Source organism: Trachurus trachurus (genome assembly GCF_905171665.1).
Source record: "Trachurus trachurus genome assembly, chromosome: 6".
Taxonomy (NCBI): Eukaryota; Metazoa; Chordata; class Actinopteri; order Carangiformes; family Carangidae; genus Trachurus; species Trachurus trachurus.
This window is the reverse complement of record NC_139897.1, coordinates 23,511,989-23,624,625: the sequence shown is the minus strand read 5'-3', so window position 1 is coordinate 23,624,625 and position 112,637 is coordinate 23,511,989. Positions and strand designations below refer to the sequence as shown.

Below are 112,637 nucleotides of genomic sequence, written 5' to 3'. Positions count from 1 at the left end.
GACATAACTTTATAGAGAGGGACTCACTCTGGCTCTACACATATGGTGTGAAATGTCTGTGCATATTAAGCATTCCTTTGTTTGAACATGTCACGTTATGCTAATGTGGGAGCACGGCTCTGCTGCGTGCTGCTGTGTCTTGCCAGTGGTGTGTTTGCATTTTTCCCTGTTTAATCTGAGCAGCCTGGTGTGTGAGAGTCAGCTGCCCTCATTGTTAATCAGAGCGTCCCCTAAACATGTCAGCATGTTATAATGCGTGTCGAGTGGTCTTTTTTTTTTCACCCAAACTGCCTGTGGCTTTTTTGGAGGGTGAGGGAATGTAGATGTGCTTTCACTGCCAAAGGCATGCAGGCGATCAGTCTTGATGACAGAGAGAGAAACAGAGAAGGGGGAAGCAGTGAAGGAATTGTGCTAACAGGAGGTGAGACGTAGACAGTTTGGACTTATTAAATCCCTCCATCACTGCACAGCGGCCAACAACAGAGCATATGCTCACAGCTGGTTAGAAAGGAACCGATCATACACACCAGGTTGGTTATCACTCATACATGCCAGTCACAACTGAAATGGATTAGCTGGCATACAGTCTGGTTTACTGCGACAGCCACTCCACACAGTGAGCCAGACAACCGTGTCAGTCTGTCCCACGACTGCTGCCCATTTCTTATTCATCTGCTCTGACATCACGCATAAACAATGAAGCCGTGTATTTGTTGTTACAAAACAACACGTCTCTATTAACACTTCTTGCGTATTTTACATCTGACAGTGTTGATTGCCTACATCATCTAAGGACGCAAGGGAAGATAAAATAAGCAAGTGAGTCATCAGAAGTAACATCGGCACCAGCATCACTGTCCCCACCACCACCACCACCATCAGCATCATCATCATCATCATCATGAAGGTGACGATGATACTCAGTTACAGTCACCACTGTCATGTCAAATTCTATACAGTCTGAGTCACAGGTGCCGCAGTGAGAATAGAAACACAAACAAGAATGTATACATGTGGTCGTTTACTTCAGAATGGGGAACAATAATTTTAGCACTTGTCGTAGCCTTGAAACAACATGCTAATTTGACTGATACACATACAGTCACATGGTGCATTGTTAATGTCTGTATGTGTTAAGTCATACTGAGTTTGACAGAACATGCAAGTGCTGCACATGTAATGTTTTAATTATGGTGAAAAACGGGATATTTTAGTTTGAACAGCTTGAAGCTGGGACAAACCAGGACGTATGATGATAACTTCAGGAAAATGTCACAAAACCCACCGGTTCATGTCTGACTGGAGCATCTGCTGCTGTGCTGAATGAATGAATATTAACTGTGTGCAATAATTGCTTTCTTGCTGAGGGGTACATACTGTATGAAGATTGATGTCTGCAGGGTAAATACCAGCAAGATAACAGATCAGCTTTGCATAAAGACTGGTGGACAGGGGATGCAGCTAGCCTTTAGCTTACTAATGAACATGTTATTTGTTTGTTCAAAAGTTTAAAAATGGCTTTCTGAAGATGGTTTATGCAAATGTTGGCTATAACCATCAACCTGCTTCTCACAGATACACAAAGTGATGCCAGAATTTCTTGAAACTTCAGTCAAACCCATGAACTGAGCTTTCATAATGGCATGTTGCATGGTTTGCTTCATGTGTTTGTTTTTCCTCCTAACCCTAACCATAACCCTGTTCATTACTATTTATGTTTTTTAGTGGCTTGGAACAAATATCAGTTCCCATAAGCTCTGGACCTTTGTGGGCTAAATGTCATGGCTTGACACAAGAGGTGCATTAGCTAGCTAAGGGGTAGTGCTTAGGCATTGCTCAAAGAAATGCTTTGAAAAGACATTTGATTCATGAATATGAACAACACTTAGTTATGATATCGGGAGCCTCAACACTGTAGTGTTCTGTGCTCACAACTTGACTTGACTCAACTTTGTTTTGTTTTTTTGTTTTTTACTTCTGTACAAATCAGAACAGTTCAATTTCTACTGATGCTGAGTAAATGTTGGCTCAGAGTGTAGACTTCAGGAACACGCTTCGATTTTCCATAAAGACTAATGAAAGAAAAGCTGAATGTGAGATTGCATTGAGTTACAGAAGATAATTGAACCGAGACTAACATGCCACCAGGTCTCTGGCATCATCCACCTAATCTAACTCATTTCTCAAATTGTTGAACTCTTTCTTTATTAGAGAAGTGAGAGAGGAGAGAAGATTAAGAGTGACTGTTTTTACTTAATTAAAGGTGTATGTGATCATGTTGGTGAGTGTTTGACCCAGAGTAGAGCTCAGATTTTCCGTTGCAAACACACAGACACGGGTCTCCAGGGTCGACTAAGTGGAGGTGTGCGTGTTTTCCAGGAAAAGGACACACACACACATGCACATGCACACACATACACACATCAATCCACATCCATACACACACACACACACACACACACACACACATCAAATCCATCTCTGCATCCCCAGGTCCCTTTCCATCCTTGCTTCCATCCCAAGCTCAAACCACAGCACTAATTAATTCCCACCCTAGAACATGACGTGAGGAGAGGAGTAGAGCGAGCAGGGGGAACCGTGTCAGCCGCAAGCAGAATAATAAGAGAAGCGAGAAGAAAGAGGCAGAAAAGTGGGAAAGAAAGCATGAAGGCTTTTTACTGTATCTTCCACAGCAATGTGGACAACAATTAACCATCACTGCAACCTACAGTATAGGGCACCGTGAGCTCCTCCATGGGTAAAGTGGATATTATGAGGTCCCTCATGAATGAGCTATCAATAATGTATCATACCTTGTATCTGTAGCCCTGTTCTTCAATTGATTCAGATTAATGGAGCAAACAGAAAACCATGAGCGGAAACCGGAGAGCGGAAACATTTGATCCCTGTGTGTCGCCTATACTTTATATAGAATATGCCTGAGCAAGCAGGTTATTTCTCTGATATGTTCCTCAGCCAGTCGACTGTGTAAGTAGTTCACTGCACTGTGCTCTTATATGTTGTCATGTTGTTTGGAATTAAGAAGATTCACAAGTGTGGTTTTGATTTGTGATCAAAAGCCACATATAATCCTGACTTCACCCACATTAGTTTAGTGAACAGAGATGAGAAAAAAAACTTTGCCCTTTGGGGAATTGTGTTTCTTTATCACTTTCTTGCAAAGAGTTGGATTAATATTTGAAGCTACCGCAGTGGCTGATTAGCTTAGTTTAGCACAAAGAACAGAAGCAGCATCTTTAAGTCACAATTATTACCTTCAAACAAATCGCAGGAAGCTGTTTATCCTGTTTACAGTCCTTTTGATCAGCTAAGCTATAAACTGAGCTGAGCTAACTAGGATTTAGTTACATATTTAGACATAAGAGTGACATAGATCATCTCAACTGAGCACAGAAGTCAATATGTGTCAAACTATTTCTGTAAAAACTCTCTGGCGACTTGATGATGTACAGGCTCATATTTTTAACCCCACACAGGCTAAATTGAAATACAACTGGAAATAAATATCACTTGTTTTTTTTGTTTTTTTACATATGTATTTATTATGTGCTTCTGTGTGTTTTTATGCTACACCGTCGCTTGTTGTAGAGAGGCAATGCTAACTCTATCTGTTTGAAGGGTGCCATTTTGACCTCAGGCACTGGGGGCCATAGAGACAACAGTGTTCAAAGAGAGCTGTCTGACAGAAAAAAAGTGTGTTTGTATGTATGTGTGTGTGTGTGTGTGTGTGTGTGCGTGGGAGAGAGAGGGACAGAGTGATGAAACATGACTTGAATTCACTTTAATTCCTGAGGCGCCCGAAGGAAAAACCTAAGGCAAAAATAATACAGTGGTGAGAGAAAACTGGCTTTCTAGGTTTTTCTGTCTTTCTTTCTTTAACCACCTTCACTTCACACTCCATCCCCTCCTCCTCCACTTGTTCCCCATTTTCTCAAATTATAGTGTGCACACAATAATGACGGGACATATTAAATTACAATTAACCTAAAATCATCGTTGACATCGTTTGAATGGTGCAGAGACGTTGCGCATAGTGCATGAGCATATGGATGGGCAGAACGGCTCCGGGAGGCAGGAGGGGGCCAACTGTTCTCTTTAATTGTCACGCATACTGTATGACTCCAAACAAGGGAACGCAGGGCTGCAGGCAAGCTCGCCGGTTCACGAGAGAGAGAGAGAGGGGAGGACGAAGGGAGGATGAGTTTAGAAAGAGAGATGGAAAGAAGTGTTTAATGAGAATATACTGTCACCAGTGTTTCTGCTATTTTTCTTATCTGCTTTCATAAATTCTAATCCCTTCATTCTTATTCACAAAACCTCCTTCAAACACATAAATTAGACAGTGTCTTAGACTAAAACCTGAAGATCACAGTAATTGGCTCGTTTGTAACTTTCTGATTTACATCTATGTCTGTGTGTGTGTTGTGTGTGTGTGTGATTTGCACCACTGAACACACAATTTACCATCACACAACTAATTCAAAGAAACTAAGATGCAAATGAATATGTGGTGTTGCTCTAGTTTAATCTGCAGATATCCTCATTTCGTTTCTTTCTTCTATTTTTTTCCTAGCTGTTATTTTTGAGGATATTATATAAATGATAAATAAGCTGGCCGACGGCCATGTTTATCTGCCAGTGGAGTTCCCTTCAATGTGCGAATCGCAACTTTTCACTTTGATGAAGGAGGTATATTTAGTGCTGCCCTCCTCCCCCTCACATGGTCAAGTCGCTGCCCCAGCGTTTGTCACTCATCATGATGAGCTGTCTACCTTGAGCCTGAGGCAGAAGGAACCGGCGTCCAGCAGGAACAACAGAAGAAATCAACCACAAACACAGGGAATGACTAACTGTATACAAAAAAGGGAGAAGAAAGAAAGTAAAAGGAAGAAGGAGAGGATCTTTTCACCCACCTCTTTAACCACATTTACATTGATGAAGTGATATGGATGTCAGATAGACAAAAGAAAACCTTTAAACAAGGACAATATCAACATCTATGGAAGAAAATACATTTTCAAACTACAAAAACAGTATACAGTAGTTTGCTCCTACTGCAAGAAACCAAGAGCTGTAGCAACAATCTCAAAATAGTTTTTCATATAAAAGATCATTTCAGATAATTTGAGAGAAGGACTTTACAAACAAACAAAAAACATCACAATCAGTACAGTGCTTGGCTTCCTCAGTCTATAAAGAGGATAATTTTTGTTGACTGTGCCCAGGTTTTTTGATTTCAGACTCCATCTCCATACAATGGGGGTGGCTGTATTTTTTAATTTGTGGTGAAACATGAATTGAAAATGAAAAGAACTCATTAGCATGTATTTTCAGAAACAATTCTCTATAATCCAGTTTTCTGTGGGTCTATTTCTTCCTCCAGAAATTAGTTGATTCTCCTCCATTGCATGAATCTCGGAGGCGGATATTTAAACCTCTGTGGATACAATAAAACTGAAGTGACCATTAATAAGCAGAACCAGCCAACTTACCCATTCTTGTCTGTGAGTCGTGTCTATATCTATCCCCTCTCTTTGATTATTCAAGCCTATCAGCGAACAAGCAAAGAGTCACATATCACACGCTTGAAATGATACATTGAAAGGAACTGGGGATCCATAATAATCAGATGATCAAATGATTTCCACTCTCTGAATCACAGGCTCGCTGGCTGCGACATACAGTAAAATGCAACGTTTGCACTTTGTGGCCTTGATGGTGGAGACTGTATGTGCTTGCCTCTTCTCCTCTTACATGTCTTAAAGCTCATCCCTTCACACGCACACACACTCTGTATTTAGCATGATACGATTCAGGAGTTCCCCTGAGAGTCCCGGCAATGTAATTCATTAAATCTACTCTATGTAATATGTATAAAAGTAGAGAATAACCTGTCTGCTGCTTGTCACCCTGTGTGTTCCTGCATAATTCTGACACCGGCTTTACCGTGATGCTACATGCAACACAGTGATTCTGGGGCTCACACCATTTGCTGTGGTCACAGTGAGCACTGAGCTTGGGGTTTTTTTTGCCATCAAGCACTGGGAAGTCTGAGCTAAAACAGCATGACAGAAAGCAGTAAAGAAGATCACAAACCCATTCAACCTATTCCCCAGCATGCTGAGACTCTGAGGCTGTAGAAGCTTAATGAAATCAGAGCTTGGTGCTTTAAAAGCAGCGTGCCAGTAACAGGATTATCCCTTACTACTACACACACACATAAACACACACACACACCTGGCATAATTTCTATTGTTTTAGTGTCTTCTATGACTTGGCATTAGATTTCTTGTTTTACACTTTATTCATTATTTGCTGCAAGTCAGTTCTGCAGACTTTGAGCAGACGGTAATGGGGCACGAAGACTCGCCCCACCTCACCATCACACCCTGAAGAGTGTTTGTACGGCTGACTGGAAAGTGGTGCTGCTAAAAACAAAACTGAAGTTCTTTTCTTTTAAGCTGAGTGTTTGAGAGATGCTCTGCTCTCCACTAGACTGTCTGGACCTGTGTAGCTATAGTTAATAATTCACACAGGGGAAAAATAGGTCCATAATGGCTTGCAATGATATGGCAGAAGAGTGGAGAGGTGCCTGTTTTAAAAGGAAAGGTGTGTGGGAGGAAAAAAGTCTACTCTCCCTCTCTCAGTCACCCTCTCTTTCTTTCTCTGTGCCATGAATCTGAAAGCAACAGAGACGGTGAGTGAGAGAAAAGAAGACAGTATGAGAGAGAGAAAGTGTGTGTGTGTGTGTGTGTGTGTGTGTCTGCAAGCTCTGTGTGTGGGAAGTCACACAGGGGATGTGAGAGTGGAAAAAGGTCAAGGAGTTGTTTACCAGTAGAGAGGAGACACAGTGGGCATCCCCTGTGTGGTGATGTGTGTGTCTCTGTGTGGGTTATATACTTGGTGACCAAGTGTGCTTTTGTGTGTCTGTGTCACGTTGTCCTCCAACACGGTATATGTGAACTGACCAGTGTATGGCCGAGTCCATATTATAAAACAGTTGATGCAACAAAAGATCCACTCTCTGCAACAGAAACACTAGTAATACAAAAAAAAGTTTTTGCAGAGGGAATGTGGTGCGCGACCAGCAGCTCAATTTCATTTTCTCTATTTATCTCTCTTCATTTTTTATTAGATTTTGAGAGTTGTTCACATCAGGAGACAAATATGTTTTCCATCAACTATTGAGCAGATCAGAAATAAAAACAAATTTAACAGCTGGAGACATAAAACACAGGTAAAAATCTGTTCAAAGCATCTTTGTTGCCAGAGGAGATTCTGCAAAACTTTTCTTATGACTTTCTCAACTATGATGTGGTCCGCGCTATGGAAAGATTTGTAGTTTCATAGGTTTCATTCATTTTGGAACATAGTAGCTACACTAGTGCAGTAATATGCTTCACCAGTGGTGAATGAAAATGTATATAAACATTTAGCATTTGAAGTAATACTGAAGTAAAAGTTCACAAGGGTCAAAGTTAAAGTCGACAGATAGGAGACATATTGACGTATAATTAAAGACGTAATTTGATATATCAAATGATTAAAGAGGAAATATGCAAGATTTACACCTACTCTTGGCCGAAAACCAACCTTGCAAGATCAGCGCCTCCGAAACATGGACCACTTTACAGCACTATGACACAAACACGCCCAGTAATCCATAATCTCTTGTTAACGTTACCCTTGGTCTACCCCCTTGGTAGACATCACTCCATGGAGTATTTGCAGTATAACTCAGCATGAATGTGTTACTCATGACTACAGTATATTTCCCTGAAGCCACTGATGATGATGACGATGACATGTTCTACTCTTCTTTGCCTTTTGTTCAAACTCACTGAGAGCACCCCGGTGAAAAACCACTTTGCTGTATCCATCCCGTAAATCAATATAATGGTCCGGTCAATGGAGCACAAGGCCTTGCTATAGCTCCTCATTCAGTCATTTTTGAGGCTTCCTGCTGCAGCTTGCTGCTCGATACAAGACTCTGGATCCTAGTGAGTTAAATTGTCATAAAATGATGGAGTAGAAAATGACTGTGAAGTGTGCGATAGCTGTTCCCCTAGTCTGTAATATACTACTCCCTTCTCTTCCTGTCTGCATGGGATCCCTCATCCCATCTCTTTTTTTTTCTTTTCTTACCCCTTTATTACTCATCTTGCGTGTGCAAAATAATGTGGACATAAATGCATTTGCTATTCTATTACTTTGGTCATTCATCATCACTGCCTCAGCTTTCTGGGGATGTGTTGCACAGTTTCAAACATGTCCAGTGCAGCAGGATGTTTTCAGCCCAAAAGCTACAGAAAACAAACCCCACTTTTGTCCACCAATTTCTTCTGACTGGATGATTATGAAAAACCTGAGTTGCGCTTCAGGAAGGAAACTGTTTTTATTGGCGAAGCTTGACAGAGGAGGGAGAAGATTTTAAGACTGAGCCGTAAAACATCCTGTAATGAAATGAAAAGTAATTTGAGAGGTTGTTTTGGGCATTTTTGTGTACATGACACACAAAAATAGACACATACACACAGATGGACCACTGCTGCTGTGTAGTGCACGAAAAAGTATGACAGGAGTGAAGCTCTGTGAATGTTTATCTGTGTGTTTTTAATGCGTTTCCTCTTTTTCTTAAGGTTTGTTTGATTTCCACCCAAAGCCAATCCGCTCTGCCTTTTACTTCTCTGTCAGCATCTTTATCTCCGTCCTGGTTCTTATTTTACTATTACAAACAGATACATTCTCAGGCTGTGTCCACACTATCTTTTCCTTTTAAAACACAACTTCTTTTGCTATGATTTTGACTCCTGTCCACACTACTAGATAGTAGGGATGTCCCGATCCGATCACGTGATCGGAAATCGGGGTCGATCACGTGGTTTCAGACTCGATCGGAATCGGGCGTTACATCCCGATCAGGAATCGGATATATTACATATCTACATGTCAGGGTTTTCCTATCTGTCTAAAGCGAAGACGGGCCGCAAGGGGGGGCGTATTATTGTGAGATTGTGATATTGTTACATCCCTATAGAGCACAAAGAACAGAAAAATAGTAGGATGATACAGTTGATCTACATTAAAAACTTTACTGCATTGCCAAAGTATCGGATCGGGACTCGGTATCGGCAGATACTCAAAATCAAATGACTCGGACTCGGACTCGGGGGCAAAAAAATGTGATCGGGACATCCCTACTAGATAGTATAACTTGTATCAGTCTCCTTCATGGAGGTTCCTGGGTCTGGGTGACCCATCCAACCATCCCAACCATCTTGACATGGACTTCTGTCACTGCACTCCCTCTGCTCTTACTAGAGGCTCTAAATACTGCCACTGCCTTAAATAAAACACAACTGTCATAATAAGCTGTTGAACAAACGACCTATGGGCTATTTTTTTCTTCTTCTGGGGGACAGTCGCTAACAAAACAGTTTCTAAAACTGAAATTCCTAAAATACTTAATATTACCGACAGTCAGAGTAAAAGCTGATAGAAAGAAGCTGCTTGATAATGACGCCTTTCAGCGCCTTTAAAATCCCTCCTGCTCAGGCTCTCGTCTTCTGTTCCTTCTGACCCAGTCCATTTAACTATCTTGCTCCTCTGCAGCACTCTCAAGGTCAGTCAGCGAGCCTCCGGATTGTCTGTGAATCACACACAAAACACCTTTCAGCAAACCACATCCATTGTGCTCTGTGGGGACAAAGCACTCGTGAACTGCAGCAGTGACCCATAAGTCAGCAGCGCGGATACAGAATCTGACATTTGAGTCGCTCTAGTGAGAAATAATTCTTACATATACATTACAGAAAGATTACTGTAAATCACTATATGATAAAATGATTTCCAGACAGCAGAGGCCATAAGCATGACATGTGCTTTTGATGTTCAGCCCTCATATTATGAACGTTTTGCCCATCATCACCAATAGACTTTCATCATATTTCTTACATCCCTGCTCACTCTGAGGAATAATAAGAGGAACGGCAGAAATGAGGAGCAGACAGCTAAAGCATGCATACTAAATGTCTCTACACTCCTGTTTGTGGCCCTTACACTCCTTTTCTTTTCATCATCTTCTCTGTCTTATGCATCCTCCCTTCCCTGTCATGCAGCATCTCCTTCACAGTCAGATTCACCCTTCCTCTCCTCCTCTCGATTCATCCTCCTCCTCCTCCTCTGTTCTCATCTTTTCCTCTATCCTCTAACCCTCCAGCCATCAGTTATCTCCCTCAGGGTGAGGCTGGGGAGGATGCTGCTGCCCTTGGAGCTCAAGAGCACAGTCAACATCTGTGCCTGGGCTTTTTATTTTATTTTTCATTATTACTGCCCTACAGAGGAATAACACAGCGAACATATTGCACTGTAAAACATTAGCAGCACAGGTAACAACTACAGGTCAGTAATTTTAAAGAAACAGATGGTGTACTTAATGCAGTATAGGTAATGAAAAGCTGGGGTTGAGGCTAAGTTTGGATGAGTTTCACAAACACAGCATTTGATTTAGTCGCTAGGGGATGAAGATAGACTCACACATTTGAAATGAATGATACTCACTGCAGCCATTGAAGTGTCAGTTTGGTAACATATCAGTCACATCAGTGACTAGTGAAACTTAACTTACAAAGGTGTCCCCATTTTCAAAGCAGCTGTTTTTACTTGCCATTCCTAATGATAGCCTACATCCATTTCTGGCACTGGAATGTTAAAATGCAATGTTGAAAATTTCCTCTGCTGGAGCCTCATCTGCTCATTGCCAATTTGTTATTACCAACATTCAAAACATGGAACATGTTGTATTTGAAATAAATTATGTACTAGAGAAAGAAAAAAAAATCAATTTTGTGATAATAATAGGCTGCACATGAAATGTTTTACATGGCTGATGAAGGTTAAGAGAGGTTGCAGCCCTGCTAAAGCTGGATAGCTCGCTAACTCAAAAGAGCAGCGGATAGGAGGTTTTACAACAAATTTAAGTCTATTGCACTCAAACTTTGCAAATTTAAAAAGTCAAAAATACTTATGAACTTGTTTTCTTCTCAGCACCATCTTAGATATGAAAAATAGCACCAAGATATCCACGTACCCCAAACCAGTCATTTGTCCCTAACCTGGGAAATGGCCTATAGCTAAAATGCAAGGAGCAGCTATGTTATCAAACCTTCATTACCATTGTAACAGCAAATAAACACATGGTTAAAATTGTTGAGTGTTAAAAATGTTATTATGGGTCATAATAAGCTGCTTAAGTCGACAACTTATTGGGTTGCTTTTTTCCAAGAGGAGTCTCCCCATAGCCATTAGCATCTAACTAATGGTAGGCTAGAGCTAAACTGGTTAATGTTCCACTTACAGTGAAAAGCAACAGTGAAGGGTTTAAAGTGCATGTGCAGATTACACTAATATAGTTAATTTAGTTACCCCTAAAAGGAGGTCAATGGTTGTCTGCAGCATTAGGCTTTGCTGCTGACAGCCACACTGACCTTAAAGGATTAACCTTTGTCAATGACACTTACATTCAGATTTTTCTCCAGCTGTGTAATAACATATCTAGTTGTTTTGATGTATTTCTCCTCATTATCCAGAGAGAACTTTATAAGATGAGTTTAATGATTCTGCGTGTTGTGAGGCTTTCGTTTCCAGCTTGTAACTAATGATAATCAGAGGTTTAATGACAAGAAGGGCTGTGGAACTTGATGTTATCTTGGCACTCACATCACACAGATGACCTTTGGTTAAATCCCCATCAGCCACCGGCTCTGAGATTTGCTGTAAAGCCTGCGATAATTAAGCTAATGCAGTACCAAAACATGCAAATGAACCTTGATTCAAAACCTGTCAGTGGTAGCCAGTAATGGTGTGTAAAACCTATGGACTGTGAAATACCACAGGTACACGCTCTTGCCTTTTACTCCTCAAGTAATTGTGGGAGGAAATCGGTTTGGTGCTGATGGCAATGAGGGTCATGACCCATATCATTATCATCTTCATCCCGGTCATGTTTTTAATTGTCCTCATCATCATCATCATCATCATTATCAGCCCCTCCTGCTTACATCACCTGTCCTACGTTCTCCGCACCGCAGCCTGGTGATGGTGTTCAGTGGTACGTGCAGTATCATAAACGTCTTTCCACATAAAAAGACATTATAATTACTACACCTGAGAGCAGAAAATAGCTTCCGCCAGAAGATTAATAGCCCGAGAAGCTACAATAGAGTCCCGATGTTCAATTTAACTGCCGGACGAGATAGAGGAAGCTTAATTTGAATCTAAATTCAAGCATAAAAAAACAGAGGGGATGGTAAAAAAGGAAACTTCTCTGAGTTGTTGTTGAGCTATTTTGTGTGTGTGTGTGGCCCAGGTATTACTCATGTTGTTGGGACTTAAATGTATTTAGGGTAATAAGGTAACACAATAGGAACTTGTCTTCTTGAGCAAATTCCGATCATGTCAATCATCAAAGTTTAAGGCACGATTAAGGTTAGGTTTAAGTTTAGTTTATGGTTAGGGAGGGTAATGATATTGGTTAATAGTATGGTTACATTAAGTCTCCATGAAATTAATCTAAGTCTATGTAATGTCCCCTGAAGTCATGGATACACGACTGTGTGTGTAGGGTGAATGGGTGTATGAGCTTATATGCGTGTGCTGTATGCGTGACCTTACATGAAGTAATGAATACAGCGAGGGAAAGGAGCAGTGCCGCAGAGTCAGAAGCAGTCATGAGGTAAAAGGGGCAGTGAGCACACAATCAGAGTCACAAGCACACACATACTCACATACACACACACACACACACCTCTGAGCCAGATAAAAAAAACATACAGTATGGGCAAGAAACACAAAATGCTGGCTATTCCGTTTCAAATTGGGGACCAGCTGTGCACTCCCCTCTATTAAACCGACTTATGGAGTCATTTAATGTAGCTGTGGAGAGGGGATATTGAGAGAGAAAGGGGAGAGGGGATATAATAGAGAGGGAGAAAAGGGTAAAAAGAGGTTGAAACAAGGAGAAGTTGTGAGTGTGCAGTGGAACGAATAACAGATGTGAGGCTGTTTGATAGAGCAGTCTAGTAATTTCTTACTACAGCGACTAAATAATATTAATATGCAGGGTATATTCTGAGTCAGACAGCAAGCAAGCAAATGCTTTTTGGTAAAAAACAAAAGTGACAGACACAAAACCGCAAAGTGCTTCACATCAATAAAAATCAACAAACAATTCAACAGGTCAGTAAAAAGCAATGAAATAAAATTCAGACAGGCTCAAAGTGTTTTCAGCTGCTGTATGGAGATCTTACAAGGGATCACTATGAGAGCATTTCATATATTGGGCCTGAAAATCACAGTCACCTAAGGGTTTTGTTGTGGGTTCAAGGGACAGCCAGTAATTTTTGTTCAGCAGACCTAGGAGCCCAATTCTCTGTTTAAGGGAGGAGGTCAGCAACATACCGGGGTGTTTGACCATGCAGGACTCAAACGGATAGGACCAGTACTTCAAAATGGATTATGAATTTGATTGGTAGCCAGTGCTTCATTCAGCTGCCAGCCATTTAAGTTGATGGTATCTTAAGAGTCATTTAAAATTTGCCAACTGGATACTGTCATCAAGTTTAAGAGAGAGAAACAAATCAATGTCATCAGCGTAGAAATGATAAGAGATGCTTTGCTTGATATATGACTTTCATGATTATCATTATTGTTGACTGTCATTGATTGGTGATAGTTTTGACTAATTATTTCAAAAGAATCTATTAGAAAAAACAAACAAAGGAATCAGTTCAATCCTGTTATAAAACAAGAACATTGATAATGTGTCAGACCTTTGATGGACACTTCTTTCTAACACCACACTGCCAGATTTTTAATTTTCACACTCAGGTTACAACTTTACCTACAACTCTTTTCACATACACAGATGCACCCAACCTCAGTAAGGGTTTAAATGCAAAAGAAAATAAAAAAACACAGAAAATAAATCATTCTAACCCTGAGCCTCCTGCTCCCACTGATTCTGCACCACTCAAACCAGAATGTCTTTATCTATGTTTTATGATAGTTTTTATGTTGTTTTAAGCTGTTCCACTTCTGTTTAATAGCTTGAATCTCTGCTTTAAGGGATGTTTAAAGCTACCTAAACACCCAAATTCAACCCCAGTTGACACTGTACTCTTTTTGAGTGTGAAAGATGACTTTTTTTTTTTTTTTTTACATTATCTGCCTTGTCCCAATCCATAACCAAGCTGATATTTTTGAGCGAGTGAAAGGTACAGTACTGGCTGGTGATGACTTGTTCTGTCATCTCCGTTTTCCTGTAGTTGAGTCTTTGTCGTTGCTTATCTGTTTACTGGCCATCTTGCATGTCGTCTGGCTCCACCGTAACAACAGCAACGTAATGTCCTCGCTCTGCGTAACATGACACTTGCTGTGCGGCGTTCTCCATCATGATAGACAGCATGTACACACCCACACATATAAACACAACCATCAACATGAACGCACACACACGCTACATGTCTTGCAGTCACACAAACTCCATCAACACCATATGAGGCAGAAAAAAGAAAAAAAAACTGGCAAGAGTTTCACCGATAGAAGAACCTGTCCTCCTTCACCAAACTAATGATTCCAAAATAAATCAGAGCAAAAACAAGATGATGTATAAAAGAGCTACGTGGCCATCTGTAGACTTCAGATGGAGAAATGTCAGTGAAAGCGGTGGGATATGTGCACGCCACAGGGGAGCAGTTGGTGAAGTGAGGGCAGCTAAGCTTGTTTATCCTCGAGCAGACTTTTAGAAAATGTTCCTATAACTTCTCAGCTCCAGAGACTAAAGGAGGCTCAAACAAACCATCACCATCACAAAACATACGGCTGCAGCTCCCCATCTGTAGAAGAACTCATGTATGCTAGAGGCCAGTTCATGTACAGTACTGTAACTTCATTTTTAGACACTCTGAACGTCCTTTACTTTGTGTTTGTGATGTAATAAATGACCTGTGATGCTTCACCGTGTTCTGTCTCAGTTGTGGTTTGGACGGCTATAGTCGCAGGCCAGATGAGACCATCCATCACAGTGGTTTGATCCTCGTCCTGCTGGGTCGTTCCCTCCTCTTCACGCTGAGTGATGCTGCACTGGGCCTCTGCACCATCTGCCCGCTTCAGGCCTGCATGGTTTTTATAGTGACTGAGCACTGCTTAAAAAGGGGGAAGAAAAAATATTCAGTTGGATAAATAAGAACAAAACGAGAGGTGTTTTTTTTTGTAATGTGAACTAAAAACATGGAAAAGAGCTTCAAAGCTCAAATGTGTCAAAGTTTTTTGGTTCAACCAACAGAGCAAGCATCAAAGAGATTCTGTTTATAGAAAGAGATGTACAACAAGAGCACAACAGTCATTGAATTCATTATTTTAATACTTATTGAAAGAATAATAGTTGTTTGTGCCCAGTATTGTCCCTTTTGGCTTTGTTTTGGTTTTCACACAGAGAAGCTTCAGGTATATGACACTATAACTTAACATAATGTGATGTAATATGTGTTTTAAAAGCCAAAATGCAGGCTTACAATTTGACATCTACACGATATCACCTCTTATATTGGTTGAGAAAGAAATCCAGTGATCGAAAGAAGATATCTCAAAGTACAAAGTGGTGAAGTTGAAAACAAGGCTTTTTTCTGCCCCCTAAATTCTCAAACACCTGCATTTTTAAAGATACCTGAATCTTCTTTACACTTCACTTACTTTGTTCTCCTCCTCACTGCACCGCTCTTTTCTCTGCAGTTTGTGACACAGGAAAAAAAAAAACTCATCCATCTTGAGAGTTTGATCCTGCCTCGCTGTGCCTGGCCTGTCACCACATGCCTTGGGGGGCCGACTGTCCTGGACCGTGGGACCGGGAGACCGCTCCAAGCCCAGAGCCACATGGCTACGCTACATTTCCCAAAAGCATGCAGTTTGACTTGAACTTTGTCTTTCCCTCCGGTGCTGTAGAGTCTGTACTTTTGTCTCGTGCTTTCATTGTTAACCCTCTCATCCTCTGTAGCTGAGGCATTTTCTGTAATAACACAAAAAGCAAGGTTGTTTATCTTGTTTTCCACTACAGTATATACAATGTCTCCTGTCTCCTTCCTCCATTTACTGATAAAGCTCATGCCTGCACGGTTATGGATCTACAGTGACTTTCAAGACCATCTGGCTGTCCAACTCCCTAAACACCAAGACCGTTTTTCTCATCTGTCAGCAGAGCTTCTCCTCTCTTTTCCCTGTAAAGCAATCTTTGACCAAAGAGCAGGCTAAAGGTTAATTCAGAAGTGGTTCCAACTAAAAATGAGAAAATAACTTTTTTTTTCTTTATTAGACTTATGACCATGATAAGGAACCACTTTTTCTCAGAGAGGCTATGCTGCTTACATAGGACCATCTGCCTGCCTCAGGCCTCGGCTCCCAAAAGTGAAATGAGTTTGATATTTCTTTCCACACCCCCCACACTCACCTTGCCTTTTATTTAACAGGGATTCCAGCTTCATTAAAGGAGGAAAATGGATGGCCATATTTCTACTCTGATAACTGAGGTGCTGGAAAAACAAAAGGGTAAAAGATAGCAGAGATGGATGTTGTCCTTCCTCCAGGTTGACCTTACAGTAAGTCACAGTAAATACACAACATTCACATCTGGCTGCTGTTGTTTATAGTGTACAAGGTTATACAAATGAGGGATGAAGCAAGTTTGGGAAGATGACGACATGATCTACAGATGCCGATTGCAGTTTGGAAGGAAATCATGATTAAAATTGTGGTAATAAAAGAAATGGCGTGCTCGACTCTTGTATAAAAATAAACTGGATGCCGGCTCAAAAATCAAAACAAGAAAAAACAGTGTACGCTGAGGAAAGCCAAGGGCTGAAACGCCTCCATTTGACACTGCTGTGCGTTTAATAAATGTTATAAGTTTCTATCATGAGTGCTGACATTTCAATTTTTTCTTGTTAAAATGGTGGTAATGCCATATTACATCAACTTAAATACTATGATCAACAATTCAATGAGGGAGCTGTGCTTAGCAAAATTTTTCGGCTGCCTTCAAATAAATAGGCTGTTTCATGTACTGCAATGCTTTAGTGGGACCAAATTAGCCGTAAGCAAAGAGTTTATAATCTATGGCAAGAAAAATATGACACTTTTATACTCCTGTAGAGAAGAGAGGGGAGACGGCTGCAGTGTTAGATCTCAGAAGGTGCTCCTTGGATGAGATGGGGTATGGAGACCAACTTGAAAAAACTGAGAAATCCAAGGCAACTCTACTGGATTTAATATTTTAAAAGCCTTTATTAAAAGAATGGCTAACGCCTACATGTTTCGGCCTTCATGGGCCTCAGTTATACTCCTCTTTAAAGTATTTAAAGTTTTGTTTAAAAAAAAAAAAAAAATTCAGATGTGCACAGAATAATCGCGGATGGTCTGGCAACTGGCGACTGGCGTCAACTAAAATTGTCTTGGACATGAGTAAAAGTTTGGGAGAGTTGTTGAGATGTAAAGTGCACATTCCTGTCCTTCACAGTATGACGACACACTATCATTAATACATGGAGCAGGACAGGGTTAGTGCAGCACATCACAGACGTGGAGGCCAGTAGACTATTTTAGCTTACTTCATCTATCATTAAAACAAGCCACCGTATAGACAGATGATTCAATGCAGGTGGATCTGCTGATAAACAGACAATGGTGGGTGGCAAGACGCTCCCGTTATCACCAAGATATACGGTAAACTGTCTTCCATATGTGGTGGGCAGTCACGTGTGGTTACTGGTCGAGCAGAGGAGTGATAATCATCAGGCAGACTGGATGACATATGAGGTACAGGTATGTCAAATTACCATCAGGAACACAGAGAGGCTCCAGCTGGTCTTGTAGGGAGCTTATTATTAATGGATGTACAAGGTAGGTCAGGAGATGAATACAGTAAAGGCACCAACAGGTTGCTGCACAGCCTGTCAACTCATCTATTAACCATAAAGAGCCTCCCATTATCTACTGTATCCAATTTAATATTTTACCATCCATACTGCAGTGCTCCTCTGCACTGCTGACTGTCAGCGGTCTGACCCTGCGATGCCTGTGTGCATCGTTGAGTGTGATGATGCATTAGCTGGGGGGGGATTACAGCCCTGAAGGTATACACGTCTTCATTAACCCCCCGACTCATCACTCGCTCCCCCCTCCTGCGTCCAGCAGCAAGCACAGTCCGAACTCAGGCTCAGTCTTCTTCATGATTTATTTGTTGCCCAGGTATGCTCTCTCAATCCTTTCAAATAGAAGGACCCCGAGGTTTACCCAGGACATCAGCTTTGTTTGATAGCTGCACCGGGAGCTGGTGTGTAGAATGGATTTCTATGCAAGTACCGGTATATTTTTATCCGGATGTGATTTAGGTCTGATATTCCTGGTTGGGCTAGCTCAACTCAGTGAGTTCCCACGAGGGTCCAGGACAGATTTTGTGTAGAAAGCCAGTCTAAATCCAGCTGGAGGTTACCGCCGCAGCCCACTGGGTCAATATCAGATTTCATTTTATGTTTTTCTTCTTTCTTCATGTCAAAGTTCCCTTCCTCCCAACATCCTTCAAAACACTCATTCATTTCAAAACAAGCTGCTACAGTAACAACACAGGACCACATGCTGGAATATAAATAGTTTATATTTGAGAAAATATAACATGATAAATATTTCACATACATAAAGTCTCCATAAGAAAGTAAAAACTATTTTGGACACTGACATTTTTGAGTCTGACTTCTTTTCTTTCTTTTTTTTTTTTAGCATACATGATGTATTTAATAATGTATACTGTCAAAGACCTTTACATCTTTAGATCACCATTATGTAACCATCACATGAAGTTACATACAGAAGGATTTACAAGTTACAAAGTACAAAGTATTTAAAAACACTTTGAAGGCAACAATGACTTTGGTTGTACATCTGGTTTCACAGACGTTGAAATTGCAATACCTGAAAAAACATCAGCAACCATTGAATCAGTAACTAAAATTCACATAAATCCTTTTAAGGCTGTATCTTTTAATTGAAAAATATATTTCAAGATCTACACGAAAGACACAAATATATCTTGGCCTCTGTTAGAAGTAACAGTCCAACCCTCAGAAATGACAAACCGCCGACTTCTTATCATGTTGTAGCAGTGAGGCAATAAGTATGTAATGTTAACTTGGTTGAGGAATTATCACAACCAGGCACTTTGTCTCTCTCTGTGTGTGTGTGTGTGTGTGTGTGTGTGTGTGTGTGTGTGTGTGTGTGTGTGAGTGTGTCCTGCTGCCCTTGAGAAGAACATGGAGCCCAAATGATGAACCAAATCCAGCGAGGACGCTATACTGAGCCTCTGCTGAATAGGAAACCAATATAAAGATAGATATACATCTGGATCTGGTGATAAGAGCATATAGAATACAGAAATAATGCAATTGTGATGCAGCTGTGGTGTATTGTAGTGTGGTGGTGTCCATGCAGGGCAGAGGATGATAAGACCCACACAGCTCACAATATGGCTAACAAATGTAATGTAAGTGGGGCTGAAGAATGCAAGTATGCACAGAGCCTAAGCAAACACACACACATAAACACTTTAAATATCATTTTTGATCAATGGCAATTTGACATGTATCACAGCACCGGCACAGAAGCATTACAAATGCATAGACTCATACATAATGTGGTGAAGTGAAGTCCAATTGCTTCCATCTGACGATACTCTCTAGACACACAACAGTCCTTGTATATGGCTTGTTGTTTTTTGCTATACAGATAACAATAATCAATGCGCATAAATAAAAACAGGGTGGAGTGCCTCTCCTTTCAGAGTGTGTTAGCTTCTTCTTTGGCTCGTGACCTTATAATGCCTCGATAACAAAACCTGAAATGAAGTGATTAACCTTACAGAAAGAGTTTGATGAGGTTGAGGGGATCAATACCACTCGCTTGTCTGTATTTTACACAGAAAGCTACAGCCAGGAAACTATTTCTTTGGCTTCACATAAACCTGGAAATAGTGGAGAATCTGGCTCTGTCTAATGAGCACCTGGAAATTTCACTAATTAACACGCTCTATAACTTTTTTTTTTTTGATGCCAGTGAGTAAAAAATAACACATTAGGATTTTAACTGGTCCAGGCCAAGAAACAGTGCAGCACATAACATCCTGTGAGATATCTTTATACATTTATTAAATTCAAACAAGAAGCTATGTGAGCTAATTTGCTTTTTCCTCAGTCTGTATGATAAACTAGGCTCAGCTCAGCTAAGAGGCTGCTGGGTATAGTTTCATATTGACTGCACAGACATGATAATGGGCTGGCCTCAATTTTCTCCTGAAACTCTTCACAAAAAGCAAGTATTTCCCAAAATTGCTTGAACACATGCAATGTCAATCAAACCCTCAAGAAAAACTGGCTTCATATTAAATCAAAGGCACCACTTGAGGAGTCACTGTCCATTTCCCAGATTATTAAAACTCAGATCAAAAGGTTATGACCCTGAGGAAGTTAAGATTGTTAAGATAGATCTGCAATGCCCCTGCTCTTTATAGATGCAATCTTATGGCTGAGGGAAGAGTTTGTCTGCATGATGCACACCATAAGCAGTGCAGTGTGTAATTTAAACATGATGTTTACTGAGGGGAAACTACACAGACAGGTATAGATGAACCTGGTGTGTTAAAAAGGTGACTGGAAGACTTAATGAGCAAGTTGCTTTATTACTTAATTAAATCACAAAAGGGGGGGGGGGGGGGGGGGGGGGTAAAACGAAACCTGTGCTGCCTACTGATGAGCAGTTGGTACTGAGTTATTTTATCCTGCAGTGCTATTTTAAAAGGAAGCAATTGAGACACAGGCACAAAAGTGCCACAACTCTCCTTGAGGCTACATTGTGAAATGACTGTTCTGATTATAAACGGGGCTTTTTTCCCATTTTGTGTGGTTCGAATGAATGAATCAGGTTTCATTGTTTCTCTTGTGGCTGTAATGCTTCTCCTGAAACTATCAGGGAGAGAAATTCACCATCTGCAACCAGGACGAGTAAAAGCGATCTGCGTGAACACATGGCAGATAACAAAATGAGCCGGGAGGTGGGCCAATAAGATGATCTGTGCAAATGACCTTGCTTGAGTCATCATTACAGTTTATGACCTCGTTCTCTCTCCACAGCTCAACTGGGACCGCTCAACATGACAGCTCACCAGAGCCTTCACACGCAGCAGCATGAGGGGACTGAACAACATAAAACATTAGCACGCAGTCCGCACCTTACACACACAAACTGTCCTTTGTTTACAGGGACGTAACTGGGTGAATACATTTCAGACTTTGATAACTACTTAAGATCGCACCTCTTTGAGATACTTAACACGCTACGAAAGAGATCAATTATATTATTTTCACATGTAAGGTTTCTGAGGCAGTACGTGAATTGTTGTTGCTACTGTAGGTAAATGTGTTATTTATTTTTTAGATCCATAAACTTGTGTTGTACTTTTTTACTTTTACTTTTTTTAGTTATTGTGTAGACCGACTGCTGCTCACTTCCATTGTGACTTCATTTGCATTAGTGTTGTTGTTTTTGATTATGTGTTGTGGCTTCTGCATTGTGTTGACTTGTCCTGGCCACTGTACATTACTCTGTACAAATATACAGTAGTGCACTGCATTGTAGTGTGGGGGAAACACTGAATGGTAATGCTTTATAAAGCAATTAAGATTTAAACTGGGGTACATGATTATGGCACAGTTAGTTGTACCAATTAAATATAGTTCACAATTTTTTTTTTTAAGATATTGGAAAAACAATATCTGTATTTTTTACAAGTTTAAGTGCGAGCAGTGAACAAGATTCACCTTATCAGTAACATAATTTAGTCTAGGCCTGTTTGTTGGTTTGACCTGATGTGTCCTTTGGCTCATACTCAAGGTATTGTGACTCAGGTAAAAGTGCAAAGCGTGACGACGGTGGCACGGAGGCATATTATTCTCACTGTGCGCTGTGAAGTGTGTGTGGGGGAGACCTGCAGTGTTTGTCAGTCAAACCACAAAGCAGAGTCATAACACACAGATCGATGGCCTGTGTAGACACAGCTGCTCACTGTACATTCAGTGGCCTTTGCTTGGCACTGGAAGCCAACAGAAAAGAAAAAAAAAATCAATTTCAGGTACAGATGCACAAGCATATGCATACACACAGACACACACATACACACCTTTTAGCAAGCGAGCCCAGGCTAACACACACTATGTATCATGAGAACAATCCAGTGAGATGTGGAGTGTTAAGTGTGAGACTCATTGGTCAAACAGTAGATGCCAGTGCTTATTGTTGCAGCACAATGCTAAAACAAATTGGCTAAAAATAAAAGGCTAAAACTGGCTTGATTGCACTTGGAGGTAAATCTGTTGATCTGCATGATACGTATATAACATCAAATATTTTGATTCAAAGCTGAGCAGCAGCAGAAAAGAAATCTAAACTGACTTTGGTTTTGTTCTGGCACTTAGTGTCTCCTCCTCTGTCTAATAACTGTGTCGACCTTGCAGTGTGGAGTTTATTGAAAAGCTGACAGAGGCGTGCGGCTTCAGCCCAGCTTGGCTCGTGTGTCTTGGCTGTAGAGCAGCACCTGGAGCAGGATGGCCACGTCGATCAGGATCTGGACCGAGCCGCATACCCAGAACTGAGTCGGACTTTCGTTCATAACAAAGTAGGTGGTCTTGAAGACGTCGCCCGCCGTCCACAGCAGCACCATCTTCACACTAGATAAGAAACACAACGAGTTAGTGTAAAGAGAGAGAGATGAGGCGGTTTGTCCAACAGGAACATTCAACACTCTATACTGTCTTTGTCCTTCATCAGTTTCTTTTTTCATTCTCCACTCCTGTCCCTCTGTTTTCATCTCGATTCATTTACTGCCACGTCTCTTTAACTCTTTCCCTTCACAGTTTCTGCCCTCGCTCCTCCAACCACTCTCAGCTCACTCTCTTTGCTCTCTGGAGAGTGAAGTCCCACGTGTATCAACGCAACACGAGTTTGTTCTTTTTATTAGAGTTGACCGGGTGTGAGGACGGAGCAGGAGGACCATCAGTCATCAGCGGGAACGAACTGCACGGGTCGGACAAGGGTGAGGGAGAAAAGGAAAGGAGAGAGACAGAGACAAAGAGGTAGCAGAGGACAGCATTTATCTAGCATGTGGTGAGAGAGATACTGCAGCGACAACAAAAACCACCAGAGAGAGAGAGAGAGACCCTGGTGAGACAGATGTGGATGATGAGCGCGTACGGGGGTACAGGCAGGCTAATGACTATGGGGACAGGAGCCCTGTACTATCCTTGGGCTCTCCTTGCAGAGTCATGTCAAACTCCCAGCTCTGCTCCGGGTTCCCTTCAGGCCCCGACCCGATGAGGAGCCGGAACATTAGAGGCAAACAATCCTGCCCTGGCATGGAAACAAGACCATTACAGACCAAATCCAGTGGATGGATGCGGCGTGAAGCTGTAATTAACAACCTGGGCTGTTGCGGGCTGTGTGCGGACAGCTACTGCAGAGTGCATTGATTGAAGCTCAACTCACAGCTGTTTAGGATGCATGGGGCCATCAGGCTGCACATCTGCACACTTTCAAGTGCAATCACATCCGCAGGTTCAGTCACTAACTGCCACAGAAAGGCCTGATTTAAAGTCAAACGGAAAATGAAATGTATTTTTGCAAAGACATCTGTACCAATATCCTTGGTGCTTTATTTATTTATTTTTTTAAATTTGCATACTCACTGTTCTACAGAAGCATATTGTATTCACTTGAGTAATTTATTTTTTGGTTTGTTTTTCGTTTATGTTTTTCTGAGTCATTTATTTTTTGGTTTGTTTTTTTGACAATTTTTTTCTGTTTTTCGGACTAATTTTTTTTCTGTTTTTCGTGGTAATTCTTTTCCTCCTGTTTTTCGGGGTATTTTTTTCTGAATTAACGAGATTTCAGAACCTCCCACCTGCAAGTAACGTTTAACCGCTGCAGTCAAGCCTCCACTTCATCACGGATGTATTACATCTTAGATCCATGAGATACATCCATGGACGTGCTCCACAAAAAATACAGTCGAGCTTTTACCGGCATTGTAGATTTTCAAACGAAAACTCCACTCATTTTTCTTATTTTCACTGTGTTCCCAGTAAATTCAGATTCATATTGAAAGGAAACTACCTGTTATTACAGAACGCCACCTCAGAGAGTGTCACTCAGAAAATATCAGAGCAGTCCGATGTAGCACCTTTATTTTCAAATCAGTCCTTACATTACTTGCAGGTGGGAGCTTCTCACAGATTTTAAAATCTCAATAGCTAAGTCAGAAAAAAATTACCACGAAAAACAGAAAATAATTAGTCAGAAAAACTGGGAAAAAATGAGTCAGAAAAACAGAAAAAAATATAAAAAAAACAAACCAAAAAACAAATTACTCAGAAAAACTGAAATAATTCCCCCGAAAAACAAACCAAAAAATAAATTACTCAGAAGAACTGGATTTTTCATTTTATTTTATTCAAGTGAATGCAACGCTTCCATACTGTTCAAAACCAAAATCAGTTCTGATTCATTTTTCATCTGCAGTGGAGCTGCCTTTATCAGTGGATTTTTGATTTTGTATAATATGTATGAGTGTGTTAGTATCAATGGACACACAGCAGTTAACCTGAGGCTGAGAGCTGTGGTTCATCCTGACATCATACTGTGACACAGTGAGTTGAATCGAGGGCTAACTCTTCACAACCGGATCCGTGAAAGACAGACAGCTACTGTAAGGCTTTAAGCGTTTATATGAAACAAACACAACATGGGGTGTGCAATAGGGCAAAAGAGTGCAATAAAAATAAACGAAAAGTCAAACAGTTACAGTGGAGCTTTCTGTGTGTAAGTCTCACATGACTGTTAGCCTGCGGTGGTTTCTTCTGTTAGCCAACCTCAGATAGTTTTCTTGTATAAAACTAAATTTGATCTGATGTAGTATTTCACTGTAAACCTAGAAGAAACCAACAAGATGGAGTCAATCCGCTTCAGTCAACACAAAGCCTCTTGCTTCTTCCCTCTTTGGTCCAACTGACCCTCCCACCTCCAATTTCAGCACCTCAGGCTTTAGGAAGAATCTGGCTTTTTTCCACCCACTCCCAAAGGCTGACCGAGGAGCGCTTGTTTAGAGCGCATCAGAGTCTCACAAAGACGGGGTTCAGCTCCCCTAACAATTTAAACTTCGAGGGTAAACTCTCCAGGGTTTGATTGAACTTCTCCGTAAATAAATGTGAGGAGGAATTTTAAAATCGTCATGCTTTTACTTCTCTGTCTCTCTAAGCTGCCTGTTCTTCTCGGGGGGAAACACTTTTTTTTGTTCCACTGAACTTTTTGTTTTACCGCAGAGAGTACCCTTCACTGAACTTCAGATTTTATGTCCCATCTCGCTCCTCATCTTCTCCTTTCACTGCACCACTTTCTTTTTTTTTCTTCTCCTGCTCAACTGCCATCATTACTTTTATTGCTCCTGTCATTGCCTTTACTCGGCTGCGCTTTTGACAATAAAAGATGGAAAAGCTGAAGTGACTTTTTCCAGCACTTTTTTTGAACCTTGACAAAGTCAAATAATAATAAAGCTGCATTTTACAGCACAGTAAAGCCAACTGGTTGGTTCAAATGCTCCAGAAAACAACTTGTGAAGAAGTCATACAACATTGTGAATGACAGAATAAAAATAATTCAGACACTTCTTAAATTCGAGCTTCCTTGTGAAAAATGGGAATAATTAAATATTTGATCATTAATTTCAAATACAAGATTCAGCGTTCAAGTCCCCCACAACGTGCCTTCAGCTGCAGGGAATGTAGATTCACTGTCTGTCTGACTCACATATGCAAATTATGAATCTCTTTTTCTGCTCACTTACTCAAAATGGAGAAAAGCAGTGAGCTGTGCTGAAGCAATAAACATGACACCAAAACAAGTGAGCAGTAATGTGAAGAGCTATTTTGTATTCCTCACCATAAATGGAAATGTTAAGGCTATCTGATGTTTGCTATTGCTGCACTTTATAAAATGCATCTCCACAGAAATATCAGCTTGCAACTCAAGTGAGGCCAGTGGTGGGTGAAGTACTTAGATCATTTATGTAAACACGAAGTGGCCATCCCACAGTGTAAAAAAAAAAAAAACCCAAGTCCATAAACATAAAACGTACATCATGATGATTTCTGTGGTTTATTTATGAGTAGCTGACCCCCAAGACTCATCCTACACCTTTTAAATTCCCATTTGATTCACCCTCTGCCCCCCTCTGCAGCCCACCAACCTTGAGGATATTTATTCTTCACCCTCCCCTCTGCCTCTGTCGTTATTTTGCTACCCTCCATGCCTATCTTTCTCTCACATCCTCACCCCCCCTCTCCCAAATTCTCCGCCCCTTGCTTTGGCTAATTTCTTTGCTCAAGAGACGGCAAACATCATTAACGAGGATGAGTCATTTTCAATGTAATTAAAGAGGGCGGGTCATCTGCACTAAAGCGGTCTCTCTCTTTCAGCAAGCAAGTGCAGAGGAACGGGCACAAAACTACTAGTTGGAGGTCATTCATTCATGTGACATGCACACGCTCACACACACACATCTCACAGACTGTTTGTCATGCTAGTCTCACAGAGCAGCATCTGACAGTGATGGCATTAATCGTGACTTGTAGCCCCGGTTGACAGGTGATGAAAGACACACAGAACAAACAATTGAACTTGGTCCTGAGTGAGGCTTTGAGTGTCCACAGGGAGAAGGAGTGATTATGGTATTGATTGAGAATACTGACTGACTGACTACTTCTCTCTCTCTCTCCCACACACACACACACACACGTGCACACACACACATCAAAAAGCAGTTAACTTTCATTTGCACTATATATCAAACAGAAATGCAAAGTGAAACAGAAAATGCAAAACATGCAACTGGGCATTTGCTTCAAGTTCCCACCAGAGCACTCACACACACAAACAAGCAAACACAAATCACACAAACGCACACACACATGCACTCACTCTGACTCCGTGCAGTTCACCTCGGACACATCTCTCATTGATTACTACTGACCTGACACCTTCATCTGAACTAAGTGGCAGGAGATGAGAGAGGAAAGGGTGAAATGGTAAAGTGGGTACTTCAGGGACGGAGGGAAGGGGAGACGGCCGGGAGCACGGAGATGAATGAGGGAGGAGCGGAAGTAAAAGGAAAAATGACGAAAGATGGATGACAATGTGGCCGGGGTGGGGGAGAGGAGAGGAGGGGGAGTAAACCTAGAGAGGGGTCAGAAACGAAGCCACCCTGATAGCTGCAGAGTGACAGGACGGCGAAAGAGTGATGGAGAAAGCGAGAGCGCGGTTTGATTGCCTGGTGCGATGGCTGTGCCGTATGTGGGCCAGGCAGTAATTGTGCTGTGTATTGAACGGCCGCTGTCAGGCCGGCTATTAGCTCCTCTAAGCGGCTGGAGTGGACAAGTGGAGCACACAACTGCAGAAAGCAGGGCTGAGTGACATTTAGAAACAGAGAGAAAGAGAGAAAGAGAGAGAGAGAGAGAAAGAGAGAGAGAGAGAGAGAAAGAGAGAGAGAAAGAGAAAGAATTAAAAGGACACAAGCGTGGTGTGTGCAATTTGCTGATTTCACGTCCCATATATTTTTTGCAAAGTTGTCGGAAAAATCTTTAAATGTCACTTCGTTTCGCACCTTTATAGTCACTGGTAAGTTTGACCTCTTAAATCCTGTTATCCCATTAAAAGGAATCAAAAGTTATTCATGTCAGAGCAGGGTAGATTGCAGCACCGGACTTTTAATGTCGAATCTCCAGACACGATCATGTTGCTGTGGCCAGATATAATCTTGTTGCTGGACAATATCAGAAGTTTTATGTGATTGAAGCCTTTTTAAAAAGGAATATGATAGCATATATTTTTGTTCACATAGCACTTAATTGTAATTATTAATACCTTAAAACTATGTTGTCGTTGTTTTACAACTTGTAACAACTACAGCTATTATTCATCACAGTATGATGAGAGATAAATCTAACTGACCACTTGTTTTGTTTACTACCTGACTACCTGACCTCCACAAACTGTTAAATTCATCCATCCAGCCAGTATCTCTACTACTGATCCTCTGAGTGTTGCAGAAGGGCTGGAACCAATTGCGGCTGACATTGGGGTGACCCAATATACCCAGAGGAAGCCCCGAGCTGCCCCGACAGGCTGGTAGGTTCCAACCCAGAAGGATCTGGCTGTAAGACAACACTGCTAACCGCTGAACCAACTGTGCTGCTGAGAACTAAAACCAGTGACTGAACTAATCAAGAGCTACTGTAGCTACATGTGGTGTGATCTGCAGCCAAATTCTGATCACACCTTTATGTTTTACATATACAAAGGTAGAGTCTGTAGGCTTTTCCTATAGAAACAAAATACAGCTGAGCTCGAGAGGTGGGGCCCGAACAAACCTACCTTTAGATTCAAGTCACAATCCAAACTTTTATTAAAGGTCCAGTATGTAAAATGGGGTGAAAACCGTGACATCTGGCGTTCAGATTCTAGATCTTGCGCTCACCCCTCCCGTTTGCAAAGTGACGGTGGCTTCCGAGGACAAACATATACAGTACAGTACACAAACTAACCTTTAACTGATAACAAGAAATTTGACCGATTAATACTATTGGTAATTTTTGTTTATTAGCTCCTTACTATGTTTAAGAAACCAAAATCAAGTTCAATCCTAGTTATAGGGATGTCTGTGTAAAATGGTGCACACAAGACAACTAGCAGTTTCAATTTGATACACCGATGTGGCCATAAAACAAACAAAAGTCTAACAAAAGGGGATCAGAGATTGGCTCAGAGCAGACCAGTTTATTCGGTTTCGTCTGTTTTCACTACACATGTTCTTCACTTCACAGCAAATTGCCAAGTGCCCTCACCTCCTTCACCCTATCCCCCTAGTGGTTTATCTGTACCAATCTGTCTCTCTTTTTGTTCTCATTCCTCACGCCCTCTACTACTCTGTTTCTCTTTCTCCATTACTTCTCTCCCCCCTGGCCCACCTGCTCCTAAATCTTCATACTCAGCCCTCCTCCCTCCTCTGGCTCCCTCCTGTCAAATGCTGTCTCGTTATCTTCTTGTCCCAGGCTGCTGCCTTTCACCTTGTCTACTGCCCAAGGGACCACTGGCTGGATGGACAGATGGATGGATGGATAGATGGATGGATGGATGGATGGATGGACGAGTGGATAGTGGAATGAAAGAATAGCCATCGGAGGCCTGTAAGTTTCTTGCAGGCACAGCACAGACACCATGTTCCTGCTGTATTTTGTATCTGAGTATGTAAATTTTGTGACTGCAGTCCAGAATACAAATGGGAAGGTGATGGTGAAGTCAATGACAAAACTGTCAAAAAACTTTTAAAGGAACATTGTGAACTTTAAAACTCAATCCACTGGAATGAACCACTTCTCAATTTAAACCTGGGATACACTCTGGAAGTACCGGTTTGTTGCCCTGAGACAAACAGGTTGTTCATCTCACCAGACACATTTTCCACTACCGTTGTGGAGCTGATTACAAATTAAAGCCAGTATGGGTTTAAGCTTCAAGTGGGGAGTCACACTTTGTATGTGAGACTTAAAGAGTCTCCAGAGAGAGTTAGTCAGTCCTCGCAATTGCTTGATAATACTAATACAAAGCCCTTTGGAAAGAGATGCACTCGAGCGGCAGAGGATGCTTAAAGCCTCAAATGCTTAAAGCCTCAAAGAGCTTCAATCACCTCTTCCATCTCTTTTTCAGCACAACCATGCGTATATGCATTGGCGTGATGTCTGTTACCACGCATGCTTGTTTGTGTGTGTGTGCGTACATATGTGTGCGCCCACACATGAGGGTGTGTGTGAGGTGATTTAGCAGCAGCAGGGCTGTAGCTCTCCCCCGAGGGGGCCAGATAGAGAGACGAAAATCAAAGGGCCCAGCGAGAGAGAAGCCGAGCTGCTCTTAACCCACTAACTATGAATTATGCATGCTGATCGATCGCACACAGGGCAAACACCGAAAAGTTCCCAACCTGCCAGAAAAAGATGGATTCTGCTTCACAAAATGAAGCGGGGAGGGGAGGTGAGGAGAAGAGGGAGTATCACTCAGAGTTTGCCTAAGGACATTTTAGATATTTTTTTTTAGAGAATGTAAACAAGCCAGAATAGATGAGAAGGTCTGGAAGGTGATGGCTATTTCAGTATATTCATTACATATAGTCTTATGTAATCCAAAACAGTGGGCTATTTGTCATACAGTAGCTGTTTTTCCTTAACTAGCTACAATTACCGCCTCGCAGTTGTACACCTCCACAAGCCAGTGAAACTGTAGGAAACATGGCCACAATCTCCTCTTTGGTTTCTGAGTTACAGCAATAAATAATGGGATGTGTTTTTACAGAGCATTATGATGCCACACTGAAGGTGACCACAGGGTGTCTGAATTTAGAAATGTCATCAGTTTATCTGTTTATTCTTTATTAGACATTTGTCTTAAATTGTGTCATAAATTCTTGAGATATGGCCAAAACATGTTTTGTCAGATCATCTTGACCTTGACCTTCTTCAACCACCAAAATCAGATTAGTTGATCCTTAACTCCAAGTGAACAAATTGACACAGGAGGGGAAAAAAATCACCATGAAATATGCAATTAAGCAAAGAATTCCTACTTTTTCCCCACATAACATAAAAGGACGTAATCCATAAACCTCAATAGGCTCTTGTTATAATTACACCCATTAACCAAAGGAGCAACAAGGGACTAAATCGTGGTGTGAATTAGTCGGTGGTTGGTCCAATTACTTCTGAAATCGCCTTCAAGAACACAAACAATCAAATGATGTTGTCACCATAAATCTATGTACAGACGTATTTACAGACTAGAGAAGCACTTTTCTGAAACTGCTGATCTCCCGGTGTTTTCATGCACAGCCGTCAGAAACATCCAGCGAGCAGCTATTATTCTGTGGGTGGAAACGCAGAGAAAAAAAGGTCAGACTAGTTGGCACTTACAGAACCATCCAACATGTTTGACCTTCAGGTGAGTTCAGGTGAGCTACAGTACAACAGCAGAGGAGGCGTAGACCCCACACTCCTGTCAGCCAAGAACAGAAATCTGAGGCTGCAGTGGACACAGGCTCACCAGCACTGGACAGCCAAAAACATAACCAAGTCAGATGAATATGGATTTCTGCTGAGGCATGCAGATGGTATGGTAAGAAATGAATTTGGCGAAAGGAGCCTGACTACATCGACCAAGTACCAGTCCTTCTTTTAGGGGTTATTCCCAGCATCACAAAGCATTGTGTTACAACGCAAAAGTCATCTCCAAATGGTTTTATGAACTTGACAATGAGTTCAGTGGACCTGAGTGGCCTCTGTCACCAGATCTGGATTAAGAGGAATACTGTTGGGATGTAGTGGAACATTAATGTACAGCTGACAAAATCTGCAGAAATTATGTGATGCACTTACAGTATATCAACATGGAGAAGGATGCCAAAGGAGTGTTTCCAACATCTTGTGGAAGAGCAAAGGAAGCAGCTAAGAAAGCAGAGTTGTAGAAAATGTCCAGTTTTTACATTTCGATCTGGATCTGCATTAAACGATCATAGCTGCATGTGTATTTCATACAACCAAGTTCACATACAACCCTGCTATAGGGATACTGTATATAGTATAAGGTGAATCGGCAGTGCTGCTCTGACTTCAGGAGATTTTCTGCGAAGAGCCAGCTCTACAACCTATTACACATTTTTTCCCCCTCAACTGTCTTTCTCCTCTGCCATTGTGATAGCAACAAGACAGCAGAGGAAAAGGTGCTATTGCCCAACGAGAACAGGTCAAGGCAGAAGAGAGTGGATAAACCTGAGGGAAAAAAATGCTGCTTTTTCACTGTTGCACCAGTGTGTGTGTGTGTGTGTGGGCTTACAAAGAAAATAATAGGGATGGCTATTACCAGCATGTTTTGGGACTTAAGCGGCTTAGTTTTGTCTCAAACTCTACAATGTGGTCTTGACATATGAGCCTACAGCTATTAGCTGTTATGGAAAAGAAAATGTATTGTATAGGAAGAATCCCTTGCACAGACTTATATCCAAGTATGCCAGTACTTTGTATGATCATCTTATTTTCTTTCCTTGTTTATTCCCCAAATAATAATAAATTCTGAAATTAATTCACAGTATAGTCAAGAGGCTATAGGCAGCAGAAACAACCCAATTAACATTTCTCCAAATCCCTACCATGTACTGTAGGAACAGAAATAAATAAAATGTGAGGTCTCAAAACATTGTCTTTCTTGTCTGGTCCCTGGACTCCCAGGACTCAGATCATGTAAACATACCTGAGCAAATAATATGTGGATTGTTTAAGAACACTATACTATGCAAGCATCATATGCACAGTGCACACCCACTCCACTCATGCATGCTGGCATATACACAGGGGACACAAATACAATAGCAGACCTAATTTGTGAATGTAGTGTGGTAACTTGACTGTATCTCCATCACACTTCCTGTTCTCAGCTACAGTAGTGTAAAGGCTTGGATTCATTTATATGCACAGTAACACACAAAATATCCAAGCACTGCATGAAAGAACCATCTTTTACACATTCAAAATATGGCTACAACTAAAATAATTTATATATTAAATTATTATATTTTAAATTAGTTTATAACACTAGGCTAAAATCTGAATATTAAGTCATAAAAGTTAACATACCCTAAAGTATCTGAATAAAGAACTGCTATAATAAAGTTGAAGTACTTTTATAGTTAAGTTAAATAAAGAATTTTCTAATGAAATAATTCAAAGCTGAACCACTGGTGCTTTAATTCTGAAGCAGAAGTTAATGTAGTTTCTGTGAATTTGATGCTTTCAATCCACTGATGGTCAGATAACAACAGTTAATTAAGGGAACAATTAGTAGAAAATTGCCGCACATGAATCACTAGACTCTTGTTCATCACTATACTGTTCCCTTACAAAAATTATAAATGATAATATTTTATTCATTACCTCTGCTGGATAACACAACAGCACAGCCACCACAGATTGAACTCAAAGTATTGAATTACAAAGTGCATTTTTAGTGGGTTTGATCATCATCTGTGATCTGCAAATAACTGATTCTAAATCAGAGCAATAAAACATGTTCATAAATAAAGACCAGTTCTGCATCACTCCTCACATCATTGTTGTGAATTAACAGAAAAATATTCTTCTGCCATATGATGCCATATACAATACAAAACTGCACTTGTACTGGATCAACAAGTGTGGGGCAGAGAAAATGACAAATATGCAAATATATTCAAAAATGTTGACATAACAGTATTCTCTTCGTTTTGCTGGGCTCAATTGCAGTAGGCAACTTGACTACTCTTGTTAGATTCGTGACAATTAACAACTTTAAATATAACTGAGAGGGATAAAGAGACGCAAATGAAATGTCTACAGAAATCAAACTAACAAATACGTATTCTCTGTGGCTGCATTTGTCTGTAAACGTATGTTGGTGTGACAGACGTCCTGCCCCCCGTCAGTGTCCCCTCTCCACCGTCGCTGAGTGACATTGTGACGGTCGACAGCTTTTGTGCAGAGCCGGGAGAGGAGAGGCAAAATAGATAATGTTTAATGAGAGGGAAGAGGAAAAACAGGCGGGCTCCCCGGGCAGCCGAGCCGAGAGCGCCGAGCAATCAGTCACACACGCAAACACCACACATTGCTGTTTATATAAACAACTTGCAACTTTTACCTTTCAATTGTCGCTCGCACTTGAGTAATGAGTACTTTCAAATGTCAAGTGGGTGACAGCATCACTCAGCGACCAAACGTTGCCAGGTGGATTTGGTGTCTCCATAAAGTCGGTGTTTTAATGAGTAGACAATAGACATAGCTTGATGCTCTGACTTTTGCATTGTTTTTGAATTAATACGAGGTTGAATGTAGGTGACTGCCATCCTGCATTATCAGTGCTACAAAGGGTGCTCACAAAAGCATGTTTACCCCATAGAATCATGCAGCAACTCGTACTGCACTTCAATTTGTCGATGCTTTTATCTTTTGGTGGTCACAAAGAGTTCACAAACAAATTATTAATAGTCATTATCATTCACACCTGGAGGTTTTCCCAGGTCAACCTCTTTAATGGCCTGTTGGCTTCTGAGGAGCTCCACTAGACCTTTTAGGGTGTAGTGACCTAAAATTGAGGCCCTGTCCAAATGAAAACTGAGCTTCAACCAAAACAATCCTTTTCTTGCTCTTTTTGAAAAAAATATCCGTAAACACGGCAACGTTTCAAGACATATCTGTGTACACGGATCCACTAAAATCAACTCAAAACGCTGTAGTATAATATAAATAAATAGATATGCAAAATAAATAGAAAGTAAATAAATATGCCAGGCCTGTGTGGAGAATGTGTGGTGCTGTCTTCAGTGGCACCAGGGGGCTGAGGTCTTTCATATAACCCACCCACAGTCCATGCATTGAACTGGCAACCTTGCCCGGATCTCGGACCATATATGCCATGACTAATGACAGAGAGAAGGAAAATGTACTACTATAGAAGGATAGCTGCTACTGTATGTGGTTGCCAGGTTACTGCTTCATTTTAATAGGCCAAAGGACACAAGCTAAACACATCCCTGTTTTAACCACTTTTATTAAAAACCGGAAGCATCAGAGAAAACTCCTCCATGTGCATTACTGACCCACAGCCATGTTACCATGGCTACCAAATGATTTTATTAATTAGCATAATTCTATAGATTTTCCAGTAGTTTCCCATGGACAGGATCTAATGGTAATTAAGTTTCTGAGTTCATGTTAATCAAATCACACAGCGCGTACATTTGGCCCAATTCATCTTCACATGACAAACAAAAGGTTCTGGTTTTCATCTGGGATGGATTGAGAGTCACCTTTTCAAGATGCCTCAGGCTGGTTGTGTGCTCTACTACAGAATCCAAATGACAGAAATCCTCACACCAGCCTAAATGAATTGCACTAAAAGACAAACCAACCAGTAGTTTCCTCCTTCTCTATCAACCAACACAAGGGGTCAGAGTCTTTGTCTCTGTCTCTGTTTTCCTAACCCTAATCCATACTTGTTGTTCCCCCTTGTTTTATTGTATCTTTCCATCACTACCTTGTCCCTTCCCCAATTTCCCTGGAGTTGCAACATGTGTGTGAATCTGTGCAAAGACATGCACACGAGCAAAGTGTCAATAGTGACTGAGCGATCCACAAAATTAAACCTACAGTAGCCTACTGTGTGTTTGTCTATCTCTCTCCAACTCCCTCTGCTTTTCCACAGCATGCCTCCGTCTGAAAGCGATCATTTGCGTGACCTTGAAAAGGTAAACGCTCCTTGATGAAACCGATTCATGCACTCACTTTCGCACCTCGGTAATAGGACTCGGGGGAATCTGACTGTACAACAACAAGTAACTGTTTCACATGGGATATAACATGAGAGGAAGGAAGTTTACTGTGCACTGTCGTCACGTCTGGAAAACAGTTTGTCCCAGCTTAACTGAACAAGTGGGAGAATCATTAAATACATGTGACCAGGGTCAAAAGTTCTGAAACGTGGTGGACATGGCACGGACAGAAGCGCTGAATGTGCTGTTCTCCAGGCAGCAGGGTCATTCAACCAATTAGGCCGCTGGGATCAATAGTGGGGATAGGAAATATTCATGCTGAAATTACAACATTTTCCTGATAGCATTGTGAAGTACTTTTCTAACATCTGTGTTATTTTTGGCAGCTGATTCACAATAATAGTATCACATAACTCATTATTATGCAGGGACTCTGCCTTTGCTATGAGTTTAGCAAACTGATGATCTTCACCAAGTCATCAGTCATCTGAAAGAACCTAATGTAGTGTTATTGCATGTTTAATCTTTGTCATGAGATTCACTGAGCTGCATAGTGCACGCCCAGATGTTGGACTACACCCTGTGGACACTTTATGTGAAATGGGGCATATACTGCTAAAGAACATAAAAAATGTCTTGTCATTCAACACAACAGCCTATACCTACCTACAGTACAGCATCTTTCAGTACACTGCTCCTTTATTTGAACACTAAAACTGGATTAGAGCTCACCCCTTGTGTGGATACATGTGTGAGTATGAGGTAAGATATACATAGGCTTAGATGAATTTTCCTCCTGCACATTTTTCAAGGCAAAGGCTTTGGTGACAGTGACTGAGTGACAGCTAAACCATCTGAAACATGCATGGGGGGACTTGAAGGAGAATGATAGACAGTGGCCTCTGCACGGTGTGGATACAATATAAGGTAGATGACACCTCTGTCACAATGTGAGCACTGAGAAGGATTGTCTCTCAAGGGATACACTGTTTCCCTGGTGTTTCCATGCTTTGGGGGAACAACAAAAAATACAGTAGAGAGAACTAGGACAGACCAGTGTTGCAAAATAAAAATAACAGAGAGGGTTGAGTGGGGGGATTACCGAACTGTGCATGACTGTTTGAAGGAGAGTAAGTCAGCGATGTGTCCCTAATAGTTATGATAAATTCTTGTCTCAACAGGTAACTCTTGTAAGGTGTCAGTCTGCGATATATTGCAGCTGGGGAGAGTATCACAGCAGCAGCAGGCAGCAGCCTGCCTGTGTACAACATGTCATAAAATGACAACAGTTGTATCCTAGAGGGAAAAAAGTGAAATTTGTCGTATCTCTAGTGGCTTTTAGTAACGATGAGTGACAAGCAGAGCATTTAAATATGTAAGTACAAACACACAGACACAGTTAAACACACACACACAGACACTGTTAGCATGGTTTTAGCTCTGATGACAGACAATACACATAATGAGGAAATAATGATCATAATTTGTATGAGGTTCTGTGCCATTAGGGGAGTAATTGATCCTGCAGTCCTCTACCTAAGAGACTAATCAGTGTACACATTGACCTTTGCAGACTGTGCTATAATCTTAATGTGAAAAAAGCTTCATAATGCAAGCTAAGCTTGTTTGCCCCACTCATTTCACCTACTACCTCGTACATTTAAGGTGCCCTTGTAGATAAAATCTAATCTACAGTGACCTTAAACTGTAGCATGAAGTTAAACTATCAAGAAGAGTTCTTGGAAGACATCTATTGATTCTTTTAACAGATTTCAAAAACAAACAAACAAAAAACCTTCATTATCTCTCTTCTAGTTATTTTTCAGTCATTACTTTAAACTTTGGAAGGAAATTCATTTATCCTTAAAGTACAGGTAACTTAGAAAACTGACCCTGCTTCAAGGTTGATCCAATTTTGACTTTTATGTAGCCTCTAATGATTATAAATGACCTTATTAGCATATTTAGTTCTTATGAATTTCAATCACTTGCACAAGCTGGACATTAATGTTAATTAGCGTACGATGCATGTGGTTTGAGAACTGTGGGCTTGAGGAGTCCTGTGAACTTTCATGCCGTCGTGTGTGAGTACAGTGAGTTATGAGCTCAAAGCTCTGTTTGACCTCAGAGTGTGTTGTACCTCATGCCTTTGGTGGAGCGATTGTGGAAGTTTTGCAGCAGCTGTGGGAGGCCCAGCATAGCCTCAAACATCACGGCCAGGGAGCCCAGCGTCTCCACAAACACTGCAGAGTCCAGCAGCAGCAGGGTGACCACTGCACTCAGCACGGTGAAGCCAAAACAGAAGAGCAAGTAGTCCTCAAATGCACTCCACATCCAGAAGTAGCGGACGTCCAGGTCTGGAAAGAGAAGATAAAGGAAATGCAGAATTTAATGCAAAAATGAATTAATAATGAATATACACAGCACTTGTATTGTTAACATTCTGGAAAATATAAACTGAATGGAAAAAGTATGCCAGGAAAGTGAGAGCGAGGAACTTCATTAGTGGTGCTCAAGCACGAGGAGGTTTTTACAGTACAGTATGTGCAGATGGACACAGAAGGGCAATAATGACAGACAGATTGAAAATGTTGAAGGCATTACAGCGAGAATAGAAGTAAAGAGGAGGAAAGAGCAGGATTCATTAAAGGATGCATAGAAATTCTGCACAGACAGCACCCCTTAATCAATACTCTGCAAATGCATAGGTGAATGGAACAAAGATAAATGAGATACTCCAAGGCTTTTACATTTCTATTACTTTGGAATAACCTGGCCTTTGGTGAGGCCAGGTTATTCGTTTAGCAAGTTTATTGCCTTTGGTTTAGAGCTCTCTTTTCACTCACACAATCCTATTTGTCATGTGTGGCTTCTACAATTCACTTATAAATAAGACTACCGAGTCTAATGCTGTTGATTATTCTCTAAAACACCTACACAGCTTGAATAGAAGTTCTCAGCACCAGTGGCTGCGTACAGAGGCAAAGTGTGATTTTAAATGAGAACAAAGCAAACATTTAAATACTCACATTGCTCTAGGTACCTAAATGAATGTCTCTTTTATCAGCTATACTATGGAGGAGCTGCAGAAGGAAGTTTATGAGAGGAAACATTAGGCCCACTACATCAACATTCCCGTCACCATCCACCATCTCCTCAATGGACCATAATGTGAAATGATCAATGATCTCTCATTGCTTATGTATGATCATGGAGCTGTGGAAACCAGCTGACATCAGCTAAAGGGGATTGATGACTAAATAAGAGCACATTAGAAAAAAGGGCAGTGAATCTGCATACTGAAAAGCTGGAACCATATTGGCAAATTGGTGGAAAATGATTTAATAATTTTTTGTACGTTGACCTGACAGCAAAAATCAGTTTTAGGACAAGACTTGAATTTAGGATAAAGTTGGAATTGACATCAATGCCAAAACAATGAAACAATAGATAAGTTACTGAAAATGAATCAATGTCCATTTTATATCTAAGTATTTCTGTGTATAGCCTCTTAAATGTATGGATGTTCCTTCTATTCTGAATGTTGAATTGTCAAAAAGACTGTGGTCAGCTTTTCTGGGGGGCCGTTCATACAATTACTGATTGGTCCATTTAAAAGTTATTTGTTTAAATCACTCCAAAAATGGTAAAAACACTTGAATGCACTTTCTATGTTTTTCAGGAGTTTTCAACCACATCTTATGGTCTGTATTTACAGATGGGAGTCTCCTCAGTCGTCTAGTGACTGAGATCGACTAAAAGGGTGGACCCAGATTTAATGTTTGTGAAACTAATGCATTCATGGTCCAAAAGTTCTTCAGTGCTATGGTAATAGAGATGGGATGATGTGTCACTTTTTGTACTCGCAAGAGAGGCGGTAACTGAATTATTATACTCCCACCTTTGAGGAGACTGAAGCAGTAATGGGCTGCCAGAGAGTAACAAGGTATAGAGGAAATCCCATATGCATTTCTGCCTACTTGTTCATTCCAGTCAGTCGCGCTTTTAGTGAGAGAGGGGAGTTCTCTGTCTAAACAGGGCCTTACCCATTAATATCACCTGCCATAATGTACATATATGGTCACACAACATAATCTGTAAAGCACACACACACACAGAAATCCCCACACACACACACACACACCCATCACAATGCTGGGACGTCTCCAATTCCACTTCAGTGAGCTGCATCTGCTGCTGCCTCCTGGGACAAACTGAGTGAGACATCTTGCAGCGAGTGCAGCATGGCATGTTTGTGGCAAACAGTTAACGAGATTAATGGCTTTATTACCGACAGCCACAAAAGATACATCGCCCGCGGCTGACAACAGACACGCAAGGTTGGGAGAGAGGAGGACGGAGAGACGCAACGCCGCAGTGACACACATCTACGTCTCGGCTCTCTCACACATGACATGACACATATCGACCCTGGGCACGTCTTACAGTATATCCGTCCTCCTCGCAAACTATAGATGCCAAAAGCTGGAGACAGACAGCCTGAGAGACTTTACCGCTTATTCACAAGTCCCTTCAGTCCTCCTCACCCCCTGATGTCCTGCTACTTCAGCACAAAACAATCACACCCAAAGTCATTGCAACCACTGGCGTCTGGATGGAGGGAGACAGGAGAGGCTTAGAGCCCGCCTCTTATCAGCAACATAAAAAAGCCCTTTCATTTCCTTTTGAATGAGGCCAACATGGTGAAGTATAAACATGCTGACACAGGCAACAATGAGTGGCGGTATTTCAAAAAAACTACCGTCAACTTTTAGGCACATAAAACCTCCCACTGAGTCCCTCACATTTTCATCTCTTGATTGTGAATTCAGTTTCCCCTCTGTCCTCTTTATCTGCAGCACACACACATACACACACATATGCACATGTATGAATACTCAGACACCAAAAACACTTTTCTCTTGCCCTCTTAGCAAGCAATACAATCTATTTTCATGCATAACACAACACACCCACCTCCCTTTCTCTCATCCCCGCTCTTACTCTCTCTCTCTCTGTGCCATTTCATCTCTCGGTTATACAGCCTCATATGTTTACCTGCATAATCAAATTGCCCAGAAGAGTATAATGAAGAGAGAAAGCTATGCATCATTCATGGAGTCATCTCTTGCATTTGTCCTCTTCTCATATCTTGGATTATCCTCCACTTCCTTCTCCATGATCAGCTCACTTCTTTCCCCTCACACATTGTCTTTTTTTCCCCCCCCGCCCACCCTGCTCACTAAAGCTGTCATCATATATGAAGCCAGGACAATGTCCACATAGTTAGATTTGGACTGTCCCTGCCAGATGTTTGGTCTTCAACTGGAAATACTCAGTTTGGTCAGAGAGGCAGGATGGAAACATCACACCCAACTCTCTCAATGTGAATTCTCCAGATAATGACCTGCTCTGTTCCCACATCTGCTCACTCGGACATTACATTACAGTACGTCACAGGGATCTGGCACTGTAGAGTCCACTTTGTGTCCAGTCCAACTGATTCAGACAGATGTGTTCTCACATACAGCTCCTCCGGGTAATGTCTAGATAAGTTCAGAGGTGCAGTGGATGTGTGACAGTACTTTGAAAAAAAAGAAAGAAGAAAAAACCACTTCTCACCCCTTTGCACACACACACACACACACACACATATACACACACCTCCTTTGTGGCTGCTGTTCTGTCACCACAGGACATCACAGGTAGCCTGGCCTTTTCCAAACAGCATCCTCCTGTCTGCTGAGTGTCGAGGCCAGGGCCCCACTTCAAAGACCGCAGAGACTCGGAAGTGCCAGGAGGAGGCGAGGTGCGCTTTCTTCACACAGACCCTTTGTTTACACAGAGCCCATTGGAGATCAAACAATTCAATTACTAAAAACTGGAGAGGAAGCAGCCCCGAGGATGTCAATACCTGCGTGTATGAAGTTAGTCTGGGATGACGTGAAGTTGCTCAGGCAGGATAAGTCAATCAATTTGTGTATGTGCATGTCTGCTTAGGTACTGTAGTTGTGACAGCCCCAACGGCCCCACCTACAGGGAGGCGTTGTCAAGACTTAAGTTTCAGCACCTTAACAGTAGCTTCACACAGAGGAGGAGGGAGAGGGTGATTACAGATGGAAGGACGGATGGAGAGTGAGTCAGAAACAGAGGGAGAGTGGCCTTGAGTCAGTTTATGGAGGCTAAACTCACTGCACTTCCCATCAGGCTGAGCAGAGAGAGAGAGAGAGCACAGTATGGAGGTGAGAGAGTAGAGACTCCGAGACAGAGACAAGGATAGACTCTGACAGCTAGAGAGCTTTGAGATATGCTGACTCATCACTATCAGTCTGTGAGCAGAACGACTACACTCTGCGGAGCCCACTCGCTCGCTCGGTGTATATTTTAAGATGTGTGAAAGTTGCTGTTTGACATTTCCTGGCTCGCTGGACTCATCAGAGGATAGGCGCAGCACTTTGAAGGACATGCACGATGTAATGGACTTTTCAGATCATTGAAATGGATAAAAAAAATCCAAGAAAAAAAAAAAAAGTCCTTAGTTTGACCACAGATGGCTGACAACACAAATGATTAACTTCCTTACCTCATCCCGACCAGACCCAAAAATTGGCAAAAGTCCATCGCACAGCATCTGTGAGCTGAACCTGTAGATCGGCTCCGCTTTTTCAGCACATGAGCACTACTCCAAGGAGAACCGACAGCGGAGGCGGGACACCAGAAAAATCTTCTAATACCTTCCTGACAGGCTTTAATACGGACATGACAGGCACGCTGCAATCATTTGGACAGACACAAAGCCACTGAACCATTCTGAACTCTCGCTGTCCAACAGATAGAAGAGATTGTTTCTGCAGCGGAGACATGACTTGGTTCATCAGCAGAACAGGTCGGTCGAAGTGAAGACAGATAGGAAACGGTCCAAGCTCCCTGTGCCTCACTTTTTTTCCCAGTCAGCTGTTACAACTATAGGGACACATGATAAGTCTGTTTTTCCACCGATACAGATAACAGATAATGTCCTGCTTCTCATAACCTATGCCAATAACATTTTTAATAGTTTATAATACATACCTGAGGTTAAGAACAGCTAAGATGTAGTGAGTAAAGATGAATTTAACATTAAAGTTCTGCTTCTGACTTGACACAATAATATAACCAACTAATTAAAAGTGGCTTTAGTGTCGGGACGTTAATTATCTGTACCAATAGTTATCATTATGTATCCCTAGTTAGATTCTAAAATAATGTCCGGTCTGTAAATTACACATGCAAACACAGAGCAAATTGCCTTCCCAGTGGATTTACTCTCTTAAACTAGTTAATTTGAGAGTATAACTGTCCAGAGAGTGAGTGAGTGAGTGAGTGAGTGAGTGAGTGAGTGAGTGAGTGAGTGAGTGAGTGAGTGAGTGAGTGAGTGAGTGAGTGAGTGAGTGAGTGAGTGAGTGAGTGAGTGAGTGAGTGAGTGAGTGAGTGAGTGAGTGAGTGAGTGAGTGAGTCTTTCTACAACAACATTGAATCCACAACAGTTTTTATGGTCAGAACCCTCTGCATCCACTCTGTTCAGTGAGTGACTGAGCGGTGGAGCATCAGTTTGTTACCCAGACGGAAGCTGTCGGGGTGTTAGAAAATAAGAAAGACATTCTGTTGATTCTCTCCGAGTGATGATTTCACAAATACAGCCAAAAATGATCTTGTCAGATGACACCATAGTTATAAAATCAGTTTTAGCGGTTTGATACTGCTTATAAAAACTTGTAAATGAGAACAGCTTTACTGGAAACTTGGCTGCATTAAAATGCTGCAACATGGAAACAAGAATAACTGTCAAATATGACTAACACATAAGTAAATAAGCAAAACTTCTTATTCATGAACTTTCTCAGAAACTTTGCAAAGGTCACCCACCAATCACTTCATAACTCGGTTATCAGTCCTACTGCTCTGTCAACAAACAAAACCATTTCATTGTAATTCCAGAAATGTCCCTGAATGTTTTTGCATCGACTACCATCACACATCACCCGCTCCATTTCACCCTCACCCTGTGATAAACTGTTTAGACGCTTCAATGTCAGAATGGACAACACGGACAGTGTGGAGAATGCAAACCTCAGATTCAGCCATGCGTTAACAGAGTTTATTCATGGTGACAACGGCTGCTATTTCTGCCCAAATTCACATCTGCCTCCTGTGAACTTTTGAGTCGTGCTCCAGAGAACTACTGTCCTCCGTATACAAAAGGACAACTCAAAAAGAACTTAATTTGCCTCTTCAGCTGCCAATAATGGTCTGAGCAAACAAGCTCTGGGTGAGAGCAGTAAAGACACAGTAAAAAAAAGTAATAGGGGTATATATATAGGGGTTTTAACCTATTAGTAGCCTAATTAAAATCCAGTTTACAGTTTACTTCTTCATTTCAAGCAGCTTCCCCGTGTGTGTGAACATTGTAATGTTCTGGACATTCATTGTGTATTTGACATTGGATTTATTTCTGGTGCATTATCTTTTCAGCTTACAGTTTTGGATTTGCTTCACCGACATCCTCTAATTCCATCTTGTGTGTATATAATAAATTAACAAATTAAATTAAAGCTGTAACAGAGGGTCACATTGTTTCTGCAGTCATTGACAGCACTGCAGTGTCCTCATACAGCTCTATTTGGTCAGATCTGCCAAAATGAAGAAAAAAGAAAAAAAAAAAGTCTGCCTACATCCCCTGATGAATATCTATTCACCAGGAGAACCAGCACATTCATTTGCATAATACTTTGTGTATTACAAAAGTCATTCATGCAGAAACATCCAAGTAATACATTCAGAAGTCAATAGTTTGCAGTTGCTGTCTTGAATTCCTAATGAGGAGGCAACGTGTGCCTTCGGTGTTTGGTCCCCTCCTCTTCATCCTGTACTTCCTGTGCTTCCCCCCGCTAACATCATCCGTTGTCATGGTCTCCAGTTCCATTGCTATGCCGATGACATCCAGTTCTACATCTCCACCAACTCCATCACTTCTACCACCCACGCCACTCTCACCTACTGCCTCAACGACATTAAATCATTGATGCAAAGTAACTTTCTGAAACTAAACTACGACAAAACAGATATCATCATTGGTCCCAAATCCCTCACTAAATTGTCCCTCCTTTTCCTTCTCTGCTGCTGAAACCCTTATCCACGCATTCATCACCACCAGATTCGACTACTGCAACAGCATCATTTACTGCCTCTCAACCAAAACCCTCAATCAACTCCAGCATGTCCAGAACTCCGTTGCCCACCTGCTCAATCACACTCGCCTAGAGCTGCAACTAACGATTATTTCATCAGTGTTTCCCAAACCACAAGATGACGTCCTCAAATGTCTTGTTTTGTCCACAAACCAAAGAGATACTCAGTTTATTGTCCTAAAGGAACAAAGAAACCAGAAATATTCACATTTAAGAAGCTGAAATTGGAGAATTTGGACTTTTGTTCTTAAAAAACTATACCTAAACCGATTATTCGATTATTGAAAGAGTTGACAATTAATTTAATAATTGAGTATTGTTCGATTAATCAATCAATTGTTGCAGCTCTACACTCACCCCTATGACCACATCATCCCCGTTCTCCAAAACCTTCACTGGCTTCCTGTTCCCTACCGTAAACATTCCTTCTCAAGTCCTTCTTCTCACCTTCAAAGCAGTTCATAACCTGTACTGAAAGTGCTGTGCAACACATCAAAAACTGCAAGCGATTTACAAGCAGGAACAATACAAAAAACAGGACATTACTGATGAAACCCAAGTAGCGAGGCTAAAAGCCAAGATGAATAGTGATATTGGGATGGTTAGCTTTGCACAATTAGGCTACTGGTATATTTATGAGTTTAGGGGCAGCTTCTAACAAAGCATGTGCCCTTAAATTCAACAAAATCCTTAAAATAACATCAGTGAAAAATATCTATTTGATCGTTTTTAATTGAAAAAATGCCCCACAAATGTTTTCATTTCATAATGTCAGTTCTCATCACAGCGGGTTAATCCCTGCCTCTAGGATGTCTCTGCCACTGCTACCAAACAGATGGATTCATAAAATGATGATTTAAGAGAGAGGGAGAAAAAAATGTGTTGCACGTGCTCTGCAGTAAATAATGATTCGTCAGGAACACTTTTCCTGCAGGATTTCTGCTGCAGTAGCAATTCTCAAATTGGGCAGCTTTGACCTTGCTCATGAACTGTAACTGTGTTTTTTTTTTTCTTTCACCGCTGATTGCCTCCTCGCTGAGTGTATGTGTGTGTGTTCTTTCTAGCCTCCTAACCCAGATGAGGGTTACCTAATGAGCTCTATTGGCCTTAACAACCCACTACAATAATTCTGTGACCACTTGACCTCTGCTATATGTGCTAATGGATTTCCATTCGTACCTGATTCATAGAACAGAAACACTCAGAAAATATTGTGTTCCTCCTTCACTGACATGGACTGAACCTTAACATTATACACATAACATCCAACCTACCTTTCCATTTTCATTAGTGCACAAGGCCTTCTAAGTCACCCCACACAAATTACTACTATATCCACTGTAGGTCTAATACAATATGGCAAGGTGCTTAATTTAAATTGAACAGTATTGGAAAAGCAGCACAATAATGATGCTATATTGCCCTGCTCTAGGTTTTCATTTTTGCTTCCCATATTTTTACTAGAGATCTTCACAGGCCCTGGGACCCAAGGCGCTGGAGTGCATGATCTACAGCTACAATATCCAAGCTCTGGGAGACTCACTTTAAAACTCCAGGATGGGGTATCTCTCTGTTCTGCTGCCAGACTGCCAAGAAGTCAATTTGGCTCACAAAAAACATGGTTGCTCCTCTCCACACTGAGATATGTTTAGTGGCATAAAGATTATAAAGAAGTTACACACTAGAAGCATTGCCATTTTTACCACCTCTCTTCCTATCCTCCCTATGATTGTTTGTTTCCATTTCCCTCTCAACCTTTCAGCACAGCACATCCTCCAATTCTACCCTGCCCTGTTCTTCAGCTCCTATGCAGCACTGTTAAGTTCTGTTAAACAGAGAGAAACAAAGATTTTAAAGAAAGCCCTTCAAAGGCATTGTCCTTCACTTGTCCTGATATCAGCCATTGAAGCCTCTATATCTTCCCTTGCATGCCAACTAAATCCGTATATGCCTCAAATCTTTTAAAGATCACACAGGATCGGGTGTGTCTGCAGGTGGTTTGGCCTTAAGAAACTGCGGCTTTCGCTCTTTGAAGTTCATCGCTTGTTTAGGATTTGCTGTCTGCAGCAAAATGAAAGTTTGACGTTGTTTCAAAGGCAGCACTGTTCTTTCATTTCATTTCTTTTTCAAAGGTTATGCAATGTCATAAAATGAGCTGATATGTTGTCTTAGTATTAGTTGTTTTCTTCTAATCCCAAACACTGAGACTATTTTCATCTCTGCCATCAATGGCATAACTTAATCAGTGTTCATGTTTTTTTCATTAATCATTTTGTTTTCAGAAACTTTAAAAGGCACCAACAGACTGATCTGAGTTTAATTTCCACTCGAAAAGAAGAATAATGGCTGAAGCAACTTCCTTCATATGAAGCAAAGCATCCTTGGCCTCACTTGTATTTTTTTCTTTTGCAGGCTTGCGCTTTCAATCAGTGTTCAAGCCGCTCATGCTGTCAGACTACACCGGGCTGGGCTGGTGAATGCTTGTTTGATAACAGAAGGAGCTGACACTGAGCTGACAGTGAGCAGGAAACTCTGTCTTTCTAGACAGTTCTTATACCCATAATTGTAACTACATAGAAACACAGTCCCCGGGTATATGAACCGTGACATGTTTTCCATTGTTCGGGCGCCAGTCCAGCATACTGGATTAGAAATGAAACAATAACTATGAGATTGAAGTGCTGCTTGTCAGCTTTAACAGTGTTTGATGTTCACATCCATAATAGGTTCACATTGTTGTAATCATAGGGGTTTTGAGACAGTCCTGTAATTTTAGTAAAGTGAAGCAGGACAATGAGAGTCTTGGCCGGGTGCCAAGGGTTTTTCATGTCCACGTACTTCTATAAAAAGAGCTTTAGCTATTCCTGCTTTTCATATCAGTATAATTCTCTGTTGCAGAATGACTCACAGTATACATGAGCTACAGTTGCATACATGATCTAGGTGTCAGCAATGGTAAATTATTAAGTTTAAACTTATGAACTCACCATTGAAATAGTTCTACTTGAATCACTTAATTTTCCTTGCTCCAAGTCAGATTAACATCCAAAAATGCCACACAACAGGAAATTCATTTTACATGTTTCTGTTTGCTAGAAATCTTCATTTTAGTTGATGTCAGTTACATATTTATGGCCAAAAGTATTTCAGATTATGGTATTAAATTCTAAAACTAAATGACTATCACTCTTCTCACATGTCTTGTTGGAGAAGAGTGTGTGTACATGCAATGTTTTCCTCAGTCACTCCAAAAGAACAAAGGTGTTCATGTGTTTTGACTTTATATTGTAATAAAGTAACAGTACATTTGGTTGACTATGTTTTTGTGGCTGCTCTCATTATAGCAGACATGAAACGGTTGTGAAAAGCTGAAGTGCTGGCGTAGCGGACCATGGAGCTGCGTGTCTCATGGATGATAACCGGGGGGGGGGGTGAAGCCAAAGTGCTGAGCAGCAGTGACCTTGGTGCTGAGGATGAAGGAGTGAATAGAGGAGAGGAGGTGAACCATCACTGAAACACTCCACCCCTCCTCACACATGCTGCGAGAGCATGACAGAGACAGAGGAGGAGGAGATCAAATTAACTACACTTCTGCTCTCTTGTTCTCTCGCTCTTTCTCAACTCTGCCTCACGTATAGGCTACACTCTCGCAGACAGACACACAAACCTATTACGTCTGTGATGTGAGTCTGCAGTGCAGTTCTCTACTGTGTATTGGACAGAGACACACAAACTGTTTCTCTCTGCTTGTTTCTCTCTCTATTCAACACATACACACACACATTCACAGAGTCAAAGTTAACCCCGGGGACGTGTGAAGGTGATCTGGTCCAATAAGAATCAGCTGTTGACCAGATGGAAGAGTCGGGAGGTCCAGATAAGGACACAGAGAGCCAAAAGGGTCCAAATTATTTATTAGGGGAGAGCAGACACACTATCAGTGGCAGGCTTTCATCCTATCGAGATAAGCAGGTGTAAATCCAAGATAATGAGACAGGAAAACAAAGTCAGGCTGGGCGGCGAGATTATTATTAGCTGTACAATTACATTGTGTATGTCAAAGGCTTTCCTGGTTAAATGTGGCCTTCATAGCACAGATGATAGTTTGTTATTGTTTTGTGGTGCACACCACAGTAAGTAGTTATTATGAGGCTGTTTCTTTAAGGTTATAACATAAACATGAACTTTCAACTTAGATTTACATACAGTAAGTGAATAAATCCTGTGTATCTGAAACGCATGTTTGATATACAGTGTATACAGGTGAAGAACAGTTGTAAGAAGCATTATAAGGACATGTCTGCCCAGGGCTTGTGTAAATAATATCAATTATTGTTTTTATTGCACACATGCTGAGCTTTTATAATGTTGTGGATATAAAAGAATACATTATTGTATTCATAATAAGTAGTTACCACAGTGTATACTGTAATATGCACCATGCAGACTCCACAGTCTGGATTAATTTGTTCATAAATACAATGTGACACGTTTAGATGAGAGAGAGCTGAACTTCTATAGAGACCGGATGAAATATATGAAACAATATGAGATTTAACAGTTAGAAAACCCTTTAAAAAAAAATGTAGAAATTACACAAGAATAATATACAATGCGGTTAATGCTGTAAATCTCTCATTTCCTGCTCCGTCTCAGTGCTGGGAATGGGCTCTGAGGAAAATTGTGTCTGTGTGAATGATTCGTTTTTGTGATCACATGTGCGGTAAACAAAAAAGTTTAAGGGGGGTGGGGTGGAAACTAGTCAGATCAAGTAGCTAAAAGTGTGATCTGTTGCCAGATGTTAAAGGCAATTTTAAGAAACTGTACATAGCAAAAAAAATAACCAATTTTCTAAAACTTACACATGACTGCTGCTGACTTCACATGCACAGAGAACCAGCAGCTTAATTTTCTGCTTGAGCAAAGCAAAGGAAAATGCAGAACATGATGCAATAACGGAAACAGTTAAGCGCTCCCAGGAATCGTATGAAAAAGATTATTTCAATAACAAACAAGAGGATATCTGTATCCATCTAGTCTCTATCACAATTTCACACTTCCGCGCACACACACACACACACACACACACACACACACAGACACAGGCAAACACAACCACAAACAGCTCCTCATCTTCGTCTTCCACAGGACACAATTATCTCATCACCCAGTCTGAGTCCACAGTAATTAGCATCCTAGCGGCTCATTAAATGTCATGATGTAGCTAGAATGTCCATTGACCTTCCTCCTTACACAATAGGCTACTTGTCTTTGTACCGCTGTGCTTCTGTGTGTGTGTGTGTGTGTGTGTGTGTGTAGTTACAACCCTAAGTTAATGCCCATTGTGGTTTATTGGGATTGTTTATACCTGTAGCTTCTTAAGCACCTTCCCCACCAGATTGAGAGGCAATAGCTGACAGGGGGCTAACAAGGCTAAATATTTTTAATATCTAAATATTTCACTATCTAACACCTGCAGCAGAGAACAAGACACATAAATAATAAAACATACACAATTGTATCATTCAAATATTACTATGTTCTCTGAAATACAACACTGTTATGTCAATGCAGGTGCTGCACTTTTCAATTTGTCACCTGGCACTGCAGTGATGTTTTTTTTTTTACCATCTTCAGAGTAAAAACAAACAAATGGCAAAGATGAGGATTGCCAAAGGAAAATGCTAATTAGCTGCCCAGATTGGGTCTGTTTACAGTGTATTTAGCTGTTAATTTGAATCTCTAAAAGGGAAGTCTGTTTTTAATTACCGTACGAGCCTCAATACGTATACAAGCACCTGCCTGTAGACTGTTGATTATAGCACACGATGTTTATTCCTACCAGGTAGACATGATGATGAATTACTTCAAGCATTGTTAGACGCACTGAATTAAAGAGTTTAATACGATTTGTGTTTCCAATTGTGCATTTGTCGCTGCTTTACTGTAGATGAGCAGGAGAAAGCAGCTCTTGTTGCAGAGCTCTATCATGTAAATAATGCATTATGCAGGGAATACTGGAGACATATCGACTTTACTCATACATGCTATAAAAAGAGACATCCCTCAACAAAATCCCTGTCAGTGTTAATGCTGTTTGTAAGTGTAAGCTGTCACACACACCTAACTGTCAGGGACCGGATCTGACTGAATTTATTCGTAAACACGGCCCAAATGGATGTCTTGTCAAAAGTTATCATTTCTGAAGTTGACAGAATTTGAGCGGTTGTTCCTATAACAAAACTGCAGAAGGAAGAAGATCTAAGTATCAGCAAGCATGTTGTTGCTGTGAGCTTGCATCAGTGTCCTCTTGCTCGCCTCAACAGTTTAGACAGAAGAGGAAAAGAGAAAGATTTACAGGGTTGGGTAGAGAAGAGCAGGATTTAAAAAGAAAAAGAGATGGATGAAGTGCAAGTATGACATGGCTGTTTCCCAGAGGGAGAGACTGCGAAATGTTTTGCATCTTGCAATATTCTTGCAATGTCTATTGTCTATTGTCCAATATGCCTACTGCCCTTCTCTTAACCTGTTAATCACAGTGATGAAATATATATGTATGTTTTACATCAATACAGTTCTTCATCCGGCTAACAGAATCGACTGTGAAGCCAGAGCAATCTCCACTATTTATACTGTGTTGTGTTGTGGGCTGTCTTAACGTAAAGTGTTGTGTGCTTAATGACTCAGTCAGGATTAATGTTACAGCAGTGATGAATGAAAACTTGTTAATCACAGTCCAGGAGAGAGACTTGTAGTTGTTGCAATCTTTCGGTGTACTCAGCTCTTGATTATCTGGGCCGCTAGAGAGATGAATGAGAAATGAAAAAGAGAAGATGGCAAAAAAGCAGTAAAAGAAATGTGGTTGTTTTAAACTGTTTTATCCTCTGTGGGCTGGAGCAATAGACCTTTTGAATTCATTTACCTATAAAACTTGAACATCCGTCTTCCACCGTGACCATAATATAATAACTGACACAACTCATTGCACAGAAAAGGATAAAAAACAACAATACAAGCACAAATTGCAAAATTCAGCCTTGTGAGCATAGTATACAACTTGTGAAGGGTCCTGACACAAAGAGAATCGAATGAAATGAACTGATGGTGGCATTAGTAAGAAGTGTCCATAACTCCTCATGCCCTTGGTGTGAACTTCTTTAATGGCTTGTGAGTGACCAGGTATGTGCGCTACAATAGAGAGCTTGTCTGTTTTGTTTTTCTAGTTTTTCAGTATCATAGGTGTCTTTCTTGCTAGTTTGGGATGTTTTGTTGTGGTATGATTTTACAGGTTTGTGTTTTGGTTTGAGGGCGGTTCTGGAGGCACCGATGTTCCCACGAAGCACAGCGTGGCATCTTGGAGACGAGTCAAACAAGTCTGCACCGGTCTAGTGTCTCATGGATGGCACAGTGCCCGGGGCACAGCAGCACCTCTCCAATTAGGACAGTGGGAAAGCAAGCACCCTGCGATATCCTCCACCATACACAGAGTTGTGAGTTCCTGTTCTTCTGCACAATCACTCCTGAAAGTTTAGAGTTTGAAAACTTTGTACAAGAAGAGAAGATGTGTATTTACTTCATGACAAGTGAGTAGTGAGTCATGAATTTAGCAATGCTAGAAGGGTTAACTGACACAGGCATATTTAATCATGACTCGAACTTCCCCTGCAGCCAAGACAATGAACATTTGGCCAATTATCCACTGAAAGAGGGTAAAAGTAGGAAAGTATACCAATTAAAAATCAAGTGTTTTTTACCAGTGATACAGAGCATATTTTTAGTGAGGCTATTTTCTTTAGGGCATGTATTTGTGATGTTACCTCTGTGTGTAGAGAAATGATAGTGAGACACCGTTTTCTCTTAATGAGCAAGCCAGAGGGTTTTACAGTTGGGACTATCACGTTCTCTGTGATCGGCTGTGATCAGAGACCAACACACAGAACGACGAAGCCGTGAGAGAGTGAGCGATGGAGGTCGTGCTCATTTCAGCTCAACTCAATAATGAGTTCAAACCGCACAGGGATCTGTGTTGATCATGTCGGCTCCTTCACATTGTAGAGTCAAGGACTAATGTGCATTAACCCTTCGAGGGCCGCATGAGTGACTGGACAATTTTGTTTGCCCTACATGCACTGTTGGTGGGATTGATGGTTATTTCTCTGCAGTTCAGCTTGGTCATCATCAGCAGTGTGATCTCCCTTTTTAATCTAACAGATATTTGTTTCTTTCCTCACTTTAGATTAGCAGGGGATTATGTGAGGATAAGACAAAGCTATTTAGATGTGGTGAGAAATAATTTTCCAAAAAATGTGAGAAACATGACGAGAGGTGGAAATAAAGATAATGAGGAAATAGATAACTAAAGAAAAATCAGTGAGAAGTGAATATGTGCGTGTGCTCTTTCACCTTCTGCAGGCTGCCACATGCCACTGAGCCTGCAGAGGCAACACAACACAAATTCAGAGAAAATACACTTTGGGAATTCATATTTTATGTTGTTTTTGGTGTGTGGCTTTAATAATCACGACAGCCAGGCCACAGCGCAACTGATTAGGTTGCAGTGTGTTCACACAGTACCACTGAAAACAATGTCGCCCATCGACCGTGTGGAGAAAAGGAGAGAAAAAACAAACGTGTGTGCACCGCCAAAGAGGAAAAGGTAACTTTCATGATTATTTTATTTTAACCTCGACATGCAGACCAAGCAGGTCAAACAGTGTTAATGCAACAGCACAGAGGTGCTTTAGTTATTCAAAAGCAATAGGGCAAATTCTAATACTTGTCATAATGAAATGCTGATTAAATGACCTGTGCTTTATCTGGCACACTGACTGTAGACTACCTAATCTCACATACTGTATCTTTTTCCCCCCCCAAACTCCTGGATTCAAATACAGAGCGTCATGGTTTAAAATTCGAAAGTTTTGATGTCATGATGAGTTCATGCTCCTTTTGGAGAGTTCTGCCCGTCAGTTACAACAGCTCTGTAGAGTAGCTAATGGACGGCTTAAAATATTATATTTAGATCATAAAAAAACTTGTAATTTCTTCCGGCGTGTCTTATTGCCAAGATATTTGAATGAAATAGCAGCATTACATCTACATAATTATCAATATCGGCAGGAAGATTTCGTTTTTTACAGAGCTCTGCCATTTTGAACAATCACTCAGATGGTGGTAAGCATCTGCACGACTGATATACAGATGCCTTACCTAACACAACACACACAATCTGGTGCCCAACTACTAAAACAGATGTGCAATATGCCCGAAGACTCTGTCAAATACACTCAAATATAGCACACACACACAACAGATGGGTACATATCCTAACACCTGTATCTTTTTAAACACCCACACACCCAGACACACACACCAAGACACACCGACTGTCAGGTTACATGGCAGAAATGGACGGTGATAGATGCTGTCTGTCCTGTCAGGTCTTCTCTCTTGTGCTGGTGTAATGGGGTGACACACTGTCCTGACTGACACAACCAGTTCAACGGGGTCAAAGACAGATTTATGAATTGCTGAACCACATCCATAAATAACTTGAAGGTATCAGGACAGGCCCTCAGAGAGAGGCTGAGACATTTGCTCAATATTAAAATTTCTATTTAAAAAGCCACGACTGCATTTCTATATTCTGTTTCATGTGACCTTTTCTGGACCAGGTGAGAACAAATCAAATTCATACTTACCATGAAATGCTTGATAAAAAAGGCATTGTGATTAAATCCTGCTCTATAGGGGATTTGGTTTCGTTTCGTCTCAAGTTGAATTTCATCTATTTAATTCAAAAGTCCAAAGGACACTTGTGTTTCTTATGTAGACCATTCATTACAATCCACTCATATTTCATATTCAGAGGCCTGTTCACACTCAAACAGGTGGGTTTGACTTATTCTACCAAATTATCCCTCTGATTCAGGTTGATCTGCAAAATCTGCAAATTAACTGAAGGCGGTACTACAGTAACTCTTTTATACTGTAAGTCATGACACGGCATCACTGAGCAATGTCCTGAATCTGTAGCAGCTAAATGCCATCATCATTCACGTTACTATTTACACCTGTGTTTTTGCTAACGTGGCATTTCAAAATGTCTTCAGGGAAAAAGGTCATACATGTAACTGCCCTGCAAAATGTATATACTCCATGATATATATGACAAATATGCACACTTTGTCTGTAGAATATCATCTGCAATGGACATAAGAGTGATAAACAAGCCCATTAGAGTCAGTGGTATTGTCACTTTAGTCATTACACTAGAGGGACAGTCACTGCTCCACCTTTTTGTGTCAGTGTCTTTAAATATGCCTCCAGCCCGGCTGCAGATGTGTTTTACACTTAAAAGTCACAGTGAGCAAAACACTAACTGGGAAAACAACCTCCTGAGTCGAAAAGGTAATTACAAAACTTATCTTTGGTTTAGGGAAATGTTTACACATTGTGACTCCTCTGTGAGCTTCGGTGAATATTTACACGTTAAAAAATGTTTTATCTGCACAAATACTCCCCCAGGGGCATGTTATTTATTTCCCATAGTTTTTAAAAAAAATATTCTGCCCAAGTAATCCAGTACGCTCCTCTGCTAATAAAGGACCTCTCACCTACCTGACTTCATTTGACTTGCTAATTAAACTTTACTGCTATTAGGGATTTAATTAAACACACTTGACGTGGAACGTAAGCAGAACACTTTTCTGTGTGGTGTAGGATATGTAAATGTAATTGGCTGGGTTGCACAGTATCTGTCCTTGTGTCGGTGTGTGTCGGTGTGTGTGTGTTTGTTACGTTACACCTGATTCACCCAGCTACAGTGCTGCCTGAGTGTTACAGATAAGGGTGAGTGGCAGAGTCTTCATACTCTCAGAAAACACACACACACACACACACACACACAGAGCACTGTTGTTTTCAAATTCCCTCACAAGTCACACATAAACCTATGGGGAAATACAAGAATCTTCACTCAGAGTGGTACACTGACACCGGATCAATACTGATTCTGTACAAGGGTGATGTGGGCACTAGTGGCCCTCAGGTTGGCTCAGCAAAAATTACTGGCCATCCCATGGTCTGGTAAGCCCTTACTATAAAGACCCGACGGGGCGACTGTGCTTTTCAAGCTGTGGCACCAAAATGATGAATGCCTAAACCTTATCCCTGTGATCCGTAGGCCCATGGCTTCAGGAATCAGCTGATATTGTATTTTTATATTTGTTGTTTTTATTTGGTTAAAGCAGAAGTGAGTGATATATTTGTGTTAATATAAGTCTTAAATAGTTATATCTTCCGACAGCAATCACTTACATAGAGTGTTTGGACTGAAACACGGGTCTGTCAGTCACTCTGCTCTGCTCTGAGCCGAGGAGAAAACATTTATCGTATCCTACAGTTTTTATCCAATGAGGAGAGAGAACGGCATGCAGGGCTGTGTGTGCAGCCAAGAGACGCCGTGAATGTGGTGGCGTAGCGACGAGGACTGTTATGGTGCGTTCAAGGAAACTCGTATTTTTCCGACCGTGAAGTGGTACCAGTTCGATCTGGTACGAGTTCACCGGTCGGAAGTTACGAGTGGCCGTTATAGTGACTTTCACCGGTAAAACAGGTCGGAAAAACACGAGTGGGTTGCCTGGAACGCTACAAAGTCGTAAGTTGTGACTTGAAGCTGTAATTTACGATTTCAAAAGCCTGCCTGGAACGCAGCATTAGCGAAAACGACCGGATCACTCACTTCTGCTTTAACATGTTACACATGCATATGTTTGCACCTATATGGCCAAATGTAAAAAAAAAAAAAAAAAGGGGTCACTAAGACTGAATTAGACTTTGGCAGACATGAGGTGACAGTGAAAAGGCAAAATATTACGCTCTCTTTTAACACTGAGTTATGCTTAGAAAAAAATAGCACTGAGCCCCCAGCAGAAGTTAAGTGTCTATTGATGAATCACTGATTCATTTAAATGGCAAACTCTTAAATCAAATGAGCTGGTCCTCAATTAATTTTCAGCCCTAACACAGCCTGGACAGTCCGGGTTAGGAACCTCTGCTCTGTTGAGCAGCGCACTAGTTGTATAGAAGAGCTATGGTGCGACTTTATGAAGCAATAACTTGCTGGAGAGTAATGTGTGCACTCACTTGTTCTTGCCTTGGTAAATAAAAGTAGAGTGAAAGTTCATTTTGTAACATCACAGACAATGAATTAGCCGCTGACTGAGGCCACATTCTTTAAATAATTCCTCTCACGCTTCCAATGTCGGCTCTGTCTAACCTCTCCTGAAGAGGTTATCTAGAGCAAATTGAAATTGCTTTCACCACTTGAGTGCCAACGGTTTTAAGGATGACCGCGGGGTCAACACCAGCTATCAAGAGTCCCATCTTTTCCTCTGTTTATGGTCTGGTAAGCTCTCGCTGACTCCCACTAACAGCATGTTAAATAGCAATTGTGGCTCGATGCCTGGTGACTCACAAAGTGAGACTAAAGAGCTGAGAATGATGCAAAAAAATGTAAAGAACATAAAGCTGTAAAACTGAAAGCACAGGTTACAGATAAATAAATGTATTTCAAGAGCTGAGACCATGTTAAAAAAAACAGTTGCTCTACCCAGTCCAACCAGTAGAGGGGGGTGTTGTTCAACTTTTTATTGGCTCCAAAATGAACTACTTGATCAAATCAAGTCAATTTCTAAATTATTCATTTTTGAAACCTGAATAATTCACATTAATAGCGTGATAGATGTAAGCAATTTACATTTACTCTGCCTTTCTGCGGCTCCTGAATTTTACATTTTGACCCATTCAAAGTAACTCTCCACTTTCATTGCACCATAGACGTTAATGCCTGAGGTCACATCTGCCTTTGAACATATTCTTTCCCCTCAGCCTCCCAATGCCTGTATCATAAGGCCAGAGCTGTTAATGTGGCACCCTGTGACAGCCACTGGAAGTCACTGCAAAGTCGTAACTCTGCGTCAGCTCAGAGAGACTGTCACAAAGACACTCCAAATTCAGTCACCAGACTTTTACTTATTTACGGTAAGTTTAGCACATCCTTAAAAGATAATAGCATACGTTTACATCAATCAATTTAGAAAACATTTTGCAAATTAATTTAATTCATTCTGAAAATATGTTTACTACAAAATATTACAGATTTAAGGAGTTTTACCTGTATTGTTGATGATGTGAACAGTAACATTGTAGCTTTTATTTCTAGTTATCTTTCAGTCTCTACAGTGCCATCACTGCACCACAACAGCATAAAGAGCTAATGCAGAGTGTACTAACACACATGTTCAGCAAATTCATCCAGTCGATATCTACTGAAACTCATTAATTATGATGAAGGTGACCTTACTGTACTTAACCTTTAATACAATTCCTATTTATGTTGCACTCAGATTATTCAATTAAATTTTTTACAAGGCAAAGGTATCTGTTACTATGGTGTGTGTATAGTTATTACAGCATGTGAGGTAAATATTACAAAATTTTGGACTATTTAGTACAAACATGGCCATGCAATGGACGAACATTTTGTAATATGGACGGTTTTCCATGTTACCTGTGGAATATGCAATATATAATAAATCTGGTCGACAAAGAAACTGTAAAAATTCTGGTCTTAGGTTGTTTCCCACCAGACTGCAGTACAGTTTGTGTGTATAGTCATATCATACACTACACATATCATGATTAAATCATTAACTACATTACTGCAGTGACTACAGGAAAACAGATATTCAAGCCCAAGATGATGCAACACAGCATTTATTTCCTAGGAGGACTGTGGTGGGAGGGGGCTCAGCCCACACTCTACACACCTTGCAGTCATGCACCACCAACCGCCATCCCTACACTTTGCTGATGGAAGCATCACACAAATGCACCATGGATGGAAACAGCAGAAAACATGTCTGTCAGTAGTCCGGTAGCAGGTTTGTGGGACAATATAATCCAGCATGGGACTCACACAAACAAGCCGGTTTTGACAAAGACCTGATTCAGGTTACATTAAAGCATTTCAAATCATTGCAACAATGCATAGGCAGCTGCGTTTTGTGGAAAAAGCTATGTGTGTGCAAGCTTGGATTCCATATGAATCAAAGCAGCAGCGGGACCAGATTTCATCAGAGGCACAGTGAATGTCTCCAGGCAATATACAGAACTGAATTCAGCATTGTATATCACTGAAATATGGAATACACAGCAAGATATCCCACATAAGTATGGAAAAACAAAACAAAACAAAACAAAACAGTGGAAGCTGCAGGAAGTCAGTACAATCAGCAACAAGAGACTATAGCAAGTGATGTTGTGTTTTCATCTAGTCTGTCAATCTACATTTGTCTCACAGTGTGTCTTCAGGAAGTGGAAAATGAGGTCAGTAAGTGTGGGACAGGTGTTGGTCAATGAGCAGCGGGATCACAGATGACCCTGGTATGACACACATTGACTTTGGCAGCATCAGATGTCCCTACTGGAAGACGGCACAAGGGGAGGGAAGAGGGAGAGGAAGAGGAGGGGAAGAGGTGGGCGAAGGTGAGAAGGGTCACAAGAAGAGAGAGGAGACAGAGGAAGATGAGAAAAATAAGGAAGTGAAAATGATGTTGAGAAGGTCTCAGCATGGAAGGTCCTCAAAGACAGTCACATATTTGGAAGTCATGCCAACACACATCTCGTGGGCAAGGAAGCTACTTTACATAGAAATGACCCTGATCTGCTGGAAAGACTTAGCAATGGAGGGATGGAGGGAGGAGCGGACAGTTGGGACGAAGAGCTGTTGAGCTATTTCTGTACTGACCCCACCATCCCCCCATCGTACCCGTGCTCCATGAAACACTATCTGAGGCTTGCCCTTCAGAGTGGGTGTGAGAGTGTGGGGGGGGGGGGGGGCTTGGTGGTCTTGCTGAGCTTTTCTAATGGGGTTTATGAGGTCCAAACTTGTTTATGAAGAGTTGATCCTGGCCTCTCTCCATTTAAACAATCATCCTTTCTGTCCCTCTGTATCCAACTGTCTGGCAGTCAGACTTATTGTCCACTGTGTTTGCAACATGTGCACTAATACTGAGAACAGATAGATATTGAGCCTACAGTATGAAGATCATCCGCCCTCAGAGGAAAATACACAATCTACCGCTCATGTAATATTTTATTCACCATGAAAAAGTTTAAGCGTGGGTAGGCTTTAATAAAAAAAAAAAGAGAGATGACGATGAGTAATGCACCAACTCTTTGCAGAGACAAGAGAAGCACAGATGCCTAAGATAAAGCTGATTAACATGTCTTCACATGTATTCTCTAGTTTTTCGATATAACCTCCCTTCTAACCTCACAAACAGATTTGCCACTGACAGTTAAACAAATGGACTAACTTTATGTTCTTCTTTATAAAGAAAGAAATAATCGCTCACACATCGCTCAACATAAAATGAAACAGCATTATAATTCATGTCTTAAATAACAAATTCATTTCCGCATGATCAAACGATTACAAGATCCGTTTAATTTCACTCCATTGGCTGTTATCGAATTAAAAAAAACACCGTCGTTAGATTGAATTTATGTCAGCACATTTGCAAAAGCAATCAACTCAAGCCGTCCGTGCACAAAAAAGAAAGCCCAATTACCCTTAAAAGACAGCACTATATAAAGAGTGACCCTGAAAATAATCTTGGATGGGCCCCCTCCTTCACACAAACACACAAACACACAGTCAAAAACACACATAATGCACAACAGAATCTGATATTGGTCTGCTTAATCTTAGCCCTCTTCATCAGCTCTCCAATTCTCCCTTACCCAGCACCGGCGCCGCATCCACTTCCACCTTACACACACATTCAGGCTCAGAATAGACTAAACTCACGTGTGACAGAAAACCAACCAATGTCTAGACACAAGGAGCCAAAAGCAACTATTCAATTTAGGATAAGTGGACTGAAAATTAGATAACAGGCAAAACAAATGGACCATCACAGGTAAAGCATTTGGAAAACAGCAGTCTTATACCGTTTAAGCTTTTCCAATGGCCCCCTCTTTTGGCAAGAAGAGGGAGGTGAAGCATTTGGCATCAAAATTGCTGACAAAGAAGTGGTGAGCTAGATATGTCATCTGCTGCGCTGTAATGATTTGTGTTTACTTACTACATCAATATACTCTATGTGTGTGTGTGTGTGTGTGTGTGTGATGGTTAGGTTGTTGTATTAGTAATGACTGTTGCTGGTGTTGGCATAAAGCTGGTTACCTAGAAGTCGGTGTTGCTTGGTGCTCACTCGGTTGGTATTTTGGACTGTGCAGCAGAGGTGGAGCATGGCAAACATGGTGAGGATCAGCACTACACTCTGGAGCAGCAGGGTCAGCTCAAACTGCTTCCCTATCCTAAAGGAGTGTGACCAAAACACAAGTTACATGTTTCATCTGGAAGAGGACGTGAACTAAGCAAATACAGTGTAGACAACATAGTATGTCATTTGCAGTAAAAGCACAAGGGACAGCGACAAAAAAACAAGGCATGTACAGTAAGCACCGCTGTTAAAACACCAGCCTATTCTGTTTAATTGTACAGGTCTTATTACAGGATGTGTCGTAAAGGTTTTATGGGGCAGAGCTGAAGATTTTTAAAATTATAAATGTTTCAAGCAGATTCCATAAAGATTCTATTACTTTCCTTCTCTGGTCCCTTGATTCAGAACAATGCCTTGTGCTCTCTGATGTGTAAAACTATTACAGAAGAACAACGAGGCGCATATGCTTCTGATTGTCTACTAAATCTCATTTTATTCTGTGATTTTATTCCTATTCCATTAACTTCTGATACAAAGATTGATCTGACCTCGTCAACGGCACAAACCTCTCCAAAATGGAAGGAAGCGAAAAAAGGAAAAAAAAAAATCCTCACCAGAAGAATATACGCAGGATGTTGGCTATGAGCAGCACGAGGCAGACTCTAGTGGAGAAGCCCTCTGTGTTGCTGCTCTTTTGGATCTCCTGGTACTGTGGCACATAGGGCAGGGCTCCTCCGAACACCATGACGCAGGAGGCCAGCCAGGAGAGCAGCGTCCATGAGCCCTCCAGGTCCTCCTCCTGCAGAACCACCTCCGCATCCATCACACTGAGAGAAGCTCAGGGCCGTCCACGGGGTCTAAAGTTTGCACCTTGGAGGCAGAAAGGAAACAGAATTTTTAATCATCTTTGGTGTATTTTCTGTTACAACCATAGGTCTGTAAAACCTATTGAACTATAATTAGATTTAAATGCATTAGTTTTGTATGGCTCAGCTTTTCTTTTTTTTTTAGCCTGGTTTAAATTACCCTCATCACCTCACAATGTGTGCAAAATGTAATAAGCTTTTAGAGGAAATAAAATGCATATCAAACATTAGACCTTTTTAATATAAGACATTTTGACAGGTCACAGTAAGAAAAGCAGAAGTGTGAATAATAAAATGAGTTCTCACTGAATCTCATTTAGCTGCTATGGTTTCAGGTTCTTGGTAAGGCTCGTGCTGGTTTTTGACACTTGAATAGAACAGAAACTTCCTTAGCATTATTAGTAACCTCTGTGCATTCCCTATTATTAAGTGGAAATGTGTGCTGAAAATGTACCTTTGGATTCTTATCAGATTTTATGCACACTACAGAAGCCAAAATTCAGTATTCAGGTTTTTGCCCATAACCATCCATGACTTATCACAGTTATATGCTTGCAGGCCTTTGGCTTCATATCTTTATTAATTAACATCTGTTCATGTTTTTTAGATAAAGCTCAACTATATTTACTTTTTTTTCTTAGGGTTATCAGTGGGTTATCTGCAAATCAAGACAGAAAAGAAATGTTGCCTTACTGCCTGATTAGTCTGTCAAAACAGATGTATTTCATCATTATTATTATTTAACGAAACAACCAAGCTTCAAAACGTCTATAATTGGCATGCTTTGCATCTTTGCTTTAACTGAATAAAGTTCAATTAAATACTGACAGATTAAAACACTTCCAAGCTGGACGCCAAATGCATGCAAGGAGTATCGGTAGTAGGAAGTTATTGTGCCACAGGGATATTTTGGCTGTGCAGGACATAGAATCAACCTGGATTTGTATTTTGTGAATAAGCAGTCAAACTGTGTAGTGGGAAGTGAACCCATGGCAAGAGAGGAAGTGCAAGAAAAGGTTAAATTGTCAATAGCCAAAGTGACAGGCAGGTATTTGGGGGCATATGACCTGGGTGGGAGGTGTCAGCATTAGCTGCCACAGTGTGAAGATAAGCAAGTCTGCGCCTCCTCCCATACAGTCAATAACCGACTCCCATCAGAGTGAAACGACACTCAGAGTGTTGTTTAATTCAATACTCTAATATCCCTAAAATACTGCTGTTTTATACCAAGCTGTGGCAGCCATTGCTGATGGGCTAATTACATAGAATACTAAGGGGACTATGTTAGTAATTTCCTCCATAAATATAGTTTTTAAAATTCTGTGTGAATTTCTAATAGCAATAACAGCTTCTGGGAAATGGCACACAGACAGTATGTTGCTATATACACAAAACCGTGACCTGCACATTCTGAGCAAACAGTGAGAAGTACGGGAAGTTGGTGCATGGGGTGTGATTCTTGTGTGACACTTGTGCCTGTGTAATAGGCTAATCATTGCATAGTTGAACAGCACTAAAGTGTTGTCATCGTCCATCTAAAACAGTGGTGCCTGTTTAAACATAGACTTCATTGTTCTCATACATGTTTGGCAGCTGGTCAGTTGACATGTCATCCACTTAAGCTTAGCAGCACACCAGTCAACACACTAAGAAGTGCCTAGACATGGCAAAATGACAAAATAACACCTCAACAGCAGATTTTCAAGTAGTCATTTGTGCCAGTATCTGGATATAATTCCTGATAATGGGCTATTACAGAGTGATTACTCTTTAATCATCTGTTATTTCACATACCTTTGCGTAACAAGGAAGTCCTCACTTCTCAACTTCTGGGATAAACTAGGTGTGCCTCTTATTCATGCATCTTGGACATATTTAAAGAGTCTCGCTTTTGTGTAAACAGCGCAAAGCCAATGCAAACCTACATGCAAGCCCTAGATTACAATCCATAAAATTGTTTTTACAGGTTCTTTTAGGGTTAAACATTACTCAGGGAATTAACAAGACAAGACACCTCCAGCTTTTTGCTTCTGCTGACTGTGGGAATGAAGCCACCAGTGTATAGCCTAAAAGCATATTGCTCTACCTCCTGTAACAGATGAAGCTGTGTTATGTAAGCAATGCATAACTCCATGGGGTTGGGCGAACATGCCTGAACTTTTTAGACATCAGTTTTGGGCTACTGTAAATCCAGTACCAAGACACACACTGTAAATGCATACAACAGTGGCTTTAAGCTGTCTAATGTCAAATTCACCACTCAGAGGTAAACACTTCTCTTAAAACAGAGACATTTTGTAAGTTTTTCTGCAGTTTCAGTTTTAAAAAGCCACTTCCTACCGTTTACAGAGGGGGTTTAATTCCTGTAGGCAAGAAGCAGCAGAAGTACCCCGTGGGAAACTTTCAGCTTCACCTACCAGTCGTCTTCATTGACTTCTCTCCACTTTATTAAAAGCAACCACTCATCACCATATGCAGCAGCGTCAAAACACACCGGGGTTACCCCTGGCAGCTTCAACTTTCAAATCTCAACGCGTGCGCCCACATTTAAGTTACACTCGCCGTTGTTTTCTATTATTTGCAAACTTCCCAAAATCCAGTAATAAACAACATACAGTTCGGCGAGGCTCGTGCACGTCGCGAGGTCTACTTACTTACTGCGAGTAGTGAATCCCGCTTGGGGTCTTCCTGAGGCTAAACAAAACTACAAAGTACTAACACGCTCCCCATTTAAGACTCAATGTCCCACACTGCTTAGCAGCAGCACCCTCGACTCAACTCTCGCGAGAGTCTGTGTGTTTTGGACCCGCCGGGAACAGCTGACTGTGCAGTGGGTGGTGCGACGGGGCTGCTATCTATTTCCAACAGTTACCAACCTGCTAGCAAATACAATTGACTGGTATCTTTATTAGATTATATTTTACTACTTTTTAAGCAACAACATGGCTGAGACGGATCCCAAGTCGGTTCAGGACCTTACCAATGTGGTGAGTGGCAATCGTGTTGGGCAAGCGTTTTCGTTAGCCACAGTAGCTTAGCAGCAAGGATGCTAACGATGGAGAGCTATCGTTAGCTACCGAGCAAGCAAAGATTAGCCAGAGGGCAATGAATATGTAGCATTTCGTGCTATGTATTGAACTGTGTACTAAAATTAGGTCAGTGTGCTTCCGTGTATTCTGATAGTTTAAAGACGGCTGGCCGAGTGCCCAGCTTTTGTTTATCTTGACCGTGTTATGTAAGCAATGGCCAGTTGGTCTATCTATTAAATGACATCACTAAAATCACAACCGAGTAAAACGCACAGTGTTGGGTTAAATGAAGTTATGGTGCAGTCTTTAGAGACACTTGCAGGGATACCTATTTTATTTCATAGTCCATTTACATCATGACGAATGATTTGAAGGTTACACAAATAACTTGCTCAGTTCATTGTGCAATCGAAATCCCACTTTATTTACACGGTACAGTTTTACACGGCACAGATAGCTGAGGTAATGTTTCTGGGTGTTGTCATGGTGATAAGCTTTAGAAAGAGGTGTTGACTTTCAGCCACAGCAATCCTGTTGTTTGCTTTGTTTCTTTTTTTTTATGCAGTGGAGTTTGTTGCGTGTGCATTGTGCATCTACCTAATTCATCTGATGTATCCCTCAAATTAGCTGCTTTTTCACAAGTTCTTAGCTAAAGAAAAGCATTATGTAGATGAAATCAAAATCTGATTGAGTTGTATAACATGAGATAGAATATGCAGAAATACATCAAGGTGTACAGACACATTTGTCCAAGTCAAGTGAAGAATCATCTCCCATGGTTACTGAGCTTTTTGCACTGTTGTCAAGGAAACAAGTTACATATGTTATCATTGTCCTGCACCTTTTCTATATCATACAACACAGGCATGGTGCATTAAAACTGAAGTGTCTGTTCCTGATGCATTTTTATTATAAGTATGTTGTTCCACTGGTCATTTTACAAATTATATTCATAGTGGTGTCACACTCAACTGATAAATTTGATGAATGGCTGCGATCACTAGTAGTGAACCAGTATTTATAGTTTCTTATTTTGTCACTTACAGTTTATCTTTGTTTTACAGGTGCAGACACTGCTGCAACAGATGCAGGACAAGTTTCAGACGATGTCCGACCAGATTATAGGAAGGAATATCCTTTCATACATTCAAAGTCACTAATTTGTCCATTGAGAAAATGCATTGTTTTAATTCAGCTCATTCTGCATTTTGTTTCCTCAAAGTACTGACAGACAGACTGAGACAGATATCATTTGAATATCATTTCAATTAATTCAAGATTAACTCAGGGTCATCTCCATTTTAATTATTTGCCTTAACTACCACTCCACTTGATGAGATGAGCACACGTATTGACGACTTGGAGAAGAACATTGCCGATCTTATGACCCAGGCTGGTGTTGAAGAGATTGAGGCGTCACCAGAAAAGGCTAAAGAGGGTCAAGGCTCATAATGAAGGTATGAAGGAAACCCATCCAGCTTTCCACACAGGAGTTCATGTTAATTTTTCTCTGTCTGGTTCCCTGTAAATGAGGGAAAATGCATGTGAAATGTTGATGAATTCACTTTCAGTGTCAGCCTTACAACAGCATGGACTGTTTTGTTTTTCTCTGTTCCGCAGGTTCCTAAGTAACGAGGTGTGAAGTTGGTCCTCAATTCAGGAGCAGCAGACTTTTTTCCATTCTGAAAAATGACTTGTATTGATTTGGTGTGTCATTGTGTGAAATGCTTTTTTATATATTGAATATTGTGATTAACGGTTACAGTTATGTAATGACTTGAAAAGCTGGACGTTCTTTGTAAGTTAGAATAGTGTGATATGCCCTCCAGAACCTAAAAAATGCTTAAGTGCAGGAATGCAATTTATGGATTTAGTGTGCCGACCTGGAGGTTATTTCGCTGCCATTATATATCATAGTTAATTCAGTCCCATAAAGGTGATGCCTAATGGGGACAGCTTAGCCCAAGCCTGTGCTGAGAAGTACAACCCCCGCAGGCGAGCAGGCCGGTAGAACCTCCATCTCTACCCACACGGGGAAATGGGCACTGTGAACATCAGAAGCCTGCAGTGTTTTACACACAGCACTGTTACTACCGAAGTGTTGGATGCATTCCAATTCTAACTGATTTTCTTCTATTAAAGCTATTTAATAAAAAGCTGTTTGTCATGTATTACATAATAAATATTTGGCCAGGTGCTGAGTCAATTTTTAAAAATGCAATTAACTCTGAGGTGCTCACAATGTTTATTTTTTCTAGCTATAGTTGTATTTTATTATGCAAATTATCTGGAATGTCTCACTGTTGCATGTGTTTTTGTTTATAATGTATTGAAATGACATTTATTATAGTACAAGATCAAGATCAATTAGGCTGAGCATTTTTGAACTTGCATTATATATTGGTCAATATGTTTGTAACTTGGATTTAGTGTATATGAAATTTGAGTTAATGACAATACCTTCTCAAAAGTGGCATTTAGACAAATTGTAAGCATACCTTAACTGCATAATAGGAACCTTTATTCAAAATAATACAAATAGAGCACACACAAACAAAAGTGCCAAAAGCATCAAACAGAAATGAACGGTAGTAGGAAAAAAAAACATGTCTTAAAGACGGAGCTTGGTAACGTTACACACTCTCAAAGAACATCAGCAGTCTTTGAACATATCAAATGCAACATTAAAGTACTGTATGTTATATAAAGTGAATGGCTCCTTCATTGCACTATAGTGTCATCTTATCAGACTGGCGTTTTAGAGGGTTAAAGTTAGAACTCAAAGTCTTCCTCTGTCATGTCGATGGCCCAGGCAAACTTGTCTCGTTGGGTTTTATTGTAGATTTTTTCAATGGATACCTCATTGTTCTTAGACCTATAACAAATGGAAGATGCAATTATACACTGTTATGCATTAAGCAACACAACAGTTAAGATTCTAATTACTTATGATATATTTTCTCCTAAAATACATAGGTAGAAATACAAAAACAGAATGTGACGGACAGCAGATTGGGTTTGATGACCTGGAGATACATTCACTTGTTTCTATTATATTGTGAATGCGGTGCTGTTGTCCATTGTGGGTCCTTGTTGAATTGGTGACTCAGTTTTTCCGCAGACTGATTCATCAAGAGGTGGGTTTATACTTTTTGATCCGATCCACTGAGCTGCACCTGCATGAACACGTTGGCCATGTAGTACTGGTTGCCATGGTGCTCTATACAGATTAAGAGTGAACCAGCTTTATGACACTTTGTGAGGCCCAAAGTAAGCTGCCCGATTTAGTTAGTTAGTTAGTTACATTGTTTTTTCAGACCAGAGAGGGAAATGGTCCGGTTAGTTTCAATTTAAAAACTAAATGTTGTCTGGCTGCTATACAAGTGTTTTCGCCAAGCTAAGTGTCTATGTTTGTATTTACTCACCAAGCCACGCTAATTCGTGGATCCAGATAGTTGAGCTTTGAGGTACCCAGTGCAATTTGTTTGTTCTCTTCTCTGTCAGTGGCCTGGACCTCCAGCTTCAGCAGCTGCTCTTCACAGCGCTTTACTGCTGCCTTCTTCCGCTCCACCACGCTGGCAGAAAAATATTCACAAAGGCAAGTACAATGGAGTCACACAGTTAACTCTAGCAGAAACAAGACTCCTGTTTTGAAAGAGTGTCAATATGGATACTTTCCACATTCTGAGCAAGCAAAAAAGGGACTGTTATGAGCATGCACCCTTGTTCAGAGGAACAAAACAGTGCATCAAAAAAAATGTTGTTAAACAGTAAGTACACCAGGTTGTTTTGTGGTGAGTACTGTGGACTCTTAATCAGTCATCTTCTCTGTTGATGGGTTATGTTTGAGGTTAAAATTTACATCTACAGTAACAGTGACACAGTTCAGAAGCATATCCCCATAATTTAACAGCAGTGCTTCCAACACAACAAACATCTGTATGATTGTAAATGACAGATCTAACATTTCCCATGGCTTTTGACCCTCAGCTCATTATTCATACTGAAGCATTTTGTTTTATGTGTATTGCTAGGTGGTGCTTAACCCTACTAACTTGTACCTACTTCTCTTGCATGTGTCAGCATGTCTGGTTTGTTATTCAGTCTACAGAGAGGTACTTCTGTTTTAAGATTGTTGTCAGTTATTTGTAGTTGTTACAACCCTTAATTATGTTGTTTTGTTTTTTTACTGCACCACTGCATCACTTACGTTTGCAGCTTAGAGTCTGGGCTGCCTTTGCTCTTGGCCTCCTTCTTGGCCTGTTTCAGCTCAGTCTTAGCCAGGGCCAGCTTCTCCTTACTAGTGTCAATCTGGATAGAGCACATTAGGACACATACAGTTGTTTATTCATACATCACTGTTAGCTTCAAGGTTTCTTTGACTGGGCTATAATGATTTCAGAAATATACGATCTCTTGAGTTATACCCGGGGATTCTGTAAATAAAACGTTACAGTGGTAGAAGGACATGAAAAAAAAAATCATTGTCCCTTTCTATGCACCATGTTAATGTGATGAAGGACTGTCCAATAAACCAAGTCAAGTCATTTCTTACCTTGGCCTGTAGATTGGCCATTGACTGCTCGAAGGTTTTTGGCGGCGCCCGCTGGTGGTTACACAGAATAGCAACTGCTCTGTTGGCCCGGTTGTAGGACAGCAGCTTCTCTGCCAAATTGTCAGAGCCTTGGAGGGTGAGAGAATAGTCATTTGTATTTAAACACAAACACCCCAGTGAGAACACATATCTGGCGAGAATTATGCACAGAGAATTTAAAAAGATAAAATCATGCTGGCATCCCTCACGTTATTACTGCCCACCCACCATCTGCATCACAAATCTCAACCTTGAAAAAACACACACACACACAGGTTGCTGCTGTTTCATTCATTTTAGCTTTGTCTATTCTTCCCCGGCTCCACACCATGCACACTACAGCCACATGTCAGCTTGCAGATTGGTTCTCAGTGGCAATCCAGAAATGAGAAGAGGAGTGTGACACTTCTATCTCTGAATGAGAAACTGTGGCAGAGGCAGAGGCAACCAACAGGACGCTGATAAAAAAAGTGAGGCAGAGACGCTCCACACTGGATACAGTGATAATGTACTGCTGCCATGGCTGGAAAAGCCGACTACCGTCAGGATATCTTAAATCAAACAGGCTAAAAATAAAAAGTGTCAAAAGTGTGGCGGCGTGTTTTATCATGGGACTCCATGGCAAAAGCAGGCAGGTAATGAGACAATGATAAGAGACAGATTGATAAAGGGTTACTGCAATAAAGCTGCTGGACAGGTACCAGCAGCCGAGTACGAGCCAGTGCTTTATAAGCCTGGCGTATGTCATATAGCAATTTATGTAAGCTTAGACTGTTTTATAGTATAATGAATGTGTGACTTACTGTTTGTGAGCTCTTTGAGCTGCTGCTGCAGGGTGATGGAGGCGTTATATGTCCTGAAGACCTTTGCAGACAGACCTGGCATTAGCGAGCCCAGATGCTTGTTGAGTGTGATCGTCTGCCATGGAGAGAAACATGCAAGGAGCAACGCATATTTAACCAGTGTGGTATACTGTAGAACAAACACATTGCCAACACAGTCAACCATTAGGACATCTACAGCAACACCTTCCCTCAATCAATAGGTGGCACTGTGGCATTGTACCACTGCAGTGTTAAAGGCATCTGTAAGACACCCTTCCAAATAAAAACGCATAAAATACTATCCGTGCCTTCATTATCATTATCCATTAGAGCCGGGAGATTAAAACAGATCACAGTACTTTCTCCCCTCTGACATTTCTCAAGGTATTTTAACAAGTTAGAGCTGTCATAGCCAGTGGTTAGATAGCCATTAGCTCCTGCCAAATGGCCACAGCTTCAGCTGAACAGCACTGACATGAAACAGAGTTAAGAGTTTATGGACATCATGCACAATAGTTGAAAATACACACAGCCGGATATGAGATGCAAATAAGTGGCAGATAACATTGCTAAACATAGATGAAAGCGGACAAATGTGGGAAAAAGAAAAACTCGCAGGTCTGGGAGAAGGAGAAATAATTCAGATGAAGATTACAATAATGATGTTGTTGGTTTTAATCAGAGTGGGGTCGAGATCCAGCTGTCTGGGGCTCTGGACTTGTTTAAATGAGTGTGTCTCGCTGCAGAAGCCAATTAGAAATAAGATGAAAGAGGTGTTTCATGTATACACACATACGTTTTGTATGCATGCATGTATTGGGGGAGCACACAGGTACATGCATCCACACACGTTCCTCGTCGTGGCTGCCCTGCTAATGAGCTACCTAACCGTGCCCCGGCAATGCTAATGATGGTGTGTGCAAGTTTCAGGAGCAGCAGGTATGATAGCTATCACACCTCCACCTCCACCTCCAGTCCCTTGCCATAGTGTGTTTGTGTGAGTTTGTCTCAATGCCTTAGGAGGTGACTTGGATGACAAACACACAATGTATTATCACTGAATTCTAGTTTCCTGTCTATCATACACAATTCTTCACATGATTGTACCTTCTTGTACTGCAACAGCAATGTTGTCATGCTCACAAATAATGTGAAATTAAATACTGACTGCTGCCGTTCTAAACTAGTTAAAAATAATCTGCTTTTCATACTTCAATGTGTGCGTTCTTGCTTCAGTTCCATGTTTAAAAAAAAATATTTTCTTGTGGATGGTGAAAGGGAAACAATAGAGTGGAGGGGGAATAATTAAATGTGCCAAAATAAAGCAGCTCATAGGGACTATATCACACCACAGGTAGTAATTTCATTTATTTGACAAAGATGTAGTTAAGGAGATCCCACTGAGGGTAGAGTTAACCTGAAACTGCAGGTAGTGTATGTACTGTAGCTCTAATGATGTGGACTCAGGAGAGCAGGCTTCCAGACAGGCCTGACACACACCTGCATTTTCAGCTCAGATCAATTGTGTGTGTGAGTGCATTTGTGCACAGACCCAAACACACAGGCAAGTGAACGCCGACATGTCTGTGCGATCACCACGGTTGGGCATTTTGCAGCCTTACATTGATGAGCACCATCTCTCTCTGAAATGTCATTCGGGGCGTTAAAATGTTTGCAACACTGAACACTCAGAGATATTTAAAGACGGGGGCCACGTTAACCCAACAATGTAAGGGCGTTTTGTGCACTTCGATGCACATTATTTCTACAAAATCAATGTAACTGCTTTTCTGCACTTCAGTTTGGCATTTTGTGAAGGTGAAGGGACCCAGAGCCATTAAAGGAATGCGTCGAAGACCACAAGTCCAGTGCCAGATATGAACGTACAATGTTTTACTTGATATATACAGTATATATATATATACAGCTTAAAGGAGACACCGCTTCTTCATTATTTTAATTAATGAGTGTTAAATATGTTAAAAAGAAAAAGAAAAGAAAAAAAGCTCCAGCTGAACTTGCACAATTGTAGGTAGTTGTAACCAGCAGTGCAGTATCAATCAGTGGGTACTTTGTTTACATTTCCAGAGCTGGCTTATGTTCTTATTTATTTAATTCCTCATCCTCTTCCTCCTTATCGAGCAGTGCAGGTGATGAAGACGTGGGTGCAGGGCAACAGTCCTCTACAACTGCATATTTCACAGCAAGTCTGTATCATGCCATCTCTGCAAAGCCGTGCCCATTTTGAGTGATCTAATTAAATTCAAGGTGTTGGTTTAAATCCTTCTCATAACTAAACCCCACCAACGTATTTTAATGTTTTTCAAAAAACTGTCACGTTTCTGGGAAAAAAAAAAAAAAAAAAAAGACGCCACCCCCACCCCCCCCCCCGAATCTTCCATTTGGCTGTGTTCAACCAAAGTGCTTGTCAGACATCTGCAAACTCCTTGTCCCACACTTTTCTCTTTGAACATTACAAAACTAGCAACCAGCAGCACACCCACTTCACACAGCAATTGACCAAGTGTGTGGCAAATGACACCTTTTCTTTTCTTCTTCCAATTTTTGCATCTACAGTATGTCATTTGAGTTTGTCGATCAGAACAGCTCCAAGAAACATTCAGACCCCTTCACTTTTTTTGTTATATTGCAGCCCTATGTTTAAATCGTTTTTTTAATCCTCCCCTGTATGTACACTCAATATCCCATTATGACATTTTTGCAAAAAGGACAAAAAGGAAAAACTGAACTATCACACTGTATCACAAAGTATTCAGACACTTTGCTATTACACTTAAAATTTACCTCTTGGTCATCTTTGAGATATACAGTATATATGTACACTATGTTAATAGGAGTTCACCTATGATAGATTTACTTGGACATGATTTGGTAAAGACACACACCTGTCCATTTGAGGTCCATCTACGTAAGGGGATGATTCATATTAGAGTAAAAACCAAGACATGAGGAGGAAGTTACTGTTTCCAAAACTGAGACACAGGATTGTGATTCAAGATTCACCTGTTTGGCTTTGATTGGTTTTCTTATGGAAGTTTTTCTCTAAAAGTAAAAGCGGTCTAAATATTTTTAAAATGTGCTATAAACGTAAATGTGGTTCCTATGTATTAATATATCTAATTTTCCTATGTGCAAAATACTCTGGCACCTTATCTAGTTAAAATCCAACAGGAACTTTACTTACCTAGCTGATTTTATTTCTTTTAAATGTGGTTTTATTCTTGCTGCGTTACTCTAATTCCCTATTTGTCACTTGTTGTGCTCCTATGATAGTGTGTGCATGTTAAGTTGGGGACTGTAGGAAGTGAATTGCCCTCTGGGGATAAATAAAGCTTTTTTTGATTTTGAAACAGCTTGATCTTCAGACATGGTTTGACAACAAACAAATTAGCTTTGAGCATATGGTCACTCCTGATAATAGTTGGTGGGATAAATAAAGTTTGAGCCACACCAGACAAGCGAGTGCTTCCACTGGATTCTCTTCTCAGTATTCGTTGGTGAAATATGTACTGTATATAAAAACACAAAAGTCCTCATTTTGTTCATTTTAGTTCACAAATGAGCAGTGAAGGAGATTTTAGGATCGTGCTCATCAGCCAACTTGAATGACACGCGGCTAAAACTAATTCCCTCCTAGGGCTGGGACGATATGCTTTTCTCCCGATTCGATTCTTCTACGATTTTTTGAATGGCGATTCGATTTAAATTGCGATTCTACGATATTGCAGATTCTCTCGATTTTCAGTCTGCATTTTTAACATTTATCTGCACACAAATACTGTAGGAGCCTATAAATGAACATACTCCATTATAAAGTGAACTTAAACCCTTTTCAAAACCTGTACTCTCTGTATGTAAAAAAGGCTAACAAATGCACAATATAAAAATTTTTTTTTTTAAAAAAATCGTCAAAAAAGATATCGCGATATACATGTGAATCGATTTTTTCTCCCACCCCTATTCCCTCCCCTCCTTATTCATGTTTTTCCATTTACCTAATTGTATTTCAATTTTTGTCTTTCCTTAGCAGCTTCCGCAGCCACTCTTTCTGAAATGCCAGCTAAGGATAGCCGCACACTTTACATTTTCCAGTTCCATCAGTCATTCCCCATCCACCCCCCCTCACCTTGGCCTTACAGCAGCAGCTACCCAGCTGTCACTTCTGCTGCTTTATCTTTCTCCTTCCCTCTATCTTTCCTCCCTCTCTCTTCCAACTCCTACCCTTTTCCGGCCGTCGTCCACCTTCTCCCTCCAAACCTCCCCTTCTCCTCTCCTCTCCTCTCCTCTCCTCTCCTGGACCGGCTGTCACTTTCCTACCACTCCATCTACTTGTCCACATGCACACATTCACACACGCGCCCTCACACCACTCCACTCTCTCAGTGGCCTGGCCTTTCCGGGTGTCAATCAGGCCTGCCCACAACAGCCATTACCATTCCACCTCCAACACACCCTGACATTTTCTGACACACTGGAGGGCAGAGAGCAGAGGCACCGGACTCTCTCTCTCTCTCTCTCTCCTTCAATTGCTCCATCTCTTCATCTCACCGCTGTCCTGTCTTGAGTCTTTCTTTCATGCCTCTCTCAATCTCTCTCTTAGAACTTCCATGAGCTTTCTTATGTGAATATCCTTTTTCATCCATTTCATTAGACACCACAGTCTGCCCCGATGGCCATTCATCTATTCCCACCTTCAGCCTTGTGTCTGTCTACTGAACATATTACAAGACAAGGGAATATTACAGAAATCGGAGCACTTAACCTAAAGTCACACACACCGCTGTACCATTGTTTTCCACTACAGCAATCCTGTGCCCCTCACAAGGACAATCTGGGATGTAAAAAGACAAATAATGGAGTTAATCTTGTTCCTTGAAGACTGAGAGCAGCCTGAGAAGCCCCACGTCTCTCTGCGATTGACTAACCACTGCGCACATCTACTGCATCCTGTGTGGACCTGCTGCCTGTGGCTATAGGACGAGGTTGAGAGGACGCCACAATTTTTTTTGTGTCTGTGTGTGGAAATTCATCCAGCCAGCATGTTCACTCTCAATTTTCACTTGCGCAATTTCATTTTTATCTGCTGGAGTCCATCCCCTCACTCTTTTGAAACTTCTTTTTCTGCTTTCAATTTCCCCACTTCCAATATTCGTCCCCTTCTCCTCACCTCCTGTTCCCTCACTTTACCCCTTTCATCTCACCACACCAATGGCTCATCCTCATTCAATCTCATCTCGTACACCTTACAATTTAGTCCCTACTTTTCCTTTACCGTAGCCCTCTGTGCCCAGAAAACATTAGAAAAAAAGCAATTCTATTTTGCTTTCACAGCATTTTCTTCAAATATTATGTACCTCAGGGGAATTTCTCAGTTTTACACGACCCTGATAAAAGGAATTCAAGTCCTCTTTTACCTGTGAGACGTTTTTACCAATACCAAGCATTTTCCCACCGATTCCCTCGCTCAGCATCACCTGATAGTGTTTTCACAAAAGATTCAAACATAAGGAAATGAAGATACTCACACTAAGGCGGTCAAAAAGGTCGTCTCCAGGTTCTTTGTTGTCCAGGAACAGCTTAAGATTCTTAAAAACCTGAAAAGATACACATTTTTATGAAAAGAGCGTACCTTTTCACCATCAAAACAAATACTTTGCCAAGATGTCTTAAGACAACCTGGACTTTCCAAATGTGTTGTGTTTTTGCATTATGAAAAATGGGGAACTGCAAAACATCCAATCATTTCTTAAGCTATCCAATATTGGCTAATTGGCTAATATTCAATATTTTAGGTGCAAATCATTACAGTTGAGATTATTTTAAATTTAGAAATTAAGTGACAGCAGTTTTTTAAAGGCAAATTTTCAAATCAAATGTAAAATATCATTAAAGGCGAAATTTCACACACAGTATAATGCTATAGAAAATATAGTGTGCGTCTCCTTGAAATCTAGACTTTATTTGTACATCTCAAAGCACAATTACATCCAACATTTTCAGCAACTCTGTGGGATCCACAGAGGCACCGTTCCCCAAAATAAACTCATAAAATATGCAAGACACCAATTAATAGCAGATGTGTTGCTTTCTAACACACACTGACATATTTCACTGTCTGGTTTGTGTGGCAATTTGGATCCCCCCCATGGCAAATAATCTTAAAGTATAAAAACTAAAAATGCAAGTTTTTGGGGGATGAAAATGTAAATCAATATCTGTCTAAAAGTCTCAGAGAAGCAGAGACACCAAAGTGAGCTTGCCTAATTGGTTTAGTGATGTGTTTGGATGTGTGCGTGTGTGTGTGTGTTGAATGCAATTTAGAAAAATGAATAAATATTCAACAGTATGAATGGACCTGACACAATAAGTTTATGCAGCTGCAGGTGTCCGCACACTCTGGGGGTATTTGATAAAGTCATTCAGCGAGTTATAAATAGGTGCTTGTTTTGAAACAATAAACAGATACGTCGAGCTGCTGATGAATCGCTGGCTTCGGATTCAAGAGTGGCAAAGGCAAAGAAAAGGCACAAATTTTCATATGGATTGCTCATTATTAACCCTCATGGAAATGATGTGACTTTGTGTTATTCAGCACTAACAGTTCACATCGTGCACAGCATGGCTCCACTTCATTGCCATTTTTGCATTTATTCCCAGCAGCGTCCTGCGACCTACTGCATGCAGACTGTTAAAGAAACTGCAGACTTCATAAACAACATAGATATAAGCCAAATACGTAATACGTAAGTATTAGATTCAATGATTCTATCCCTCCAGAGGTTAAATATGGAAATTCTTTCCTTCTATCCTTGTTCCATTTTATTCAAAGTGACATTTAGCAGCAATCCCACTGATTTCTCTGGGAATTGATGATGCTAAAATATGCAAAGGACTAATTAATTCTAGCTAATGTGTTGCTTTTGAATGCACTCATTTGAATAATTATATGTTCTGCCAAGAAACAAAACACTTTGGCTGTCAGGTGCTAACATTTCTTTTTCTGTCTCTGGAACTGGAGATAGCATGGAGGAGGGCTTGGAAATCTACATATACATACAGTACAATACAATACACACAAAGACACACACACGTGACAGCTGTTTGACAGATTGCAGATCACAAGTTAACAAGATTAATAAAAATAAAAAAATTCTCACACTTTGTTTTCTTCTATTGTGGCATACATGACCTGATCATTACACCATTGCATCATCATTTACTGAATCAAATACAGTAACAACTGACAAGTTGCTGAAATGCTTAATTTTATTTTGTACTTTCACAGTGCTGACGCTGTCCTATGGGCCTTAGTATTGCATATTGCAACCTGTACAAACACCTGACATTACAGAGTACATTAGAGAAAAGCCATGTAAGCACTCTACTGATTACATGGACATTGTCAATGGATATGTTAAAGTTTTTAGCTGATTTGTGGCCAATACAGGTCTGTTTAGAGAGAAAAGAATATATTCGGTATTTTCCACTTCAGTGCAGTTGACTTTTCTGCAACGGTACATAAACACGACCCCACGCAAAACATCTCTCTCTTCCAGACAGGAACCTCTGTGTCGAGTACAGCTGGGAAAAGTCTAAAGTTCTGTTAAAATTCAGAGAAACGCCTCAACGGTTTCCCACACAAGAGTTTTACCGTACTCTTTCCTGTGAAACGTTTCAAATGGCAACAGCATAAGAGATCTTGGAGCCACTCCACAAACTGAACCCATGAATTTAGACGTTATCAGAAGTTCAAATCAGCCCACGACAACAGTTGTATAATATCTTCTGTGGCTTGTGGTGGGGGGGGCATTGCAACATTTAGGTGATTTCAGCCCCTACTGTTTTTTAAACCTCTCTTGCAAATTCCCCTTATTTTATGCAAGATTTAATAGTTAAAAAAAACAACTTCAACCCACCTGACTAAACAGGTAACAATGAAATATTGTCTATTATTAAAACTAATGTGCGTGGCAGCTTGTTAATCACAGAGCTGTCCAACATCTGATTAGGATACATGGAGTCTGCACTGCGTTGCCACTCTGGTTAATCATTTCAGGGTCAACCCAAGCATGTACACACTCTGCATGGACCAACTAGGTTATTTTTCATTAGCAATTAATCTGCTGTCAATACTTTAGGTCACTGTTTATAAAATGTCAGTGAGAAAAAAAAAAGATAGAGCTCTATCACCAGTTGGGTCAGCTAAATTCATGTATTAAAATTGGCTGCTGGTGGGAGTAGAAGCTTGACCGTGTAATGATGATTAGGTGCACTGACCAGCTCCAGGTTAGATCAATTAGGAGGTTCAAAATCCCCTTCCATGAAGATGTAATCCAACAGAGGCTGGACTGGAGCAGAGGGACAGTTCAGCAGTTTGAAGAGACCGACAAATTAAACCACCACAGCCATGGGAAACTAATCTACAACTGTGCCCCGAGGACATTTCTCAGTTCCCTTTCTGCTTCAGGCTCTGCGGGTGTAGATATGCAGGCAAGTGACCTTCTCTGCAGGGACTTTTGCCAAAACCCAAAGGGTAAAAGCTAGGTTATTAGACTGAAATATATTGGTTTGTATTGGAATGAGCAGCCCTCACATTTTGCTAATGGCTTCTCAATTGGAGAATGGATTTGCTCTGTGTGAATTAAATAACAGAAAAAATATGAACAAAATAGTTTTCAGGTGCAAACAATTCACAAATTAAAAGACGGAGAGGAGGACGGATGTGGTTGTGTTACAAAAGTTTCTAGATTTTTAGATATTTTTGATACTTTACCTTCTTGATGACGGGGACCTTGTTGTAGTAGCGAATGCAATCTTTACCCAGGAAGTCGAACTCCACCACGTGCTCGTTACCATCCAGCTTCTCGTGCAGGGTAATGTGTTCGACTCGCAGTGAGCAGCAGCCCACCGTGTCCGCCGTCTCTCCCTCCTCCTTCTCATTACCAGCTCTCAGCGCCAGCTTTATTTAGATGAGACGATGAGGATAAATGAATATCAAATTCAAACACATACACACACACCAAACACTTTGACCACCGTCTGTCAAATATGCATAACAAACATGTGCCAATCAAATGACTACTAAATATATATACGCTCATGACATTTAGTAGAGACAGAACACCGCACAGTATACACAAAGCAGCCGAATCAGAATTGAAAAAGTCTTTGGCATGAGCCAAAAGCAATCACGCTCTCAATCTATCATTTCACTGAATGCAGACTGAGATAATTAGCTTGGGGTCACGGGTAGAAAATGACTACATATAATCAATTTTCTCATTGTAAAAGATCTTCCATCTGACTGTGAGGGGAAAAAAACAGAAAGAATCAAGACACATCACATTGATTTCCAATATGTTCACATGGTCCTTGGTGTTCAACCTGAGAACTAAGGAGAATCTGACACTGTCAAAAGGGCTCCTCCCAGCATTTGGGTGTAAAACTTAGTATTCTCATCTTTTTTTTTTTTTTACATCTTTACTTTTTCCCTTGAGCAGCAACTTAGAAAACAGACCTTGTCTATGAAATAGAGGGCCACAGCTCTCTGACGAGTACGCATCTCTTTAGATCTGAGATCGGTGGTATACTGGTCTCGGATGCCGTCCACACATGTCTTCAGTTTCCGAGCAATCTCATATTTTTCCCAGTCCTTCTCTCCCTGTATTGATGGGATGACGGGAAGAAAAAGAGGAGGAATAGGGGTTTAGAGAAAGAGTGAGCAAGAGGGGAAAGATGAGTAAACATAAAAAAGGACCAAAGAAATAATATTTATGTAATCCACTTGTGTATTTATTCCCCATTAGCCACAGTGTCTACTTGATGACAATATGAAATAATTTTTCCTTGAAAAGCTTCAAATCAAAATGTTTTTTAATGGAGTAACCATCATGCAGATTGTTATATCACACAAAAAGGAAGGGATATAAAAACACAGACCTACACAACTATTATGACTAAATTCTCTTTCTTCACTGTTGGTTTTGGATTGCAACCAGCACAATTAAACCCACCATCAGTGAACACACACGTATTGTCATGGAGACTGAAAGCGGAATAACTTAACCTTTACAGATGAAAGATGGAGAGAAGGAAGAGAAAGAGTGAGCAAATGGAAGAGGGAGAGGGAGAGAATGAAAGAATAGGGAAGAAAAACGAGACACTGCACGGCACGCACTCTTTTTTAGCACGCATAACTCAGAGGGGTTGCCATTTACTCTGCAACAAAACCATTATGGAGTTTTAATACTTAATAAAAAAAGATTAGGGGATTCATATGCAAATATCCCCCCAATAAACAGTTCTGGTTTTATTGACCATGATAACGATGCATATTAGGTGTTTATAGCATAGATAGTAGTACAGATCAAAACCACAGCTCCAGTCTAAAGCAACCAGTATCAATAACTTTGTTCAAACCTGAACTATTCATTTATATTACAAGTTGTTACTTGAATTTACATATACAGTAAACTAAACATAAAAATAGCTCTATTTGGTAAATCTATTCCCAAACTATAGCTTCTTAAAAAAACAAAAAAAAAGACACAATTTTCTCCTAATTAATATGTTGACTATTTTCTGACGCAGACTGTAACGGTTTGATTGAGGAATGTGTTTCTTCTACCGTTTAGGCAGTGACTGGTTTCTATTCATGTCAGTGTGACAGGCTTGAGACGCATAATCCACCACTTTAAATAACATGACATCTGTCAGTTGTCAGAGGTACATTTTTGTTAAGTGGTAAGTTGTTGAAAACCAGGGCTGCTAAAGGAACACTTGGTTGGTGGTGCATGCAGGTGCTTGTGGATAAAATGTATCCATCAGGTGACTGTCCACACCTGGCCAAGTAAAAAAAAAAAAAAAAATCAAACTGGAGCATTTTTCCTGTTTGTGACAGACTGACGGGCTGGACTTACCTTGAGTTTGGAGTTGGCATTGAGCATGATGTACTTAATGCTACCCTGGATGTTCTCTGTCCAGCTGGCCAGCCATGTCACAGTGTTGTCATGTCGCACCTCCTTCCAGCGGTGGCCAGCAGGTGGCACAGGGACACACGCCTCTCTGTCACAGAAAGAAAATTAAAACCTCCTGAACACAATTATGCAACACCACTACAGCCTTGTTGCACCCCAGGCTACTGAGAATGAATAAGTGATGCATAACTAGAATTGTTGAGCGATGTGCTGCTTCAAAGCATATTCCAGAGGTTAACTAAAGAAAATAAATTCTATGCACCAATGTAAGACCAGAGAGCCATAAAAGTTGCTACACCTTAAGAAAGATGATGTGTTGAGATTAAAAAGACTGAAGAGAGTGTTTCTGTGAATGCAAACTGTTCAATACTTGATGTCTTCCTTTATTTAAAATCAAAGGACCCTGTGTTCAGCCAGAAGGTCGCACCAAGAGGTGTGACCTTAGCGACTGTGATGAAGGATTTTTGACTTTTCATCAGGCCAGCCCTGCTTATGCATCACTACGACGTCACAAACCCAGTCTCACTTGCTGCAGTTGATGATGACGTCCTCTGGCTGGATCCTTTTCTTTAGCATTCCCTGTTTGGGGTGTTCGCCTCTTCCCCTGAACAGCCCTGGAGGCTCAATCTTAAAGTTGCCAATACGTTCTTTGTGGTGGTCCAGCAAACAGAAGCCATGCTCGTCTAATATCTTCTGATTAGCTTCTTTCAAAACCTTTAAAAAGACATAAAAGAAAAAGAAAATCTGTTATTCAGAATCTAAGTCTTGAGACAAGAGGATCATTAAGCAACAGATAAATAAACAAACAGAGCCGTACCAGTTTCTCCTCTTTGGTCATAGCTTTCCTGGCCTCCACCTTGGCTTTATGCATGCCATGGAGTTCTCCAAAGTTACATTTATTAAGATCTTGAATCAGCATCCTCTCCTCATGGGTCATTTCCTAAACAAACATCAAGTATGTCAAATTGGTGTGTGAGTCAGCATAAGAATATATCATATCCTTTAAAGGGGAACTATGCAAGTCCGGTCGCTTTTTTTTTTTACTTTACAGAGCTCACCCTACAGTTTAGAAGTGCATACTTTCACTGTTGTAAAAACTCACCACTAACCCTCCTCCCTCCCTCTGGCTATGTGTTTTTTTTTTTTTTCTGACAAAGCCGGCAAGAAGCGATGTCTACCAAGGTGGTGGGTGCTATTACCAAGAGATTACGGATTACCAGGCAGGTTTACCAGCAGCCAGGCTGGTTTTGGGCCAAGACACTAGAGGGAAGGCAGAGAGCCTCCATCCTGCCCATTAAAAGTAATTTAACCATCACAACTACTCCAAAGCTGCTTAACTAAGGAACAAATCTTGCATAGTTCCTCTCTAAACAATTAATCATTTAATCTGCAAGAAATATTAATATACTACTACTAATATCAATAAAATCAGACAGAGAAAAAATGCCTCTGGGAAATTGATGGGCATTTTCAGTGGCTGACTACACTGGCATTTTTGTAATTTATCCAGTACAGATACAGTATATATGCATACAGTGTATATAAAAAAATTCCACAGATTAATTGATTAGGATTATAAAGGATCAAATGCAACTGTGGATCATTTCCAGTATAGAAAATGATCCACAGTTGCATTGGATCCTTTATAATCCAGATTACTCTGAATAGACTGCATCAGTGTGGAGAATAAAAGAGAAAAAGAAAAAAGCAGCGTGGTGATGAAAGGCCTGCGTCTAGACATTCTCCTCCTAAGAAGGCCACTGCCGAGCAGAATACACCAACAAACACTGTTGACAGTGCAGTTAAGTAGACTAAAGGAGGCAATGAGAGAACAGCCGAGTTTCAACTGTCAACTTTCTAAAGTTATTGCACAAGCGGTCACCCCATCGAAGAGGTCACCGACAAACCAGCAATACAAGAGCATGACTAAGTGGAGACGGATTCTTCTCTGTATTTCTTTGTGTTTAGGTGTCACGACGACATGTTAGCCTTCAATACAGCCTCAAGAAAGCCAGAGAAGCACAAACTCAATCCTCTGCTCATGTACGTATACCTCATGGATGAAGATTTTCCAGGTCACACTGGCCTTGACCAGCAGAATATAATAAACAATTAAAAAGAGCATAGAATGACCTGGACATCTTGATCTTTTCATCATTGCTATGCTCTTCAAAAACAGGGCAGTAACCCTGACAGTGCACATATGAAAACATGGCACATGGTCAACTATTCAGCACATGAGCCATCTGACCATTAGAACATCTCCATTTAGGATTTAAAAAGTAGATAAATAAATATCTATCAAGCTTTTCAGAGCAGCACCAGTTCAGTTTTGTTACCTAGGGTCATAGGAGAGGAAACATCAAAACAGACCTCAAGATTAGCAAACATGTACAAATACACACACAGCTCTATGGAGACACACACTGACAGTGTGGACAGGCAGTCAGTCTGCGTGTCTAAGCATGACTGACACCCGACAGTGGGCGGGCACTGAGGGCAGTGGAGCGAGAAGAGTTTTTTCCGGCTATAATAAAACAGTTTAATTGGATTTGTTCATATGCAGGGGAGCTACTTGTATGGATTAGCATATCAATGCCTTCACACAAATCGTATTTTCAAGTGCATTGAGCACTAAGCAGCGCAAAATTAATTCTGCATGATATGCCTTGGGGCTTGGCACAGTGTTTTCTCTATACAGAGGACACCCTGACAGACACCGGCATCCATGTACCAGTCACACACGCGCGCAACCCCTACTTTACACACACACACACACACACATTACTAGTTGCAGCAAACAGACATTCTCATACAAAGCTGCAACTACAGACAACTAATGCTGAAATAGGATGTTATCGGGAGAAGCTTACTGTACTCTTCTGACGCTGTTGATGTGCTGTACTTTTTGCGTCAGTGTAAACGTCATTCCCCTGAAGTAACAGTAAACACACAGACTGATGTACACAGCAAACTAACCATGGCTGACGAGGGGAAATGACGCTGGACTAAACACAACAGCTCACATTCAGAAATCAGACAAAACGGCTGTGCAGCATGGGAATATGTTATTTGATAAAGTCACTTCCTGTGTTGGTTTCAGTTCTACTATTAAAGCTGGGGACACACTACACGATTTTACCCATGATTCACAGTAGGGTCCTAGTCTGCACCAGGTGGCACTAGTTGGGGACAGTCGGCATGGCGAGTTGGCGCAGAAATCTGTTGTGTGTGATGGCGAACAGTCGCCGCCCAACTTCAGTCGCAGCAAATCAAAAATGTTTGATTTTTTTGAGCCGATTCTGGACACAGTCGGGTAGTGTGTACCGGTTACCGATCCAACCGCAAACACGTCGCCTACAGCCAATGAAAAAGAGGAGGTGGGACAAATGAGATGAAACTCAACGTCGACTCCTCCACCACAACTTGATCCAGATCCGTTTTTTCTGCTTAATGGATTTCTCACAGCAGATAACTGCACAAACCGCAGCAGCAGCAGCGAGCCGTATGTTGTCCATGTTTGTTTACACTTTGTAAAATGTGTTGAAGTGTTTGAAATGGGTTGCTTTTCACAAATCGTGTAGTCTGTGCTCCCTCATCTGGCGAAGTCGTTACGTGTGTGAACCCCAATCGTCATAAAAATCTGCTGAAGCCAGTCAGTAAACTGTGAACTCAAAGTCTTTTCTAAATTGGCAACAACTGTGAAAATAGCGCAGTGTGTCCCCAGCTTTAGGATTAAACTGCGGCAGGTTCCAGCTCTGACAACCAATTATCCCCCCCCCCTTTCCAAAACTATGATCCTTTTTGGCTTTACCTTCCTCCAGTCTGTAAAGAAGTTCTCTCTGAAGACCTTTTTGGTGGTGTACTCGTGGTCCAACATCTGAGCAAAGAACAACGCCACCTCCTCAGCTGCCAGGCTCAGCTTCACCTTCTCACCTGTACACACACACACACAAACATAAACACCATTCGAGTGATTATTTTTTCAACAATACTTTGATTTGTGGATCTAAAAACTTTCTAGTCTCACTGTCCTAGAGGTTTAGAGGAGGCAAAACATGCAGCTTGTCCACCAGTCCCTATAGTTCACTTTCACACTGTTGATCAAACATGCAATAACACACACCTCGGCTCCTCTAGAGTCCTGTCGGACCAATCTATGAATTTAAAGAGGATGGTTTCGAGACAAGGACAAAGATCTACATTCATCCCTGCCACTACGAGTGAGGTACAAACAAGTACATGCACACAGAGGAATTAACAGATCAAACCAACCGCCCCCCATAGGACACTGTTGTGCCTTGACTGCTAAACAAAGCAAAAACAATTACAGTCATCAATCAGTGTTTGACCCAAGACACCTTTCATGTCCTAAAGGTGTGTGTGTTTGTGTGTGTGTGTGTGCGCGTGTGTCCTAATTGAGGGGCCTTGGTTTACTTCAAAAGAACCCTTTGGTTTTACACATAACTTCTGTTCACTGCGTCCTTGGTGCTCTCTCTCTCTCTACTTGGTTATAATTCCTACCATTTGTATTTAGGAGTTTAATTTTAAAGTATCCCCAAGAGTGTCTTGTGATGTTCCAATATTAATCAGAGGTTCCCTTTTTAAGCGTTTCCAAATATGCTGAGAAAGGTCGAGGTCATGTTACTGTGGTTGTGTGACTGAAGGGAAAGCTAAGTAATTTAAGCTCTTCAGACTTTTTCTTGAACGTCATACAGGCTTGGCAGTGCATCAGTGAATGTTTAGGGTTAAGTGTCTTGCTGAAAGATGACACCTCTTCTGAACTACGACGCCAGAAAGCACTTCAGAAGAACGATACTTCACAGACTTCGGTGGCAGGGCTTTTGCACTTACAGTACTTAAGCTCTGAAATAACATACAGTACTTGAGAAAATCAGACTTCAGAAATCACCATCTTCTTTTAAATTTTTTTTTTAATCAACAGGTTTTCATATTAGTCTATTATGCAATACAACTGCAGTGTGTTCTGTACAATCTCACTTTCACCTGTGTTTTACACAACGTATGCACTCAAGATGCACTCAAATATGTGTTAGGCAGAGGTGAGGAACAGGCTGCAGGTCTGGCAATCTCAATTATCTCTAACACCCCCCAATTTTTTCCATGTTCTGAATTGTAGGCCTTAGATCCAGCCGAGGCCAACTCCGGTGACATCACTTGAGATAGTTTGCACAGGTCCCTCTGAAGATGCATGTCCACTATTAAACCCTTTCCTGTGTGTAGTTTGACTCTACAACACCTGGCAAACTGCAGTGCATGACATTTCTGAATAAAATATGAAAAAACTGCAACAGTACCTCGGAGGTACCCAATTATTCTGAAATAAGTGGAGTGCGTGAAAAACTGTTTTAATCACACCTTTTTCACACATCTGACCTTTACAATCGACAACTCACCATCATAGTAAAAGTGAACGTTGTTGGGTAGCGGCTGGTACTCAGGAGGGAAGAAGGGTCCTTTGTGTTCCAGGAACTTCCATTTCACCCCATCTTCGTACTTCTCTTCTTCCCACCTGACAAAAGCAACATAAAGAAAATATGAGGATGTATCTGAGAAAGTGAAAATTGCTTTGCTGTGTATTGTGTTTGATTGTCTGCGTGTGTGATGGCGTGGGTCCGGATCAATACAACATAAAAGTAAAGTAAGAATTCAAAACCATCGCCAGCGATTCTGCTCCTCCTCCTCCTTCTTTTTGATCTTCATCTGTCGAGCCTCCTCGATCTCCTTCTTTGTCCTCTTAGGCTTTTTTGTGACCGAGTGCTCTCCTTCCTCTTTTTTTGTAACTGAGTGCTCTTCTTCCTCTTTTTTTGTGATTGAGTGCTCTCCTTCCTCTTTTTTTACCATCTGTGTCAAGACAAACACTTATGAGGTGAATTCAAACACTCCCAACATGAACCGAGTCCCCAAACTTCATCCAGCTGGACTGTTATTGATGATGACAGATTACGACAAGAAGACAGGTTTACCTTTTCTCTTCTCTTCTTTGACTTTTTTTTCTCAGATTCGTCATCACTTCTGTCTTTCTGTTCACGCTGCTTGACTTTTTTCTTGGAGCTGAAAGTTTCAGCAGACAGAAAAAAGTCCTTACAAACATTGCAGGTGATGCTCATTAACTACTTGCCAATTCAAGTCTTGGAGAACTGGTCACACTCACGTAGATGTAGATGTGGCAGGGGAAACTGAAGGCTCATCTTCATCAGCTATGGGCTCATCTTTAATCCTCTTCCTTTTCAACCCCTTCTTCTTCACAGTGAAGTCTTCATCCTCTGAATCCTGTCTCACCGGTTTGCTAAATCACGAAAAGATCAGTGTCCGTAACATGAAATTGACCGACCTCATTGACCGACACAAACAAATCCGTACATACTTATTAGTTTTTTCTCCTATTTGTCTTAGAAAATCTGACTCGAAATGTCGATTTTGAATTAGCCCCTACTTAACAAGCACATAACAAGGCAGAATAAAAGCTTAATGGCTTCTTTCCACTGCTGTCTGCCAAGCTCTTGGCTCAAGAGTCGGGAGAAAATTACACCACCATGCGGAATAGAGAAGAAAAAAATCCTTGAGCACACAATGATGATTCACTGACCACAAGAAATCACACATAATTATGGTAATTAAACAACATTATTGAAACAGCAATGATATTGACATAATTACAGCGATTAGAAATTTTAAAAATAATTACACAACTGCGACCTTGGATTTCCCATCAGAGTGAGGAATTGATGAGTAGGGAAATGTCCCAAATTAGAAAATCAACACACTGGAGTTGCCACCGCTAATAAAACAACCTTCCCATTTTCTCTCTGTAACATTTAGTTAAGAAGGGAAATGGGGGGAGTCAGAGGTGTCACATTATAAACAGAGCTGGGATGCAGCTTCAGTCTCACTCTGACTGTAGGAGTCACACAGAGGCCAACATCTGCTTTTTACGTTCTTTTTTTTTTTTTCTTTTTCTTGAGTTTCTATCAGGGTCAATCAGCTGATTATAACCATTAAAGAATTATCATTAATCTGTAAAATGCTTAAACTTGGTTTTACTTTGAAATTATTTCCTATGATGGGCTGTTATTTTGTTTGTTAACATAGACTTTCCCTTTGCGTGATTATTTTTCTCCCAGAGCTTTACTGCCTTTTTGCACATCATTCTGTACTTGATTTTTTTTTTTTTGGGAAAGTCAATATTAAAGGGTCTTGTGAGGTTGTGTAAGAACTGTCCATATGCTGCTTACAACACAAAAAAGAAAGAAAAAAAAGAAGGGAAATGGGGAAGATGTAGAGCACTGTAGCCTAAAACTGTCCGAGTGGCTTATTGAATCCTAATTACAAACCGTTGTGTTAGAAAAAAAAACACCTGATATGAGCCAAATGTACTCTCTCTGCTTTTCTACAGTATGATCCCTGATGGCTTCTGATTGAGGATAATGAGCTTCCTCTCACTCCATCACGTGCCGCGGTGGTAAAAGCACACAGGTGTAAGCTCAAATTACCACCTCATGGTCGTATGCCTCCGAAAACCAGCCGCACAAGATATAATCACAATCTCCCCTTCCTGAATAACAGCACTGAATGGCCAGAGGCGCTTTTGCCGAACATGATGATGCCCAAGTGAAGTTCACCTTTGGCTATTTGGGTATGAAATGTCATAATTTTTTATCATATTAGACATTTACCATGTGCCATGGTTACTGTATGAATTTGGGAATAATACAAATTTGTTCTGTGAGGTCACTGACTTTAACCTTCGCCTTTCTCCACCAAATTCAAGTTCATCTGATTGTTTGCCCGATACATTCACAGGAATATGAGAGATGACCATAACCTTGAACTTTCACCTAAATCTGAGAGGTTCATCCTTGAATCCAAGTGAATATTTCTGCTAAATGTGGATAAATCCCTTGAGGTGTTAGTGAGATATCACATTCACAGCAATGACACAGACGGATAGACACACACCTCCGTAATCCATAACCTTATGCCCTGGCTGTCACTGGCATGTATGTAGGCATATTAACAATAAAATTGGTGTCAAGACCCCATTGATGTACAGTACAGGCTTCATCTGTGCTGAAATGTATTCATCATTCAATGACTCACTGCTACTCAGACATTTAATTGCAATAACGTCATCAAGTAAGAAAGAACCTGATGCCCTGCTCCAACATTTCAACATAATGGCAGAAATGTGCACTTTGTGGTCTAGTCCTTGATACTGCAAGTTAGTAGAAAAGAGAACAAAGTTAGTCTCTACAAACAGAGATGATAATCACTTACCTTCATGCTTCAATGTATCTAACACAACAAGTTCAACTGAGCTGTGAGAATTTCAAACTCTGTTGCCAAGTATACTTTTTCCCCCTTCACCAAAATGCTCACAGGAAAACCTACACAGCAAAACGCATGACAACATAATGAGGGACCTGTGCCTTGACTGCCTTTGTGCTACACAAACACTGTGGCCAGCGCTCACAACATGCTTCATCAAAAGGCACCATGCTGACAATACAAAACTACAGGAGCTATGTAAGTATTTCCACACTTTTTGGAAGATGAACCCCCCACATAGTTCCTTTCAATACTGACTGAGTGACATGCTAAATACTTACATTAAAACTGACAATTGGCACTTTTATGAAATATTTATCATTATATTTCAATTCAAACATGTGAAACTGTGCAATTACTTTAATGTCAACTGTGAATTGGTGTATTCATGCCACAATACGGCCATAATGACTGAACTGGTCCCCCAGGGTTACCGGTACCTTTGCCCAAAGCTTATTTTGAATTTTGAATAAGGAGTCATAATGTGTCAGTCACAACCGACTGTTACATTGATTACAACAAGGCAAACGGCCGAAGCTCTTTTTATATTCACAACCAATTACACATACAGAGGTCTTTGTCCGACTTCCTTCTTGTTCTGGTTAACTTTGAAAACCTTAGTGTGTACAGTGGCTAAGCTGTTAAGTTCAACTGCTCAGTGTGGAAAGAGGAGAAAAAAAGAGGCAAGTAAAAATGGTCATGTTTTAGTATACTGCACCGCTGAGCAAAATCTATAAAAAGCTAGACAAAGGAGGGTGGGTCACTGCGTCCATTGACATTTACGGAGTGTGGTTCTAATAGCCTTATGTTTCTTCCTTAACTCTGCTGCCTTTGCTTTCCTTCCTACATGAAATCCACTCAGCTAGCAGCACAGTTACCACCTGAGCTACTCTAAAGGGAGAAAAAAAAACCTTAAGGGAAACATTAAAAGCCAGGATTTAGCTAAGTTGTTTTTCCAAGTGACATCTCCTTTGAAATGTCACTCGTCATGTTGGGTCGGTCTAACTCCGCAACCGGGAAACAATCCATTACCAACTGTATAGAAACACCGCTGTGAGACAGATTTGACACAGCAGGATTTCGGCCAACGTCTGCCATCGCGGCAACACCCTGCTGAGCATCCAACTATTCAAACCATGCATTCTCATTTATTATTTTTCCTGACAAGCCGCAGATATTTGTCTTCAGCGCACAGTAAAACTCATTTTCTGTGAGAGCTTAACACATCGTATAAAATTGGATCGGCTACTGTCCAGGGCCCTTGAACATCAAAACACAAAAATTAATTTCGATCACCTCAGGAGGGAAGAGGAGGAGAAGAAAAAAAGAAAATGGAGAAAATAAGATTTCAGTTGCTCCATAGTAGCTGTGTCAGCAGATTATCTCGTCCTTAAATAGGTTTAATGCTACTGGCATTCCTACCTGGGACTGCTGGCTGACTCCTGGGTCTCTGTCTTGCGTGTCTTGTCCTGAGGGCGGGACACGCATAAAGCTCATACAACATACAGTAAGTGCACACAGTTTGACATTTAAAAACATAAGGCAAAGTTCAACTATGACTCTTGATCAGAGGGTAAGAGCATAGTCCACTAAATCCAGTATAATCAATAGGAAACTAATCAATTTATCAAGCATACAAAGTTTCCAACTTCTCCAATGTGAGGATTTGTAGTTTTATACCATTTGATATGAAAGTTGGATATCTCCTGTTTTTTGTTCACTATGCCGACAAATCAAGCAAGACGTCACCGTGGGTATTTTTCACTATTTTCTGAAATTTTATAGACAAAACAATTTTATGGTTTATTGATTGAAATAATAACTGGTTGTAGATTCAATTAAAATCATTAGTTGCAGCCCGACACATGGCACCGTGCAGTGGAGTGGGAGGCAGTACAATGATTATTAAATTAACTTGTGTTATTAAGATAAACTGTAAACTATAAACCATAAAGTAATAACTTCCAAATGCCTGGGTATTGTTTATATAAATATACTCAGCCAGTGTTGTGGAAATCCGATTGGGTAGAGGGATCATGCTGGGACATGCCGTTACGTCAGTCTGGGCAGGGGTCAGTGGGTAATAGGGCATGGCATTTTTACTCTGGGAACTGGCGTGCCAACTCCACTGAGGGCGGGGGCTATAGTTGGACTCCTGGCTATCAAACCCCTCTCTCGCTCAGATGACGGTGAAGTCATCGGTTCAAATTTAGGCAACATCTATCATTCAACATAGAGCAGAAAGTTCAAAATACGTGATTTACCTTGTTTTTAGACTTCCTTTTATCAGATTTCTCTGTAGATTTAGTTGACTTTGCACTGCTCGTCAGGACATCGAGATGTTGCATGAATGACAAAGAAGAGAAGAAGAAGAAAAGCTTGTTAGTGTACAGAATTTGTAACATATGAACAGTTAGAGAAAAATGGTAAAACTGCGAGAAAGAAAGAAAAAATCAGGTTTCCCTGTTACTGTGAAATGACTGAAAAGGCCCCTTAGAGACAGTCTGAGTTGCACTTTTCAAGTGCAGGCTTAAAGTGAGAGCATATTAGGCTGATGTTGGATTCATGTCTCTGTCTGGTTAGTATCATTCCAGTTAGGCGATGCTATAAAATGCCACCAATTAGACACACAATGTCCCTGAGGATTCCCCTACAGCTTTTGAACATGGTTCCTTTCAATTTGACCTTTCCAGCCTTCAGGGATGAATGTATCTTGCAACTGAGCTGCAATTATTCTCCAGCTATGTTCATTTTTTATTCAGAAATCGAGATTCTGATATGGCAATGCGACAGTTACAGCCGGATGCACTTTTATGCTAAGCAAAATTAGTTTCATGAGTCTTGCAGCTGGGAATGGCAAGTCGATGCTTAATCAGTAATTCAGTCGGTGTGCCATGAAATAAAAGGAGCTGTCACAGAAAGCTGCCTGCTTACTGCCAGTAGCGCATACAGGTGTCTATTCATCTCTCTGCTCTCATCAATTACACAAGCCAATGACAGATCACTCCGCATTCATTTGTCTGTTCACATATGCATGGTAATAAACGCATCAGATATCAAGGTAAATTAATTTATTCATATGAAGATGGAGTACCCACTGTACTCAGTAAAATGAATGCATGCACGCACTGCCACAAGCCTCCTCGACAGCCTTTTCTCAGTTACACTTGTGTGTCTGTCCTTTAGTAGCATACTGCCATATTGCTCTCTCTCTCTCTCTCTCTCTCTCTGATTTATCACCGTTGCAAGTATTGAGTTTTTTTTAATGCAAATTAATTTGTCTCCACATTTCTGCAACATGAAAGGAAGTGCTTCTTGCTTGCTCCATGCAAAAATCAGCTTTGATGTGTGGACTGTGTTGATGGTGAACAGATGTTGGAAGCAGTGCAGTCAGGTCACATGCATATATTATTAGAGAGCTGCTCTAACTTTGTTCTGGTGACAGAGAGTCACTCAGGTACCTTGTTTGATAATGGCACTTGACTCGCCCTTGAGGGAATAATGATTAAGTGCTAGCAAAACTGTGGCTGTCAGCAAACATTTTTTTTCTATCCATCTTTCTTTCTGGGCTTACACACACACACGGTTAAGCCCCACTACACACCTGTTCGTGAGTGCATCTCTTCCGGTATCGGCGGTTGCATGATCATTCAACTTTTTCAGTTTCGTTGCTTTGTGCTTGGCCTTCCCCTCTCCTTTGGCGTCCTTATCTCCTCCCATCTATCACAGGAACCGCAGCAGAGCAGTGCAACAGGTTAAAAAAAAAAAACATTATGCATCTGCATTTACAAAACAAACACCAGAGTTCATGACAGTAAAATGCTAACCACAGAGGAAAGTTCTGACGGTCCTAGTTAACCAATTAGCTACCAAACGAAAGCTAAACCGTCTTTGCTAATGCCAAGAAAAGAAAAGAAATATCAATTCCGGTTTTACAAATCAGGATAAAGAGTTATATTACCTAGTTAGTCAAAAAAATTATATGGTAACGTTATCGATCGACTTACTCACCACATTTAATGTCGACAAAAACTAGTTTAGTTTTGGAGTAAAATACAAAACTTTTTAAGCGCTCAAATTCGCTTCATTTCCAGGCGGGGCTTCGCCTCTCGCGCGATTTTGCCTTTGCCTTGTGGCTCGCGTTGCCCTGCGCGACGTCATTTCAAGCCAAGTTGTGATTGGCTGAGGAAGTTCTGAAAGCTGCCGGGTTGCCAGATGCTGCGCCAAGGCCAAGATCAAATACGGGAGTTTGACCAAAATCCTCATAGGCTTGTTTAACCCAAACACTATATTTTTTTTACATTATATGCTAATATATGAATTGGTTTTGGCAATGGTGTTAAACGGTTTGTACAACATTATCTATGAGACATCTTGTTATTAAATGTAAAAACTGACTTAACAGTGTTACTGTAGGAGAGCTAACTGTAGTGAAGGTCATATGTGGATTAATACAAAAAACATATGCTGCATTTAACAGAGGTCAATCAGCCAAATACCAAGCACCACTCGACTTTATTCACCTCATTTTACCTTGTGATTAACCTCTTCTCTTGACACAAGTCTATTTCAGTCTGGCTATTTGGATTGTATTATAGCAGTGCCATTAACACCCCCTCTTCAGATCTACAGTATTTGTTCTCACATGCTCTGCCTTTTCTACAGAGAAATCCGGTATTTGTCTTCTCAGTCCAACTTTTACTGAGGAAAGGCTGTTATCCCCATCCGCCCCACTTCATCCCAGAGTGACCCAGAACAGATGAATAGGCCTATACTGTAGCCTACTACTGGACATAATAGCCTATTTGGCTGTTCCATCTAAAAACTACACCATTGTTTTACACTTCAAAATCAAATCAATTTTTTTTTCCCTTTCTCATAATTCAACAAAACTGTACGAAAGGTAATTGTACCTTACAGGCTGTTTTAGAGTTGAAGACAAGACTGAGCGGCCCACATACTCTGAGTATTTACTGATACTCCAGTTCACAGGGAGGTATAGACCATAGACTGTAAAAAGAAGGTATAGACTAAATATCATGGAACAATATTGAACAGATGCTCAATATTTTCCCATGCGCAACTGATTCCAGTCAAAAAGAAAGCTTTAGCTTCTTGGAAATGTGCTGTACAGAGGAGCATTACTGCAAGGTATGTGCCCATGGAGGTCTACAAAGGTACATTGAAGAAGGTTGTCTGCAGTTTTTTTTTTCTCCAGAGCCTTTTGTGTTCTGAAAGGTAGAAATGAGGTAGGTGCATGCCAATAAAGAAGTCATTTATAGGCTCTGTGGAAAAAAAAATTACAAAGGCCTAAGATGATCGGGACAAAACCTTGAGCTGGCCTTCATGTGATGCCAGCACACAAATACATGTAAACTATAGTTGCCCAGGGGGGTGTTTGATGCTAAACACAAGTGGCACTGAGTGTATTAAAATCACCAAATGCTTGTTGCACTGTAGTTTGTGTAACTGTGGAGTTTGCCCTCTTGCAGGTCTTCTCATTAACCTCTCAATAACTATTTATACACCTAATCATTTCAAATGATTTATATGTTCATCTTGTATATGATTGCCTATGACTCAGAGAGTCCTTGAACAGCATCCAGTTCTTTCTGGGAGTAAGTAATACAGACATAAAATGCAAGTGCGTCCTCTCTTGATGTAGCTACCTACTATGAACTCATTAAACAATCACTGGTTTTTACCTTACCATCTTGTTGTTGTTGTATATATTTTTTTTTTTACAGTCTTAGGTTTTTACACAGTTTCATATTTAAGTTTAAGTTATATCACCATGGAATAAACATCAAATGTGCTTCAGAAAGTACTCCAGGGGAGTATAATAGCTGTAATAGTAAATAATAAATGAATAGATGTAAGGTATTCAGAACATGTATACTTTTATTCACAGAACACATACATAGAAACAAATCATGCACAAATTTAAAGTTTTTTCTTTAGTTTTTTGACTATCATAAAAAGACATTCTATTCGGGGTCTTGTTGTCAATATATGAATTGAAAACATGAAAACACGGTAGGGAGAGCTGCACTGGGACATGTTTTCCCATATTCCGTGTTGTAAACTGTTTTCTTGTCTGTATACAATTGTCTATTGCACATTTGCCCATCGGGGTGAGGCGGGATCCCTCCTCTGTTACTTACACTGAGGTTTCCCCTGTTAAAAGGGTTTTCTTGGAGTTTTTCCTCAGTCAATGTGAGGGCCTAGGGCAGAGGATGTTGTAATGATGCTATGTGAAGCCCATTGAGACAAACTGTTTGTAAAAACGGGCAAACAACAAATAAAATTGCCTTTGCCTTACTGTAAAGGAGTTTAAAGCAGAAGTAAGCGATCCGGTCGTTTTGGCTAACTTCCTGTCAGCCGATGGAGTTAGCAGTCCCCGCCCTCGTCATGGATCTATTGGTCCTCGTCCCTACGTCACCACATTCACGCGCATCCCTTGGCTGCACACACAGAGAGGACCCCGCCCCTTTATGCCGCTCTCTCTCCTCATTGGATAAAGGTTGTAGGATACAAGGAAAGTTTTCTCCTCGGCTTACAGCAGAGCAGAGTGACTGACAGACCCGTGTTTCAGACCAAACACTCTATATAAGTGATTGCTGTCGGAAGATAGGCTATAACTAGCCTATTTAAGACTTATATTAACACAAACGTTCCGCTTACTTCTGCTTTAAATGGAAGTAATGAGCCATTAGACCATATTTTGTTGCCTGTAGGCTATTCCTTTAGGTATCACAATAGGACCTCACAATGCTTTAAATACCAGAAATATTTCAATCCCTTTTAATTCAAGTGCGTGCCTAATCTATCATGTGGGGTAGTCCCAAATACACCCATTATTAGTCCTCCAAACTTGTTGCAGTAGCAGCGTACTGTCTCTTTAAGAAACCCGGAAATGATCCGTCCCGTGTGTTCACTGGCCGTGGGTTCCAAACAGACAGCTGAGCTCCCTCCCGGGCGATGATATCCCACCCTGTTATCTGGGGCTTTCGCAGCAGTGTGAGGTGCTGGCGACACCGGACTGTCGTCAAAGCGGTTCTCAAGGCCTCACACATCAGCAGCAGTTGGCGCTGGTACTCTTCCCCACGTCGTGTCGGTGTCACGGGCATGGAGGAGATACTGACGAGGGTCGTCGCACCGTTAGCTACCTACGAGACGAGAGAGAAATCCCCCCCTCCTCCCGACTCAAGCAGCTTGGAGTTCATGCACTTCTACAAAAGTCTGGACACGGAAGACAGACTCGATTTCCTGACGAAGCTGTCACAAGACTTCGGCGTAGATCACAAGAGCGTTTCAGAGCTAGCTGTGAAGTTGCTAGACACTCAGTTGCGGGACTTGGCGACCATTTTACAAGTAGAGGACAGGCTCCGCTACACATTGACTCCCCGTTATAAACAGCTGCTTAATCATATAAGCAGGGCCGATGGTGGAGTGAAGTTTCTGGTGGATCTGCGAGCCGATGTGCTTGAAATAATCTCATCCAAAGCTAGCGAGAGCCCGCACGTCAAGGTAACGCATTTGTTTACATTTTCTACGGGTGCTCGCATGAGTCAAGCAGTGCGCGTTTAGTCGGCGCCTGAATAGCCGGGCATGGCTGCTGAGTGATATACGTTTAGAGACGTTGATGGTGTATTTTTTTACAACATTAACTTGTAGGCTGAGTGTTGCTATTTAAACAGCGAACCGACACAGAGGCATAAAATAAACCTGCTTCGCCCCCCATCACATGGTTCACATTTCATCACAGTGTGAGTGTCAATGACCTTTACTCCAGTTTACCACTTTAGGCAACAAGTGGAACTACAGTGGATTTTCTTTAATTTCCTCAAAGTGCAGGAAGTTTTTGCAAACAGGCTAGGCAGATATGTTTGGCATAAGATCATTTTAAGCTCCATTTCAGGATTTCCTTCATATTTTCTGCACATCTTGGCCAAACAGATCAACTTACAGTACTGATTAGAGCTTAAAAAGTCTTCTACTCCTGCTTGACAGTTCTTGTGCTAAAATAAACCCAGACACAGTTTCAGTCTATACATGAAGAGGCAGGAGAGTCACGCTGCAGCTGCAGCAACAAGGTTAAAGAGGTGAATATAAATCAGGCATGTAATGAATATTGTGAATGAACCTTTTGAAGACAAAGTGAAAAAGAAAGAAAGGAAAAACTTTCAAATTGGCGTCACACACATATGTGCCTGTCATGCTCTTTGTCCTGTTAATGACACATTCTTGACAATGGCAAAGTTGGTGGAAAGATAGCCTACCTGCCATGTTAATTCTTTCCATGTAAGATGAACGTCATCTAACACCATTTCCTCAGTCAAGTGTCTGTGGCCTGTTTTTTGTTTTTTTGCCCCACAGCAATAAGAACCATACTATTTTGATAAGAATACATCTTCTCATCTTATGCAAATATGGGGCAATTTGTTAAATAACATGCCAGCCTACAGTATAATTTAAGTCCACTTGCATTGTTAGCAGGTGCAACCTACTACTAAAACACAATAGAAGATATAATGTAAAGATGATTTCACTTTACCATAGTTAAGCAATCTAAACGGAAATCCTATTGTGTAGACTACTGCAGCTTTCTCTAAGTTTAATGCCTGCCATTAAACCCAGTGTGGCTTGAAGTACTTTTGTTTGCTGTATCCCTAAAGTGGACTCACACTGAGATTACATGAAACTGCATGTATAATTAAATTGACTGCTCGTGTTATATAAGATTTTGTGCTGTTAAATAGCTTTTTGTTTCACAGGCTATAACTCTGGTGTTAGAACAGAAATTACAGAAATTCACTATCAAGGAAAATTATTTTTGTATTAGAATAAAAAAAACACAACTTGTTTGATGTTGGCTTAATCTTAAGCACACTACCTCTGCCACTGTTGCCATATCATGTCCACTTTTCGCAGGATGAACTGCGCTTTGCTGATTTGTGAGCCTGTAAGGAAGAGATGCTTTAATCAAGATAACAATAGCGATAAGTGTGCCATCAAAAGCTGAGATGGTCAAATTAAAACTGCACTGTGTTGATTGATGAGAGAAATAGAAAGGGTTTCTACATCTTTGTGATAAGTTATTATGCTTTGTGTGTCTCTTTGGAGTAGAGTTGAAAAACGATGTGCCTTTGACCTGGCGTTATCAAGAGTTAAGAGCTACTGCTTAATATGATTTTTATACAGCTTGACTGCGCTTTTGCCAGAGGACCTCTCTTCTGCTGCTCAATATCTATTTTATTCCTGCTGAGAGGTGGCTCTGATGCATTTAATCTCAATAACCTGGGCTCACTGAGAGCTTTTGTAGTTAAAAAAAAGAAGGTTTTAGCTGCCTACAGAGCACTCGCATGTACTCAGTGCTGACCACCTTGGTTTCCGTAGTGCATAGCAATCTTTGCTTATTGTTATTGCTGGGATTGATTGAACTAAAGATGAGAAAAGGTCACAGTAAATGTGAAGCTTTTAGCGCCTGTATGATGGTATGTGCTATACCAGGGGAGAGGAAACGATAGACAATTAAAAAAAAAAAAGGGCAGATAATCAAAGAATCACTAAATCATACATGGGGTAAAGGTACAATTTCTAAAAGTTTGAAATTTGCAAGGCTGTAATTTCTGTGGTTCTTGTGAGTGTTTCACTTTGAATCCTATGCTAGATTAGTCTGTCTTGGTTGGATAATTGATTTTTCATGTTCTTCCTCACCCCCTCTACCTCCAAGCCTTTCATTTTTGCTCACCTGTCAAACTGAAGGAATGAAAGATGTAAAGACAAGTCAGGGATGTCATTTTAGTTCACTCTTTGGGATTACACAAAGTATTAGTGGAGCTATTTTTTCCCCCGCAGACACACTGCCAGGCTGACAAGTGGCATGCAGCCTACTGGAGAAAAGGTATTGGCACTCTCTGAGTCTGACGACCTGCAAACACTTTGGCAGTCAGTGGTCATTTGGCCTTGGACAGACACACTGTTCCTTCCAGGCACTGCTGCCTCTATCACTCTGTTTAATCACACAATAACTGCAGCTCAAGGTGGAGAGGGTCCTTGTAGCAGAGGCTGTATCAACTCACAACATCAGCACCACATGGCATTGATACAGCTTCAGTGTAAAAAAAAAGAAGTGTGGCTTCATTTTCTCTCTAATGGAGTGCAGGATTTTCTTCTTTACCATTTCCTCCTTTCCTCGCTCTCTTTCCTAACCTCAGGCTTCAAATGCCGGACCCATCCATTTCAAAAGACTTCATCTTCTGCTAGGTCAATGGAGTGCACTGCTCAGTTTGTCCTTCCTTTTGTGTGGATGAGAATTGGCTACCCAGGGCAACAACTGCAGTCTGGCGAATTGTTGATGTGATGGGATTTCTGCAGAAATGCCGGGCTGGGATTATCAGACATCATAGATTATTAAACCTCCTGCAGCTTGTGAAGTTTAACAAACAAACCTATAAATAATATAAACATGTATGTTTTCAAATAAATAGTATTTTTGTAGTATTATTTCTTCCTCGTTCAACACAATTGGGACATGTGGGGAAGAGTTATGTTAGTTTAATTTTTTATTGTAGCAATGGAAAATCTCTCATTCAGTGGCTTTTATACCATGGCTGTACTGGAGGTTGTTTATATTAGGTGTTATTATGACGGACAAGTGGGCATTAAAGTAAGAGAAAGCCAGCCTATGGAACAGCCCACATAAGCTGTATTTATGTGTTTGAGTGTGTTTACGTGTGTGCTCTATGCAGCACTTGTTTATGTGTTTGCGAGAGATTTGCTTTAAATGAAGTCTGACCTTTGCAGGAGGATAGGCCTGCTTTGAAATGGCAAGCTGTTTATTGAAGTACCTTCCCAACACCCATTGTGAGCTCAAACAAATTACTACTCATGATATGAAAACGGTCGACGAGCATACAGACACCCAAGGGACCGTATATATGGGTATGGAATCGATCATAGCCAACAGATAAACTTGTGCAAGCTTGCTGTTAGTTAATAAGATGGAGTGTGGGAGAACTCTTGATAAAAGAGGTCACGAGTTCATTTAGGCACGAAAAGGCGCAATTTCTATAGATGATGCAATATACGGTGTGTACCGTGACCTTCTTTTTCTTTTTCATCTGCATGGAAGATTTATCTGCATCCTAGAGCCCTACTTATACATTATATACTATAGGGCCCACAGCTTCATAAAATACATATGCAAGACAGGGTTTTCATTATCTCCAATGCTGCTGCCTGCTGAGCTGTTCTCAGCTCAGGAAAGAATGTGGTGAATTTTTGATTATCAGCTGATGTGGATTTTATTTCTGAACTTTGCACTTTTTTTTTTCTCACCCAGGATCTGAACAGCACGCTAAAGAGCCTGCTGTCTGAGTGGTTCTCTGTGGGTCTGCTGCGACTGGAGAGAATGACATGGCAGTCCCCCTGTGAGATCCTGCAGAAGATCAGCCAGTAAGAGCATTCATGCATCCCCCCCACACACTGTGCTTATCTTCCTTATTCATTTTCCTCTTTCATAACCACTGAAGTCTTGTTTTCCTACATAAAAGCAGGCTTAAAGACTAACTTTTAGCTCTTTGTCAGGTACGAGGCAGTGCACCCTGTAAGGAACTGGACCGACCTGAAGCGCAGAGTGGGGCCTTACCGCCGTTGTTATGCCTTCACCCATGCCGCCATGCCAGGAGAACCTCTGGTTGTACTACACGTGGCCCTCACTGAAGACATTTCCGATAACATTCAGGTACAACGCTGCTACAGGCTGCTGTAATGGTTTGTCTGATTTAACCACGACTTGGAGGATGGTAAAACATCTGGGAGGGAACACTTTGTTCCTCCTGTCAGTTGACAAATGGATTTAAACTGTAAGAAAAACTATACCAAGACCTTTACACTGCTTATTCCTCTGGCAGCAACCTCTACAGAGCTGACTGCCTCTTCTTGTTGTTTCAGTTGGAGGGGGAAGGAGTTTTTGTCAACACTGAAATTTAAGAATATCTGGTGTTGTTATATAGTACACATCTGAAATATTTTCTATATATTCTACAACTGCGATTACGAGAGGAACACTGAGAGTTTGTGTTTGTGTTTTTCTCTCAGAGTATCGTCCGTGAGTTCGCCACTCTTGACGCCGAGGAGGACGTTAATAAGATAAATGCAGCCATCTTCTATTCCATCTCCTCCACCCAGGCTGGCCTTCAAGGGGTGGAGCTGGGCAACTACCTCATCAAGAGGGTGGTGCGAGAACTGCAGGTGGGTGAAGGAGGTATTTAGGATGTACAAGTCCTTTCAGCAAAACATTAGTCAGAGAACTGTGAGGAAGAAAGTAACCGATCAAAGATCAATTTTTTAGGCTCAGGGAGCTCTCAAACTTAGTGCTTTCAAAGGTCACAAAGAATACAGAAAGAAATACCAATGAGACAATATTCGTTGTGAGAACAATACAGATTTCAGTATTTTAACCATTGCTTTGGCTCATAAAACCAGAGTTCAAATGTATAAAAGTCTCAATGCAAAGATCCACAAAATGACTAATGAGTGAGTCAATGCAACAAACCATTTCAAGCATTTTTCTTTATATTAACAAAGTAAATTGTGCACAAAATGACACTGTTTTCTCATTGCGATGCAAGTAATCTTTGAGTAAATTACCGTTCATTTAAAAATCCATCAACGACTAATTGTGTGGTTAGTCTGGTGCTCAGTCTATTAATTGTCAACGACCGCAGTGGAAAATACTCTCTTAGATTGTACTGATGTCCCAGGATCATTTTACTGTTTAAGATTCATGTCAGTTCACACTTAAGCAATTACTAATGAACAAACTGAAGTAGTATATGATTTGGTGTTAATCAAAACACTACAGGGATAGAGCCTATAAGCCATAATGTGAAATGCAGTGGAAAACAGTGCAGTTTTTTGGAAACCATTCTAGTCGACCTGTAATGGCTTGGCTTGGGTGAAGCGGAGGTGGCACTTAAGGTAAGAGAGGAGGCAAGGTTATGTAAACTCCTCTTATCTACAAAGAATAACCATAAAATACCCAGTTTTATCAGTGAAGTATTCACACCTACCTGTCCCATTATAGCTAAACAATAACCTCTTATCCTGACATAGCACACGGTGGCACATGCACTGATATAGCTGTCACCCCCCCACAGAGCTCCTCACCTTCTTCTTCATGGTGTAGTATCGAATAATGTTGCTTGCCTCCAACCCTGGAATAAAATGTTCCGCTCTGTGTGACTCACATGCTGAATTCAATTAAAAGCTGTATTTAAGCCTTCAGGTGAGGCTCAGCTGACAATAGTGTTATTCCAGTAAAAAAAATGGAGCTGTGACAGGCAAAATTAGTGTTTAATTGCTTTTCAAAAGTTTTTATTTTATTTTAGTCCAAGTTCTGAATCATAAAACTCCCCACTTGTTTCAACACATGCTAATAGGCACACGAATGCATACACACATAAACAAATAGTAGTCACCTGAAAGGCAGTAATGCAATCTCATCCATTCCTCTCAGTAAGCGCGTCAATAAGCGCGAGAGCCCTTGTTGGGCCACTCCAGCTCGCACTTGTTTAAATGAACGGAATATCAAAAGCCACTCTAACCCAACAGATGGGAAGCAGCTTTTTATAGTGTATCCCCATAAAAATCAGATTTCAGAGCTTTAAGCTGCTTCCACTTCAGTTTTTCATACAACAGTGCTGTTTTGATTTGCCGCAAGCTTTTTATTTATTTGCATTTTCATTAATGGCAATGTTCACTGAGCGCTGCAGATATTGCTGTACGCTTTCTGTGTCAGCATTAGGTGCTGTTTGTGTCAGAGGTAGGAAAGTAGGTTATTGCACTGTGTTGTAAAAGCCTCGCTAATGTGGATTGTTGTCTTCATCAAGAGGTCTACTAGCTTTGCATGTCAACATGTACTCCTGTTTAAAATAATAAATAAATGAAGGAAAGAGGTGTTCTACTTTTCCACCAAACAATAAACAGCAGTAACTACAGAGCAGCCGTACTGAGAAGACAGGGGTGAGGGGTTTAAAGTTTACAGGCAGGTAACGCATAGAAAAGCTTAAAAAAACATTTTCAAAGATAAATTCAGTATAAAACATTTATATTTGCTATTCTATTTTATTAACACATCTTCTCACCATAATTGTATTGTTTGCAAATGATTCGGTGGCTCATTTGTAGCCGCTTCACAGCGCAGAGGTTAGGTACCACTGAGCTGCACAAACACACGCTCTCATATATATTTAAACCTTTTCTGCTCACTTTTATCCAAAGTACCCATGAGTGCATTTTATTATGGCCCCAGTGAGAATTGAACCTCTGACCCCAGCTGCGTAAGTGCAATTCTCTGCCCTCAAGGCTACACAAAACCACAACAAAGACTTGTATTCTGCAGAGGCCCTGGCTGTCTGACAGGGCTTTACCTTACATAAAGGTGAAGAGAGGAGCTGCGTAGCCACAGAGGGACCACTATGGTGATGGATAGATGATAGAGTGGAAAAGAAAAGGTCACAGTTGTGATTTAAGGTGAGGAGAGGAGGTGTTGCTTGTCTTTGTAGATTAGACCCCGGAGCACAGTTCTGGCACTGCTCCTCTTTTTTTTCCTTTTTTTTTTTTTTTTTTTTTTACTTATCCTTACCTCTGAGTTCCCTTTTCCCTTTTCCTACTGCCTCTTTCCTTATTTCCACTTCGCTCTGTTCTTTGTTAATCCTGCCCACTCTTGACGCATGCAACCAGTAGTTTAAAGCAGAGGTTGGAGTGACGAAGAAGAGATCATGATGAGTGAGAAGAAACGGCACAAGGGGAGAGCTGGCAGGACGTGGAAAGCGAGAGAGGGGCTGGATTTTGAAGTGAAGGGAGGGTGAAATAAAAAGGAGGAAGAAAGGAAAACAATGTTGCAGAGTGAAGTAGGCAGACAGACAGCAACATAACATGTTCCTCCGGGGGTTGTCTGACACTTCCACTTTCATCTGCAGCCTTTCACTCTTTCTGCCTTCTGCCTGCCTGCCACATCGCTCCGTCACTTATCAACCCAGACGCCGGAGAGAGAGAGCAAAGACGGGCAGAGGGGGTGGGTGTGTGTGTGTGTGTGTGTGTGTGTGTGTGTCTTGACAAAAGGAGAAGGTAGTGAGTGGGGTGGCAGAAAACTCATGAGATGGGTACTGTAGGTGGGTGGTCTAGATGAGACGAAGACACGGGGGTGAGGAGAGTGAGAGAACTGGGATGGGTATGTGAGGTGAGAGTGCAAGGAATAGAGGAGGAGGAGGAGGAGGATGGAGTGAGAGGGAGAGAAGGGGAGAGGGGGTCATCCATCTCCATCAGCAGGGCAGGATGATGAAGCAATGGAAGTGATTTGTAATGCTGTCCCTGTCTGAGCATCTGAAGGCCTGAGCTGCAGCCTGAGCATAAATGAGATGTTTTTTCTGTGTGTGTGTGTTTGTTTTAAAGCAGGGGTTGAGTGTTCATCTCCCTTATTTCTGCTGTTGCAAAAGGTGTGCCTTTTGTATGAGGATATGAGGATGAAACCTCTGCTGCCTCTCATCTGTTTTCTTTACACCCTTTAACCTTATTTTCTCACCCTCATCCTTTTCTCAGTTTTCTTTTGTTGTTGTTGTTTTCTTCTCTTCCAGCTGGTTGAGGAGATTCTACACTGAGCTAACGCTGCATATAAACCACTGTGCAACTCTTTCAAAGCAGCGGATTAAAAAAAGAGAAACTTTTTGATTACTACTGTATATTCCTTTTTTTTTCAGATCAGGCTCCTAATGAAAATAACTTTGCCTTTAATATTTTGAGAATAAAACATGTTTATGTTTAAATTAATTACTTTACATTGTTCAAAACTTACTGATAGACTTCACTGTAGTCTTTTACACAGAATGAATTGTTCTGGTAGGCTGTAACTGCTCAGTGACTGGCACAAACACGAAGTGGTCAGCACAGTAATCGCAAATGACAGTCCTGTCTGGTGGCTCCGGCAACATGACTGTGCACATTCTCTGCGCTGGTCTGCAATTTTGCTGTAAAGCTCATGACCTGAGAGCTGTCATTGTCATAGCTCATGCTCCGCTGCTTTTTCTGCAAGATCAGACTGATCAGTTTGCATAAAAATAAAACTCTCACCTCCTGTTGCTTCAGATTTTCACACTTGCTTTTTCTGAAAACCCTTCTGAGACACTGATGATGCATTGAAGTTCCTCATCCTTATGTCAGTGTTAATTTATACTAATAATAGCTAAATATAGTAATCAACCCAGTGTTTTTCAACCTTGGGGTCGGGACCCCATGTGGGGTCGCCTGGAATTCAAATGGGGTTGCCTGAAATGTCCATTAATTGATAAAAAAGATTAAAGATTAAAAAACACCACACACAATCCTAAACAACTGTATTCTTTACTTTCACTTTCTCAAATTTAAATCGAGTTCAAATAAAATGCAGTATCTGAGCTGGCGCATCTTGATTGACGGGGTCGCCAGAAATTTGTGATGGGGTCACGAGCCAGAAAAACTTGGGAACCACTGAATTAACCTTTTTAGTAATAATAGTATTTCCCTCCCTTTCTCTTCATGTCTTCCAGAGCGAGTTCCCTCACATGGCCCAGTTCTCCAGCCTGTCGCCCATCCCAGGCTTCTCCTCCTGGCTCCTCAGCCAGTGCAGAAAAGAAAGCCGCGGCTCCGACCTCCTCTCTGAGCACGAGTGGCGGCAGGTGGAGCGGGCCATCGACTCGCCCTCGGGGGCGCCGCCGCCGGTCGACGCGCTCCGCAAGCTGATCAGCACCAGCGAGTGGCAGCGCTCGGAGCAGCTGACGCACGTCCTGGAGCCCGTCCTGATGCGTCTCTGTGCCTGGTACCTGTACGGGGAGAAGAGGCGAGGTTACGCCCTCAACCCGGTGGCCAACTTCCACCTGCAGAACGGCGCCACCATGTGGAGACTCAACTGGGACGCCGACACCAGCCCCAGGGGCGTGACCAACTCCTGTGGCATCATGGTGAACTATCGCTACTTCCTGAACGAGACCTCTAAAAACAGCGCGCTGTACCTGCAGAACAAGGTCGTCGTGGCGTCGGAGCAGGTGCTGGGGCTGGTGTCCCAGTTTCAGAAGAACAGCAAACTGTGATAAAGAGACGAGACACTCTTAAATATGTCTTCTTTTGGGCCTGCGGATGAGTTTGCACTTGCTATCACTAATGACTGGTGAATTTTATTTTGTTTGTCTTTAATATTTAATTAAAACCAGCTCCAGAAGCCTCGAATGGACACCAGATGATATTGTTTTTCAGTGGAAATTAGACCATTTTCTCACATGACGTGTCTCAGGCCGTCTGCTGTATGTCGTGCATAGGTTAGGCTGTTTGCCTCATTGGGTTTCTAGCAGAAAGTGTTTGATATTGTGCAAGTGTTTCCCAGGCTGAGAGACTGTGGCTAATGAAGCGTGAGGCATCTATCAATGCCTCTCCCATGTTCTTGGATAACAGTGTGTGTAATGGTGAGGCAGGAGCAATGAGAGAGTGCAGCTACTGGAATAAATGATGTTTAGGTTCTTTCATCTAGCTGAACTGTCTCACTGCAAACATGTGTAAGAATGGGAGAATGTTTTTTTGTTTTTTTTCTTTTCCTGGAGTGGGTTTATGTGTACCTGCTGTTACATTGCTTACTCCCACTAAAGGTTAATATATAAAGGCATGAAACCACAGACTGGAAATATTATTTCATATTAAAACGCTAAATAAAAATTGATTATTTTCTGGCTGTGCTGTGCTGACTCTGGTCCATTCAGGTATATCTTTGATCATTTTGCCTTCACACACACACATGCGCGCACACACACACACGCACACACACGGTCAACTTCTCTAGGGAGCCATCACTGATGTCCTAACTGCTCTGTACAGGTGCCAAGCAGGGCTCATATCAGCCCACACCCCATTGTTGTGAAATAATATATCACAGCAAGTTGACTGTGAAATTACATTTTATCTCTCCAAGGAGCCAAACTTTCTTTTCATTTTTTTTCACACTCTCTCTCTCTCCATCCCTCCCCCACCCTCCCTGCCCCCCCTTTTTTTCTCTGCCTGTGCCGCTCTGTGTCCTAGAAACTAATGGAGTGAGAAATAAAGTTAAAGTAAATGGCTAGATTGATGGTTCAGTTGTGAAGAATAGAGAGAGAGCGACTGAGGGAGGGGGTGGGGGTGGGGGGATAAAGAAGCATAAAAAGGACAGTTGTTTAAGGGATGCCCTTGAGAGACAGTGTGAGTGTCTCTGGAGATATTGGAGACAATAAGAGACCCATACCTCTGTGTGCACTGATGTGCGTGGAGAACACGGGAAAGAGCAACACTACTGTCATGCTGTCTAACAATGGCGGGGGGATGAACACTGTGGTGTGGGTTGCCATAGAAACAGTCGCGACCTACTCCACACCTGCATGCCGCTGGCAGCCAGGGCTTGTTTTGAGTCACCTTTGCCCGGGAATATGACGGATGGTTGTGACCACGAAGCAGTTTGGATTAAAAGTGCAGTAGTTTTTAATTATAAACTCTTTCATGAAATATATTATGTTGTACAGCAAAAGTAATGGCCTCTCTGAAGTTATGTCCCATAGGACCAGGAAGAAAAATTGCTCACATGGCAAACAGTTAACAGCACTGAAATCTGATTTATGGACACCTTGGGTCCTGCTAAATGAAATGATACAAACCTCCTTAGTGGAGTTTTTTTCTTTTTTTTTTGGCGGATGAGTCAATTCCTGCTGCGAAACCTACAGTAGCTACAGCATCTGATGAAAAGACTTGTTATTGTTTTAAAGGTGCTGACGGGAAAGTGCTAATCAAGTCCACTTTTCATGTGTTAAATGGAGTTAATTTGAAAATGGATGTTCAAATGAGTTGTATCTGAACATGTAATTACCCGAAATACCGCTGTACCACGTTGGTGTGTGTTTGATACTTCTGAACATCAAGTATTCTGATCACAGACTGTTTCCACAAGGGCGCAGTGTGTACTTAGACCAGTCGTCATTTGTATCTAATCAGATCGCAGTTTTGTCACATTTCCAGCCCGGCACATGTTGATAATGGATTCACAGCCAAGTTCAATATTGTACTGCTCTGTTGTCTGACACGTCTTAGAGCCAATATTTTCCAAAAAAGCAGCAGAAGACCTAATTACAATTGATTAGAAACTGTCTGCTGTGGGAATTCATGCCTCATCTAAAAATAATCCAGTAATTCAGACAGTCCTTTCAATTTTTTCTTATGAGATGAGAAATGCGTGTGTGCGTGGTGATGGTGTATTCATTTCATGTCCTTCATTCAGAGGAAATTGCCTTACAAATGATACTAATCCATTTTTTACAGATCACAGAGGCCAGAAAAGTCAGAGAGTGGCGGCCATGGTGCATTCATGTTCTAATTCATTCTGATAAAGTCTGAGATATAAAAGTCTTCTTTCTTCATCTGTGGATGTAGTAAACAGTGAAAACCAATGAGCAGCATCTAAATATAGCACCATTTTGCCATCAACAATTGATAAGACAAACAATTACTGACACAAGTTTTGAGTGGAAGCTGTTTCAATAGATTCAAAATCAATCAAGCAGATCCAAGAATTAATCCAAACACTGTGTATCATCTTTCACCCAGACGTCATGCTCCAGATTCACTTTATTGAAGAACTTGATTATATTAAATGATACTATATGGAGTCTAAACATTGCCACAGGACACAAACAAGCCGGTGCTACTGTGGGAAACATGTAGATTACAAACATACCAAGCTGCATTGAGTTCACCAGTGCTACTCTCAGAGGCAGAAGGCAACATAGCACAAAGATTACAAAAGGGAAAAATGTAATTAATTTTACTAAACCTTCAGTGTCAGCTGTGTCTCTCGGAAACCATTAAAGTGTTTTCCCAGCCAGCATACAGTGACCTTTTCCAAATACTGAGGAATAGCTTAATCGTTTCTTATTAAAGCTCCTCTCCAGAAATGTTTTAAACTATGGGAAAATACAATGTCATGCTTAATATTTTTGTCAAACACGGTTTTCTCTTATAAAAAGTGACAAAAAAAAAGGATAACTGGGGCTGGACTGAGCAGTAGGTCATTAGTCATATGAAAAAACACCCTGGATGTGTTACTTAAAGGTTCAAATATCCTCGTCTTTTTAGTATTCAGGATGTGGCAAGGTGAAGAGGGCCCGGGCGGATTGAACCTACACTTCCCGGGTAAGAGTCATGTGCGCTTGCCAGTCACCCAAAGGGACATCCCATTGGCCAAGTAGCCATGATCAATTGGAGGCATACTGTAGTGACAGGACCACCACTGTCACATCTCTCCCCCACTTTTCACAAGCACTACCTCGTGCTTCCGCACAGGCTGCCACACATTAGGAATCCATGGACCCACCCCTAGTGCTACATGGATCCTGCCAACAACGCCAGAATGTGGCAAGGTGAAGAGGGCCCGGGCAGGGATTGAACCCACACCTCCCGGGTAAGAGTCATGCGCGCTTGCCAGTCATCCAAAGGGACATCCCATTGGCCAAGTAGCCAGGGCACATGATCAATTGGAGGCATAGTGACAGGAACCTCAACTGTCACAAGGATCAAATAAGGACATGTTCGGAATAAGATCATTTTTATTGTTCATTAAACATATAACTGTCAAACCCTCAGATAATCTACTTTATCAAGGCTGTGTGGGTGGTTTGGCCAGGATTGATTGACAGTGACCAGACAACCCACCAACTGTTTCCAGATTCTTGACTCATCACTTTGCTCTTATTGGTGCACAAAAGTACAAGAAAACACCTTTTCCAAAAGAGCGTTGCCCACTTGAAACCAGTAAAAAAAAAAACTCTGGCTGCAGTAGAAAATACTCTTTTTTTGCATAGGAAGGATCCTAACTGAGTGAAATGACCCAGAGGTATTAAGGGCTGTGGACAAATTGTCTTAATGATAACAAGAGGAGCTTCAATGCTTCCTATCTTATCTTCTTTAGCATATAACACTGGACCTTGTTTCATTAAAGGCAACGAGACATGCACCATGTGTATGTAGTTTTACATAATGCAGAAACAGCAGAGGACAATTTGACTCTTATGAAAATCTTTCTTTAATCGACTGAAGACCAAGTCCTTAAGGATTTCCTCTTTTTCAAATCATTAGGGTCAGAAGAGCAAGTATGTTTGATTTTTAGTTAACAATATCAATCATTGTAACTAAATTTAATAGCCTATACATGCTGTAAATGTTTCATCATTAAATCCCCTCCCATTGTGTAAAGCAATAAAAAATAATAATTCTATGTAAATGTCAAACGCTTCTATGCCAGGAAATACTTAATTTTGAGTGTAATTTATTATGATCGCTTGCTATGTTCCTTATTCTAATTATCTCAATGACTCAACTTGCTCTTTTCATATTCTTTTTTCATGTTATCTAGTTTCAACCTTTGAACGCCTTGTTTTGATGGAAGGATTTATCACCACATTGTTATAAATAGTTATACAAAATAGCTTAGTGCAAGTGCTGTTGGATGCTCTCCGGATTGCGATTGTCCTCCTGTCCTAAGTCCTTATGAATTCTCCCTCACATCTTTCCTTGACCTCATGACATTTTCCATTGAGGTCGAGGAAAAGTGGTTATGAAAGGGGATTATTTTGACTTTTCGACTGCATTCTGCAGCTAAAACTGAAATCACACATTTAATAACCAAAACTGTTCCAACCTTAGTAAAATATTTTTTACTCACATCCCACTTCACTCCATCCCTCATATTAAGAGACAAATTGAGAGAAGTGATTTTTAAAGCCTTTAACAGGCAACTACACAGCCTGCCTTCCCAATCAGTTGTACACATCTGCTGTGGTATTAATAGAAAGGAGTCATTCACGTCTCTAAGAATATCAGTGAACTTTTGTACAATTTTTTTTAGGGCCTCAGCTCACTTTGAAGGATGTGACCCCTGCAACTTTTTAGGGGGTGTGGCATTTTATTGTAACATCCATCCTGACATTTCAAGGAAATCGATGCATCCCACTTTTTCAGCTTGAGTCGTTTTTTTATAATGAGGACTGTCGCACAGTTTCTCCAAATGTCATTGTGTGGTCAATTCACATCGGGATTCGCAGGCATAAGCGCTGATGAGTGGGGGACTGTGGGGGGGGGGGGGGGGGTTCACTTGATACTAAAAGGCTGGCTTTACCTGCAGGCCATTTACCTTTACCTTTCGTGTGTACATGTGCGACAGTGTGTGAGGGGAGGGTTCATCCAAGTGTGTTAATCCATTCTTCCTGGTCGCTGTTGCTGGCCCTCCTTCATGCTTCTCACCTCACATCATCACCATTCTCCTCTTCTCCTCCTCCTCCACCCCCCGGTAACCCGACCCTGCACCCACAGACCATCCAATCCCTTGGTGCGTCTTCAAAGGGCTTCACGCTTTTATGACCAATCAGGACACACACTTACATATACACACACACACACACCCACACACACATTCCACATGTGCATTGCCACACACAGTGCGCACTGCCCATATTTTGCGAGTGCTAACCTTTAGAGGGCAGCAGAGTTTCACTCAGTGTGATAAACAACTCATCCTGATGGTTCAAACAATGCTTCCCCGGTGTGTTCCCTCTTTCTTTGCCCCCCACTTTTCTAATTTACTACAACCTCTCTCTCTTCTTCCATACCCTCTTCTTGCCGTCCTTCCTCTCTCTTTCTTCTCCCGTCAGGTCTGTGCCATTCTTCCTTTCACCTCACCCCACCCACCCACCCACCCTCCTCTGTCCCAGTTGCGGAGTGAGTTGGAGATTGACAGATCTGCTATATCTGGTTATAGGCTGTAATTAAAACTCATTTGGCTTGCTGATGGCA

General features: G+C 41.1%; 4 protein-coding genes across 6 annotated transcripts; 2 read left to right on the top strand and 2 right to left on the bottom strand.

Annotated features, from left to right (window-relative positions):
* Positions 1–18,706: 18,706 nt before the first annotated feature.
* On the bottom strand, positions 18,707–64,587 carry LOC310987779 (solute carrier family 66 member 2). Of its 3 annotated transcripts, none has more exons than XM_083974202.1 (5): positions 64,289–64,587; positions 61,697–61,952; positions 61,043–61,176; positions 37,701–37,917; positions 18,707–22,841 (listed from the first exon to the last, which is right to left on the bottom strand). In XM_083974202.1, exons 2-5 carry the CDS (start codon positions 61,903–61,905, stop codon positions 22,667–22,669), a joined length of 735 nt encoding a protein of 244 aa, XP_083830328.1. In that variant the 5' UTR covers positions 61,906–61,952; positions 64,289–64,587; the 3' UTR covers positions 18,707–22,666. The 3 variants fall into 3 exon arrangements, with proteins under 3 accessions (XP_083830328.1, XP_083830330.1, XP_083830329.1); XM_083974204.1 differs by having other exon boundaries at positions 64,366–64,587; XM_083974203.1 differs by lacking the exon at positions 64,289–64,587 and adding an exon at positions 63,743–63,991.
* A 158-nt stretch (positions 64,588–64,745) lies between these two features.
* On the top strand, positions 64,746–67,172 carry hsbp1b (heat shock factor binding protein 1b). Its single transcript, XM_083973281.1, has 4 exons — positions 64,746–64,935; positions 66,042–66,108; positions 66,308–66,434; positions 66,598–67,172. Exons 1-3 carry the CDS (start codon positions 64,891–64,893, stop codon positions 66,427–66,429), a joined length of 234 nt encoding a protein of 77 aa, XP_083829407.1. The 5' UTR covers positions 64,746–64,890; the 3' UTR covers positions 66,430–66,434; positions 66,598–67,172.
* A 577-nt stretch (positions 67,173–67,749) lies between these two features.
* On the bottom strand, positions 67,750–93,461 carry LOC310987883 (DNA topoisomerase I, mitochondrial; the record flags this gene model as incomplete). Its single annotated transcript, XM_083974352.1, has 18 exons — positions 67,750–67,852; positions 68,403–68,552; positions 69,188–69,288; positions 69,533–69,660; positions 70,375–70,489; positions 75,942–76,010; positions 79,190–79,375; positions 79,934–80,077; positions 81,336–81,480; positions 81,919–82,106; positions 82,210–82,332; positions 85,207–85,328; positions 86,810–86,925; positions 87,070–87,188; positions 87,380–87,467; positions 87,568–87,702; positions 91,164–91,210; positions 93,384–93,461. The coding sequence occupies 18 exons, from the start codon at positions 93,459–93,461 to the stop codon at positions 67,750–67,752; spliced, it is 2,157 nt and encodes a 718-aa protein (XP_083830478.1).
* Positions 93,462–96,639: 3,178 nt separating this feature from the next.
* mlycd (malonyl-CoA decarboxylase) lies at positions 96,640–107,505 on the top strand. Its single transcript, XM_083973774.1, is given in 8 exon segments — positions 96,640–96,661; positions 96,664–96,696; positions 96,699–96,717; positions 96,719–97,271; positions 101,089–101,201; positions 101,334–101,490; positions 101,847–101,999; positions 106,334–107,505. Coding segments are annotated over 8 exon segments (1,572 nt in total). The 5' UTR covers positions 96,640–96,657; the 3' UTR covers positions 106,874–107,505.
* The last annotated feature ends 5,132 nt before the right edge of the window (positions 107,506–112,637 follow it).

Excerpts from the sequence above, each read along its gene's own strand:
- LOC310987779 (XM_083974202.1), bottom strand. The coding sequence starts at position 61,905 with ATGGATGCGGAGGTGGTTCTGCAGGAGGAGGACCTGGAGGGCTCATGG. Across the intron at positions 61,177-61,696 it reads ATCCTGCGTATATTCTTCTG|GATAGGGAAGCAGTTTGAGC; the intron begins GTGAGGATTTTT and ends ACACTCCTTTAG. Across the intron at positions 37,918-61,042 it reads CAAGCAACACCGACTTCTAG|ACCTGGACGTCCGCTACTTC; the intron begins GTAACCAGCTTT and ends TTCTCTTTCCAG.
- hsbp1b (XM_083973281.1), top strand. The coding sequence starts at position 64,891 with ATGGCTGAGACGGATCCCAAGTCGGTTCAGGACCTTACCAATGTG. Across the intron at positions 64,936-66,041 it reads TTCAGGACCTTACCAATGTG|GTGCAGACACTGCTGCAACA; the intron begins GTGAGTGGCAAT and ends TTTGTTTTACAG. Across the intron at positions 66,109-66,307 it reads CGACCAGATTATAGGAAGGA|TTGATGAGATGAGCACACGT; the intron begins ATATCCTTTCAT and ends CTACCACTCCAC.